Source organism: Nipponia nippon, unplaced genomic scaffold, assembly GCF_047370975.1.
Source record: "Nipponia nippon isolate SJK-2023a ecotype South Korea unplaced genomic scaffold, ASM4737097v1 scaffold_4, whole genome shotgun sequence".
NCBI lineage: Eukaryota > Metazoa > Chordata > Aves > Pelecaniformes > Threskiornithidae > Nipponia > Nipponia nippon.
The window spans coordinates 77155864-77300042 of record NW_028262358.1 but is presented as its reverse complement, the minus strand read 5'-3'; the positions used below and the strand labels follow the sequence as shown (position 1 = coordinate 77300042).

The following is a 144179-nucleotide window of genomic DNA, read 5'->3' as shown; positions in this document are numbered from 1 at the left end:
TTCAGGAGATATGCTGAGTGTGAAGAAATGTTGTGTTGTGAGTGGAGAAAGTGTCGGTAGAGACCAAGATCTGCTATCTTTTCCCTTGTCTCATATTCTTTGAGTTACTCTTCTTTGACTTCTGTATTAGAAGAGGTGAAGGAACCGTGCTTCACAGCCCGCAGGTAACATCCCATTTTACAGAAAGATGAAGAACTAATGTTTCACCCTGTGAAAAACAGAGCTTGTAATAACACAGAACGTTAGAACCTTGATTTATTGACAAGAAGAAAATGTAGAAACCTGTCATACAGTCAGCTGTGTTAAATAGTAAAATATGAACCCTCAATTCAATGTACTTTATGTGTGTAACTTTACATTTGTGTGTCATCTGGTTGAAAGAAAAAATGGAATCGTTCACCTGTGTTCTTTGCAAGATTGAATATGGATGTCTACAAGTGTTCCTGGTTGCGCTTACTTTATGGGAGGTGTAAATGGGAAACGGTAATTACATTTGCAGTATAATTCCTGGTACTCTGTAATGTAAGCATAATGCCTTAGGAATAAAGATTTATTAGTTTAATTTTGTTTTATAGAGGAAAGAAGTTCTCTTAAACTATCGTGATCAAATAATTAAATGCAGAACATTTTTTTCTCGAATTATATCTATACTGTGACCTAATGAGGAAATCTGTGCTTATTAAAAAAATATGTTTCTAGAAAGATACTAAGAGCGATGGAATGCTAAAGCACTCACTTACGTTGTTTGCATTCTTAAGAGGTAAAAAATACCGTCCGGTGAAAACCTACATAATGACATCTGTGCCATGAAAGTAGTAGTCTGTCTCTCCTGCATGTGTTTAACATCAGCTGCTGTTTCTGTGCTGCTGATTTGGCAGCTTTGGTGGCGGTGAAAACACCAGTACGAAGAGTACTCTCCTTTTCATTTTGTTTTTTTAAAAATCAAATGGCAGTCTAAAAAATCTGAACCAGTAGGACTGCTGGTGCCTTCCTGATCAGCCTGCTTGGCTATCAGTGGAAGGGTAGATCCTGGTAGAGAAGAGTGGGATCTCATTCCCGACTTTTGTGGTGCAGAAGAATTGCTGACTTACTTTATTCATGCTTTTTCCCTTAGATTTGAAAAAATGATCTTAAAAAATAAAGTGAGTCAATGAACTCATGCCATTCACAGTTGAGGAATTTTTCCTTATTTTTTTGGGTGCTTCTGCCTTTGCTGCATGTTTATTTTGGAGGGATGGTGTACCCTACTGTATTGAGGTGAATCTGATCTATAGTAGTGCTGAGTACGGTGGAGGTGACAGGAGTTCGATCGTGAGTAGTTAAATGTCTATTAAAACAAGGATTGTTGTGAAAAAGCAGGTTCTAGCCTACTCAGACTAGGTGCCAGTCTTGACACCTTTGGTTTTAGTGTGTCAGATCCACACTTTGAAATGGTGACAAATAAAAATATAAAAGCGTTTTGAGAGATTATTATTATAAAACACCATTGTACAAACCGCCCAGGAAGGTGCACAAACAAAAAGTTCATATTGAATGTAGGTACATACAGTTGGCACTTAATAATGCATGGAGTGCTAAAAACAATATCAAATGTTGAATGCATACCATTCGGTGAGTACCGTTGGTCTAAAAGTGCAAACAGCAGTTTTCACTCTCTACTCTTTCTTAACACGGCTATCTCTTGTCTCTTCCTTTTCTCCTTGTCATGTTCCCTTGTTCCTGCAACTCTCTGTCCCATCTTTCCCTCCCTTTTCATCCTCTTAAGATTTGCATCAAGCAGTTCAGACTTCATTCTCTAGTGAGTTCCTGCCTGCATGGAGCAAACAGAAGAGCGATGCTGTATTGTACCTGTGATGGCTTCAGGGCATAGGCAGGACAACATTTGCGGATAGAAATTAATATCTGTTATTGAAACGGTGAATATAATTAGTTTGACTTACTTCATATACAAGTACAAGATGGGATCCATATCCTCTAATTTCAGATATCTACATCTGAACTAGTTATTCCCTTTATAATCAAGCGGGGCAAATAGGCATGTCTGGTGTGCAGTTCATCTTGCCCTAAGGTGAGTGTCTAAAACAGGCTAAATTAATTGCATCTTAGAAGTGCCAGTTTTTCCTCATTGACTTTAAAAGCCGCCTGAAGGTGACGCCTCCAACATCTGAATTTTGGCAGCTGAATTCCATCCGTGGTACCTGACAAGGAGGAGTCCACAGGCTGATACTTCCATGCAGGAGATGCTGCAGTGCAAAGTCAAACAGTTGTGAGCTTCAAAAACTACGTTTTGATTTTTTGTGTGCAACTTTAAGGCACCTTCTTTGTTCACAAGCAAACTGCTTTTAAAGACTCACTTTCTGCAGAATTTCGGTGTTACTCAGTTGATTGTGGTTAAGGGTTTTCAAGGAACTGGGGTTGATCCTTACTTCTTCTGTGTTTTCTAGGGAAAGCTGGGCAAGTCATGTTAAAGTCGTGGAAAACAAACCTTTCACAGATGATTATGGAGAGAGGACAAGGGAAGCAGGAGAAAGGGGACAGCAGACTACTTGACCTAGGGTCTGATTTGCAGAATTTTAGCCAAAATGACAATGCTTAGGAAAGTTAAAGGCTGCTGGAAACAGAATCTTATAATGGGAAAGGTGGGAAAGTGTTAACACTAGGCAGTTCTTCCTTTAGCAGCTTGTGTTTTAAAAGAGAATAAAAACATGAGGAGCTGTTCTTTAATCAGAGGTTCCTGTGCAAGGGAAAAAATCCCTTCTTCAGCTTTCAAAACAGACAGGAAAAAAGTCATCAATGGTTTGCATGCATGTAATGTATCTGATAATAGTGTATCTTTGTATATACTATTCTTACATTAGTCACTTCTTACCCCTAGCAGACTTGCTGCTGTACAGTTTTCGTTCGCACGCATGTTTGTTCATGCAGCCACATACTGTGAGCTAACACAATCTATCATCAAATATTTCATCATTCAGTGCTCCTTGAAGACAAGAAGGGAAAGATAGGCAAAGACTGATCAATATAAGGGATTAAGTGTCTCCTTTGGTGCCCTCTGCAAAAAAGCATAGTATTAATTTAAAGAAAAGAAATTGTCATCTTATCCATATCCTTCATTCCCAAGCGTGCAAAAGTACTGTCATTTTTCATCAGCCTCACTTTGGAACTGCACTTGGAAGTTCTGAAATTAAAATGAAAGAATATTAGTTGGATAAAATAGTGCTTTTTCTATATGAATCCTTTACTCGTCTAGAATTTACACTTACAAAGCCAACCAAACTCAGCTTTAAAAAAATGTCCTGAACCATGTAAATTTGTAAAACAGGCATGTTTGATGAATTCATCAAATCCCATGTTTCAGGTAGAAACCTGAAGCACAACTGCTATTTTAACAAAAAAATTTGTTCTTCCTCTTTAAGGATACTTTATGTTGATTACAGCACTCCTCCTACCATTAAAGTCACTCCATAAGTACTCTAAGAACTGCAGGCAGACAGAGGGGTCACAGTGCATCCTTAACCAGCTCTTTTATAGTTGCTATTTTGTCTTTGTAAGCTACTATTGTATTGTCTGTCAAGTATTTTGGACTGTCACTGGTGTCACAGCTGTGGTGCTGCTGTTGAGGCAAGGTTGTACATCAGGAATGCTGTCCAATGCCGTTCAAATCAGCGAGGATCAGTGCCCAAGCTCACAGAGCTTGATCAGGCTATAAACAGCTTAGCAGAAAAAATTTAAGTTGCATGGCCTGGTGGTAACCATCATTTTCCATTTGTCCCTTTTTCTGTGGCCAGGAGCAGGTGCTACAACATAGTCTCTCAGGGCTCATGTAGAGTCACAGATGACTTGTAATTAATGCTAAGAAAGCAGGAGAGAACTTCCAGTATCAGTGGACTCGTGAGGAGAGGCTGCTTTTTAGGAAGTGAAGAGGTTTTTTCCTGGCAGGAAACTAGCGGAATGCTCTCCTCATTATACCATAGATACAAAACAGGTTGATTTAGGTTGGAAGAAACCTCTGGAGCTCATTTCAGCCAGCTCCCCACTGAAAGCAGAGCCAACTGCGACGTTAGATCCCGCCCCGAAGTTAGATTGAGTTGCTCAGGTGTTTGTCTAGTCAAGTGTTGAATATCTGCGTGAACAAAGACTCCATGACTTCTCTGTGAAGACTGTGAAAATTTGTCCTCAGGTCTAATCAGAATTTCTTATGCTGCAACTTGTATTCCTCTCTTCTTGGTCCATCCCTGTGCACCTTGGAGAAGTTGCCTCCTGCTAGGTAGCCAGTTTCTACTCTTCCAGGTGCTCTTGTACCTCATACCCCAGCACCTAAGCATCTTGGTGGCCCTTCTCTGTACTCACGCCATTTTGTACACTTTTCTTGTACTGGAGATGTACAGGTAGCCTTCATTGTCTCAAGGGCACACTGCTGATAATGTCCAATAGTGGAATAATGTGAAACGTAAGGACTTGCAGAGCCTTGGCACTGAGAAGTACAAGGTAATTCCAAGTGTCATTGTGAACCTGTGGATTTTTGGGGGGAGTATCTATAGCTTCTTATTCTTTGACTTCCAGAAGGTTTTACTGATCTGTTTGTTTTGGTTTCCATGATTTTAATTCCTTGAAACCACCAGCTGGGATTTCACAGTGGACATTCCACAGCAGCCAGGGAGGTACTCTGTGATTAGCAGTGCTGACACGTTTTCCTACCCTTGGCTGGGAATCCTGTGCCATTTATGAATCATTTAGTGAGTAACCGGTAATTCTGGTGACAGAATGTATATTTAGAATTTTGGGACAGTATAAGCACGTTTGGCATAAAACCAAACCATATGATTACTAATAAGAGTCTATAACATTATAGTGCCATCTCTGTCTTCAAGGAGAGTGTTTTGATGATTCACCCATGATTACCAATTTGCAGATAAAGTACAAATAATTCATACGCCATGGTGTAGGGAAGACACCTGTAGATACATGCTGAAACTTACCTCTTGTCTCCTGTTGAAGCATCTTTGTGACCTCCCTTAGCTCTGTGCAAAAGCTGAAGCAGTAGGGGAGAAAATAGGAGTGGAAATGAAAGGATATCTACCTTACGCTCTCTCTATTTGAAGGATATTTGTGTACTTGGCAAAGAGGAAGAAATTATTGAGTTTGTTTTTTCCAAATATGTTTGACAATAACACTGTAGATAATTTAGTGGAACTGCTGAAATGGTAGCCCCCATGTTACCTTGGGTGTTAGCTCTGTATTCTTACCTGTGCAGACTGGGTCTCAAGAAGAGGTACAGATTTATGTACGTTCAGTCTTCCTGGGTTAGAAGTTGTCTAGGAGCAAGGTACCTTCTGTATGGAAGCAACATAGATGGGCTAGTATAGCTAGCATAGACACAGATAGCTTACACTATTGTTCAATTGGGCTGATTGATTGATTGGTTTTTCACAGCGCTGAGAATAAGCTCAGATGTTCAGCCTGAAAGGACAAATGTGCAGACACAGCACCTAACTAACATAGTGACGTGGCTTGCAGACTAGAACTGCTTTTTACCTGGCTGATTGAAACTTGGACACGTTGAACACACACGTCTGCCGCACCCCACCGTGTAGACATATTCTCAGTTAACCTTATGGGATTCTGCTGATTTGAGGCTGGATTCCTTAACTTATTTAGTCAGAGGCAACCTTGTCTGTCTTCAGTTTAGGCAATAAGAAATCTTTTTCTCACACCTTTTGTCTGTGTCATTAGTTTACTGAGTAATCTCTCGCAGGCTGTGGTGGCTTGGGTTGTGTTTTTATCAAATGCCTGGAATAATGGAGTCTGATTTTGACTCTGGCTTCTATATGCAAATAGTAAATAACAGCAAAAAAGACCAAAAAAAAGTTGGCACCTTTCAAAAGCTGTGAATGAATACGTATCATTTACAATTTAAGAGAGGAACTCATCAAGCTTTATAGTCCTTGTGTCATTTAAAGGGTGTGTATGAGGTGAAGAATTAAAAAAGAGGCTGAGGCCTATAAACATTCCACAGGGGTGTATTTTAAATACAATATAGGTGACAGTCCTGCAGGTGATAAGTCTATCCATGTGAAATTGGATGCCTGGTTCCCAATGAATAGCTCAATACCCATTTCTGTCACAGTTGTCAGAAACTGAACATAGCCAGGGCTTCAGGGAGGCTCTTCTGTATTTGGGATGAAACCCGCTGATGTTTTCAGGAAAATGCTCATCTTTAAAATTCTAACAAATCTGAATTGTGGAGGTTTCTGTCCTCTCTGTTGGGAGAGTAGAAATCCAAAGGCAGCCAGAGTTGTGAGTGTATTCATGCGAGTCTGTCTCATTGTTAGCACTATCTTATGCCACATTATCTGTGGCTTGGAGTGGCTGGTAATTGAACTAACCAGTTTTTTAATAAGATCTGGATGGTATCTTCCTTGCTTGGGACAAATAGAAATCTTTACTATATACAGCCTTTGAGGTAAGGTAGAGCCAATAGTTTTAACACAGGATTTTTAGTGTTTTATATGAGATAAATTTATAAGTAAGCTAAATTCTGTGGGAGACGTTTCTATAATTTGCTGCAAAAGGGAAAAAATGGGTAGAGATATGACAGTACTCTCTACTGGCTCATTACAGCTAATAAAATGAACAAAACACCACCCCCACCCCCCCCCGAAGCGTAAATGCTGCTTTTTCTGTCAGGATACCTCACTTCTCATTTTGACTTTCAAGAAGTATTTGTTAGCGCAAGCATACTACGTTTGGATCAAAGCATAGTTTAGAAAAAGTTTAACTTTTATAAACTTAAGTTCACAACAAATAAGAGTCTTATCCTGAACAACTTTTATATGTGTGCCAGTGTGCTGAGAATGTCTTATAGATTAAAAAAAGCAGAAAATCAGGACATATTTCATAATGTAACTTTTTGGCAGAAGTGAATCTAGTCAGATGACAAGCTCTAGTCTTTTTTGTTACGCAAAAAGTGCCTTTTTCTGTAAATACTGAATATAATGTGACAGTAAGACTTCTAATTTGAAAACATGAGCAAAAAGGGGAGTCTATTATAAACGTGAACGTATGTATGAATATATGTGAAACTGTGTCGTAATTTAGACCTGAGTATTTTTACAAATGCTCTGCATCCCAAACGAACCTTGTTTAAATGGGATATCCCTCTTTTCTTCCCACTTCAGAGTACAGTGCTCGGAAGCTGTGCGTGAGCCCGTCAGGAGCTGGCAGGCTGCTGGGGCTGGAGGAATGTCCCACTTAGCTGCTAAACCAGTGGGGCAGCATTGGAGAGAATAATAATAGTTCAGGGCTTGCATGGCAGTATTCGAGTGATGATTACACGTTACAGGGGTGCTCGCTGTGACTGCTGAGGAGGAATTGAACAGGACGTGTCCGGCAAAAACTTGGCAACTTTAAATTCTCAAATTCTGTGTCTAATTGAGCTCTAGCAAGTTCAAATATTGCGCACACCAGTATTTTTGATGACATTGTAGTGTTGCGTGATTTAATCAGATTTTTGTGATGGGTATTTATGTTTTAATATTCTGGCAAGTTTCTTTTAAAACTATGAAATACGATTAGTCCCTGAGGGGTGTTTTATTACTGTTGGAAAGGTATCTAAATCACTTCTCACTGCTGCTTGCCTGTTTTCTTTGTCTAGTTTGTCATCCTAGGTTTATTTAGCAGTTGTTTTCTTTGGAATTGTTTTCATTTTTTTTGGTGATTTTACTAAATCTGATCAGGGTGATTCCTTAATAGCGCTACAGTTGTAAGTGACTAACTTGCTATACTCTACAGTTTTGTTTTGCTTGGTTTTGTTTGGTTTTAAAACAAAAAGAAACCTCTGTATACCTGTTTGGACATGTCTAAACTCTTCTAAATTAGATCAGAGTTATTTGCCAACCTTTGGCATATTTCCTTGGTGTAATTCTGTTAAACAGTGTTTTTCCCCTGCAGAAGTAGTGCTTTTCCTGCACCCGCCTTAAAGCAAGTCCTTTATGCTCTGAAGACTCCACATTTTGATAATTCGTTTCTTTGTCGTTCATAAGATTTATCAAAGTCCAGAAATTCTCTGTTCCCACTGCTCATTATTACGGTCCATGGAATTCCTTCTCTTCCAATGATGGATTGGATATGCTTTTCCAGTTGAAGTTGAACCCTCCGGTGATTACCCTGGGACACCTGCCAAAACAATGAGCTATTATTATGTATTCATTTCTTCCCACAGTGAGAGGTATCATTTCTGACTTTGTTCCACAAAACATAAGAGTTGAACAGAGTTTAACATTATTTCCTAGTTGTGCCTTTCTGTAACGTAAGACAGATGGATTTCTCTCTCGTCAGTAATACAGCTTATTTTGTACCAACATGCAATTCCTTCAGTTCTTCTTCTGGACATAATATTCCCCAGGCTGTCCACCATCTGATCTGTTTCTCTCATAATTCTGAAATACATTTTTATCTACTTCCAGAGGACTCACCGATTTACAGCCTATATTGCAGCATAGGTGTGTAGAGTAGATTTATTGGATGTAAATACATAATATATAAATTAATTTTATATACAACACGTAACACTTGTTTTCATTCTAACGTATACACTTTGGTTTATTGGCTGTGTTTTCTTACTAGCAAGATGTCCATTACACTTGAAGATGATTATAAATAAATTTTGCTGCTGATGACAAATTAGGTGTTCATGTCATCTAATGAAGCAGGTGTGAGCAGCCACGTGTTGGCAGTAGCAGGTCATGGTGTGTGTGAAATACACGTGCTTACTTTTTTTCCTTTCAAAAGCAATCAGGGTGTGATTCTCCGAGGGTAGATTTTGTTGTTTCACGATGGGATATTCCATGTAGCGGTTGAGTCATTTCTACCTTTCAAAAGAGTTTTGAACCCTCTTCCAAGTAGCATCTTACTCAGTTTGTGGGAAGAAGACGTGCAGTTGCCTTTACCTCTCCAGTCACGTTTTCCATATTTCTGAGGCTGTACAACATCCAGGTCTCCTTTTGAACTCTCTGTGGGCATATTCATCTCTCTCAGTAAACTGAGGTATTGTTGGTAGTGTTGGTGTATCACTTGGCTTTAAAAAACCCCTCACTTTATATGATGGTCTGGATGCCACTCACAAAACTAAAAAATTCCCACACTGAATTACTTCTTAATACTAAAGTTTCTTTTAATAATGTAAAGAGTGTCAGGGGAAACAGCTATGAAATAAAGGATATTGACTGTCATGAAATGAACTACTATCTAAATGGATACTGAGATGTGAACAGATTTACTTCATTTAGCATTTCTTATATCCTCTCTGGATTGCCTTTGCTTGCCTCTCCTTTCCTTGTAATTTTAGCCTGTGAACACTGAAACTTTGAAGGGTCTTTTGATTATTCTGTTTTCTGAACTTTAGGGTCAGGTTTTTACAGGAGATGATAGAAATTGGTCTAAAAGAGAGTAACAGCCACCATGAACGGCTCCTCAGAAAGAGGGTTTGGCAGAACCTTTTATTTCTCTGCACGTGTATTCGAAATTGACTGGTTTGATTTTGAGCAACAGTCCTCATTTGTGTTCAGGTGTGGATGTGTGTGTGGTTTCTGTGCTCAAACATAAGGACGTTCTAATCTAGCGGTATCCGTAGGTATCCATAGATCTGCTGCTGCCACTTTTGCTTCATATCAGAGGAACAGAGGGCTAAATGTCTTTATGTGTTTCAGTCACTCCTCAGCCTTAGTGCAAGCTTCTTGTTCTTGGGGAGCTTTTAGCTTCAGTTTTCAAGAGTTTTTATAAGCCTGGGTCCATTGGTTTAGGTCCCTCATCACAGATTTCACAGAGCTGAAGGACACCTGAACAAACAAGGCAGTGATCAGGGGCATCTGGAGGAATAGCAAGCACCTCCCAAAACTGGAAGCGTGAATATTTTCCAGTGGTGCTCATGCAGCTTCTGATGTTGGTGACCTGCTTCCAGAGTGCCTGGGTGAGAAACAGGTGCTGTGGTACTGTCAGTGCCTTCTGCTTCTCTCCCAGGGCTGGATCACAGGCAAATGACAATAAAGAAAGAGTTTGGACACTGATCTTCCCTATGGCATCTCATTATCTGATCTCTGTTAACCACTGTGGCATTCAGTACCAGTGCTGGCACAACCCTGGGTGCCAGGTTATATTTGACAGAGAACCCAGGATACATCAGGGCGTCTCAGCAGCAGGTAACACTGACTCATGCTCCAGGACTTGAAACTGCGTTGCTGATGGCATTCAGTTCATATGATGTCCCTGCTGCCTTTGGCACCAAGGCTATCGCTGTGGAGGAGGGGTGTTGCCTTTCTCTATGAGTCCTTGCTATTTCCAGAAATCCAGGAGGATGTGGTGGATGTAAATATTCTCTGTCTTTGCCAATGTGAGTGGGTCCTGGAAAGAAAAGATTATTTCTGAGACAGTCTAGGGGTACAGAGTGTTTGTGGTGGACAGGATGGCCCAATGAGGGACACCTCAGCCCTGAATCCACCCAGGATCAGTCCCCAGGGCAAGAAGATGTTTGTAAGACAGTGACTGACTTCACAGGTGTTGGAGATCCTGCTCATCCTCTCAAGATGAAGTGATTGTCTGTAGATGAGCACGCTACAAGTGAAAAGATTTCGCAGAGCTAAGGTCTAAGACGTGATGGAGTGGCAACATATCACTCCATAGAAGAGTCAGCCAGTTGTAGGAAGTTCGGCAAACAGCCTTGGGAACAGTGTCTTTGCCTATAAACAAGTGACCAAGGCTGCCGGGGCTCTGGAAGTAGTGCCTCTAGCATGGTTAAAAACTGTATTTATCTTATTTAAGCATTCCAAAGGACAGTTTTACAGTTTCACATTCATAAAATACTGCACAGTTTCTCAGGGCATCCAGATTGGGTGGTATATTCAGCAAAACAATCCTCGAAGTCTCCCTTCTACTTCCCACCTCTGAGTTGACTGATTATTCCTTTGTAATTATTCATGTGTGTGCCCGTGGACAATCAAAAATAGAGGAAAGGATTTTATTTTAATGTGCTGTTTAGCTTTCCTGAAGATATGTTGTCCATAAGCACCTTCTGCAACCACTCTCTCTACAGATGAGGCAACCTAGGCTCGCACGCTCATGAAGAAACTGAAATTTTGGGCATGCTCTGCCCTTTATGACATCGGTGCAAAGAACATTAAGGTACATATGAAGAACATCAAATGCATTGGTACTGCTACAAAAAGCTCATCAGGTCTGAGCAGTTGTGATGGGTTGACCCACCAGTCCCTTGCTCACGCCCCCCCGCCAGTGGGATGGGGAAGAGAATTGGAAAAGGAAAAGCAAGAAAATCTCATGGGTCAAGATAAGGATAGTTCAACAAGCAAAGGAGAAGGAAAAAAAAAACAAGTGATGCACAATCAATCACTCACCAACTCCCACCAGCAGACTGATGCCCAGCCAGTCTCTGAGCAGCAGCTACTTTGGAAAGACACGCCCCAGCATACATGCACACAGTTTTTATTGCTGTGCGTGTCGTTACGTGGTGTGGAAGATCCCTTTGGTCGGTTTGGGTCAGCTGTTCCCTCCCAGCCTACTTGCTGGGGGGACAACGCAAGAAATAGATAAAGCCTTGGCTCCGTGCAAGCACTGTTCAGCAATAGCTAAAACATGTGTTATCAACTCTGGTTTTGGCCACAGATCTAAACCACAGCACCATACAGGATGCTATGAAGAAAATTAACTCCATCCCAGCCAGACCCAGTAAAAACTCTTAGATGCTTATACGTAGTTAGTGATTTGTTGTCCACTGGACTATTTATTATATCAGTTTGTGGATTGTCTTACTAAAGGCATGACTGGACTGAACGGTTGGTGGAAGAACCATGATAGTTAGACGTGTGGTGAGTTTTACGCACATAGATACTCTGGAAGACTGAGAAAAATGAAATACCTGTGACTCGTAAATCAGAAAGGTCTGTACGAAATAACCCAAGTTACCAGAGAAAAGGTAAAAGTATATTAATCTCTTCTTTATAAATATGATAAACAATATTGTTTTATATATGTTTAAAACCCACACAGAATCTCTAACGAAAGAATCACCAAATTATTCAAGGAAATTTAAGGCCAATTTTTTTTTTTTTAAAGGAAGAATAAATGCCATTGCATTTTGACAGTTCTTGAGATTAATTGCCTGGGGTGCATATGAGGTCAAATGCTGCAGCTTAGTTTTAGAAAAGTCCTGGATAATTTTTACAAATTAAAACATTTGTAGCTAGTAAGCTTATGGTAAGAAAAAAGAAATCCTAGACTTAGAGCTTAATAAGATTGCCTAGGGAAGGCAGGACTATTTTTGCCCAGTATTTACTCTGTTGCATAATTGAAGGAAAATTTTCCCCACTTTATTTACAAAATAAATTAGGTATTGTCTTTTTAATGCTTTAATGAAACATAGGTTTGCCCATCTAACATTATTTTACACTCTAACTTTTTCTTGTGTAATTTTTCTTTGTTCCTTGTAGACTCTGTAAACTCTTTTCTTTTTGGAAGACTTGTTGAACTTACCTGGTTGTATTTGGTAATCCATGTAAACACGAATTTGAACACAAATCCATGTCCAAACAAACAACTGGACATTTTTTACCACAATGTGATATTCCCTGCTGTCCTGCATCATTACTTAGCTGGTAATGAAGGGCTATCATTGATATATCTGTTATCCTGGAGGTTACTAGAAATGCCATCAGGTTTAGGTGACTGTCACTATTGTCCTGTGATCTTGATTCGAAAGACCACAGAGGTACGTATGTTGTGTATATCTTGGATGACTCCCAGGAGCTTACTCACATCCTATCTGTTGGCTTTGATGTTCACACCTGCTGTTACCGGGTGTTGATGCCTCCCACCACAAGTCTTCCCTGTCAGATGTTGGGTCTTGGTGGTGATAAATCTGGTGAAGCAGCTGCCGTTCTGAAACTGTTATGATAATTGCAGATGTTTCAGCATAATTGTGTCTCCTCCCTTCCCACTTATTGGCTATACCCACTTTTTGGGACAGGACCTACCACAGTGAGATTCTGAAGATTCTCAGCATAATTGCAGTGCAAGTAATACTGAATTTCATTTCTTATGCCCTCTTTTTTATCTTTAGTATGGTTTACCTGTTGATTACATTGTATTGCTTAATATTGGGGTCTGAGTTTTTACATGGCGCCTACATAGCATGTATGCAACAGAAAATAGCAAATTGCAAAAGCTTGCATCAGTACAGACAATTTTTTATGTTTATACAAAATCATTTTTCCTAAAACTACTTTCCATTTCCTCCAAGAGTAAGAAATACATGGTTAAAAAAATGGCTTGAGGAGACCTTCTTCTATGAATTATTAAAGAAGTTCTTACCCTCCTTTCTTTTTCCTTTCTTAAAGTACCTTTCTCATCTCTCATATTTTCAGAAGTGTTTTACTTCTTCCATTCTGATTTCTGTATGTCTCACATGCCTGGAACAGTCTCATTATTTTCATCTGCTCAATAATCTTTCGTCTCCCTAAGTCCCTTTACAAATGTGCTTACTTTGGTTAGCTTTCCACCCCTCCTTTTACGCTGCTCCACTGTCCTTTAATCTAGCCCAAATTACAATTTAATAATGAAGGTGAGGGTTGAGGAAGAGAGGCGGTTCTAGTTTCAAAAGTTAGCTGTGAAACAAAACCCTTCAGTCATCTTGCATCTTCTGTTATTGCGGTCTATGGTTCAGTCTGCTCAGGCTTTTCAGGCTGCTTGTTTGTTTTCTTGTACGTGTGTACAGAGTGAGGCGCAGAAATACCGCTGTATACAGCTTACAAAAACAAAGGGGAACTGAAGCTTTTCTTTAATGAAAACTGCGCGCCTTTTTACTAGGGACGAGCAGAGCCTTTTAACAGAAATAGTTTTCTAAGTGTCTGCCAAGGTTTCTATAGGAAAACTACTTTTTGAGCCAACTCTTGAATATTTGCCTAGTGGAGCATTAAAAAAGAATGACTAAGGACACAGAATTAAGCTAAAAACAGCACAGAGGGTAACATAATCAGTTTGGCTTGCCCCTTCCTGTATTATCTACTAGTTGAGGGCTTCTGTCTTTTCTTCTGCGTCACCGACCCTAACTGCTTTCATTAATTTGTATTACGCCAATTAACGTCGACAGGTGTTTGGCTGTACTGGCTATGCCTTGGCTTTTATTTTAGGAGACCGACATTGCATTTTAACATATTTTGTGACTTGGGATCAAACATCAGTACTGAGAGGATAAAGAGGGATTTGGGGTAATATTTAAATTATACAGACTTATGTGGTAAGAAAATAAACTTTTAATGAATGAGCTGGTTTGATAGTGAGATGAGTGTGTAAAATGAAAGCTGTTAATTCTAGATTTCTGTGCTGAAATTTGTAAAGCTTGACTAGTGTTTATTGCCTCCATTTTCGTCAGTCTTGTGACACATCTTTAAGGGAGAAGAGTATTAGGTGTGCTTGTGTAAGTTATTTTGTACGACTGGGCTTACCCCAGAGATCATTGCCTGGGAATGGTAGGGTCTTGCTTACAGGTCCAGTCACTGTTGTTCTGAAGTTCCTAAAAATGTTATTGCACGTGTTAATTAGGGAGACCCGAGTTACTAAAATTATGTTGAACTAGCTTTAATTAGTGAAACCAAGACCTCAGTGTCCTCTTGTTTCTGTAGCTCCTGTTTTTTCCCATTAATTAATGGAAACATTAATAGAAAATTACATGTTTCATTTACTTTTTTATGTGAAAGATTTGTAATTAACAGACTTACAGACCCGGCTACAGTGTTGCCTTCTGATGGAAACATAGTTCATATCAAGTCTTTTAGTAATGTCATTTCTTTATGATGCTTCAGCAAAATCATGCTGTTTTATTTTTACATCTATAATTTAGCAATTTACAACATTTAAACTATGATTGATCTTCAAAATAAACTTCAAGTATTTAGCAATTATTTGTTATCCTTGGTTGCCTCTTTCTGATCCTTGGCTTCTTCGAAGTGACTGTTATCTCAAAGACAGAAGCCCATACAGTTCAGCATTATGGGTAATGAATCTCTCCTGACAGAGATTTCAGAGTCTGTATCTTTGCAGGAAGAAACTTCGCAGCCCTAAAGGTCTGCTGCCAGGTTAACTTATTTTCAAATGTGCATTTACTGTGCAGAGCAGCCTGCAGCAGGCTTTCGGAATGCTTGAAGGGCTGAGTTTGGAGACCAAGTCCAAAGATTTTGAAATTGTCACTTGTTTCACTGTGCGTGTAATACAACAAGAGCACAACTGCTTGCTTTCTTTTCCCTTGCATAACCGATTCTAGTAACAGAGCGTTGATTAACCTACTTGCTTACTCTGGCTCTTTTTTGGAGATTACTTAGGGTTTTGAAAAGGAATCTATGCTCCTTTAGTCGGCAGAAAATTTTTTTAAGAAAGGAGGGGTTTATGTTACACTTTGAAAAATCATCAAGACAAAATACTCTGCAGTCTAAAAACCCAATACCAAAAATATTTTGCTCCTAAATCCTGAGAATTTATCTGTGGGAGATTCGAATTTCTTTGTCCCTTATGAAGGAGTTGCCCCATCTGGGTCACAAATAACAAGATAAATGCCTTGTTAAACTGGTTCTAGCCCTTAGAGGGTTGAAAGTAGGCAAATGCAGAAATTAAAATAGAAGGTTTTAGCAGGTAACTACAGAGTTGCTGGCAGATGACTCTGTAGTAAGCTATTGCAAATAGGACATCCTAGATGACTTAAGTCAGTCTTTGAACTGGCTCCAGAATGACTTGTATTTCATGTGTAAAGTCCAAGACTCATAATACATTTGTACCAAATGATGCTTTAGGATAAAGTTTAATGTGTGAACCTTTTTGAAATTAAAATGTGATTGAAATTGTAGTAGAATTATTTTGTGTGATTTGAGATGTTTACTTAATTACTCTTTGTACTCAACTGTCAATTAGATGTCTTGCGTAAGACCCAAATTCAAACTGAGCTACCTAACATTCTGAGATAGTAGGATGGTATAAACTCCTTTGGCTCCAAAGGAACACCAGAAAACTTTGTACGTGGTGCTTTTGTTTCTTCGTTTGTTTAAACGGTCATGCGATCTTTTGAAGACTAGAAGCTTTCAGGAGCTTACACACTGAAAGTACACAAAGCATCAGAATCACTGAGATAGTATGCATGCACACTTGAAAAATGTAGTTTGTCACTTAGTGCCATACCAAAATATTTAATTTCTTGATGACAAAGAACTGAAGCCTGACAGTTACTGAGACACGAAAATTACTTCCTTCAGCAAACAGCATGGAGGTTACTTCTGCTAGGTACAGACCAGGTCAGGTAGACGTGGTAAGAATATGTGATGCTATAGCTGCAGGCTAGTAAGAGCAAGTTCACTCCCTTAAGTTTTTCTTCTTAGTTCAGCTTCAAACACAACCGTAGTAATCTTATAATTTTATAGATGACATCTTTAATCAAAGATAAGGAGGACTATATCTAAATTTGCTTGTCACGTGGAGAGGGAGCTTTCATTAATAATAGATTAGACCCAATCAGAAGAGTAGGTGTGGCTGAAAGTTAGCGCTTATGGTGGACAAATCAAACTTGTTCTCACTCAGAAGTACATGTGCATTGAGATTAGCCACTTCTGCTCTGGCTATGTTTGTTAAATCTAAGAGACAAGAGACAACATAAATGGATTTCTTTTATAGAGGTGTGGCCACAGATCAGCGCAAGAGATAGAAATAAAGAGTTTGTCTTAACCAACTTCCTCAAAGTTAAAAACTTGCTTAGTTTTTTCTTAGGATTTTTCTTTTGATATAATGATCTCATTATAGGAACACATTGTTTTTACTCATTACAGAGTCTCTGCCTGCTTTCCTGTGTTCAGAACATGGCAGTCTCCATCCCAGACATTTAATATAATTAACTTGAAGGTGTTTACTGCTCAGGAGGTATTTAAGCATCCTAGGATGAACAAGCATTGAGGCTGGAAGATGAGCTGTTCTTAACCAATAGTTGAAGGCCTTGTGGTTTAGTAATCCAGAAGAGAGCTGTTAATGAGCAAAGTGGAAGCAGCATTAAGTAAGTGTACTGAATTGTAACAAAATGCTCATAATTTTAAATAACAAAGCCTTACACAAAATTAACTGGGCTGTCAGTGTCCCAGTTAAAAAAAAAATGCTCTTTAGTTTGTCTGGCCCTCCTTTCTCAGGATCCTCTCATGTTAATTTTTAATTTCTCCCTCTCTCCTGTTTTTTACATCCTTTCTTTTACCTTCCCTCACTGCCTGCAAGATCACTTTTGATAACTGTGGAAAAGAGAAGGAGGTGGAAGAGGGGAGTGATAAATGGGTTTGACAAGAAGCAAAAGTACTGTCAGGAGACAACTTCTCATTCCTCCAAAGGTGAAGCAAAACAAACTCTGAAAGTGAAGCCCATGGTCTTAAGGCTCTGTAGAGTTAAGATGCAGAGATGCAGGTAGGCTGCCTTGCAGTGAGCTCGTATCCAGGATGAATCCTGAAGTCTGCTGCTGCTTGCTCTGTGAGTTAGTCCTTCCTAAAAAGCCAATATGACTTCAAAGAAGCACTTCATAGTGTGAATCGATGTTATGATGCCTGTTTGAGCTGGCAGAAAGCCTGTCCTTTGTGGAGGTATGGAGAAAGCCCATTCACATCCATGTGTTTAATTTGATGTGTAAGTTTTGACAATTTAAATATCTGTATTCATTGCTCTCAAAAGAATATAAGAATGAAGAGCACTGATGATAATCCGTAGGGCTACAGGATGTACTGTGAAATGGTATCGTATGTTGGTGCTGTGCTAGAGTTGGTGACAAAACCACTTCTTATGCTGCATCTGTGACTGCAGTTGATACGTAGTGTTCTCCTGGCTTAATGATTCCCAAGATTTCCCTGAACTACTTTTTCTGCTGCACTCATGACTTGAAAAGCCATAGGAAGTAGGAAAATAGATTTTTCAAAGTTGTATCTTGAAATATGTCTGTGTTAAAGCATTTTTAGTGTTTTTTTCTCATAAATATAACTGCAAATACACATATAGCATGAAGATTGTTTGCTCTGAGACATGACAGCTGTGGACCTGGCCGTTGAACACATTTATAAATCGTGATTGAATATTGTCATCCTATTACTTTAAGATATGATTCAAACTTCACTCAGTCATTCCATATAGAATATGCAGAGAATTTGAATGAGAGTAATCAGTGGTTTCTTAAACCAAAAGAGTAAAATGTTAGGATTTATATTAAAATCTCTTCAGGTGCATGTTTTTAGGCAAATGAGAAAATCCGTATATCTTTTGCAATGAAGTTATCATTATTTGAAACCTGAAATTATACAGTCCATTATTAAGTCTGGAAGCAACAAAACATCTCACATTACGTGAGCTGGCTTACCTAAGTATAACTTAATGTTTTCCTATTACTTCTTATTGAATATATGATTTTAATTACATTTTCCATTCCGGGCATCAAGAAGGGTTGCTCAACCATTGCAATAAATTGTTCTTCCTTTCTACCTAAAGCTCAGTAAAGTTTTCATGGCCAGTTTTCAAAGCTAAATTTCCAAGTCTGCATTCTTAACTGCTGCCTCTATAGTGCCACTTTTTAAAAAATATATTTGTTTTTTTCTGTAGCATGTTTGGAACTGTTTTATAGGTTTCCTAGGTATTTATATGGTTGATACTCAGAAATGACATAATAAACTCTTACATTAATGCAATTTGTAATCACAGTTCCCCATTGAATATAAGCCACTGTTATTTTCTGAGCAAAACGTGGCTCAGTACTTTGTTGCCAAAAGCCCAAGTTTCAATTAGGCTTAGCATAATTGATGCGAATGTAAAGTGGCTGGTACCATACTAGTTGGTTGTCTTTGTTCTAGGCAGTGGGCTAATTTAGCTCATGAAATCAACTCAATTTAGGCGAGTTCCTTTGCTGTAATTGCAGGGTGTGGTTTATGAAGATTTTGATGAATAGATAAATTGATGAGTTCATGCAGCACCAGCCAAACCTCACAAGCCCTGCATGCATCTCATTGATTTGGCCTGTTCCTCATTCTCTCGGGCTGTGCTGCTGAGGGGTTCAGCCCGCTGCCTGCCGCTTATCTCACGGGACCTTCCCGGGAGTCTCCTCATCGGCCCGATGGGTGCAGAAGAGGCTGGAGCAGGGGAAAGCTGGAGCATTATGCTATTGAAAGGCTGCATAATCTTCTGAGGTCTCATGCTGAAAGGGACCTTCCTGTAAGCTGCAGTCCCCAGCCACAGTCTGGCACTGTGGTCATTTCTGTATGACAAGATGTGGCCCTGCCACAAGACCTAGTGCTCAGGTGTGTTTAGCTAGTGCACCCCTCCCTGCTGCCTCTGTACCCATCCTGCACAGGCTTTCTCACATTTGGCCAGTGAGAACTTGAGAGGCCTGTTTTGGTGTAATGTGAACCTGTTTCATCCCTTCTTGTGGGCTGAAACTTTTTTCTAAGAATTAAAGACTTTCCTATTTGCCACTGGAATTGCACTGTATTTAGAGATGCCCAGATGAATTGGACTTTTTCAAAGTGAAACTTTAGTCTAAGGCAGATTGCTAGATGCTCACAAGAAACTTTAAAGAGCAGAGAGCACAAACTTTGCTAATTTTTTCCAACTATCACTTTGAACCAAATGCTAATACTCACATAAAAGAGCAGGGGGAAAAATGTTGCAAGTGTGAGTCTGTATGTTCAGAAGTATTTTCATGTCCCTGAATTTGTAAACACCTTTCTCTATCTCCCGATGTAGCTACAGAAAGTAGCAAAATCATGTGGTTACATGATATTTCTGTTCATCAAGTCATGGTGAGTCAATATGAACAAAGAAAGAAAAGCATCATGTGTTTAAAGAAATGAGTGATGCTGGCTTTCTGTCTCCTCAGTCAAACAGCTTCATCTGGTTCTTTGAGCTTCTTGCTATATAAAATGAGATATTACCTTTGTTAGGTTAAGTCAATGTGATGATTATTGTTTATACAATGCTTTAAAGCTAGCCCAGAATATAAATATCAAGATGAGCTCTACACTCAATGAGATACTCCAGTGCAGCATAGTTACAAATCATCTCTGGGGGCAAGCATGTTAGCAGTGTGTATTTATGCATTGCACCAAAACTGGAATTTCACTTTGCTTGGGCTTGCTGGATGCTACCTCAATGTCAGGCATGATTTGTTTTATATTGATACAAAGCAACAAAGATCGTTATGTGTCTCCTCTGTCACGTCTCTCAAAAGCTGCCAATACTTACACGTATTCAAAGAATCAGATTTTCACCGACAGGTTATTTTATACAGCTTCAATTTTCCCCAAAATTGGGAGTAGAAAAATCACAATGGAAATTTTCAGGAATATTTTGCAAAGTCGATTTTTAGTAATAAACTTTAGCTGCCTCCCAAACATGGCTGCATACAGAGAGCTAATGTAATGTCAACGCTTGGCTGTGGGAGGAATGGAGTGGTTATCACAGGCAACGCAGGTTTGTTGGGGCACATCTGGCATCTATGTAAAGGTGCCACCCAGTGGTCAGATGGTAATAAAGTGTTTTTCTGACTAATTAAAAAAAAAAAAGCATGATCAAAGGAGGGCATCATACAATTATGTTTTTAATAACTTTTTTTTTAGACTTCATTATCAGCACATGAGGTTCAGTTTCTCGAAAAGTAGTAACTGACCAAGTTTGTTAATGGTCTTCCAACTACAGAGTAAAACTGAGCTTCAGTTAATTCAAATAGTCTCCAAGTAATCAAATGACAAAATGTGTTCCTCCTTTGAAACTAGGTTTTAGAAAGTGTATGAGTATATGTTCAAGTGGTTTTGTACCAAACCAAGGTGCTATTTTTGTTGGTTTTGTTAGATTGTGTTTTTCCCTATGCAGACAAGAGCTAGAAGTACAACTAAAGAGAAGTGATAGTCTGTGGTAGGTGTTAACTGAAATTTATGATGCGTCTCCTCATAGCAATATTAATAGAGAATGATAATCATCTGGTTCGTAGATACAGAAAGGGAAAAAGTGGAGTTGCTGAGAAGATATTTATGATGCCAGCAAGATAAAAAATTAAATCTATTACAGTGATTAAATTCCTTAGTTGAGGTTATCAGGAGGCAAAAGAGTGAAACGGTGATGAGCATCTGGTACGGGCCTGATGTAGACCAAGCTCTACACTACTATTCATGAAGATTTGAACTAGCTATATAATGGCTGGGCTTCTGGTGCAGCTAAAGACATTATTCACCAAGTTTCCAGATTATCTAGGAGATAGATAACCTCGTAATTCAAATGCAGTTATTCTCAGTCTGAAGTGTCTGTATTGGGTTTATTTCCCAATTAGTAGAGGTGCTAAAGAACTTAACTTTAAACATAATGAATAACTGCAATAATTTCTATGACAGCGAGGCTTTTTGATTTTGGAATAAGAAATCAGAAGCTGCTTGGATTCACTGTATTAAAGATTTGGCTACAGAGCAACACTGTGTGTCTGTGTTGGGACTTGGGAAAATGTGTTTTGAAGGACTAATGACTGTAGTATTTCCAATTGCGTGCTGTTTGAAGCTCAAGAAGGCCCGAAGCTTGAAACCATTTCATCTCCTGAGCAGTTGCTCAGAGCTTCAACAAACTGCCAAATGCAAACAAATATGTTTAATAACCTGAAATTAATGTATTGTACTGGGAAGGCAGTAGGGCTGAAAAAACAAATACATGTAGGTATGGCAGTGGACAACAAGTATGACAAGTTTGTGGTGTTACAGTGGCTCAGAAAAAGGTCTGTGCAGTCTTTGTGTGTGCAAATGTATCGTGGAACAAAGCGACAAGGCAGTAGACCTGCTTTTTGTGATTTTCGGTGTGACTAGATTGTGTCCAGCTCTGGATGCATATTTGCCGGAGAGATGTTGTCAGAAGGAAACAGAGAGGAGAACATGGGAATTCATTTACAAACGGAAAGATTATGCTAAATAATGACTGAGTGAGAGATACAGCTGAAGCCTGCAAATATTTAAATGGTGTGAATTTGCCAAACAAAGAAAGGAATTATTTAGGCTGACATAGTAAGGCAGAGTGGAGTAACTATAACAAAGGGTACTTTTAGGTGAGGTTTTAACCCTGTTATTAAGATGTATGACAAAACACTTCGAAGTAAGCCAGTAGGAATACATCTGCCCTGACAAGATGTGACCTAAGGTAGTTTAAACAGACTTTTCTATCTCTAGCATCTAGAAAGGTGGAGGCAGAAAGGTAAAACTTGATTCAGCTGTGAATCTGAAGCCTGGCCATTAGATGGCAGGGTGCTGGCACAAGAGTGTGCGTGCCTCCCCGCCACTTCTTAATGCCATGCCCCAGGAGGAGCTCGGAGCCACTCATCAGTCCCAGGGCCTGGGAGACGTTTGAGATGCTCAGTTTTCCTGTAAAAATCACACACATGGACCCTGTCACTCCCATGGCAGAAAGCTGTGTCCCAAGCACATGTCCCTTCAAGGACGCATGCGTCTGCTCTGGCTTTTCACTCCTTGAAACCCTGTGTGGGTAGGTAAGTAGGTAGGTACAAGAGGTGCTTAGTTACCCCAGTGTAACAAACCACTTTGTATAGGAGCTGAAGTTGGTTTCAGGTCTGAACAATGCTCTAATGAAGGGAGGAGAAGCAGCTCTTCTCTTCTATAACCAGGGATACAGTATTGGGACTGCTGAGGCAGTGGGAAGAGGTGATGTAAGTGCGGTACGTAGCTTGCTTCAGACTGTTCAGCAAGTCCACATACTGGTTTTGTGGAAGAGATGACAGAAGGCATAACAAACAGTAGCTTTGTATGGAAAACTTCAGCCCAGAGCACGCTGTTTGAAATGCTCAAAATATATTAAGACTGTAACTACAGCAACTCAAATAACGTGCAATAAAAAAGCCAAACAAATCTTGTTTAAAATAGAGTCTACACTGCTAAAGGATCAGCCCCAGGGAGCGATCCTTATATATGCATCCACACCTCTCAAGATTACATGCCTCTAGAGTGAACTGGCTGTGTTTGTGCTGCCTAACACTTGACCTGGGCCTGATGCCCCCGTGGCTCTAAGACCATAATTATATTTTTGTGGCTTCAGTTCAAAGTGTCTGAGGTAACGTGAGGGCTGCTTTGCTGCCTGCAAGACTGGTGTTTTTATAGCATTATGCCAAAGGTATGCTGCATGCTGTGGGGTGTGGTGTGGGGCATAGAGGGGGTGTCTGAGGGCAGGAGGCTAGCTGGAACAGTGTAGAGCAGGAGGAGCCAAAGCTGGTATAGTCCCATCCTTGCTCCACCATCCGTAGGGCAGTCTGTCCACAGAGCTGCGCCTCGGCTTTTCCTTGGAGGGAAGTAGTTGGTTTCCTCCAGAGGAGAATCCAAGCACAAAGTGATGCATGTGCAGTATGGCTGACAAGGGGACCAGGACCAGGGAGTGAACCAGGGAGGTAAATTGTTTGACAGTGTAGGTGCACCCATCATAGTCATGAGCACCTAGGTGGCAGGCGAGCCAGGTAAAAGCCCTTTACTGCTCTTAATGTTGTTCTATGTTTTGCAGTAAGTCTTTAGCACAGACACTTTGCTGATCAAATTGATATTTGCTGGTCCCGGGGAAAAATTTAAGTGCTGAAATGGCGTGGGAGGGGGGAGACTGGGCAGAGGATCTGAATTAACAAACAAAATGTCTTTCCATTTTAATCAAGTTGCTCTTGCTCATACATGCTCTCTCTTTTTTAAAACATGATCTCATCCTGTGTAAAAGTGTTGATTGAAAATGGGAATTAATATGCAAGAACCATCTACTGGGTACAGACAGAAGACTGTTCTAAAAACCAGCAGACTGTAGATGGATATCAGGGCTGAATATGATGGATTATGAGGGAAGCCATGGCTGTAAAATTATAAGAATGCCAGTTTAGTAAGCATTATTAGTTTAAAATGTATGGCAATCTCCTCTTTTCTTCTTTTTCTTTGTGAGTTGTTTGCTTATTGGTCCTATCTTAGTGTTTTCATATATTTTTGTCTTCAGGTTAATTCCCTTCAAAATTATTTGTAACTGTCATCGTATTTTAAGACAATTAATATCTTAAGACAGTTAATAGGATAGCATTGTGTTGCTACTAAGGACTTCAGCACGGACAGGTACAAGTGATGGGGCCGAGGTGTGTGGTCTGCAGCATAAAGTGAGCACTCCCCAGTTTAATTCCTATCTGATGGGTTCCTTTTCCAGTCAGTAGTTCTGCTGTGAACCAGTATCCCTGTACTGCTAAAGAGAAGATGTATGTACCTGCAAAGCTTCTCCTTCCTCCTTTTAGTGCCTCATGCTCTCTTCAGAAGCTTGGTAATTTTCAAGGCCTCCTACCTGGTCTTCCTTTGCTTCACTGTAAAATTAGTTATTATTTTCATTAGCTATATGAAAACATGCCAGACACACATTGCTGTGGAGCAGGTAAACATACTCTGAGCGTTTTTGATGTAATTAGTTGCACTATTTAGTAGCCAAACATATAGCAAACAATACACTACTCAGTCTATCATAAATATTCACCCCACCATTTTTCCTGATTTAAAAATTCTTACCTCCACAGACAAAGCTCCTCTCCAAGTGCCTCCGACAATTGATGGGCCTTGCAAAACGTCTGGGAGGGTTTCATAACATGCCTAGCGTGTTGCAAGCAGCCTTTTCTCCCCGGGCCCTCAGGGCTTTGAGCGAGTGGGTATGGTTACACAAACAAGCCCGGGTGAGGAAAGCAAGGGTGTGGGTTGACAGTGCGTCAGCTCCTCTACAGTAACTGTCCACCCGCCTGCCCTTGCCCCACGGTGAGCTTCTCCGCAGTGAATTGGGGCGAGCTGCTCCGCGTTTGGGCTGGAAGGAGAGAATTTGGCTGGGCAGTTAGGGCAGAGGAGGTGCAGCGCCATGCCTTCACACCCCGGCTTGCCCCTGGGAGCTTGCATCTGTGCCCATGCCTTCAGGCGGGAAGCGTACCGCAGTGTTTCCCTGGAAAGCTGCCCGGTGCCATAAAGTAAAGCTTTTGAGAGGCTCTGGTGAGCTCAGCTCATCAGCAGATTGTTGGGAGGATAGGCTTTAATCCGTGAAGAAATTCAAAGAGTGCCTCTTCTCACCCATCTGGAAATCTGGAGTTGGCTGTTTTCCAGCGCGCTGTCTTTGGGTTGAAACTTTTCATGCTGCTTCTGTCAGCTCCAGCTTTTGGCATGAAACTGTGTCCTTTAAAAAAGGGTGCCTGAAAGAAACAGTGCTCCTTCACCGTACTCTGAAAACAATGGCTTCTTGGCTACCGCGCCATGGACTGGCCAGCGCCCTGAGGTCTAACGGTGTCCAGGGACTGATGGCCCACCAGGAGTGGGCCCATGGGGGTGAGGTGTGAGGGTGCCCCCGGGGGGGCCCTGCCTCCATCGCTGGAGGGGAGCCAGCAGGTGCCTCCCAGGTGGATGTTGCTGGCTTGCCTGGGCAAGCAGGACATGGGGGATCCTGGAGAACCATCATGACTTCCTACCTAGGAAGTGTTTGCTCCCAGAGCTTCCTCCTTTTGGCATTTTGACGTGTAGGATCAGTGGCATATTGTTTTCTGACAGACGTTCATTTTATAGCACTTGGGGAGCAGATGCTTGGCAGCAGCCCAGCAGCCACCATTGCAAATGGCGGCCTCTCACAGAGTGTTGGTGTCACCTCAAGACTTGACAGCTCTTCCGTCCGCTTCCCGTGGTGTGCAGTTATTTTCCTCCTCTTTACCCGGACTTCTTACCTGGACTTCAACCAAGCGCCTTCCCGGTCTCCTGCCCATACTATGTCACTTGTTCCAGCGCTCTGAGTCACTGAGTTGATAGTCCTCAGTCTACTGTTGCTCCCGTGAGCAGTCTTAGAGGCCTCTAGTATCTATATCAGACAGGGTGCAACAGGATCTTTCAGCACTAGGTGAGCAGCTGGTTAACGTGACTTTTGAATTCTCTCATATACAATGTGTGTGGAACCACCCCAAAAGCAACCTCCATTGGTGGAGGCAGAAAATGAAAATCAAGATGGACAGCTCAAAGTCAGCTGTGGCTTGGAGAAGGTAACCAGCTATTGAGAGCGATGCAGTTTCTTCCTTAGAAATAGGTAAATAAACAAAATAATTGCACATGTTTATTGGGATATGTGTTAAAATGTCAAAACATTTTCACCACAATTATGCAATAAACTGAACACCTCTATGCCTGAGGCTTTTCTGCTCCCTTATTTACTCTTTGAAAACTCTATATGGCAGTCAGTTATAAAACTAATTTTGCAACTAAAGCTGTACAAACAGAGCTGGATTGGGGACTTTGTGATGAGTCTGGAAAAGAAGCCTATGGGAAAGGGAGTTTTGATCCAACTGAAATGGAAAATACACACATTTTAAGGAAAAAACAAAACACATTTTGAGACTTTTTTTTTGCTGAAAGTGAAATATTTGGTGAGGGTATTTTCTGCCTAAAGATCTCTCAGTGTTTCAAACTGGGGTGAGTTCATCGGATGGCCACCAGTACGGTCAGAGGTTGCCTGTGAGGGTGCACTTGCTCTGTGAGGAGAGGATGGAGAATTAGGGCTTGTTCAGTCTGGGGGAGGAGGCAGCTCTGGGGGGTGATGAGGGGCCTGGAGGCCCCCCAGTGCATGTGAGGAGGTCACCAAGAAGATGGACCCAGACTCTTCACAGTGGCGCATGGTGGCAGGACAAGAGACAGCTGGCAAAAATTGAGAAAGGAGGGATTCAGACTGGATGTGAGGGAAAACATTTTCACCATTGCCCAGAGGGGTTGTGATGTCTCTGTCCCTGCATGTTTTCAAGAGCTGACTGGTGAAAGCCCTGAGCAACCTGGTGCGATCCCATAGCTGACCCCACTTTGGGCAGGATGTTGGACCAGAGATCTCCTGGGATACGTTCCAACCTGAATTGTCCTATGATCCTATGAAAAATACAATCCAATTTTGAAATAAAAATATCCAAATACATAAATTAAAAAAAAGCTGGATTTTAACTAATTGTTTAATCATCTAAAAGACTAAATATATAAAATGTCATTTTTATCAACCTTTTTAATAAAACCGTATCTTCAGAGAATTCTATATTCTCGCTACTTTGATTTTTCAGACAGTGAAATGAAAGAGGTAATATAAGTTGGTCAGTTTTTATTATTTTATAAAATAAAACAATACTTTATTATAAAATAATAATAATAATAGTAACAATAGTAATAGTAATAATAATAATAGAAAATAGTCTCCTATGTAAATCTAATAATATAAAATAGTCTCCTCCTCTTAGGAGGGGACTAAGTGAACTTTTCCACGTTCTTTGGATTCAGAATTTCAAAATTGACACTGCAGAATAAACAGAAGCAAAATTAGGTCCATTAAGCTTTAGGACTGACTTGCTAAAAATTAATGTACTGTTTTAGAGATTGTATACATTTCCATTGCGACAGCATCTTCCCAATAAATGACCTTCTGTTTTGAGAATTCAGCTGATTCTTTACTCAGACAGCTTCCATAAGGAAGGTGAGCAGAACGTGTGATGTAATGTGCAGCTATAAACCCCAAATGTTGTAATCTGCTGGTCTGTAGAGGTGGAGTGACATTAGATAAGACAACTAATTTTTCTGCCTTGTGGCTCTGATGTGATTATCCTGTTGAATATTGTACTTGGTTTTTGGTTGTTTGTTATCAGGAAAAAGCTGACAAGTTAGAGTTTCAGATAGCTAAAGCAGCAGGTGGGACAAATTAATGTCTAATAAGAGGAGCAAGTAGTTTGGCTAAAATAAAGCTGTAAACTTGAGAAGTACCAGAGGCCTGGAACCACTACAACAAGAGAAAACAGCTCAGTGTGTTTTGTCAAGTAATACGGCACATATTATCTCAGGCTTTATTTCGCTAGGATGTTGTCCTGGTTTCAGCTGGGATAGAGTTAATTTTCTTCTTAGTAGCTGGTATAGTGCTGTGTTTTGGATTTAGTATGAGAATAATGTTGATAACACACTGATGTTTTGGTTCTTGCTGAGTAGTGCTTACACCAGTCAAGGACTTTTCAGCTTCCCATGCTCTGCCCGGTGCACAAGAAGCTGGGAGGGGGCACAGCCAGGACAGCTGACCCAGACTGGCCAAAGGGCTATGCCGTACCGTATGACGTCATGCTCAGTGTATAAACTGGGGGGAGCTGGCCGGGGGCAGCGATCACTGCTCGGGGACGTGCTGGGCATCGGTCGGCAGGTGGTGAGCAATTGTATAGTGTATCACTTGCTTTGTATATTATTATTGTATTATATTATTATTATTATTACTACTACTACCATTCTATTTCGTTTTACTTCAATTATTAAACTGTTCTTATCTCAACCCATGAGTTTTCTGACTTTCACCCTTCCAGTTCTCTCCCCCACCCCACTGGGGGGGTTGTGAGTGAGCGGCTGTGTGGTGCATAGTTGCTGGCTGGGGTTAAACCACGACAGATGTATTAATTCAACAATGTTTATTCTCCTTTCAGGTACTATGATATATCAGGCAGACACTATACTGTTCAAGAAAACCAAATACCATCAGTAATCTGTCCACACTCTTATGCTCTTCCAGCAATATCAATGTCTACTGCCTCATTACCAGCAGCACTTAGAAAGGTAAGAGAAAACTAAATATGTGTGTTTACATAAAATATCTATCTATCTATATATACACACACTTACATATATCATAAAGAAGATGACTATTCTGAAAACAGAATTTAACACTAGGTATAATTGTAATCTTCCTTTAAAGACCTGTGTTTGAAGTACTGGAAAATTTTCAAATGAATATCATATACGGAAATAAGGAAGGTACATAATGACTATAGCCAGCATGAAGAGCTAACAAAGGAAATGGCTCAAGGAGATCTTCCACATGTTCTCACCAACCATATGGCTTTTTCCTTTTGTTCATAAAATATATATAAGCCAAAATAATAAAGGAACAGCACCTACACTTTTATGGTTTCTCACTTAACGTGTACCGTTTTCAATGTTAAGTTTTATTCCAGAGAAGGAGAAATGGCTACGCATTTGTTTTCTAGTGTTCATTTAGTTCATATAGTGTTACTCATTTGCTTGGCAGCAGTATTACTGCATGGAAGCAAGCTAGGGAAAATGCTAATTACTTCTGTTCTAATGTGAGAACTTAATTTCAGATTGCAGACAAGGTTGTGCAATGCCATTCTTGTCTTTATTGTAATCTTTCCATGGAAGGAGAAATGCTTTTTTTTTCCACATTAACAAAAGTACACAGCAGGCCAGTAATTGAAAAAGTTGTTTTTTTCTTGGTTGTGGAACTAACATTCATCTGAATATATTTGATGAGGGCTTAAAATATTCTGTCTTTAAAACAAATAAATTTATTGTCTAGTCTTCTCAAGCCAGAAAATCTCATCTACTAATTTCTATGTGAAGCCTTTGGAAAAGACTCATTGGTCTTTGGTTGAATACACAAATAATATAAACCCCAAACATCCCTTGTGGTCTCATTCAGCATCTTAGTTCTATTGATACTGTAGAAACATGTCTACAAAAAGAGCTCCGTTCTTCACAGTTACCAAACAGCAAAATGGCACAGTACTGTGATTTCTATTGCAGTAGAGCTAGCTGGGGAATTAGCTTTCCAACAGAAAAAATTGCTGTTCGCCCTGTTGCTGTCTTGGATGGACTTGTATATTAACGCCTTGCAAGGACTTCTAGAAAAGCAAGTAGATGTTTGATTTTTGCAGTGGAAATGTAAGAATGGCAGAATTCAGCTGTTACTTAGTGAGCTCTGAGTTGGCATCTTGTTCTTTTGGAATAAATTGTTCATACTTACAGCTAAGTTGAACTGTTGGGGTGTCATTCCTCTAACCTGGAACCAATCCATTTGTACTAAGAACAGTTAAAAGCCTTTATATGAAGCATCTAAAAAAGTATCAGAGCAGACTGCATCATTTTATACTTTAAGGCATAACACAAAGGTCTGATTGTTAGATAAACCATAAAAATCAGGGAAATTGTGTGTGTGTGGCGGGGTGTGCGTGTGTGAATTCAGCAGTTTCTTCTGTATTGGGATAATCTGCTAATGCATGTAATAATATAGAGTCACCTGCGGATGATAGATGGTTTATGGGGATTGGGATTTAATGAAGCCCTGCCTTCCTTCAGTATTGCTTGTGGGAGAGCAGCAGAAAACGGTGCATGACACAGAACATAAGCTGTTTGCACCAGGCTCCTCTCTGGTGCTGTTCTCTCTATGGAAATCTGTTCATAAGCCTTTCAAAGGTGAATGTACTAAGTAGAGTCTTGCAGACTAATTTACACAGCCTAATTTGTATTATCGTCTGTTTTTGCCCAATTTAGGTTATTCCCTTTACCTGGGATAATTAAGAGCTGACTCCAGAAATGACTAAAACAGACAAGCTCTCCTGCATTCTTTTAGTAATTGAACAGTCTTCCTACGAAACCTTGCTTATCAGTCTCTGGAGCTTGTTAACATTTGGTTTTGTTTTCTGAAAAAAAAAAAAAAAAAAGAAGTAATTTTATTTTGCTGCTTTCCCTTTCCTTTTTGTAGCAGTGATCATTAAATGATGGAGTTCACTCTCACCTAAATTCCCTTCCACTCTCAGCCAGTTCGTGCCTACTAGTCAGCAGAAGATCTAAAATAGCCACTCCCTTAATGGTTTTCTTCACCTTCTGAAGAAAAAGCTGTCCCCAGCATATTCCAAGAACTTGTTGGACTGTCTCTGTCTTGTATTTCTTTTCCAACAGAAAAAAAAATTAATTCCAAGAAGTAATTAAAGCCGGCAGGTTCTGTCCTTTTGGATGCTTCCCTTGCTTGATCAAAAAACAGTCTTCTCTCCACCCAATTAACTAGTGTATAATAAACTTCTATCATAATATACCCTGCTTTTCCCCTTTCATCTTCTTCCAGGATTGTTTAACAAATCTTCATCTTACCTATTCCTGTACTTCACAGCAACTGTTCTTGATACACAGTGCAACTTTGTTTCTCTTTCTTTATGTTTGACTTTCATAAATAGCGGTGGTAAACCAGCAGGAAATTAAAAACTGTTTAAAATCACTTGTTTGATAGTGTTGCTCAGTGAGTAAATGTTGTGTTGCCCGAACTGTAAGCCAAAAATATTTCCTCTCACTGCATCATTGTCTTGGGAAAAAAGCGACATCCTCCTATATCAATACTGCTTTCTCATTAAATACCTCTGATGCTGATTCAGATGTACGTCTAGTTCTGTACAAATTTTTCCACTTCTTTTCCCTTTGCAGTGCTGTGTGGAATTTATCACTTTGTTTCATTGTAAGCTTCTGATTTGAACAACTGAAAATGTCAACTCTATAACAATGAAAGAGAGATTTTAAAGTGCTCGTATCAAATATATAAATAGCATATGTTCATTAAATCACTGGGAGCAATTAGATTATGAGAAATTCATCAATCATACAAATTTAAATAGACATTTCATTTTCTTGACTGTTCTAGTCCTGTACTATTTAATGTGCAAAACATTTGTTGTACGAAAATGAAGGTTAACAGTTTCTCTTTTGGTATTTTGGTAAATAGAAGTTTGGTAACACACTAGTAAATACTAAAAAAAAAACAGAAATAATTTCTAGATGTCAGTTCTGCAAAATACTCTTATTTCTAGATTTCTAAAACTCAGCTTATTCCTTTTCCTTTTCCCAAATAATGCATTGCATCCCTGGTTACATTTGCACAATCTAGTTTTGCTCAGTGGAGCTAAACAGGAGGAGTATTTGGTGTCTTTGAGTTTGTTTGCAAATGAAGGCAAAATAGCTTGATTCGATTCCTGTTTATATTTAGAATGTCTATGCAGATCCACACTGAAGATTATTTAAGCTGTCATAACCTATACTACATGAAGTAGATAGCTGTGGTCATAATTTTTTACTGTTTTTTTAATATCTTTAAGACTGTTTAATTAATAAAACAATGTGGCCAGTGTTCTCACTGTGAATGAAGAAACAACTTCCTGAATGTTTGATTCATTCCATTGTCTTTGAATAAATAATAATTCCATTTGAGGACCAAATCACAGATAAGTGTATATTTTGCAGTCATACAGCTTCAATAGTGACAAAATACTAATACCAATTGAGAAGGAGTCCTACCTGTGATATGGCAAACTCAAATGACCTTAAATTATGTAGTTAAAGACAAATAGGCTTTAAGCTTTCCATATAGTTAAGCCAAAAGGCATTTATTCCTGTAGAGAACAATTTCAAATTTTGATTGGCTTCCGCTGATAGTAAAACGAATGAATGTAAAGAGAGTTCTTAATCCTTCATTATTTATACATTTCCTATGCACTAGGAATAATGATCAGAAAAAATCTAGACTTTAAAATTCCACGTGAGATACTTAGGTCTAAATAGTGTTTCTCTAAGTCAGTCACATCTATGTGCTGTAATGCTGTCTGTCTCTCTTATATTCAGGTGTTGATAAGTCATATTTTCAGACCTATAGTCAGGTACTTGTCTAAAGGTTTCTCAGGATTCTCAATCTAGATAAGAGTTCTCACACCTACTTGCTACCTGAACACAGCCACTGCCTTTCACACAAAGATTCAGGCCTATGACATGAATATTTAACGAAGGAAACTGGGTGGAGTACTTCTAACACCCAGGTGTGGTTGTGGAAGCCCATTTTGATTCTGTGTCAAATTACTGGATTAAATGAGTTTATTCTATCACTGCCTTTGCCATATTCCTGAGACAGCAGATATGCAGATCCCTAATTCCTCCTGCTCTTAACTCATCTTTCAAGATGATAGCTCATCAAGGTCTAGGATATTTTCAGCTTAGGATTCCTCATCTGCTTCTTTAATTTCATTTCTGCCTTGCTCAGAAAAATGTTAGCAAGACATCCAGCTCAGGTCCTCATACTGCTTCTCCTTACAGTGCTTTATTTTCTCAAGAAATAACAAAACCAAAAGTCTGTTTGGGATCCCACAGGGTTACAAAATCACTTCCCAGAGTGATGTTTAAACAGTAAAAACAAAGCATTTTATACTGCCATTTGATAAACTTCCAATACCAAGTAAGTGAGCAAGCAGGTGAGCCAATTTCCAAAGTAACAGACGACAAAATTATCATTTTGTGGATAGGTGAGAGGAGCCTGCCCGGAGGAGAACAAGTCTTTGCCTTAGGGTTCACCTCAATTTTTAATAGATAAGGCCTTTCAATGGTTAACTGATCTCCTCCCAAAACTTGAGACTGAAAGAAGAGAAGGCATCCTTCTCCAGCTTGGAATGAGAAAGCTAAACAAAACCTTGTAGCCAAAGTCCTATGAAGTGAGTCATGCAGGGGCTGAGAACATTTGCTGATGTAGGTTTTCTCAAAGGAGAAAAAAAACCCAACAATTTCAGGAGAGCACTAACCTGCCTTGCGCAAAGACTGAAGGGGAAAAAGGAAGGGGAAATTATATGCCGCTATACAATTTTTTTCTTTTGAGGTGAAGGGCAGGTATAGCCAGGCAGTCACCTAAGAGGGGCCTAGGTGGGGCAGGGGGGTGGGCTTGTTCTTGGTTTTCTTTTGTTTTCTTTTAAAATCTGGATAAGTCCTCAACTGTTTGTAATAGGTTATACCTTTCCAGCTAATTAAATATTGCAGCGGGACAAAGTTTTATTGTATTACCTGAAAAAAAAAAAAACAAGGGAAAAAAGCCTGCTCAGTGCTGTGCTGGACATCCAGATTCTTGCCAGAGTTTCTGTCTGCTTAACTACACTTATGCTCAACTTTTGTAGAAAATAATGCACTTTGATCTGTTGGGGTTTTTTTTTCCTCTTCTTCAGTATAACTACTGTGTTCTTTACCTGGTAAAATTACTGTCATTCCTTGTCTGGCAAATATAACAAGGGTCACTCAAATTGGGTTGTAGGCCTCACTGATTGCGTGTGTTCGGTGCAGACGGTGCATTGCTACTGTACGATGCTTCCAGTCACTCTCCTCGCCCAACTGTAACTTGTTTCCCTGAAATAATGGTCTCACTTTCTACCTCCCTCCTGGCCTTAATAAGTTGAATCATTTTCCTTTCCTTTTTTCTTTCTTTTTCTTCTTTTTTTTCCACCAGCCATGGATTTGGGATTGCTGTCTTGATGTATTTGTATGAATTGAAGAGAACAGTATATAGAGAGAATGGAAAAAGATCAAATGTGGTGAAGCATGGATCACATGAGAGCCCTTTGACAACATTCAGAACAGCTACATTATTCATTGTCTGTGTGGCTCCTAGTATGGATTTTAATAGGATGTTATTGTGTTGGCCAGCACAGTAATTCCTTATTGTGGTTTAAAATGTCTAGGAAAACATGAGAACATTACAATAGTTTATCTAAATTGTTTTTTTTTCCTTTTGTCCTATCTATGCAATTTGTTCATATTCTTGGGCTGCAACCATGCTGTGGTTTGGGCAAGAAAGTTATCTTAATAGGAGAAGAATGCTGAAGTCTTTACTTTGAGATTCGGGGGGGGGGGGGGGGAAGGGGGGGGCAGTAATCAAATTTTCAAACCAAACCAGTTGAGTAGGGTGGAGAGATGTGGGAAGGGAAAAAGAATGCCTCATTTTGTCCTGGCCAATGCCAGCATTTCTTACATGGTTGACAAAGGATTTAGACACTTAGCAAATATTTAATTTGCTCCATCCTTTAAACTTTTAAAGTTTTTATAGGATGTTTAGCTCTGCGTCATGCTACGTTTTGCAATAGTTTGAGATGATTAATACTGAAATATTCTTTCAGAATTATTTAGTTGATAAATATGCAATTCATAATTAAAAACACAACACCACCACAACCAATAAGAAGCAAACAGAATTTAAATAGTACTGAAATCATCATGGAAGCCAAAAAATACAGAACTGGGACAGAATTTAAATGCTGACCATTTAAGTCACAGTGATGCCTCCCACAAATACTTGCGCTCCAAGGAGCCACTGTATCTTAACTTACTTGTCCACAGTATTTGGTGAGTAGTACGATAAACCAATAACCTGAAATGATATGGTAAAATGTTAAAACCCACAAAGTACAGAAGGAATAACTTGAAGATAGCTTCTATCAAAGCACTTTTCATTGAGATAATATTTAAGAGCATGGTCTACAGAGACATAAAGGCAGTGTTGACTACCATAAGTATGCTTGACAGAAAGGGATGCTCAGAATCATGGAAACAAAGCAAAACTGGCCCCAGCATGTACAGATAGTCTTTGTGTAATACCACCTGCTAGCAAGAACCCACATGTAGGCCAGCTCTTCCTAAAGAACAGTACTAAATAACAGCGGAAGACTGAACTACATTTTTGTTAATTCTTTCAGTTTTAATAACTTATGATGTTGTCTTTTAATATGAATATTTCTCAACATTGACACTAAAAACTATAGAAGTAGCAGAGCCCCTATGCAAGCAATTTACTTTTAATAGCGCATGGGTACTGTTGTACCTGTAGGAATGCTGAATCAAGACACTGGGACAGCCATCCGTAGTTGTAAGTCACCATTGGCAATGCTTCCCGGGCTGACAGAACTTAGATATCATGTCTGCTTTAAAGAAAAAAATAAAGATAAACGTGATATGAATTTGTGTACCACAAGCACTTTTGCTTTTGGGCTGCAATAATTGCATGTCCATTGTTTTATCTGTATCTGTTCTTTGTCAAGGCCTTGATAGGAGGAGGGAAAGGGGACAAGAGGGATACCAGAGAGGAGAGACCAAAAAGATTGCACCAAAGTAAGCCAAAAAAACCCAAAGCAAGCCAAAATACCAAAGCAAGAACAACTACTTGTTTATAGATTAAATTCACAGCAGAAAGGAAAGAAAGCAAACCCCAAAATATAAGTAGGAGTGTTCAGAAGACAGAATAAGCTGTTTCTGTCATTTAAGTGCTTTCAGTTATCTGATACCAGGTTTATGCTTTTCTAGGATTCTACTGTAAGTCTGGTTTATTTTACGTCTCTGGTTAAAGAACTACAATTCTGGTAATGACATCCCCAGAAGAGTAAGCCATTCATAACAGATTTTTCTTTCTAACATGATTGATCTGTGTGAGACACACAACAGAATTAAGAATTCCTGAGTTAAGAGTATCCATAGTGGTATGTACCTTTGGTTAAGCATCATTCTGCTCAGATTTCCCAGGACACAGCAAGTATCCATAGCATTGCAGCAGAAATGCTCTGGATACAAAACTATGATTCTTTCATAGAAGAAAATGCCAGGCGCCCTCAATTCAACCTCATTTGTTAATAATGAAAACAGAAGAATCCAGCAGCTAGTTCTACACGCACAGTCATACTTACTGTGTAGGCAGAGACCAAAATTCTAAGAAGTCCCAATGTCAAAAAGCTTGGACATCAGGTCCACTATAAAACTATCTGATTATTATGATTTGGCTTTGTAACACAGCTCACTAAAGACCGGCTCATCCTTTCATCTTCCAAAAAAGTCTGCAAATTTATGGCCAATTACAGCACAAGAGGTTCTCAGCTATCCGTGACAGAACCTCTTGGAGTATTGCTCAACAGTTACTTCTCTGCTTAATAAAATACCATTCTGCTGACTGTACTGATGGCATCATTGCAATTTCCTTGTTGGTCCACTTTTTTCCATATTCCCAGCTCATTATTCCTCTTATCCCCATTTGACCCACAAATTCATTTCAGTATTAACTTAAAAAGGTTTTCATTTTGCTATTTCTAACCTGGCTTAAGACACCAACTCTCTTATTTCCTAAAAATAACATCTAGGTTATGTCCAGGCTGGTTCAGAGAGACCTTGAAAACATCTTTCTCTCTTGTATTTCTGTTGCTTTTTGGTGAGGAGTTTAGCACAAGAGCATTTAAGTTGTGGTTGACTGCAGGCGTACAGGACTACAGCTGACGGCTAACATAGGCCTTAGAGAAGTGCAAAAGACAGTAGGGAAGATGGCATTGAGTTACTTAGCATTTTCATAGAAGGAACATAGCTCCTGGAATATTGGTACAAGAGGAATCTGTCTTGTAGTCTAACACTTTGGCATTCAAGATGGCAATGGATGTACTGAGTCAAGAAGGTTACCTCCACCCCTTTAGAATATAAATACATTTGAAGGCAGAGTAGGAATACCAGTAAATTCTTATTCTGATAGACATCTTTCAAGTAATCACGAAGTTTATTGAGGAGATTGTTGGTTTTTTTCACATGCAGTTTAAAAAAAACAAACGGTAACATGTATCAGACAGCTTACATTTATTTACTGTTGGCTGGCAACTTAAGACAGATGTCACTTGGAGAACTCTCCTTCCAAGCAGTTCAGCACATCCACCTCGATGCAGGAGAACTATAAAAAGGCTATATCCAACTTTACGTTGGACTTGCATCCTGCATAGTCTTCATGTTGAGCTATGTATGGAATTGAATTTCAGCTTAGTTATTGCATGCTCCATGTAATACTGTGAACAAATTTAGAGGATGCAATGGGTGAAAATGTGTTTCTGTTTGAGAGGGTTAGTGATGGCTTAAAATACAGTCACGTGAGCAATGGTCCAGGAATGTGACAGTGCTGAGGTCTTCAGGGCTGGATTGCTGAATAATCTACAGTCCCCCAAGCAGTGACAAAATCAAAGGTCTATCAAACTGGCAAAATACTGCGCTTTGCAGGAGTGAGATAATGTGGATAGCCACATACTCAGTGTGGCATTGCCCAGGGAAGGCAATGAACCATTCATGCATTGCAAAGTATTAAGGAGGTCTGTTGTCAATGATCAAGCAAGGACAGTACGTAATGAGTCTGGTAATGGTGACATGGGAGCATGCACCAGGCAGTCCAGTGTTATCAGCGGCCATCCTTTATCTGCCCCACCTTTGTGGATCATCATGCCGTACACCTAGCATTTCAACATTTCACTGGTGTTGCTCATGCTAGTATGTAACTCTTTCTTAGGATGACACCAGGCACTTTACTGCCTTCTTCCCAAAGGGCGTACTCCTCCCTTCTCTTGCCCTTGGTGAGTACAGTCCTGTGGAGTTGCTCTTTGAATCACCAGGGGTTTGTTTCTGGCCTCCACGCTAGGCTACTGTGCAGTGATCTGTGTGGAGAACTGTAGACTGTTTTGCATCATGCTTTTCTTGTACCACTTCCACACTTGTGCAATGTGTTGGAATGGTTTTCAGGACCTTGGCAGCTAGCTGTGCTCTCTCTTTGGGTGTGACCCTATTTCCATTTTGCCATGCTACGTGACCAGGTGGCTCAGCATATGCACAGTACACCTGTGCACCCTCAGATCTGAGAAGGTTGCGACACAAAGCTTTTAGTAATAGTTCATTCCTCCTGACCAGGCTTTTGCCACTTTATACGCTATATAATGCATATGACAATTAGGAATGTGCATATATATATACACACACACACACACACATATATGTGTAATTTATTGCTCTGTAGTTCCAGCTGCAGTACAATAATGGGTTTGCAAAGGGTAGTCGTGAAAAACTTCATCTTTCTGGTTTTATGCTCTTGAGAACTGAATTACAGTGAACAAGCTGGAATGCTGCTTCACTTATCCCTTTAAAACAAGCGCTCAATCTGCCATCGCTCAAGATCTGCAAAAGCAAAGAGTGATCTGCTTTGATAAAGAATTGCTTAAACTACTGCTTGAGTAAGATTTAGAGATTCTAAAAGAAATCTATCATTCCTACAAACTAGCATTGTTCATATAACTTTGAAAATCACAGTAGGTAACATTTCAACAGATAAGTTTTGAGTTTGTTGTGATTGCAAACAATATCTAAAGATTTAAATAGAATATAATGTTTTGTTCTACAAACATTGCATTTTCATAATGGAACTTGACATCGTAATTTCCTCTAAATTATACCTTATGACATGCAAATAAAAATATAGCCTCTTTCCTTCTCCCATCTTTACAATTCCCCTCCTCTTTTTTTTTTTTTTTTTTTTTTCATTTTACCAGTTTGATTTGTAGGGTATATTTGCTGAAAAAGAGAATAATTGTCTAGGAGGAAAACAGGGATTGAAAAGCGTAGCTTCTGAAAAGTCTGAAAAATCTGAACAAACTAATGTTTAGCAACCAGAATTTAGATAAAAAGAGCATCAAGATCTGTTTACTTTTTTGTATTTCATCTAGAGAAACTTGTGATTTTAGAAGGCTTATCAGTGGTAATTCTGGATATTCCTCTTCCCTCTTCCGCAGGGGAGTTTTGATTGTTCTGCTTCTGGGAATGCTGAGGGTATGTTTTTTCTTTGGCATGTAAGACTTAATTTTTATCAGATAAATTTCTGACTCTTGGACCTGAAAAAGAAAACCACTTTCCAAACATGAAAGAGGTATAGACAGTTTGTGAGGGTTTTTTTCCAAGCAGCTGCCCAGTGAAACAGAAGCTCACCCTGCTTGTTGCTGGCTGCTGTTCTGAGCCTTGTGCGCAGCTGGGAAACTGAGGAGACTTGTCAGGTTCATCCTGCGGCTGGCTGGGAAAGCCTGAGTTACAGCAGAGACAAAAGATGGAGTCACTCGGAGATGAAAAGGGCAGGTAGCTAGAGGAAAACCATGCAGAGTAACAGAGATTTGTCTTACCAGGCCCTTCCCACCAGGTGCCAAGAAGGCGTGGGAGGGAGGCGGTGGAATAGGAACGGGAGAGAAGGCACATACCTGCCTTCTACATACAGGAAGCACTTGTCATCTACCAGGCTTTAATGGAAGACAACCAGGTCCCTCTATTCTCAAGCACTGACAAATAGTGGAGCAGACTTATGCAAAGTGGTCTCTGAGAGTTGTTAGTGGAGCGTTTTTACCATATTTTATTTAGAAAGAGTCTAAAATAGTTTGAGCCCAGCACTAGAACTGTTGTAGTTAAAACTGTGTTTGGTTAATCATGATGCTTTTCAGGGTTAGCTTTAAAAGCAGCTTTGTAATGTCTCTTGTTCTAAGCCACAGACACCAAGGCCAATCCTAGAGTATGCTGGATTGGCCTATGCCCAAACTAACATCTTCTTCAGAAATTCAAGTGCAGAATCAATAATCCTGTGTATTTCTTGACATTTCCTGGAAATGCTGGTATTTCTGAACAGTATAGCTTCATCCAGTTTGATTCAGTTCCCTGTTGCATTATTGTTAATCAACAAAATATATTTTTAGAGGTAAGACGTGAATTTTTTTTTAAGAACATCAGGTAGGAATTCAAACTTTCATCCGATTGTCCACTAGTAATAGTAGTGAGATTTAAATGCTGTTGTAGTTGTATCTCTTTAGCAGCTAACATATAGTAGTTAGGGTGCACAGTAGGATAATGCAACACGTCTGTAATAATATATCTGTAATAGCAGGAAAACATCCATCTCCCTTTTTCTTCAGAAGTAATAATGTATCTGTTTTCTGGACAGACATGTATTGTTTATTATAATGTTTTATATACTAATTAGTTCTGTTCAGAGCCTGAAATAAACACACCTAAGAATATAAATGCATTTCATTAAAACATTTTCTCTTAGAAGTTTCTCTTGCTTAATGGTGAATATTAGGTGATACTGATGTAATCGTGGGATTAAGAGCAAAGAGTCTGCAGGACTATTCCACTTTATTTACTTTTTGCCCACTGCACTGCAGGGAACCAGTGGGTCTTGAGTCATTCCTATCTTCTCTGTACTGGTTTTATAAAGTTTATTCTAATTAATAATAAGGCAATTCTCTATAATAATTATTATAATAATTAGTTTGAGGGACTTCTGGGAGCCTTAGGTGAACACTGTTATTTACAATAAATGCTAAGTTACAACATTGCAATTCAAATGTAAAATGAGATGTCCAGCCATTTTTATAAAGTCAGGATAAGGTATTTTAGTAATAATAGTTCCTTGTACTTAATACTCTTCCTGTGTACATGATGAAAAAACTGTACATCAAAGAAATTATCAAGGGGTGTAAACACTTTATACATTTTACAGAAGGGCTCTTTGAAGCACTTAAACTATCAAGCCCAAATTTTCCAAAGCAGCTGCTATGTTGGGTGCCTTCATATTGGGGGGTTGACTTGAGACACATTTCAGTTGAAAGGTTCTGTTTGTTTAAAGGTACCAAATGGTACCCTGGCATAATGTGTAAGAGAAGTTACATTGTGCCATTTTTATCTATTTAATGAGAACTTCCGTGGAGAAGAGAGATTCTATTAATTTCATATTTAAATACACTTTCATTAAATCTTGTCATTTTTCATCCTACTGAGTGGTTTTCAGAGTCATAAACATACAGTAATTTTTTCCTGTTTCAGGACCATCACATCAATTTCGCAAAGCAAGCATGTCAAACATGCAGTTCACTTTGTTGTTTATGAAATTTGGCTTTGGTCAGATTAGCAGTCCAATTTCCAGCTTGTGTACTTTTGCAGTTTTACAGTCTCACATTAACAACACAGGGCTCAGAAGGATGGCTTTCTGCCTCTTCCCCTGTATGCCTGTGACAGCCTATCTTCTACTGTGCCTGATCTGGGGAAAGTCCTCGTGTTTCTGGTAAAAGGCTTTTAGTTTTCCATTTATAGTTTCAGACTATCTATCTGCTTTACCCAATGAAAAGAACCCCAGTTTTCTAAATTTCAAATGACGTAACAAGTTACTTTTAGGAATCTAGAGCTAGAGCCACTGAAGGACTGAAACACTTAGGTGCTTTAGTTAGTTAAACTAATTCTTAGGCCTATTTTCCCTAGACTGAATTAAAACTGGAGGTAAGGACCTAGGTTTCCTACCTAGTGCAAGCAGGGAGTGAGACAATCTACATCTTCATCTGCTGAGCACTTAGAGCTAGCTAACAAGAAAGACTGGGCACAGGAGTGTATTAGAAATCCTGCCTTGCTCTTGAGCTACGTGCAGAATCATGTAGAGATGCCCAAGCTAGCCCAGGAGGAACCAGCTCAGTTAGCCAGCACAGAGTAGTCACATCAGTGCCATGTTTGGCAAAGGCTAATAAGATATGTGGCTCCTTAGGATTGTTTCCTCTTTGTCCCATAATCATTTGATGTAAAAATGTATAAACAGTCTCAAGAAGACGGATTAGAGTATCTGGAATGAGATCCAAGGATTACAATGAGTCTGACAGTTTTAATAGAATTTCCACAGTCTGATTTCAAAGGTGTTGTCAGTGTGTATAATTTCTCCTGTGGGAATATATATCAGTTTTACTGTATCTAAGTGCTTAGCAAATAAATAAATTCAAATTGCTACTTAAAATGCATTTTCTTAGACGAGAACAATGCACAATGGAAAACATAATCGGTTGTCCCTTGTGAATTTTTAGCTCACCTAACTAGCAGTTTTTGTCTCACTGTAAGCTCAGTAGTGTTAGTGAAAACTATCAGTCTTTGTCATAGTACCTGATTTTGGGTTGCTCGGGGAAATTACTGATGCTTTTATGAAATTCTTGGGTGTGCTCTGAAATGCTGCAAGACTTTTTCAAATGTCATATATTTTCAGGACTGTGGAGCTCCTATTGACAACAACAATTTTGGGTGAAAGTAAGGGGAAAAGATCAAGACTGATGGTGCCTAAGAAAGAGCTGATTTCCAGAGACTTATAGCTTAGTCTGTCATACAGACACTCTTGGATTGGCAGCAAAAGAATTCTATTTCCTATCTCCAGTAATTATACATAAATACTTAATCAAAAAGGAATTGGGAAGTGTTACCGTGATCTATAGATCTAAATCAGACAACTTACGTTAAATCCATACTTACCAATACACACCATTTAGAGTTAGTGACAGGACACTGTATGCTTTCACAAAACAGAAGAGAGACCTACAAACCTAGAAGAAAGAGACCTAGTAAATGCAAAACCACTTCTGTAACAGATTCTTTATCATTCTGAATTGCATTCAGAATTGAAAAAAAGGCAAGGGGTTACATTTATTAATTGTGGCTTCTGGTTAGGGAGACCTAAAAGACTTCCAAGCCCCTCTTTTCCCCTCCAAAATGCTTTTGTCGTTTATTGCTCAACAGAAACAGTACTTTCAAGTTCCTGTCTCTTAGAACAAAACACAGATAATATATGTTTATTTTCACTCTTTACGTCAAAAGAGGTGACGGCTCGCTGAATCTTTACACTGAGTAGATTATCTAATGATACAGCTCGGACCCAGCAGCAAGACTCGAAATCTTGAGAGCAAAGATGTGAAGCTAACTCATACCAAACTTTCGCACTTTCTCTTACATTGAAACACAAAGAGTTACAAGTACAATAATTTATGTTAATGCTATTTTTTGCATATAATTTTATTTCTGGAAGTCTTCCAAGTTCAGGAGAGTTTAAATATTCTCTCAGTTCTTCAGTGTTGAATGATCCCTGCTCCTACTTTTGTTGCTGCTTGTTTTCTGCTTTTTCAAATCCCTTTTTAGTATCACTTTTCCACAAGTCACTAGAAAAATACAGATTTAATATACCAACTCAGAAAGCCAAAGAACCAAGGACGCCTGCATAAATCAATCTCTTGCTGAATAAAGGCACAAGTGATTTTTTTTTTTTCTTTAGCCTTCTTAAATGTGGATCAGAAAACAGTACTCAAGTTTGTGAGAACCAACGTGTGTGGTATATTTTTTCCTACTGTTGCATATCTACGTTCTAGTATTGCATGTTAATTAATGCACGTAAGGCATTTTCCCAACACTAACTTCGTATTTCCTTGCAACAGGTTCTCTGCTTCGGTAGAGGTGCTTACTGAAGGACTTGTTGCCACCCTTCTACATCTCTTTCTCCTATCCTCTAATTGAGTCCCTTTCCTAGTTATAATTTGTCTGCCAAATGACTTATCAGCTGGAAAGGCTCAAGTCAGATACTACTTCCTTTTTGCTTCTTCTTAACTGAGTGCTGCCAGAAGAAAGAAGGGGTTAAAGTGTGGGAGGATTGCTAAGAAAAAGGGTTTGGTTAATGACACACAGGACTGCATCTCACACAGCATAGTTTGTTTATTCTTCCGTAAACAGCAAAAAGAATTATCATCATCATGGTAAGGCAAATAGCACTCTCTTTTTTCCCCTCTTTAAACCCCACCAGAAATCTTTGGGTTAATACACGATTAATTTTTTTAAATCATAAAATCAACGGATCTCCATTAGTTTTATAGAGCGTCTCTTTAACTGACAGATGCTCCTGTTGACAGAAGGGGAGGGGGCAAAGATTTTAGTATATGGAAATAACTAGCTCTGGGGAAAAGGAGATGGGAGCAGGCATGCCCTTTCTGACATGCCTGTTCTTTTTTTATCAGCCTCCTTTCCTAAATGCTCATGTATGGATCTGTTCATTTTTTATTTATGCTTCTTTGTCTTTCCTGAGCTTTTTCGAAAGATTTCTATTTATTTGATTTTGCATGATTTGCTTCTTTCCATTTTGCTGGCTTTTTTTGATACATCCAATATCTAAATCTCTGTGTTTGGCACCTAAGAAATAATATGGGATTTATACTTAAATCTATGCTTCTTGAACTGATTATTTCCTTTCAAAAAATTAGTTAAACATGCGGGCTCAGTATTCTCATTAGTCTATATGCTGTTGCAAAATGGTCCATTTTCAGTGTACATTTGAATGAAAAATTTAGTTTTACAGTGAAAAAATAAATTAGAAGCAGACAGGTCCTGTTCTCTTGAAGACATGAACTGCTTTGCTAAGATATCCCGACTTACTAGGAAATATAAATAGTTTGTGGAAAAATACGACTACTAAGAAAATTTACGTTTGTTTCACTTCACTCTGCTCAACATGCTCACATTTATAGCTCCTTGGTTATTCAGGTAGGTCCCCCAATCTAGATAACTACATTCCCTGTATACAGAGCTCAGGTAAAGCTGAAATTGTTTAAAATCCAGCTGTTGCTGTTTCTATTCTCTGTAAGTATAGCAGGCAAAGAGCTGGAAGAGGCAGGGAGTAAATTCCATGCTAGAGTGGACTTGTTAAATCTGAAGTATATTTCTTTCTCTGCCTCTGAAGAGGACACTGTCAACCTGAAATCTGATATATTTAAAAGAAATGCTAAAAAAGTTTAAGGTGTATATGCCAAACTCTTGGTATTTGGAAGAAGGCAGCATGTGGGTTAAAATAACAATAAGTCGTACTTTTCATAATAGTAACCCCTCTTTTGTGGCTTTGTGAAGGGTCAGCATAAACAAGGAAAAATTATTATAGTGAATTGAAGTAATTCAAGGTAACTGGTTAAGTTTAGAAATCGTTTAGGTTAACTTGAAATATAATTGCTTTTTTTCCCTCAGTGAATCACAAAAAAAATTGTTTCAGGTCAAATGTTTTGTTAAGCATAATTTTTTTCCCATGCTTTTTAAATAAGAACACAAGCAAAAGCAGCAAGCCTTTATTTCTGTCTACAACTCCCTCTCTCTCTCTCTCTCTCTGCCAGTAGTTAGGGCACTCACCTGTAGGAGAGCAGTATGAAATCTTCTCTCTGTAGGATGTGAAACAGGGACTCGAGTGGGTCTTGTGCTTCTCAGACTTTTCTCCCTTAGCTTTGATTTGTACATCCTTCCTTCTAGTTTTCCTACTAAAATTTTTGTAGCACATTGTGCCAGACAAATTTTCAGCCTAACAAAGCCTGGCACTGCTAGTGCTGAATATTTGAGTCTCAGTCGCTGCAGAATGCTAGAGCCTGAAGAGTAGCAGTTTATTTAAATGTTTTTGGCTAATGCACTTTTTGGGGTATCACGTGACTGCTAGAACTCTGAGGCTTTCTGTTTCTCATGGTTGTGAGAATTACAATACTGTGATTTAAAGATACCTATAGTTACTGGTGTGCCAGTATGAACTTAGAAGGGTCCTACATTATTAGAATTGTTCAAGATAGAAGAGTCTCAGAGGTTTTCATGTTACTTGAAATCCAGTTTTTTATTACCTTTTAGTGAATGATAAAGCTCAAACTTACTCTTCACTAAATATTGTTTGTTGCTTTTTTCTCTGAAGGTGAATATATGCTAGCAAATAAATGTTTAAATTACAGAACTGTCCACACTAGAAATTACTGCCTATTAGTTACCACAAAGTTGCTAATGACTAGTAAAAATACTACTTTTTTCTATAATGTGTGCTCTAAGAAGTGTTTTCAGTCATGTTCAACTGACTCAGATGAACTAATCTAAGAAAATAACATCCAATTGATCCCTTGAGACACAGCCTGAAGTTCTGATTCAACAAATCACAGCAGCTTATGCCTTCTCTCCACTGGAGACCAGCAAAGCACATGTTTAATTACGTTGTTAAATTAGGGGTTTGGCTGTGGCAACTTACATTAGCTAATGAGAAAAAACCCCAGCCAAAAACAGAGGAAATATTTTAATGCTAACATAAACAGGTATGAATATAAATACAAACAAGATTTACATTTCTTGGTTAAGAAGGCAGCGTTTTGCTTCCAGATTAGAACAGCGCTTTAAAGATTTGCGCAGCGTACTTGAAATGGCTTCCTTCATGCTGTCCAAGGAATGGATAGGCAAGTCCTCTGTTTTTTTTAGTTGCCAACGCCTTTGATCAGGGATTCTGAAACGGCAAATGTCTCAAGGGTAAGAATGCTTGAGCAGAAGCACGTTGACGAAGCCTGATCTGCAGAGCAAGGATACTTCTTGCCTTCTGAAAATCAAACATTTCAGTGCTGCGCTCTGGAAATCAAGCGTTCCTGTGCTGTGCTCTGTCAGGCTGGGCCCCGCTTGGAGACTCTTGAGAAGCTGTGCCCTCTTGCACTGGCAATACTGGCTCACCTACATTTATCTCAGTTAAAATACAAGCTCTTCAGGGCAAGTACCTGGCCTTTTATGTGTTTTGAAAGAGCTGTATATAATTAAGGTACTTTGTATGAAGAAATTACTTCAAAACAGTTTACATAGGGCAGCTATTTCAAGATCAAGAAAAAATCTTTAGCCTCGTTCCCTGAGGAAACGAGGCTTATGTGACTGGACTGGCTGGCTGTCCCTCCTCCCTTCCATCCAACACCTTTTGAACTTGTTGGATAGTTTAAACTACATTTTAAAGGGGGAGACGTCTCAAAGATAATTAAGTTCCCATGGACTTTATGAAAATCAGCTGCTGGGAAGAGAGAAATCCAGATCCACAGTTCAAATAACTAATTTTTTCCAAGTGTAATCTTGCAAACCCAAAGCTTGACTGCAAGTGTAATAATGAGTGTCAGGTTGATAGTGTAACCCCAACTAATTTAGAGGACTCGCAGCTATTATGCATCCAAATATTAATATGCAGATTGACATAATAATGAAATTAAATTTCCCCTATTTTGGTGTTTCACTGGTTTTTAATACGAACAATACAAGCATCCTCCTCACACTTGTAGTTATTATGAATTTTCGGATAAATTAGTGTCACTCATTGCTTATTGGCTTGCTTTAAGTGTTCCTGAAAATGTCGTATTTTAACTTTTTTTTTAGCTAGCAATGTTCACTCGTGTCTCCTTATCCCTTCCCTATAATGAGTTAGTACTGGCAATACATATGTAGAATCAAGAAATTAAATAGTAATTGGGCTGCATTACTCATGATTGTTGCATCTGATAGGGAAATTTATAGTTGTTTGTTATCGCAGAAGCGCGTTAACTTTCTGAGCTGTATGAACTCAGTGCAGCCCTCCATGTTCCTCTCTATTTAATTGAGTGTTTTGGTCCTGCTGGTTGAAAGAAGTCAGCGAAGGCAGGGAAACAACAGACATCGAATTTTCTCATTTGCAGTTTATTTCACTATCTCAAAAAAAACCCCAGCAACTCAAAAACTTAAGCTCAAGGTCACGATCACAGACTTGCCTATTTGAAACCTGCTGGGGGAAGATGACTGTGCGTGCAGAGACAGGACTTCGTTGGTGGTGGAGTTGCTTATCGGTTGTGTAACACACGAAAGAAAGGTAGGGAAAGGCAAGGGTTCCCGTGGATTTCTCTTTGGTTGCGGTACGATAAGCTAACTCTACATATTCCCCAGTGTAGGTTTCCTGTATTTTTCATGTGTTTTGGGCAAGCCTCGCTGCTGTACGCCATTTCACTGGCAGTAAGTAGGTTCTGTGGGGCTCTCCTGGAGCCGAGACCGCGTTTCACGTTTGGGGGAAGTTTTAGAACGGAGGCCAAATGTTAGTCTGTTGATGAAGCAAAAATAACTAACTTAATACTTTTTCGCCGCGAGGAGGAAGCGACCGTGTAAATAAAGGCCCTTATTTTCTTCAGTAGCCAGAGGGCCAGACACGCCGCGGGCTGGGCCGCCTGGCCAGCCGCGGGCGGGTTGACCTGGTGCCTCTCCCTCCTCCACGCAGGGCCCTCAGAAGCGCCCAAGTGAGACTTGCGTGGTCCTTCCTGTTGAAGCTGTTCCACTTCATAGAAGTAATTAAGCGTTAATTAGAAGAGGACTAGTTTAGCATTCATTAAACATTAAATACTAATTGAGCGCCCGGGGAGAGCGCCGGCACCATTAGGCCGCGGAGTCATTCTCACGCCGCCCCGGCGTGGGGCGCCCGCCGCCACGGCCCCCTGCAGCCCGGGCCCGGGCTGCAGGGGGCCGTGGCGGCGGGCGCCCCACGCCGGGGCGGCAGGCGCAGACGGCCGCCGGCCCCGCGGTTGCGAGGTGGTAAAACGCGGGTTCATTTCCCCTCAGGGTTTTGAACCGAACTCTCCCACAAGGGCCCCAGCCGCCGGGCGGTGCCGGCCCCGGCATGCCTACCCGGGCAGGTCCTGCCGCCGGGGCTGGGGAGAGCGACGCCTACTCGCGGGCACCTCGTTCAGGCCGGGCGGCCCGCGCTGCAGCCAGCCGCCCGCCTTCAACCCTCGGTGCTTCTCCCTCGACATCAAAAGTTGGTCGGTTTCGCCCGGGGCGGCGTTTTGCCCTCGATAACAAGGAAGCCGCCGCAGCGCGGGCTGCCGGGGCACGTACGGGATGCGGCCCCCCCCCTCGCCCTCCGCCGCCCCCTCGAAGGCCTCGCCTGCGGCCGCCCGCCTTCCCGCTGCCCCCCAGCCTTCCCCCTCGCTGGGGGCCGGTGCGACGCCACCGCCCCTCCCTCCGCGGCCGAGGGAGGCGGCCCGGCCAGGTAGAGCCGCTGCCCGCGGCGGAGGCGGTGGCTCGGGGCGGGCCGAGGCGGAGCGCCCAGACAGCCGGCGCCGGGGCAGCCGCGCGGGTAGCGGCGCGGCGCGGTGCGGTGCGCGGCGTGTGGGGCAGCTCCGCGCAGGGGCCGCCGAGCCGCGCCGGGCCCGGCGGTGAGTGTCGGGGACGTTGGCGGGGCGGGGAGGCGAGGCGAAGCGAGGCGCTCGCACATGCACCTGCGGAGCCGGGCGAGGACGCGGGGCGGCTGGGGACGGGTAAAGTCCGCCGCGGCTCCTGCCTCCCGCTCGTCCCGCTCTGGGGACGGGGAAGGAGGGCGGCAGCTTCGGCGGGGTGGCTTCTCCTTCCCGGTACCGCGGGGCTGGGCTGCGCAGGGCGGCGGGTGCTGAGGGGGTACCGGCCCGGCACCCGGTGCGCCGGAGCCGGCCCCGCGGGGAGGGACGCGGCGGCGGGGCGGGGCGGGAGCGGGGGGACCCCGCCGGTGTCGGCCCCGGCCCGGCGGCGGGGAGGGCGCGGGTGCTTCCGCGCCGCCCGGCCCGCGCTCGGCGGTGGAAGGGAGGCCTGGACGCTGGCAGGGGGTCGCGGCGTCTGCAGCAAAAAAAAAAAACCCAAAAAACCCCGAGTTTAAAACGCGCCGAAGCAGCCTCCGTGCTGCCGGGAGGGACCGGCGCTCCCCTCGGGAGGTCCGGTCCGCCCCAGTCGGAAATACTGGCGGTGTTTTGAAATAGACGTCTCAAAACAAGTGTTCATCGTACTGGCATGTAAAAAGTGCTACTATATTAAAATGCAAATATGCATGTATCCTCGGCAGTGCTGTTGCGTGTTTCCTGTTTACCATGTTAATTAGAAGTTGTAAGGGAAAACTTCACCAAGTGTAATCCAGGGCAGTATGTGACCCAGTAACGCTCATTGAATGATGCGGTGGCTTTTGTAGTTCTAGGTTTTCTAGCCCAAAACACAAGCCACATATTTATTGGACTTCATTAATGAGAAATGTATGAATTGCAATACAACTTAGGCCTTTGAAACTATTCTCTGCCAGCATGAGTGTCAGTACTAACTCAGACAATATGGGGAGGAAAGTTAAACTCCCCGCTCTTGTTTTTGTAAGGAAAATTTTGACCAAGCAGTTTGTCCCCAGCCTTACAGACATCAGGATGCTTTCCTGTATTATTTTGGGTGACGTTAACTGATTGTGCAAAAGTTTGAGATTTGGGACATATAATGCTGTTATTGTAAGGCAAGATGAGCGTACTTGTAAACAAACACAGGCAAAAACATACAGAAGGATCTTGGGATTTTAATTGTTTTTTGAGGGTTTTGTTTTTCTTGTTCTTTTTTGAGAGCTAGTAGTGTTTAGGAAGCTGGTTTGTTCCCATTCACTGTGTCCTTTTAATTTATAGGTGGTGCTAATACAAACAAATGTGTTATAGAAAGAATTTTGATATTAACCGAATGTATGTTTGTTTGTTTGTTTGTTTGTTTTTATAGTCAACCTCACAATTTCCAGATTCTTCCAGAGAAGAGAATAAAAAGAAACCAGTTTTGGAAATACTCGGAAATTGGTTTGGTACAGGGAAAAGGAAACATGTCAAAAGTTCACTAGAACACACTTCACATCGGAAAGGGGAGAGATCAGTTTCTCCTCACAGAGTGCAGCCGATACACTGTAGGCACATAAAGGAAGGACACGAAGCTCCTCAAGTACAGAAGCAAGTAAGAAACATCAGTGCCGTTTCTGAGACACAGGAATATAATTTCAGTGCGGAAGTAGGACCGCTGTATCGCGACACCATTTCAGAATGGAGTAGTAGGGGAGTCTCTTCTGACAGTGAGTGGTCAGCAGATTGGAGCAGCAGCAGTGAAACCATTAAAAACTCTTTCTTTGAGAGTAGCCTGAATGTGGAAACCCTAGAACTGGAGAAAGGATCCATCGCAGATATAAATAATTCCACAACTCCAGATTTCATAAAAAGCTTGAGAAATTTGCCTAGTGAAGACTTAGAAAAGAGTATCTTAAGCCACAAGCAGCTTGTGAACACGTGGGTGTCTGAGGAGCCTGGGCATGCAAAACCAAAGGATTTGCCATACGAGTTGGAATCTGCGGCGAGTGAACACACACATTCTGCTAGAGTGTTAACAGTTGATATCTATCTAAGAAAAACAGACGAACTCCTTAATGAACCCGTGACTGTTACATCAGAAGAAAATTGTAGTGACTCGGACACAATGGATAAAAAATCTGCTAATAAAAGATCTGGAAAAAGAAGAAAATCTCAGTCATCTGGTGACATTCCAAATGGAGAGAGAAACCAGACTGAGACTGCTGCCAGAGAAGAATCTGTTTTTGAGGATGATGTCGCTTCTGAGGTGTTTTCAGACAAGATAATAAATTCGGAAAGAAAAGGGAAGTCTCCTCAACAGACTCCTGAAAGGAATTCCTCTTCCTCGTGTAGTAATCAGGACCTAAAAGTTGGATCTGCTCACAAAGGGGCATCTAAAACTGAAGCTGACAAAGGCAAGCAGCAGATCTCAAACACAACCCCTGCAAGGAGAAGATCATATAAAAAGAATCAGTCGGATGCTGTCCCCATTTCCCCTACTGGTTTGAAGGGTCAGGTAAAAGATTATGCCTCGAGAAGGCAACCCTTAGCGTCACCAGAGAGCAACCCAATGACAAAAAGAACTTCGGTGGAAAAGGGAGCTATACCCGTGGCTTTTGGGGAAGACAGCTTGGAGTCCCCCAAAGTTTCTTTGGCTGATAAGACAGAAGACACTGCCTTGGTATTTGCTGAAGGCAGAAATGAGACCAAGGCAGTAAAGCATGATAATGGTTCGGATGGAAGAGCTTTCTTGCGTACTGATGGGATTAAAAATGGAGACCTGTGTATGTCAGCTGAGAGACAGATGAATTCTGATTTAGACAGCTCAAAGCTGAAGAGTTTGGATGCTTCCAGAACAGTCACGACAAAGATTAGCCTGTAAGTAACATAAACTAGTTTACTTTATCCCTGTAGCTGTAATTTTGCCTGTGTCTGTGTTTAGGATTTTGTAGGAACACTAGCTATGTATCTATCTAGATTATTTTCTAATAAGGACTGCCTTTTTAAAAAAATTTATCATAATTACAGTTACCACTTAACAAGCACTGTAGTTTACGTGTGTTAGAAAAATAATTCTTTTTTCCATTTTTTTTTATGGATAGGAAATTTATTTGTATGTCAATTCCATTACATGGAATAATTTAACATACATAAAAGCCTCTCTGTCGCCATTGTTAGTGCCCCCGTTGTTGCTCAGATTAGTTCAGCTGTGATTGACCTTAATGTAGTTTTGCCATCTGTAATGTAATTGAGGATGTGGTTGAAGATTTTGTATGTGAAAATCTTTGAATAAGGCATGTGTTTGAGTTTTTCTGTGAAACAACATAAGTTCTGCTGTTATTTTATGAAGAAATGTAGGATGCAATGTAGAACTTGATCCTTTAAATGATATGATCAATCACACCCCAGAAATTTGAATACGTGTAGTTGCTTTCATAACTATGTGCAGGATGAATCATGTAAATTTTTATGCATGTGAATAACATCAGGCGTTTGCAGAATTATGCGTGTATTTAGTTTGCAGGATTTGGTTTTACACTCAAAGAAATTGTCGTCTGTCAAACAGAGGTGATCAGTGCTTTCCTTAGGATTATAAAGAAGCAGATGTATTTATAACTTTCACTGTAATCACCAGTATGAGTCCAGCAATTGATTTCCTGGATTCTATTACATTCTCTTCTGCAGTGAATCACTTTATTACATTCATCATTTCTGTTGTTTGATGGTCACACTGTGTACTATGCACTATTGCTTTCCTCATTCTGGTACATTCATTTATAAGTTGAATCTTATAGGTCCACCCAAGGTACACTGAGTGCTCAGAATTGTCTTTCAGTTGTGTTAGAGGGATGTGAATGTTCAGCATTATGGCTTAAGAAACACCTATGTTTCCAATTATGCTTCCCACATCTGAGAAGCATAGGAGCATTAGGAACAATTTCCTTTGCACAATTTGTAGTACTCTACATCTGATTTGTTAATTTGTAACTGAATTAAAAGCACCTAGTACTGAAAGTTAAATTGTAGTATTTTTGTACATGGTGATGCTTTGCGATTGGGCGGTATAGATCACGAATCTTAAACTCAGAAGTTTTGTATCTTCACAACTTCAAAGGAAAGGTAGCTTTCACATCTTTCTCTTTGTGTCACTGTCATTAGCGATGATGAAGTTATAAATGCTTGCGTAGCTGGATTTAATTTTTCTGAGTATCTTCTTGTCTTGCTGTACAGTGAATTATCTTCTGCTGTACTCATAAAGTAACAGACAAGTATCCTTTCTGACAGATTTAATTTTAAAGAATATTTCACCTGATTTTGTGGGGTGTGTGGCACTCTGTGTCTTGGCTTTATCTGCTGCTATAGGAACTTCAGCCCTGGGTGGGGACCACTGTGTTACATGCAAGGTTCCTGATGCGTCTGGTAGCTGTCATTGCAGAGTACCACACAGTTTCTTTAGCCAGACAAATTGATATGGTCACATTACCTGGTGTAATTGTGGTCATTCATCAGAACATGTGAACTATGAACCTGGATGTGGATTAAGCTGCTGTGAAATGGCAAAGGAAAAGATGGTGCTGCTACTAGAAGAAGGTGTGGTTTTGTTCTCTCGTTATTACTTTGAACTAGAGAACAGATAACTTTGCCATTTTCAAAGGTTAAAAAATTATTGTTAGATACTTCACATGCGTCCCTTTCTGGTTGAAAAATACTCATTTACTCACAGACTCATTTGCCTCCTATAAGATGGATTTTGTATAATGAAAGTCATTTTCACTTAAAAACGCATAATATCTCTTACTAATGATATTGTGCCAATTCTGAGCATCAAGTTTCTTTAGAAACAATTTTAAAAAAAGTCGGTTTTGCTGGTTCCCTGCAAGTAGCGATAGCATTTTCTGTCTTCTCTCTTTTTACGTCTGTGCACTGGGCAACTTGGAAGTCACAGGATACTTTGCTTCTAGCTTTTGAAAGGGAAAACCTATCAGGTTTGAGACTAAACTGAGGTTGATGGTACATCTTAATCAGCAAATAAAACCTCAGGCAGTAGTTACTTTGATGTGCTTAGCGGAAAACTTGGCTTCAGTTGTCATATTTGATGTTCAGACATGGTTTTGTAGTTGCCTTTGCATTTATGCCCTCTTGTTGAATTATTCTGCTCTTTTAACATGCCATTTTTCTTTGCTCACCTCAATCTGATGTTTTGGCATCAAGAGTTTTTTGGCATCAGTTGCATGCTTTACATGGTCGTTTGGACAATGTGCTTCAACTATGTGACTCACCTTGCATTTATGACTGTACTGGGAGAGGTTTAACTGCTTGCTTCCACAGGTTAGCTGCAAGGTGTAGCCAAAGAGAAGGACATCAGTATTTCTCTTGTGCCTGCTTGTTCCTGGCATTGCAGATCAGCAATGGGTAGTAGGAATCAGCCACACTGGGCTGTTTGTAAGAAGGCGTTTGCGCTGTTAAGTGAATCCATCTTTCCATGCCTTCCCCCCATACAAGAGGGGAGGCTTAAAGGATACTCAGACAACATCTCCTTTTAAGCAAGCTTAGAAACTCAGTTCTTGAAATAAGGTACATCTTTTGGCTGTGTTTAAAATCAGTATTTCTTAGCGTGGAAAAAAGTGTAATGAAAAGATGAGTTAGAAGTGGCCAGCTGTAGTAGATGGAGCTCCAGGGCTGAGCTTTCTATTGCCCTTCGGTCGCAGCTGTTTTGCTGCTGTTGCTGCTGTGCAGAAATACTGCAGAATGTAAAATACAAAGTGCTGAAGTGGTTGTTTCTGTGTAAACTTGCAAAGCTTGAAACTATACCTCTGAGGTGTTAGCTGTTCATTTAAAACAGGTCTTAGGTGTGGCTGATAACTATCAGTGTTAACCATTAAACTTGCTTGTGTCAAGGCATACAGGGAGAGACAGATTTTATTAGGAAGATATGTGTTATTATGTTGAAATGCACGTAGTAGTGCAAGTGACGGGCTGACAAAAGGATGATGTGGAAATGAGTCTGTTAAGATAACTAGGCCGTTAGCAATACCTCTTGAAAATACAGGTAGAAGGAGAGGATAAGTAGCTTTTTCTGATCAGAAAAGGATGTGAAAGGTCCTGATGAACAGCAAATTCAGCATGTGTCAGTAGTGTGTCCTTGTAGCAGAAAAAGGCTGAGCCTGTACTGGGCTACGTTGGCAGGATCATAGCCAGCAGGTCAAAGGAGAAAATATTTGGTGTTCACGAGGCTGCATCTGGGGCATTATATCAAGTTGCACCCCTGCCTCCTCTTCTAACTCTCTTCTCCTGGTACAAGAGAGATGGTCACAAATTGGAATGAGTCCAGTGGTAAGCCATTAAAGAAGGTGATGGCACTGGAGCATACCATGTATGAGGAGAAGCTGAAGCAGCTTGATTTGTTCAGCTGAGAGAAAAGAAGGATATGGGTAGACCTCAATCATCTCTCGCTACCTGTAGAGGTATTATGGAGAAGGCAGAGCCAGATTTGTCCCTGAGGTGTGCAGTGAAGGGACAGTGGCCATGGTTGCAAGTTGCAACAGTGAAGTTTCAATGGGATATAAGGCAAAAATAATTCACAGTGACAGTGGCTGACCTGCTGCAGTGCTTCCCTAGTAAGGCTGTGAAATCGTGAGCCTTGGAGATACTCAGAACTTGGTCAGACAAAGCCTTCCGCATCTTGATCTGACTTTGAAGCTGTCCCTGTTTTGAGCAGGAAGCTGGACTAGCTGACCTTTAGAGGTCCCTTGCAACTTGTCTTCGTTTTCCAAAAAGGAAAACCATAGAATAATTTGATTTTGAAAAGTTTAGGAAAAACAGTCGTACTGCAAATGAAAAGTAGTGTCTAAATATATTTAATTTTATGCTATGTGATAGTTCCCTCCCTGCCTACCCCCTTTCAGGAATAATTTTTTTCTGTTTCTAGGCTTAAATTTTCCAGGTATGTTTTATTAGCACCTATCTGAAGTATGGCCAGTTGTTTTTAAGTTTACTGTTTCCTTTTTTATTGATCATGTGTTCTTCGTAAGAGCCTTCCAGTTGTGAACCAATGTGAGCAGGCTGGTAGTCACAGTGAGCACTGTTGGGAAGTCTCCGAAAAGACATGGTGATTTTTAACAGTTGCTTTCTGTATGGATTCTTAGGCAGCTGATTTTGGGTTCCTTCTGTCATGCTTTTCCCACAAAAAGAAGCTTGTACAATGGAGAGTCTCGCTTTAATAGGGCTTACTTTGTTACTTGGAATGGATCTCTTGAGGAAGAGCAGAAAGGAGTGATCTCAGTTTTGGGGTTGTTCACGTTAACTCACTTGTACCTCACGCTTCTTTCTTGGGCTAAAGAGCTGTCTGAAAGCTCAGTGAACACAGTTTGTGTTCGTTAAAAAGAAGAAAGCACTTAAATACCAGAGTCATCCTTTGCTTGATAGAGCATTTGACGCCCTGGAGATTGTTGCTGCAAGCTAGTTTCTTTTATCTCCCACCATCGTCAGTTTTCACGGAGTGCAGTTTCTGCCTGTTCTCCCACCGCTGAGTGGCTCCAGGTTCCTCTTTGGAGAACAGGTCTGCCTTTGAGGTGATGGTGGGCTCCTTGACACTCCTTATATCTGACTGATTAATTTTGAAGACGCGTGCCCTGCATCTTCACAGCTGTCCATACTGTTCCTGCAGTAGCAAGTGACATGGACAAACGGTTTTTCCTGGATGTAGATATTCAGAGGAAGGAGGCTTAAAACCCTCAGCTGCATGTCATCAGCCTTCTGCCATAGTACATGAGTACTGTGTGCTATGTACTTACACGCGCTTCTCTATCCACTCTGATGGAGAAGTTTCTGTAAGTGTTTCTTAATTCAACTCTTGTAAAATCAGCAGGGTTAGTTTACGCAACTTAAATTGTTAGCTGACTTTACCTGTAGGAAATGGGAGAGTCCTCACATGTGGTGCTCACTTAGCCAAGTAGCGATGCAGTGACTGGGGACACTTACCTTTTCCGCCAGCACTAATGAGGCCAGAAGAGGTGTCTCACTTGATTTTAAGGTTGCTTCTGCAGTGTAAGGGCTGCAAAGAATCTGGGCAGATGTCTTCAAAACTTGTTGGAGAGGTATATTCAAATGTTAACCAACTCATTATCACCGTAATGAATTGGGATTTGTTTCCTAAACTCTGTAGGGAATGGCATGTGTACAATTTATTCTGCCTATTCACTATTAAATTTTCATGTCTGTCAGTCATAAGTAGTTAAGTTCTCTGCCTCAACTGCAGATGCTGTAGGCTGCTGTGTTTCTTGTTTTACTGAGCATGAAAGAACTACCTACATGTTTGAAATATATTCTCTTTATTTAGTGTCTAATTTTTTTTTTGTCATTTGTATAGTTACTCCTTTTTTACTTAATTGCTTTTGAGATACCAAAATTTAAACTGAATGTGACTATGGAAAATTTCATTATAATGCTACATTTTATTGTTTTGAAAATTGTTACAAGTCTTCTCAAGGTTAATCAAAGATGTAACTCTGTATCACTTTGCCTCCTCTAGTCCAGTCAAACCGAAGAATGTAGAGCTGAATTTTAAAGCACCTACAAATCAAGACAGTTTAGAAAGTGAGCAGGATACTCTTGAAAAACCAGTTAATAAAACTAATAGCAACATTGCCAACAAAATTTCCTTGTTTGAAAATAAATGCGCTAACCAGAGCCAGAGGCCTACTGACATCCCTGCTTCAAAAAATAGTGCTGTACCAAGCACATTTGTTGGCAGAGCAAAGCTGAAATTTGGAAAACAACCTAAGGAAAGCGAACAGCCTGATAAAACGTTAAATAAGCAAAGCAGTCGCCAGAAGTTATTTGAGAATGGCACGACAGAGAAAGAAAGCACTGCAGAATTAAAAGGCAAAAATGAAGAAGGCTCTGCCTCTTATGAGGATATCGGGAAGACGACAGAACTTAAAGTAAAAGCTGCAATATCCCTTTTTAACCAAAGCAGCAAAGTTGATGCTAGTAGTGTCTCTCTGAAGCAACCTGATCCAGAATTAACCACAGCTAAAAAAGAAAGTTCACCTTTTAAACTGTCTTTGCACTCACCCAGTAAAAGTGAAAATGCTCAAGATACTTCCTACCAAAGAAATAACACAAGCTCAGAATTCCACAGAAATGACGAAAAGATGCTGCCAAACACAGAAGTTTTATCACCTGGCAATGATGATAAACATCCTCTACCATCTCATCAGGTTTCTAGATCAGAATTTAAGAAGATGGAAAATGGAGATAAAAAGGCAGAGCCGGGAGATTTGAGCTTTGCAGCATTGCAGTATGATGACAGCAGTCAAGATAGTATATTGATGTCAGAGAACAGCCTCAATACACAAAAGAGCCCAGGCAAAACCTGTAATGGATCTGCTGAAGATGATAGCATTTTTGATTCCCCAACTGACATGAAAAAGTTTGCTGAAACAATAAAAAACTTGGACAGCTCGGTTTGTTTACCCCAGAAAAAGAAGAGGTCAAAGCTTCCCAAGTCCCCAGCACCCCACTTCGCAATGCCTCCCATTCATGAAGACAACTTAGAGAAAGTATTTGATCCTAGTGTATTTACTTTTGGTTTGGGACTGAGGAGGGAAAAAACACAGGATCTGTTACCAGCCCAACAAATTAAAATGCAAAGCCTGGAAACGATAGCCAGAGTGAGGCCCAAGCGTGCATCAACAGAGCAAAGTATCATATTCAAAGCTCTGCAATCATGTAATAGAGAGGAACCTACCTTTACTCAGGAAATAAATGGAAAAGAGAACGTTGATACTACAGATGGTGAAATTAAGAGATCCCGGCTTGAAAAAAGCTCCCTTTTCTCAAGCTTGCTGTCTTCTACATCTAAAGAAAAGTTTTTTAATCCTTCTGTCACCTCAGTAAGTAACACCGCCACAGCTTTTACAACAGACTCCTCTGGGGTGCCTCCTTTACAACAGGATGCTTCTGGGCCATTCAGCATGCCTCAAAAATCTGAGGTAATAAAGATCATTCATGAAATGCAACCATGTAAAATTTTGTCTACCTGCTGAATGACTGTTAATTTTGATTTTGCAATTCAGTCTCTTTCAGATATGAAGTTTCCCAGTTTTGTGGAGAAGTACATGCAAGCAGATAGTGCAAAAAAAGAACTAAGTTTACAAATGCCCAACTATGGGAACCCTGAGAAAAGTTTTTCCAGCTGGTTAGGGACAAGCAGATATGAATCAAATGTCCCCACTGGTTTATTAGATGTGGATGTAAGTATTGTGTTGTTTAAGATCTGCCTGGAAAGTTATCCAGCTTTTATATTTTCTATAGACAATGTGCATACATTGCTTTGTTTTGTTTCCCCTTTTAGGGACATACATAGATTACAAATACATAGAGGTGAACGTAGGTATGGTACCAGTTTCATCTGATGTTGGCTACACATGAAAATGAGATGGCATCTATTAACATGATTGTTTCTTCATGGTGCCCTTATTTTGAGACTCTTCACAAATATGAATTGAAAGCGTATGTTTGAATATGTCTTCGTACTTGATTTTGTATTGTTTTGAAACAAATCTCATGCTAACTTTATTTTTTGTTGTAAATTAGTAGAATGTTTTCTATGAAGTTCAGAAAACATGCACCTGTTTCTTTTATTGACAGTAATCTCTGTCTTCTTCCAGCAAGACATTCAGCCATTGCTCTGTTAAATGAGTAACAGAGCAAACTTTTTTTTAGCCCTCTGTTTTTGTTCCCAGTATTCCCATGCATTTGATAGAAAATACATATTCTCTAAGAACACTTTAAGAAGTGGATAGTAGTGATTACTGAAAGTGCTGCTATAATGGAGGGCTGTTCCTTTGTCTGATTATGAGCATCTGTTCATCATGACTGAAGGCAGACCTACGTTTTCCCTTCGAGGCAGCTTTACCCTAACGTGAGAGAACTTTGTAATTTCTATTTTCAAAATATGAACCAATGTCCTATAGTATCTGCTGTTTCTGTTGATGTGGGCCCTTACTGTTACCCGAGAGGAAGGCTATAATCAAGAGATCTAAGAACCGTGGGAAGAAATATGTTCTCCAGAGTTTAATAGCTGCATTAACGTGATCTGTGAAATTGAAGCAGCATATAAGAAGTTTGAGAAATACTTTTCCAAAGCTAATGGTTATCTGCTGTTACAGTTCTACTAAAAGTGGTGGGGGAGTAGTAGAAATAACTCCTTCTTTACCTTGCAGAAGGAAGTTATCCGTGCTACCTTACAATTTTGAGGATGTAGATTTTTCTCTCATGGAAAGTTTTTTAATTAGTGTGGGGATGAAAATCAGGGGCGTTATTTGCAGTGGTGTAGGCTTATGCTGCCAGTTAAAGAGGCTTTCTTACTCTGGATGGTCCTGCTTGGATTTCAAAACCTGAGTTTAAAGCTAAATGGCTAGTACTGATGGGTTTTTGCTACTTAAACTGTTGTCCCTTTTTTTGCTACTTAAGCTGTTGTCCCTGAGTGGGTTTCAATTTTTCAGTAGAGTGTGGAGGCCTGTTATGGCAAGGGGTTATGCACACACATAAGACTGCTCTTGAGAGAAACCCGTTAGGCTTCGTAGGGTTCCAGGACTTCTGCAGCACTGTTGCTGGCTCTGAAACGTCTTGCTCAAGTTAGACAGGAACCAAGAATGTTTGTATGATGTGTACCTACTGTGCATCTCCCACTGACTAAGAAAATGATGATGCAATGGCTAATGAGTAGTGTGAAGGAAAAGAGTAAGGGCAGCCCAAAACAATTACTTTGGCATTCCTTAAAACACAGAGCAAGTTCTAACTGGAATTGAAGCACAGGCTAAAAAACCAGTCATGCTTCAACGTGTCTTGATGATGCCTACAAAAATCTGATGGTGGTTAGGAGCTCTGTCCTGAGACCACTGCCTGCCCTGTGTGCTGACTAATAAATATGTTCTCATTAGTTCCTTGCACATGTTGCTGGTTATCTTAGGCTGCAACCTATTTAGGGGCAGGATCTGTTTGGGTGTTTTTTTGTTTGTATGAATAGTTCCTACAAGAGTGGGACCCTGTCCCAGAATGCGCACTCCTGTCCTTGCTAGGAAACCAAATGCATAATTGCAACGCTTTCTTTATTTGTTTTATGATGACGTGATGCAACCACAACTTTCCCATGTGTTCTATATCATGTAATTTACCACCGACTTCAACATTGTTTTAGATTTTCTGTACCTCAATGTGTGTTTTATTTGTTCTCGGCATTTTCAGTCTATCGCTTATTGCACAGTCTCACACTTTTTTGAAGAAACCTATCTTGTTAGAAGGTGTTCAGCACAAAATTGATTATGCTAATTAGTTCATACATTTGTATGCCATCATGCTTCCTCAGTCTTTTCGTATATTCTTTCAAAATTATTTCATGCTTTATGGTTACCAGACATTTAAACTTTCATTAATATCTTTATCATTGTAGAGCATGTACTTTATTAATGCCAGTTTTTCAAGTAGTCTGTTGGTATGAAATTCCTGGAATATATAGGAAGCTGATCAGAAGGATTTTAAAGCATTTCAAGTATGAGGTTTAGTTGGCTTCAGTGAGAAGATAATTCAGAGTTTAAAAAAAAAAGTGTGTAAATTTGTACATTTGGGGCAAGATATTGCTCTTCAGGAGGAAGAAGGAATTGAAGCAGTAAGTAGCTGTAGTTGAAGTGTTACCAGCTTTTTACTATTCAGACTAATTTTTATTTTGTTTCACTGTCTCTTTTTTATAGCTGAGCATCTTTATTGAATACATTTTTGTTGTTTTGGGTTTTTTTTTGTGACTTTTCTCTCCTCACTTCCTATTAGGCACTTTCAAGAAACGGACAAAGTAAAATCAATCCCAGACCTGGCAAGGTAGGATCAATTTTATTATCTTTACTGTTCCTCTCTATATTTAAAGCATAGCAAGATAGAATTATATGTTGTTGGTGGTTTTTGTTTGTGTTTTTTTTTTTCTTTTAAACACAGCTGGTGATATATTGTGAATCAGACTATCAAAAAAATGGTATTGAAGTTTTCCATGATGTTCTGGATTGCAGTTCTTGGGTTCTGTCACCAACAATTTTAGTTAAAGTCATCAGAGGATGGTAAGAGATTAATTTTTACTCTTTATGATTAGTCTATCCAAAAATCTTTTGGAACAGAACCAGCATGTAATTCACAGTAAGTCTGCCTTGCAAATGGCAATGTAATGTAGACACCTATGAGTAAGAAATGTGGCATTTTATCTCTGCAATAGTAAGTTCTGGGCTGGGAAACTTATTTTGCTGACAAATCCAGTGAGTGTTACCGTCTGGGGGGGTGCAGTATTTCACCAGGCGTAGGTGTGGGATGAAATGACAGATGCTGTCCAGCTATGCTGCCCTTGGACTCCTCTCCCCTTTATGGGTTCTTGCATAGTATTTGGATTGGGCTAAAAGGTTTTAAAGCCAGGTCTGACATGGGTTTGGATGCAGAAGATTAATTTCATGTCCAAAGGTATAAGGTGGTGCTGTAGCGATAATTGACTGTTTCTCTGATAGAGGGAATTTTTCTCTAAAAGCTAGATTGCTAGACTAATTCAAAACAAGTTAATCTCGTACATTCTGCGTAGCATTAACAGAACAGCCATTATTAGCATGGCAAGTTAAGTTGTGGCCAGGCTATAATACAGTCAAGTAGCAGGTTCTCAAAAGTAATGATCTGATAGTAAGCTGCAGAAACAAGGCCTAGCTGCAGTAGGAGGTACTGGGAAGCCCAGTGATTGCTGTTTAGCTTCAGGAAACTGGAACGAAAATCTTTTGATCTGTGTGAACCAGGTCTTCTTTTCCAGCATGGACTAGGGGACTGGTTTTTTTTTCCCCCCCTTCAACTGAGATCTCCAGGGGAGGGTTTTGTATTTGTAGATGGATATAGTTTTTATCTAGTTATATATCCAAACCTGTCGTTAAAAATAAAGTTGTGCTTGTGTTCTAAGCAGTCTTATCATCCTTTGGCACATCTGTACCAGCCCCTGTGGAACTCCAGGCTGCTGTTTACAGGATCCAAGTAGCTTGTCTGTTTATACATGACACAGCAGTCTGCTGTGTCAACATTTTCTGACCTGCAGATTGGTTCTGATTAGTATCTCATGCAAAAGTCTGGTATTCACAGACAGCAGTCTTGCTGCCCCAAATCATCAATTTAAAAAGGTGGAGGAGTTTTTGATGAAATTACAAAGTCAACAGAAGGCATCTTTGTTTTTATCGTTGCTTTCAAAAGTATCACAGAGATCAGAAATGGCTTGCATCAGCAGTGTTGGGCAGATAAGCTGTATTGGGGTGGCAGGAAGGGTCTGCAAATAATACTTCTCATAAAAGGATTTGTTAAATGGGAGCATGATTTTTGCAAATCACACTCGATAAAGCATTATTAAAAACAAGATTATTTTTTTTTTATTATTTTAAGCTGGATACTCTATGAAAAGCCAAATTTTGAAGGCCCCTCTATTCCCCTGGAAGAAGGAGAGCTGGAATTCCCAGATATTTGGGGTGCAGGTACTTCTGAAGAGCAAAATGAATGCCAGTCTCTAAAGCCCGCAGTGATTGGTTCAATAAGACATGTTGTTAAGGCAAGTAATATACGTAAAGAAAATTTTGTATCGCTCTTAATGTTCGGTGATGTTTTGTACTGATACAAAGTATGATTGGTGTATTAGGACACAAGTGTAACATGAGTTGTAAATGCATGAAACAATCTTCCATGTTGAATTTCTTGTTTAATCGCAAAATAAATGTGGGGGCTTTTGCACAATGGGAATTATGGTAACATCCACTGGAAGGACAGGGCAGGAAGAAAACTTAGTGGTTTTTATTAGAATAGCCTCCAAAATGCTATGTAAAGCATATGCTTTTTAGCTTGGTCAGTCTCTCAAGAAAAACATCCCAGAAAACCATCAGTAATTCCACAGACTCGTATTTTCAAAAGATGTTGGAGCAAGTCCAGAGGAGGACCACAAAGATGACCAGAGGGCTGGAGCACCTCTCCTATGAGGACAGGCTGAGAGAGTTGGGGTTGTTCAGCCTGGACAAAAGAAGACCCCGATGAGACCTTATAGCAGCCTTCCAGTGCCTGAAGGGGGCCTAAAAGAAAGCTGGAGAGGGACTTTTTACAAGGGCGTGTAGTGGTAGGACAAGGGGTAATGGCTTTAAACTGAAAGACGGTAGATTTAGATTAGATATAAGGAAGAAATTCTTCACTATGAGGGTGGTGAGACACTGGAAGAGGTTGCCCAGAGAAGCTGTGGGTGCCCCATCCCTGGAAGTGTTCAGGGCCAGGTTGGATGGGGCTTTGAGCAACCTGGTCTAGTGGAAGGTGTCCCTGCCCATGGGTCCCTTCCAACCCAAATGGTTCTATGATTCTATGCGTGTGTTTTTTTCTTTTTTTTCTAATATGAACCAAATTTACACTCAACACGAACTTTAGTGTCAAACACCAAACCTTGTTTGATATTCAAAAAATATCCCTGTATGTGCAAACTTATCAGGGAGTTTCACACGTGATGGAACAGCCTTCCTATATGCACTTGTAACCTACTATTAAGTACTTAACTTTGCAGGTTGCCAAAACAAGCATGAGCTATAAAATTATTGACTAGGAAAGGAAAAAAAGAGGGAGATATATTGCTTGTAACTACAATTCTTGTTTAAATTGCAGTTCTCTTCAAGAATGGCTTGCTTGGTGTTATCTTAGGATTTAATTTGCTAGAGGAGATGTTAACTGATGAAAGAAGATGTATTCCTGCCTACATTGCAGAAAATAAATGATGTAAACGCTGATTAGAAATTGACTGCCTTGGTCCAGAGACAGGCAAACCGGCCTACTTATACTTTTATTATAGGCATCTAATAGCAGTAGTAATTTACAAGGAGGGAGACAATTTAAAATAAAACAGGTGTTTCAAAACTGATTTACTTATCCACATTAATTACAGAACTCGCAGCACAGATTAGGTGATTATGGCAATCTTCATTTTGCAGGATTACAGGGTTTGCCGAATTGATTTGTATACAGAACCTGAAGGGTTAGGAATCGTGACTTCCTTTTTTGACGACACTGAAGAAACAGGGGTGTTTGGCACCACTCAGAAGACTTGTTCCATCAAAGTACACTGGGGCATGTAAGTGTGTAGTTCTGTATGAATGCGTACTGCTATGAAAGGAATTTGTTTTAAACCATTGGTTGCACCTATCAGACATGCAAGCAGGCTATATTTATTCTAGTCCTATATTTTGGTAGTATTTGTTGACAGTAGCATTAGTACATCATTGTAATGCTTCACCCTTGGAGAGGCTGACCTCTTAAAATGTTTTGTTAGAGCCATTTTTTCTTATGCTTGCATGTAGTAAAGACAGAGTAATGTTTGTGTATTTGCAGCAAAGGAATGAGTTTGCGTCTCCTGCTCTTTCTCATTCAGGCAAACCTGTCATAAGTGAGAGTGGGGTGATGAACTGTTATGATAAGACCGTATTTCCTACTTGCTTTCCTCTAACCTTGAAATCATTCTACTAAAAGAAGAAAATTTTGAAGCCCTTGAATTACAAAATAAGACTTAGTGTCATATGTGGACTCTGGAAATCATTCTTATATTTCACAGTGCATTTCAATCAGTGTTTTTATGGTGATGCTTAGGACATGTATGTTATGTCACCTGAAAATATCTAGCCATCGGAGTTAGGAGTGTAATATATGTCATGAACTAAGCAAGCTTTTATGGGAAAGGAGACCTCTAAGGAACAATCCAGACACTGTACCAATAGTAGTTTTGAGAACTTAACAAACAAACTTGTAAATGGGTACTCAAAACATGCCTCACAGTGGTACTGGGAAAAGTTTGCAGAAGAGGAAGGCTGCTTTCAGAAAAAGTGAGAGAGTGGAACCACTTTCAATGACGTTGGGTCCTGCAGAGCATTTTACAGGGGTGTACGGACCTTGGTTGTTACCTGTTGGCCATGTTGTGTTTAGGCACTGGTAGCATTTGCCTGCTGCAAATGGTGTATTTAACTATCAAAAACTGCCCAACTAAAGACAAGTGTTACATACCACCGCAAAGATGTATTCAAATATGCCACATGATGGATGGGGCATTTTCGTTGTTAAGTAAAGGGTATTTTATCTGATTAAATTTTTACACCTTGATTTGGAGAAAAATGAAGCACTCGGGTATATAGGAAATTTTAAGATGTCTGAGTAGTTGGTTCTCTGGCAGGAGGTTATTTCTGTTGAACTGCAAGCTTAATCCAAATTACATGTCTGCCAAGAGTAATGAAACCAGATATGTTATATGGACGTTGATTATTAATTGACTTCATCTACCTCTCCACTTTATTTCTGTCCCTCACTTAAAAGCATTCTGTGAATAGTGAAATGATAAAATACTTGGAAAGGAAGCAGAGCCTGTGCACGTCTCGCAGACTTCAGACTGGTCCTTATTTTGCATCAGTGTGACAGCGTTTTTTGCACTAAATTTGTGTGAACTCCTAGTCTTAATTTCTCTCTGTTGCATTTGGATCCCTTGAGGGAAGGCAGACTAATATTTGTACCAGGAAGCAAAATAGACAGTTGAAAAATAATCTTTCTTAGATGTCAGTTCATTAGTCCAGTGTAGAAAGAAGTCGCTTCTGGCAATTGCTTGTATGAGAAATTCAGTAAATTGTTGCTGCTTTTTTGCATGTTGCAGGGTTTTTTCTTTCCTTTAGTTTACAGGCGTGACATAGTTCACTGTATTGGCACTTGAGGGAGGCTCTGATTCTGAGTCACCTTGCCATGTGGGTGTGGTTGTATCTTCTTAAGGTTTCCCAGTGTTCGTGCTTAATTGGTGTTTACTAAAAGCTGCCAAAAAAATGAGTCAATGCATCTTTATCTTCTGATTGTACTCTCTCCTTGGTCTTCCATGTGTTTAAATTCTTGCAGTGAAGTTGAGGGCTTACTGAGCGGTGCGACTACAGGACACAATATATCAAACATTCGGCTATAGGCAGCAGTAAAACTAAAGCTCCTTGTTTGTTTCTTGGAACTGTATGTCTGCAATGAAACTATATCAACTTGTGCCAGTTTACATCGGCTTGGAATCTGCCTTTTAAGCATGATAGAGTGATGGATTATTTTAACATCTTTCTGCTATCACCAGATTTATACTTACGATAATATAATAAAGTTCATATAATAAAGTTCATATAATTATGAACTTTACATGATTAAAAGGTTGGCTGCATAAAGTGTTCCTGTTTAGTATGTGTTTTATACTGCTCCATGTTGCACTTCTGAGAGATCAGTAAATTTAACTGGAAGAAATCCATTGCCATCCTTATGCAGAGATCAGCAGTATGTTTCTTTGTTTCCAGTAAATGATTACTGGCTAAGGTTTTCTTGAAAAAGCTTTGAAAAACTACTGTTGCTGTCCCAATCAGGAATTTTGAAAGTTACATCTTTCAAAGCATATTTGTTAGCAGATACAAACCATGAGGAAGTAGATTTCTAAGGAGTTGTCAGGTTTTTCTTTCTACATATTAGTAAATAACACAAGTTTAGAATTCTCTATTGAACACATTTTGCAACAAATCCAAGTCTAGGTTAGTAGAGATCTTTCAACTTCTTGAAAGTTGATTCTACATATTTTAAAACTATTCTAAAAATAATACAGAGTAACCTTAAGTCTTGAAACCTCACTCTTAAAATTGGGTTGCCCTCAGATAAGGCAGAGTCAAATTTTTAACTGTCTGTTCATTGTACTGATTTTTTTTTTTAGCCTGTTCAAATAAAACACATGCATTATTGGTGGTTCCTGCACAGGCACAGAAGTTTGCCAATATGCCAGCTTGTAGTCAGCAATTTTGATGGTAAAGAAACAAAGTTTTATTAAGAGTACAATAATGTCTTTTCTAAAGTAAGCATATTGTCTTGTCCTTTACTGTTCAGAAATGTTCTGGGATTTTTATCTTTTGCTTTCCTTCCCCCTCCCCCTCACCTTTAGGTGGCTAATTTATGAAGAACCTGGTTTCCAGGGAGTCCCTTTACTGTTGGAGCCTGGTGAATATCCTAATTTAGCATTCTGGGAGAAGAAGGAAGCCTACATTAGGTCCATGAGGCCCTTGAAAATGGTAAAATACTGTTATTACTCACAAGTTACATGACCTATGTTTATGTGTTAGAAATAATGTGTTAAGGTAGCCAGATTTTTCAAGACTCACAAAAATGTAACTCTTTAAAAACCAAAATTTTTAGTCTATAAAATTCTTGAACTTTCAACATTTGATTGCATCCTTTTCTGCCTTTAATCTGCCTTCTTATTTTCACTTGTGTTCTTCAAGGAAGAATTCATCTTAATTCTGTCTTTTTGTGAAGAGTTGATGACTCTTATAGTTGCCTGTAAGTTGTGTAACTAAGTATAGACAACTTATTTTTTTCCTTTTTTTTCTTTTTTTCTTTTTTTTTTTTTCCCCAGGGTGGTCGCAAAGTTGAATTCAGTGGAGAGCCAAAGGTAAAAGTCAATATTTATTTGATTGTCCAAAGGTATTTTATAACACATGAACTACACATGGGTAGATAAATATATCCTGGTTGTGTACCAACTACTGATGGTTTAGTGGCTGGTCCTACTGTATGTGACCAAACCATGAAACTGCAATTTCTGTTGCATTCATGCATCCGTCACACACATATATGACAGTATTAACAGCTATCTCGATAATGCAGATTGGTAATGAACATTCAAGTCCTCCTGTTGCATCTCTAAGGGAAAGACCTCTTGAAGAGAACAGAGAGATCCCACTAATTAGTTTTATAATCTTGCCTTCTCCCTCTGTGTGCCCATGCAAAAGAAATTATCTGTTGTCAGAATTTATCATGCTCTCTGCAACTTTTCTTTTGCTTTGTTTCTGCTACAGGTAATCATTTATGAGAAGCCTTTCTTTGAAGGGAGACGTGTGGAAATAGAATCAGAGATCTTTATGCTTGATGACAAGGAATCAGAAGAAAAGACAAGACTTCCACTTACATCAGTGGGATCCATGAAAGTACTGGGAGGAGTGTAAGTGTGGGAAAATGCCAGCAATATTTCCCCTTCAGCTGAAGTAGTAACTCCATATAGGCTGGAAATTGCAGTGGACAAATTCAGTACCAATTTATTTTCTCCATTTTCCTAGTTTTTGGGTTTAGATATATGCCTGGGTTAAATTTGCAAATTGTCATAGCAGAAGAACAAATGTCACACATCTGCATCTGTTCCATAACAACATGGAGTTGTCCATTTTCACACGCAGATTCTGTTGTTGTTTTTGTTTAGTTGGGTCGCTTATGAGAAGCCTGGGTTTGAAGGCCATCAGTACTTGCTGGAAGAAGGAGCGTATCGGGATTGGACAGACTGGGGTGGCTATGATGAAAAGTTGCAGTCACTGCGACCAATTGTTGGTGTAAGTTCCAAGAAAATGTAGTAGGCACCTCCGGAGTGCACTGAGACATCATGTTGCATTTTCCTTATGATGCTTCTCTTTGTTTTAACAGGACTTCACAAGCTCCCATATGATAATGTACAGTGAAAAAGACTTTGGATCAAAGGGTTCCAATATTAATGTGTTAGGAATTATTTCCAATTTGAAAGACACTGGATATGGGCTGAGGACACAGTCTATAAATGTGCTAAGTGGCGTGTAAGTGATATTTTTAATTGCTGTTCAATTTTAAATGTGCTATTCTTTTTAGAATTTGATAGTATTTGCAGATGTTTTTCAGCACTCTGACTTCTAATGTCTGTGTGGAGATGAAATTTTCTGCCCTTGACTGCAGAATATGAAAAGTAAAGTTTTTGCGAATATGTACAGTAAATCGGTTTTCTTGTCACGGTAAGATCAGATGGTCCCAGGAAATGTTGACTTACTGATACACAGCGTATGAAAGTATGACATGACATTTCGAGGTAGAAATAACTTGTTCTCGTGGCTGTATTTTTTTTAAGGTGTTTCAACAGTAAAATTGCTATGGAACTAACTTCCAGTTTTGAAACTAATTTCTAGGCTGTTTGTGTTTGACCAGAGGCAAATTCCTTGCTCTTTCTCTCAGCTGTGTGTAAAATGGAGATAACTCTTACCATGGTCACTAATACATTCTGACATTAAGGAGACTTTAACTGTTCTAAAAACTAACATTGCTTTTGCAGTGAATCCTATAAATTAATAGTGTTTTAGTACCATGGCATTGGTTTTTTTAATTGTTTGGGTTTTGGTGGGTTTTTTTGTTTTGGTTTTCTTTGTTTTGTTTTTTAACACAGTGGTTCCCAAAACTTTGCATTGGCATGGCCATTAACAACTCTTACTCTTTGTGCCACGTGTGTTGTCACGCGCAGTTGATAAGTTGATAGACTGCTGTTTGATTTGTTCAGTACGTGAACTGCAGATTGAGTTTCACAGCCTTGCAGACTGCATCGAAGTATTTTGGAAATACAAACAAGTATTAGCAATCATGTCTCTAAATACGCAAAATCACTTAAAGTAGTAGAACCAAGAGAGTATGCGATGTCCAGTCTCTCTCCCTGCCTGATACGCAGGTGACTTGCTGAAAGCTCTGCCTTACCCAACCACAACCTAAATATTTCTCTGTGTTATCTGTGTGATACCTCTGCAAGTTTTGTCTGGATAAAGATTGCAGAATCGAGCTCAGTGCATTCCAGAGGAATGCTTTTAATTTTTATATGAATATGGTGCAACAGCCTTTTCTTTTTTTTGCCTGATGACCTTTGAAGCCACTGTGCCCTCTTGTCTTCTGTAATATGCAAGGGAAGATTCATGGGAAAGAGTGATCTCTGAAGGTTGGGAAACAAATTGTGGGTTACCTATCATGCCCTTTGTGTAGTTGTTCTAGTAAATGTCTGTTGCAGCTGAGATAGGAATCATACTTGAGTTTGAGTATTCTAGTAATTAAGAGTGACTCTAATACTCTGATGGCAAAAGCAGCTAGAAGTCATTACAAACAAAACTCTTGTCCCACAGACTCTGCTGCTGCTCCTGTAATCTCACCTTGTAGTCTCTTAAAAGATGTAATTTGTAGAAATAAGCTTTTTAAAAATTTAGGTGCGTTGTACGTAACAGGTGACTAGCACTCAACTCTCAACACTCTTGTATGACCCTTTTGTTTCCAAAGAGGTTGTGCGTGTTTGGGGGTTTTGTGGTGGTGTTCTTACTCAATGCTGATGTGTCAGAAAAGTTGAACGATTCACGCTAAGTCGTGCTTGGTAATAAAATGCTTTATTTTACGTGTTAAGTAACTGTTCAGGTAGAAAATTTTTCTATCTTTCCTTCCAAGAAATCAGTCATAAAGTGATGAATAATCCATTGAGCAATTTCCTGAGGTGTTTAGACTGTGATGTAGATGATGTCATAGTGAACTGTGACAGATTCAGTAAAAGCTTGTCATAATATTTCGAAGTAACCTTCCTGGTATCATATTGAAAATACTTCATTAACAAAGAAAGTAAAACATGTAAGAAGCCGTGAACCTTTCATAATAATTTTTAACTACAGGTATCTGGGGTAAGCAGTTATAGCAGTAACAGATAACAGATGATCTGTATTTCCCGCATAATTACTTTGATTGCTCTGTAATTTGAAGGGTATATCAAAGAAAAGAAAGCCTGACACTGCAGTGCACAGATACTACTGAACAAGTTCTAAGCTAAACTGCTTCTCTAAACTGTATGCTGAAGACAGCCCAGCTCTGCATTTGGGGAGTGAATGTTCTATTTTGGGGTAATTGAGCACTAGCTGCATTAAAATTTTCAGCTATTGTGTTTCTGAAGAACATTTCCAAGCAATAGTTTAATGTCTTTGCTAAATCCATTGTAAAGACATCCTGAAAAAAAATATACTAAGGTGATGAGGACTGACTTCTTTAAAAATGAAAATGTTTTGCTCTTGAGCATTCTTCAGAGATTGGCCAAGCATAAAATCCAGGATATTTTATTCTTCTGCCGTTGGAGCGGGAGAAAGCAATCCACACTGCCTGAAAATAGGAGAGGCCTTCTTTTAAGTAGGGTTTGATCTTTGCTTCCAAATTGGCAGAATTTTAGGTGGCGGAAAATGGAAGTATTTACTAGCAACAGGTAACACCCTTTACAAGTTTAAGCAAGTACTAAAATCAACTGTTGTACAATTTTTATTTACTCTCTGCTTAAAAACTCCTCAAGCTTATATTTAATGGTGATCAAAATCACAGGAACTGCATGTTTGAAACGTGACTTTTCTTTATCCATAAATACACCAAACTTTTGCCAAAAATACTGAAAAAGCCCCTGTCTTTTAGTTGATCCTTTTTGAACTTGGTGGAGGAACTTTTCCAGATTTGTTTTTCTACATAAGCGTTTGTTTTACTGTGGTCCTGTAATCAGCCTGGTTTTTCCCTAATTTTCAAGTAATTAGTCCATAGTGCAGATTTGGCTGCTTCTAGTGTACATATGGATAGTGATATTAAGGAAATCATTAGGTGATGAGTAGTTCGTGTACAGGAGCCAGAATGTAGTAAATTTAATCTAGATGCACTTGGGAAGGTAACATGGGTGAAAATAAAGAGACATGAGGTACAAGAACAAACCTCCAGTGGGAGCTGAAAAGGGCAAGAGCCCTTGGGTACCCCGTGGGAGAACATTTCAAACAAAGCTTCTGCCTCCTTCCATCTCTGAACTGACCTGAACTGACGTTCGAAAAAACCTTTCAAGGAGTCACAAAATTAAAGTTCGCAGGTCCCTGGGATAGTAGGAATCACAAGCACGAAGGGGTATGATAAAGAACCTGTTTTCTCTCTCCTATGAACAGAATTTTATTACCTCATTCTCTCTGTTAATCATGCTACAAATCTGCAAGTGCCAGTTAACTTCCTGGCCCCTCCTGGTCTGTCCGATCAGCTAGCATACATAGGCCGATTTAAACCCATTGTCTGCATGTAGTATTTAAGCTTTAAAGACTGTGGATTCTGTTTCAGACCTGAAGGAGTGCTTCTGTGCCTGAAAGCGTACTTTTTACAACTATGGCATTTAGTTTAATAAAAGTGTTGCCATTTCTTCCGTAGCTGACAGAGGAGATCCTTCTAGGACTTAGGTAATCTGTCCTATCCTAAAATGAGTCTGAGCAATGCAAAAAAGGGGGATTACCCCTCGCAGCTAACACTAGAAAGAGCATATGTGATGAGAAATGGCTGATGTTTTAAAAGGTGAAGTTAGGCAAGATGAATCCTGTGCTAACCATGGGCAAAGCTGATTTGTGGCAAGTTAGCTGTGTCTGGATTCTTTTCTTGGCTGTTCTTCCAGACACTGTTTGGAGCTGTGCTTCCTAGACATCCTATGTAGAAAGCTTTGGGGAAAGATACTGTGTGTGTAATAGTGCTAGCAATATAAAAACGGTGCTTTTCTCTGTGTCTCTGGTTCCAGGGGCATGGATGGTGCAGAGGAGTGAAGGTGTCCAGCAACCTGGGATGAGGCTGTTGCTCAGCCTGACTCAGGCACTTTGTAGGGCTGGGGGTTACAAAAACTGTTGTGTTAGGAGAACTCACTCCCTGTGGGGCAGGGTTGCTGTTGCTGCCATGCTGCAGAGCAGTACTTCAGTTTTTGTGGTGCCTGGCAGCTGGGAGGTGGCTCTCTTGCTCAGATGTGGAGGTGATGTCTTACTCTCCAGGCCTTTCTGTTAAGTCAGAAGTTGGGTTAAGGCAGTGTTCCTTCCTAGGGGTAGTCTTGAGGTCTGACAGGTTTAGCTGGTACTGAATTCAGCCGCCTGTCCTTGATGTTGTTACTACTACTCTCAGCAGCTTGTATGGGCTTCTGAATGAAGTGGAAAAGCACAAGTATTTGACCAAGAAGCCCTGGCTCTAGAAACTTTATGGGCTGACTTGCATGGGAGAGTGGTACTTACTTGTTTAAATCCTACTGATTTCAACACAAACGTGCAAGTAAGGTATGTTGATTACTTCTGTACTGAGGCTTCTTTTTAGATGGGGGAAACAAAATAGCTGCTATCGGGAGATTCTTAGGAGGCATCTGGCATGTTTTATCATTCACTTAATATCAGAAACACTCATTTGCATAGATGACAGTCAAGTTAAACTGTCATGCACTGTAGTTGTACCCTGGCATGTGTGCACTGAAAAATCTAATGAATGTCTGCTGAAGAAATTGGTTAAGGAAACCTCATTTTCACAGCTTTTGGTGTATGTGGCGTACAGGTATAGACACATCTGAGACATTTGAACTGTCTGCTCAATTTATTGTACATACCGATGTCTCTTTGATGAATTACTATGAGGTGATTTTGAAATGTGCCTTGAAATATGCCTTAAGTAATTAGTGCATAACAAGTTAGAGTAATTGATTATATCTGAGGCAAACCAAGAGATGTGAATAGTGATAAATGTGAATCACTGTATGAGTGTTTGCCATGAACAAATAATAGAAAGTTCATATTCTTAGCATGTACATGTTGATGCAGCTTTGTTTCAGTTTGAAGTTATCCCACTTCTTCTATCTGCAGGGGCTCTAGCGTTTGTTCCTGGAATAAAACTGCAGCTTTTAATAGAATCCAGTTGCTCGACACACGTAGATCATTTTATGGTGAATTTAGATGGTGAGAGTTAGCCTCCACTGGAAGTTATAAGTTCTGTATCACTTTACTGCTTTATGATGTTTTGGCATAACCTAGCATACGCTTGTTATGCAACGCATGGGCTAAAATGAAAAGCTGGTTGACTGTGAGTAGAAGATTATCTTGTAGAACCAGGAACCAGCAAGATGTCCTGATTCCTCCATAAATATAATGAATGAAACTCAGCTGTTACTGTCACCAGTTCTAATACCAGCACTCAAAAAAAAAAAACCCCAAACAAAAAAAAAAAATGATGAGTTTAAAAAAGAGCCAGGATGTGATTATGGGAAAGTTTGGGAAGTCTAGCAGTGAAAGGCAACAGAAGTTATGTAGGTTATCACAAAACCAAAGGTAGTGCCAATGTGGGAATGCTTTCTCTGGGCTTTCAGTATGGAGCCAGGATTAGACCACCACTGTAATAGAAGGTTTATTGAATATAGTAGACTATGCATAACAAGACTAGCTGATAGAAGATACTTCAGACTAGAAATAAAGTGCTGCAGGGGTAATTGAACGTTGGAAAGAGAGATGTAGTGATTTGGTTGCTTTTCTAATACCTCAAGTGTGTATCTCAAAAGTTCAATGTCTTTCAAAAAGGCATAGTCTGCCTGAGACAGAAGTTACGGGCTTGATGCTGAAATCTGAGTTTGTGGCATGTGTCAGGCATGAGATCTGACTTAGTAGTTATAATAATGGCTTTGAATTTAAATACATTAATCTGGTCAAATTTGTGATGGTTTTAATGCTTAACTTTCAAGGATATTCTTCCTGCTGATGTCTGTGATTCCTAACAGGGTACAGCCTGCTCTCATTAGCGTATATGCCTGTTGTTGCAACTCAGCTTTCTGTTGGGGTGTGTGTTTGCTTAAACACAACTGAACTGTAGGTACAGGCAACATTAAAAATCAGTATTCCTATCTTTACTGCCCAGATGACTTTGAAAGTTAATGTTATTAAAAAAAAAAGTATTCTGATATCTGTCTGTTTTTCTAGAGAAGAACTTGATCTAGATAAAATAATAGAATTGTGAAACATCTAGAAATATTCTTACTAGAGATAGCTTTTAGGATATGTAGCAGATGATGTATTTGAATTTGTGGTCTGCTTTAGCTAATTCATTCTGATTCATATCGACATAGTAGGGTGAATGAAGTGAAATTTGAATGGGTTTTTGAGTATCAGATACACGGGTTTGTTTAGGGTTTTAATAACATCGCAGTTCAGCACTTGAGGGGAGAAATTTTTTATTTGTTCTTACATTAAGACAGTAATGAATATTCACATCTGTAATTTGGAAAAGTAGTGTGACTTCTACCCATCGCCCTCTTCTTCTGTCTTTCTTAGGTGGGTGGCTTATGAGAATCCTGAGTTTACGGGGGAGCAGTATATACTGGCTAAAGGGCTATATCCCAGCATTGAGGCATGGGGGGGAAAGAATTGCAAAATATCTTCAGTTCAACCCATCCTTATGGTAAGGAGTTCATTTTATACTTGTTTTGCAAGTTTCTCTGAAGTATTTGGAGCTATACTTTATCTATCATATTCAGTTTGTTTACATTCTTTAAAAAAATAATTAATAGTAAACTTTTGTATGTTTGTTGTTTTATCACTGTTTAAAATTCTTTTTTTCCTTTTTTTTCCCCTCCAAACTTTTGTAGGATATTGTTGGAAGCGAAAGGGGTAAAGTCAAGGTAAGATACTTCTCTAAGTGCATGAAACATACTGTGTAGTGTCTGCAACATAAATATAAATATAAGTATAAATAAAGAAATGGCTTTTTGTCTAGTATAACACCCAGGTATTTGTGTAGATGGTTGACTAGTCGGACAAAGAGTGAGAACTGCAGGTGAAGGAAGGCTGCTTTCCAAACCTCTTAAGTAAGGGACCTTAAGGCCCAAGGAAGGTGGGGTTTAATGCAGAGCTGCCATCAGAACTTTCTCAGGGCACAGGCAATGTACTGGTTCAGCAAGTGAGCTGTTCTGGGGTATTGGTGATTGTTCTGAGGAGCTGGAGCCCGCAGCCCTCTATCCAGAGGTGCAGGTACCTGCGTTCTGTTGCTGAGGCGAGGGCTCTACAAGTCAGATGATGTTGTTCATGGTAGAGTTGTGACTTAATTCCTTTTGAACTAGTTCTTTGGTTAACAGTTCTGCTAATGGTGGTTGCACTTTAAGGGAATCTCTTTCACTCACAAATACTGCTGAGTTGTGCTTAAAAGTTAATGCCATCTTTGTCAATAACTAAGAGAAGGGAATGGCAGGGAAAACTCGTCCAGTGAGTTAACATTTTTTTACGTTGGACTGTCTCCTATGTGCAAGTACTAATACGTCGTTTTTACAGTGAGGCTAATGGGCAGCTTTTTTCATCATTTCATAATTCTGAACCTTTTCGTGTTTGTCCCTGTACAAAGTTACTTTTATTTTCATTTCACTCAAAATGGTGAGTATGTCATGGAACTAAAAACTACGGAGAAAAGTCTTAGCTGTCTCGTTCTGCATTCTTGTTTAGTAGCATGCCTCACTGGAATCTCCCACATAGGGATAATGTATAAACTATGGGGAATAAAAATCTCAAGGCTGCTTATTTTCAGCTATGTGCATGAAAAAATTATTTGCATCTCTATATTATGTGCCTATTAAGACCTTATCCTAAGGAAACAAAGAAGTAATAGCTTGTAGTCAACAGACTGCATCCCTTGTCAGCATATTCCTCTTTGGAGAACACTGTACATGCCCACACTCGTATCTCTGTTAAGAGTGAATAAAGCTGGTAGGCATGTGATAATGTGAATGACTTCTGTGTGATCAGGGTTAATTATCCTCTAACCAAATTAGCAGGTTTGCTGCTTAGAAGTTTTTTTTCTTTTTAACAAGGACAAAAGACTCTGGGTCACGTAGCCTCTCTCATCCTTCGAGCAGAGAAAAACAATTGACATGACTGTAACTATAGTTGTAACAGGCACATAAAGCCCATCTACCCTGGGAATACATGCCATGCCTCTTTGCATGCTGTCTGAGTACTTTGCCAAGATTACGCACCATTTATGTTCTGAGAGACAGATAGTTTTCATTTAGTGGGAAGAGTATGTATTTTGGAGATTAAATGGATTAATAATCTAAAACAAAACTGTTTATGGCCCTTTACTAAAGATGTGCCTATTCTGGCCATTCTGTGGGAATTTAAAAATCTTCTCCAGCATGTAGTCCAAGGAGCTACCTTTATTAGTGTTGTTTTAATTATTTTGAAGGTTACTGAGTGATTTACAGCCGGGAGTAGGTTTTGGTATTGTTACCTTGCTCTCTTGAACAAGGTTTGCAACACTGAAGAGGTAACAAAAAATACACGTAACTGAGGAAGTCTGGGTGTTTTAAGTATGTTTTAATCTAATTATAGAAGTAATGGTAGAGACATGTTACTGAAGGTTGAAGAAGAAATTGTTTTTAAATATGTTTATAACTTTTTAAAGGTCCAGTTATTTTCAGAGCCTGAATTCAAGGGTAACTGCCAAATATTTGAAAAAAACACGAGATGTATTGATTCATTTGCTGTGAAGTCTTCAAAAATTTTAGATGGCAGGTAAGTTATACTGAATGAATATTGCAAAATCACTAAAATGGTAAAAGTTTTAAAAAAGCAACCAGCTTTCTAACACCTGAAGTGGTTTCACATATGGGGACTTACAGAGAACAATGCTTTGCAGTTTGCACATCAATCTTTAGTTTATCAGGACAAAACATTGTACATAACGTTCCTGTCAGCAGCTCTTGCTAAAGACTGAGAAACACTAGCATCATTTTACTTGCACAGAATTCTTAAGAGGAAATTTCTTCTCCTTTCTTCCTGCAGCTGCATAGTGTATGACCAGGAAGAATTCTCCGGTAACCAGTATGTGTTAGAAGAAGGAATCTATCCTGATCTAACGGCGATGGGTTGTTCACCCCAAGCAGTTCTGAAATCTTTACGGATTATAAATATTGTAAGTAAAGCTATTATAAATACTGTAAAGATAAGTACACTGATGACTCTGAATTCCCCATTTTTTTCAACAGTAAAAATGCTAGGGATACACAGACAACAGAGGAGTATTTTTTTCCCCCCCCTATGCAGTAGCAGTTAAATGTCCTAGCTGCAGCCAGTTTGTTTGACCTCTGTGCTGTTTTTGCAAAGGAGAGGACATCACAGATGCAGCTGCCTGGGATCACTGTTCTTAATAACAGCTTATAAAAGGACTTCTGTAAAAAGAGTCAAGGATGTGTCAGATAGACTCTTTATTTTGCAGTAGGAGAGACCACTTGGAGTGGGTTGAGAAATGTCAGTAGGACAGTGTGAAGAAATATCTGTACTGCAGACCTTGGTTTTTATGCATATTAAAAAAGCAGACTTTGCATGAAATACATGTAATTATAAAACACTATTGCTATCATCAGGGAAATCCAATTTGAGTTAATCATGAAATAATGCACCCTTCTAGATAAAGTAAAGCAACACCCAATGCCATTTGGCAAAATCAGGCAGTGTTGTTGTTACGCGTGGTGGATACAAACTAAACAACATTTACATATTTTGTAACCCATCAGTGGTGAGGAACGAGTTTGCTCAAGCCTATAACCAATCATTATGATGGATCGCTTCTGGAATCTGCAAATATCTTTTAAGATCAAAGTAATTACTAGCAAAATGTGGTCAAGAATCCAGGAACTTACGGCAATATGAAGAGATGGTACTCATTTTAAAAAAGGAGGAGTACACTATTGACTCTGTTCTTTGAATTTGGCAACTTTATTGCACTCCACTGTAATTTTGGTAACCCGTCAGTGATGTAGCAGTTGACAAAGGAGAACTAAAATGTGTCATCCTCTTTCATGTCTCTGGAGCATTTTGATGTACAGTGTAAACAAACATCTGCAGCAAGTATGTCTGCCTTCTGAACTCTTTGGCTGTCCAGTAGATAGATCCTATTAAAAACAATAGAAGTGTTTCTAGCCAAGCTTGGTGGGTGATCACCATGAATTAAAATACGCTCTTTTGTACATGTCAGTATCGAGTTCTTGGGTTTAAAATGCTTGTTTCAAGCTGGAAGGATCAGCTTACTTTTGGAAGATTTATTATTTGTGACAGAGACTGTTGTGTTAAAACAGCCAAATGCCAGTTCTGTGCCTCTTTAAGTTCTTAAAACTTCTGAAACTCGTTCTAGCCCTACAGTTGATCACACTTCAGACAGTAGCACAAAGCTGCATCTGTCTGCAGGTCATGTGCTGCCGCTTTCTTCTTCAGAGGCTTCCTACCTGTGGAGAAGAGGAGAATGGGTTACTTTGCTCAGTGTTTATTAGCAAACCAGAATACAGAGAATAAGAAGTTAGGTGGAATTGATCATATTATACTGTTCATTTTTCATAATTTTACAAAAGCTTGAACCTTATTATTCTAGATACTGTTTTCACCTGTCAGATTTATTTTGGGACTGTTTCTTTGGCAGTGCCAATCTTAATTCCTCCCCCCCATCTGCCGTTCCCATAACTTCCCTCGTGATTTTTCTGTGACATTTCTATACAAGAAGCACCTTTGCTATTTTAATATGTCACGTTACTATATTTATCTAGTTTAACTCCCTTTGTAGGGATCAATTTCTAAGGGACCATAAAAAAAGGAAATTAAATGGATATTTGATAAACTTGGAAGTGGAAGTTAAAATGGCATTTGTTCATAAGCTCAAGGTTTTTGTTTTTTTATACCACTGTATCTTTGCTTGATTGTGCTTGCTTTGTGTGCTCCACATGGTTGTGCTGCAGATAGAAAAAAGCACTTTTCCTTCTTGAATTTGCTACATGTTCTTTTTCCTGAACATACTATAAAAACATCTGTGAATGTTGTTTATGCTTGAACAGTCATGCTGAAAATACTTCTTTTTAATGAGCAACTCTGTGAAATAACTACATGTAGATATACAGGAGGACCGGCTTCATGCAGTGCAGTACATGGGAAGTACTGAAAGAAAACTTGTGAGCTGACCTTGCACTTCTCTCTCTGGGGAACGTTTTATATAACGTTGTTGCTGCTGAATCTAAAAAATGCCCAGAGTGAAAGGTGTGGCAGAAAATTGGAGGATTTCCTTTTCTGTCTGTGTGTTTTCTTTGTAAGTAGATTATTTCTGAAGCATTGCATGTGGCTCAAGGGCTGCTGCCTGACCAGTTGCATGTCTCAGGTTGGAGGTGCAGGTCTGTAAAAGGGCTTGAGGGGTCAGAGACACCAGAATGTCATCATGGTGTGACTGTTCCTGTTGGGCTCTTTACCCATGATGAAGCATCACAGTCTAACTGGTGTTAACCTTTCATGGTGGGGATGAGCGTACTCTGATTTTGGAGTAGGCTGAAAGGCCTCTCCTGGCATTTTGTGCAGCCTAGCAGCGTGTGTGTGATCAGGAAGCATAGCTCAGCTGCTGTGCGATAACCTGGACTGCTGCGGAGATAATGGTGACGTTCATGCAACATTGTCATCCAGGCCCTTAAACATCTAAAGGAAGATTAAAGAGGAATTTAAGCACTGTCTCAAAATTGGTAGACATGAGGTCTTGCCTAACAAAGTCACACGGAAACATGGATATCTGCCGCCATGCCCGTACGGAGCCACCTCTGCCTTGGAGGGCCTGTTTCCATGCCTGAGGCCAAATGAGAGTCTGTCGAGACTTCGCGTCATGTCGGGCGTTCCTGATCCAGTTGATGTGTTTTGAGCATGCTGAGCACGCACCAGCAGGAAGGAGCTTTTCTGGCTATGGCATTGGTTTTATGCAGACATTGCTGGAAGACTTGCGAGAAAGGGAGTGGCAGGGTCGTTTCTATCTATGAGCGTAAACTGTTAGACCAGGACACACAGGCTTAATTGACTTTACCCTGACGGATTTCAGACCCTTACCTCCCAGCTTCCAGGGGAAGGCCTCGATTGTGAGAGGTTATTTCCAGTCCACTACAGACACCTTGCCACATGGAAAAGAGTCCAAGGTTCGTTATCCGGAAGACATTTAAAATGGATTCATTGATGCAGGGAGCTTCATGTGGGCAGAATCCCTTTGACACCAGAAGTGTTTTGACAGAGAGGGAGAAGAATCATCTCCCCACAGCAATTTGGAGGATTCGGATGTTACGGTTTTTGCTTAAGTCATGAATTTCACCTCAGAAGTATGAATCTTGAAGCTTTTGTCTAGTCAGAGGTTGATGTTGCCGTAACCTACTATAAGAGTTAAAAATGAGAGCAGTAAGTGATAAGCAGTGCTGACAAGACTGTCATCATTTGAAGCTGTAGAAATCAACATTATCTTACTGTGTGTTCAGGTCTGAAGATGAAAATTCCTACAATGAGTGGGGTTTAGTGCAATGGAAGAGGGATATGGCATTAATTAAAATGTATTTTAAAACATACTTAAGACATTATGCAAGAACCAACCACAGAGACATTTGTGTGTCCCTTAAGATAAGGAAGTTTTCTGTTCCATGCAAGAAGATCCCTTGTGTGTTTTGTATAAGGGCTTTTTATTACTTTTTTATTTCTTTTAAGTAACGTGTTGCAGAGCAAAAACATTGTTCAGGGTCTTTGATCTTAAACAATCAAGAAGAAACCTCTGAAATAAAAGGGCCTTTGTGGAGTAATGATGTTCACGGTCACCATCTGGAGTTCTAACATCCTATAAAAGTGTCATCTTCCTTTTGCAGGAGCTGTCTGAGCCGTGCATAGCTCTTTTCGAAAAGGTGGGTTTCCAAGGAAAGAAAATTGAATTCAGTACAGAAATCTTAAATCTCCAGTTCCTGGGATACAATCCTCAAATAGCTTCAGTTCAAGTCCTTGGCGGCATGTAAGTTTAAAATCACTTTTTGATTCTTTAGAATGATGTACTTGTTCAACAGAAAAATTACAGGTGTTAGAAACGAAGGAGTATAAAATTAGAATATCATAATGTGTGCCATGCATTAATGCAGTTTCTTCTTACAGAATCTTTTCACGTCCTGTTTCAACAATGTGTTATCAGTGACTGGTGCCCTGTGCTAGAAGTTGAAATGAATTTGAATAAAGCTCACAAGGAAACTACTGTCTTCTCTTGTGCCATATTATAAAAGCCAGCTTGCGTGGCATCCTTAAGACTAACTTCTGTGCTCTTGGTTTGTGTCTCAGTTGTAAAAAATTATTCAGTTTGTGATCTGTGTCATGTCAAAAGTTCAAAATATTTTAATAAGTCTTCACATTCATCCTTTTCCCTACATGTTCTGGACACAGTGGTACAATCAGTTCATGATCTGGCCCCTTTTGGCATTAGTAGTAATTCCTTCTACTTCAGGAATTGGGTCAGACTCCTGGTTGTAAATCTAGCAGTTAAATTCCTTTAGCTATTTTTAAGCAGTTGTGTCCTTCAAATTTACTTTTGAAGATCATGTAAAAAAAATAGTCTGTGATGAAGCTTAAAAACCGTCCGGAACCATTTCGAAAACTACTGTGCTATCTTTTTCCAGTGTTCCAGCAGATCTGTTAAATGTCTCTTTTTCTGTTTTTCCTGTTGTTAACCTCTACTTCCAAGATACTTGCCCCCAAGTATGTGTTCAGGTTTTTTTCTAACTTGAAGAATGTGACTTTTTTTTTTTTTTTAACAATAGATCCATATTATTGTTCCTTAAATGTGTTCTTTTGAAGAGGTGAGTTTGCAAGGTGATGCTGTTGGGTTGCTTAAGACTGCCCTCAAGTGGATAGCTAATACCACATCTGTAGAGCAAACCATTTTCCCCATCTGGATAAGCTGGTCAAAGGGTTTCCTTAGCACACTGAACTGAAGTTTGAGACATAAAGGTCATAAGAAAAGGTACATCCTCTGTTCTTAAGAATCCTGAGATTTCAGTATCTTTCACCATAACCACAATATAGTTGATTCTCACTTCACATAACATGAAGTCAAACATCAGGTTACTTCTTTGCTGAGAACATGGTTACTAGGATTCCACATAATGGAGTCGTGAATTGTGTGGGTTTCCTGTCCAATGAATATGTATGTTTTTTCTGGTTGATCACTGGAAACATACAGAGTATGATATGAAAATTCTGACTTCATTATAGCAGTGTCAGGTGCTGAAATATGTCAAAATACAGGTTTCAGAGTGTCCTTACCCGTACTGCCTCCCTTATTGAAGGGGTTTCAGTCTTCTCTTAGTTTGCTAAGAGACATCCATTTATAATTCCCTTAATTTCATACCTGGGGATAGATGTGTATTAGGCTGTGAAAAAGCACCAAAATTAAGGTGAGTGTGCTTCTTCTGGATATAGACATGTACTGAAAAATCAGTCAGAGGAGAGGAGGTAACAGGAAAATGTGCGTATTGAGTGTTTATGTACTCAAAAACCTATGGCTATTGGACAGTCCCAGCAAATCAGTATGAGAAAACTCAACACATTGCACTGTATTGCAGCCTATTTCAAAGTCTAGTTGTAATTCACTGCCTGTGCCAATAGCAGAGTAGCAGAAGTCAGGTTCTGACAGGTTGCTCTCAATCTGATTGTAAGTGTGGTTGGATGCGTGCTAGGGAATGTGTTGGATGTGACGCCCATCTACAAGAAGGGCTGGAAGGAGGGTCCGGGGAAGCATAGGCCTGTCAGCCTGACCTCGGTGCCAGGGAAGGTTATGGAGCAGATCATCTTGAGTGCCATCACATGGCATATATGGGACAACCAGGTGATTGGGCCCAGTCAGCATGGGTTTATGAAAGACAGGTCCTGCTTGACTAACCAGATCTCCTTCTATGACAAGGTGACCTGCTTAGTGGATGAGGGAAAGGCTGTGGATGTTGCCTACTTAGATTTCAGTAAAGCCTTTGACACCGTTTCCCACAGCATTCTCCTGGAGAAACTGGCTGCTCATGGCTTGGACGGGCATACTCTTCACTGGGTAAAAACCTGGCTGGACGGCAGGGCCCAAAGAGTGGTGGTGAATGGAGTGAAATCCAGTTGGTGGCCGGTCACAAGTGGTGTTCCCCAGGGCTCAGTGTTGGGGCCGGTCCTGTTCAATATCTTTATTGATGATCTGGACGAGGGGATCAAGTGCACCCTCAGTAAGTTTGCAGATGACACTGAGTTGGGTGGAAGTGTCGATCTGCTGGAGGGTAGGAAGGCCCTACAGAGGGACCTGGACAGGCTGGGTCATTGGGCCGGGGCCAACTGCATGAGATTCAACAAGGCTCAGTGCCGGGTCCTGCACTTGGGTCTCAACAACCCCATGCAACGCTACAGGCTGGGGGAGGAGTGGCTGGAGAGCTGCCTGGCAGAAAAGGACCTCAGGGTGTTGGTTGACAGCCAGGTGAATATGAGCCGGCAGTGTGCCCAGGTGGCCAAGGCCAATGGCATCCTGGCTTGTATCAGAAACAGTGTGGCCAGCAGGACTAGGGAAGTGATCATCCCCCTGTGCTCGGCACTGGTGAGGCAGCACCTCGAGTACTGTGTTCAGTTTTGGGCCCCTCACTCCAAGAAGGACATTGAGGTGCTGGAGTATGTCCAAAGAAGGGCAATGAAGCTGGCGAAGGGCCTAGAGCACAAGTCTTCTGAGGAGCAGCTGAGGGAGCTGGAGTTGTTTAGCCTGGAGAAAAGGAGGTCAAGGGGAGACCTTATTGCTCTCTACAACTGCCTGAAAGGAGGTTGTAGTGAGGCGGGGGTCGGTCTCTTTCCCAAGTAGCAAGCAATAGGACAAGAGGAAGTGGCCTCAAGCTGTGCCAGGGGAGGTTTAGGTTGGATATTAGGAAAAACTTCTTCACGGAAAGGGTAGTCAGGCATTGGAACAGGCTGCCCAGGGAAGTGGTTGAGTCCCCCTCCCTGGAGGTATTTAAAAGATGTGTGGATGTGACACTTAGGGACATGGTTTAGTGGTGGACTTGGCAGTGATAGGTTAATGGTTGGACTTGATGATCTTAAGGGTCTTTTCCAGCCTAAATGATTCTATGAATCTATGAATTCTAAACAAATTTTTTCTATATGCTTTTTCTCTCTCTGTCTCTTCCCCCCCCCCCCCCCCCCCCTTCAGGTATTTGGAAAAAAGAAAGGTGTTCTGAAATAAAACCTCTATCAAAATGCTCTAGAGAACTTCACCCTGTTGCAGTTCCATTATTTGCTTGTTGCAATCTGCATCCCTAGTAGTTCTTTCCCATGTGGGTCAGGCCTGCCCAAATTAAGATACGCAGACCTACTGGTTCTGCACATACAGCAATCTAGCATATACAGCATATGTAGCATATACATATATGCTCCTTGAGGAGTCACAGTACCTCCTGAAAAGAGATGATATTTAGAAGTTGGGTTCTCCCTTTAAGGCAAGAAAATGCTTTGTTTCATTCAGCTTGTAATTTTTAAATAACAGGACGTTAAAATGTGAACGCCAGTTGCCAGTTCCATTCATCTTAATGCGGTTGATCTAAATCAGGACATGATTTTATTATTTTTGAAGACCTGTTAAGAAGGTCATTGGCTTTCCAAAGCTAAACACTACTACTTTTTCTATTAAACCCATTTATTGATTCCAAAGCAGGATTTGGCAGTAAAAGCATTGTCTTTTTCTTTTTTTTTTTTCTTCCTTTTTTCTCGTAGATGGATAATTTATGAGCACAGTAATTACAGGGGGCGTCAGATGTTGTTATCACCAAATGAAATTCCAGATTGGTATAAAGCAAGCGGCTGTTGTCAGATAGGTTCTCTGAGACCTTTACTGCAGGTGAGTAGGCTCTGATATGAGATTGTCAAGTACTAATTTATATTTTGTAATGGGGCTGGGGGATTATACAGTTCAAAGCGATGTTACAGTCTTGATGCATGTCACAAGCTTCAGCAATGGCAATTGTGTAAAGAAATAGCTCTACAGTTCCACTTGTAATAAAAGCTATTTGATTATGCTACATGGCTTTGCAGTTCTGCTGCTTAAGATGTTCATTAAACATACTTTAAACCAAAGTATAGAAGACGGCATATAAGGATTGGCTAAATTATTTTAACAAATAATGACTATACTATATATGAATTATTTTAAGTTGGTTTATAATTAGCACCCAAACTGGTCACTGGTGTACTGTCTGTACTATCTGCATTATTTTTTGGAACAACAAGAATATTAGTCAACAAAATTGGATACTTCAATTAGTAGTGATTTTGTGTTGATTTAGGGGGGAATATCCTTCTCTGCTTATTACTTGGCAGAATAATTTGCTAATCTAATGCAAAATGTATTCTCATGGTGTCCTTTTCATTTTGTTCTCTAAATAAGGACCATGTGATTTGGTCCAATGCTGCAGCAGTCCTGTGAGCTTAACATTGGAGGTTCTTGCTGAGCCATATTTTATTGAGGAAAGAACTTTTTCTAATTCACAGATTACTTGTACCTGTCACCAAATGCATTTCCTTGCTGCCATAGTGTTGTCTTTGTATAGCCTTAAGCAGAGTTAGGAATAATGCATTTTGACTGTCCTGGCTGAGAGGTTGTCTAAACAGAAATGTTAATGTGTAACAAGCTGCAGCATGAATGTGCGGAGTGATACTTGCTGCCAGTGAAATAAGCAGCACTGTGCAAGTGCACCCCGATGAAAGCTAAGAGCATCTATACAAGAAGTCAGCAGAGAGAAGTTAATGCTGCTCTGAATTAAAAATTCTTAGTTTTCCACTGTGTGCTCATCTCAGTGCAGAGGGAAGCCTAAAACTCTTTATGCAGAATGTCGAGTTCTCAAAGCTTGGCTTGTCCTAGACATTTATGGACTTTGGAATTAAATTCTACAATAAAAAAAGTTAAGCTTTCTGCAAGAAAGAGGGAGGCACGGGGTTCAGCACGGAACAGTAATTGCTCTGAAGTTAACCAGAGCAGGATGTGTTCTGCACTGAGATTGTGGTTTAAGAGTTCTGTTGTTTTCTGCAGAAACGTGTGTACTTCAGGCTTCGAAACAAGGAAACAGGAAAATTCATGTCAGCTGATGGAAACTTAGACAATCTGAATCTTCTCAGAATACAGGTTGCAGAAGATACAGACTCAGATGATCAAATCTGGGTTTATCAGGATGGATTCATAAGGTGCCGGGTGAGGTTCAAGTTCAATGTCAATTTTATCTTTTCCTCTCCAATAGTAAGGCTTTCTGAATTCAATTCCTACTGTATCATCTTTATTTTATAGGCTTATTCCATTTCAGCTGGAATAGAATCTTTTTTGTAGGGCTTTGGTTTTGTTTGGGTTTTTTTAATTTTTTTTTTTAACCTCTGGCTTTTTCAGGTGATACAAGCTAGTTGTATGATACCTTTTTTGATGTAATTGAAATTTTGAGAGATCTTAGTTATGATTTACTTTTCCCCTAAAGAATAGTAGCCTCATAAGTACAATCAACACCAGAAGATCATTGTCTTGCTCTTCATGAGCTCCTTCCACTTTCATGCCCTCTTTCTCCACAGTGGTTTTAAAAAAACCCCTTCCTGATAATATTTTGAACTATGCATACCTTGTGGTAGGTCGATTAGTTTAATGTAGGTTATATCCTCTTCTGCATTGAGGCAAGCTTAAAGATAAAATCCAACTCATTTTTTTGGGCTTTTTTGTTTGTTGTTTCTGGTTATCCCTGTATTTGTCGAATTCATCCCTTTTCCATTCCTCTGTACAAGTTTCCAAATGAAGTCCTACTTTTCTCACAGTCCATAAAACTAATCATGTGCGAATTGTCATTGAGGCGAGCAGAGGTATGTGCAGTTCATAATGTTTAAGCATGAACAGTCTTAGGTAGGGATGCCAGCCAAAGAAAATTAAGTTACTTTAATACTGTTAAACAGCTTGACTGCAAAGAATCATGTGAACTTTTTCTATAGGATTGTATAACTTCAAAGGAGCTATTTATAACTATGTCATCTATGCTGGAGGGAAGAATCTTACTGTTAATAAGCTAAGGTATTGTTTGGACATGTTTACAGGACACATGCAGTTGTAAAAGGGATTTATGCAGACAGCAAAATGATGCAGAGTAAGCTAAAAGCTTTAATATCGCATACAAGAGACTTCTTTCTTGACAGTGCTTCTGAAACATTTCACTGAAGGTATTCATATTGAGACAGTGTGGTATTATATGGTTTTGGATAAATGCTCTTGGTTTTTGTCCCTGTCTCTGTATCTCATAAAGCAGTTTTTCTGTGCACAAATACACAGCTTGTGCTGTATAGCAATCAGGTAGTTTGGTGTGGAGTGGAAGCTGGCAACATTGATCTTAAATGACTGAACTCTTACAGAGCTCTGCCATCTTTCTGTTGAATGGCAGTAAGTGTATTTTGCACAAAAAAAAATTGTTTTTCACCACATTTTAAAAAGCAAATTAAGCTTGTGTGTGGGTAGATACGTGCACGTAGGCAGACGCAGGTCATTGGAAGAACTTGCGCCTTTCTTCCTGTAAGCTTAGGTCATCTCACTGACTGAGTCACGGTACCTTGAGGTATGCCTGAGGTTTTCAAGGGAGGGCTGTTTTAGGTAGGTGGGATAACCAGTAAGCAGGATATGAAAGTCATTCTGCTCGTTTTGTCAGAAACAGATATGAATAGCAGATAGGAATTCAGGTCTCCTCACTCTTCATGAGCTTCTTGGAGATATAGGTGAAGTAGTGGCCTAGTGGACCTAATGTGTAAGCTTTGAGTCTTCCAAGTCCCACTAGAGAACATTTTTAGATACAGATGAGAATTTCAGAACTGAAGAACTAAATTGACTTACTTCCATTCTAGGTTATGATAGTAAGAAGAACTACTTTTTCAAAACTGTATATTTAATAATTTAGGGCCATATCAACAATGGCAGATGGGTGTTTGTTTAATCTGCCACTGAAGTCCATTCAGAAGTTACAAGGTGGCTTATGGTGATGTATTGAAAATCACTGTTCACATAGAATAATTAACTGTAATCACTACTAATGCAGCCTTAATATTCTTTTCAAGTAAGCTTGCTTTTTGCCAGTTCTTTTTTTAACCATAAAGACATTTGCAGAGTTTTGAAATCAAGTAATACAAATACCTAGGAAAAGAATATAGAAAAAAGAAGAAAATATTGTTATAGGCTGTGAAATTCATACACTCGATGCTGTGCAGTTATGTCCTTTATCTCAAAAGGTTATTGCAGAACTAGAAATTATTAAAGAACAAAAAAAGGATGCGCAGAGGAGGTGGAGGGCTTCCATGCAAGGAAGAGATGAAATAGCTAGGACTTTTTAGCCTGCAAAGGGGGCAGTTTGAGGGATGATATGATTGAAGTCTCTGCAAACATAGCGTGGACAAGACATCCCTTAAAATAAGGGCAGGGAAGGGGGGTGAGGAGAGCATCAAATAAAATTAGTAGTTGCCTATCAAATTATTTTTTAATTCTTTTTTTTTTTTAATAGTAGTAGTAGTTGAGATTTGGAACTGCTTGCCACAGAATGGGTATGATACAGAAGGGTGTTCATGTAAAAGGGTTACACTGATCTCAATGGGTGGTGACTAATGAATTCACATATGGGACAGGAACTGTCTGACTATTAAAGGTACCAGCACTGCATGGAAAGGTCTCTGGGCTGGAGATTGCTGTAGACTGGGAGAGATTACCAGGAACATACTGCATACAAGAGCAGAGTGAATGTAATCTTCCAGGCATCTGTTACTGGCCACTGCTAGAGGCAGGTGCTAATTGTACCTTTTGATCTGATACAGCATGGTTATTTTAATGTTCTTATGTAGTGGAGAGTGTCGGCGGGAACAAAAAAGAAAAAAGTAGTCTTTAGTTTGGGGCAAAAATACATTCCTTTAGGGAAAGTAGTTTCTAGGTCCTGTTCTCACCTGCTGACATCTCTCCTATCTGATTAAAAAACAGTGGATACTAGGAGTAAGGCCATTTTGAATAACTGCCGTTGCCTTTCTGATGACACAGATGGCAGAGGATTGCTGCTTGACAATTGTTGGAAATCTTATAACTCCTGGCTCTAAACTCGGTCTGTCATTTGAGCGGAACGAAGACAAACAATATTGGCACATTAGTCCTGATGGCAGGATTTATAGCAAGATGAAACCCAAGCTGGTTTTAGATATCAAAGGTAAGCAAATGTGTTATCTCATTACACTGTGTCTTAATTACATTGTCTTTACAGTGGGATAGGCACTAAACGTGCCTATAAATTAAGGATGGTGTTATAGTTACTTTAATCTAGAAGCAAAAAAGACCCGATTAGCTAGTCTGACCTCCTGAATTATACAGGCCCTAGGGCTTCATTTCATTTTTCCTACATAGAGTTTAGTAACTCACAGTACTTGCTTATCTTGTATTCCCAGTGTCCACTCACTGTAGATATCCTCAGTTAATTTTACGTCGCACTGGGTGATGTGAGTATAATTATTTCAAATGCTGAAGCAAGAAAAACTTAGCTTCTCATTAACTTTAATTTGTATAGAGCAAATTTTCTTACATAGTAGTTTTAGATGCAATAGCCAAAGGATGTTAGGAAAGCAAAGGCAGGCTTGTACACTGATGTGATTAGATGCAAAAAGGTTTTTCATTTGTTTATTAATGGCTATACCTTTATTGCGAACATGAGATTCTGCCATAGCAGCTTATGTTCTGTGCGCACTTGATGCATGTTTTACAGTTGCTTTTGTCACAGCAATTTGATTCATGTAGATACTGTTTCTGAACTTTGCTTTCATAGTTTCATAGAAGGTCTGAAAAAGCAGCAAATGGAATGATTAGCAGAATTAGCATAATCAGATGTTCTTACATAACTGCATTTTCAGGTGGGGGCAGTAATAATTTTCTATAGCTATTAATTTTTTTAGCTGTTTTAAAATTAATTTTGCATTGATACTGTGACGTTAATTACAGCAATTACCGGAGGGGGTGCGTGAGAGAAAGAAAGACAGACAAATACCAGAGTCAACAGTCAGTACTTTAGAACTAAAAAGGACAGGACTATCAGAACTGTGAGAAAAGGGTTATCTAATGTCTGACCATAATACAACACTGGCACAAATAGTCACAAATTATCTTTACTGCCATAAAAAGCTAGTGATGATTAATTATAAACTTATCAAAAAGACTCCAGTTCAAGGGAGAGTCTTTAGTCACAGTGATTCTGCATACCTTTTCTGAAGTCAGTTCCGAGTTGCGCCAAACAAGCAGAAACACTATTACACTGCCTTGTCTTGAGTTAATCATATTAAAAGCAATTATGTATTCTGCATTTATAATTGAAGAACTTCACAATGGATAGGACTGGTGATGAAAGTATAGGTGCACTCTTAGCTTAAAGAAAAGTAAATCTGTATGCTAAATATGAAAGAGTAGGTACATTTAGCTTTTATTTGAGGAAGCCTAGTAGGAACATTACCTGTTCCTGCCAATTCCGCTGATCAGTTCTTGACCACAATTTGAGCACTAATGAATTCTTCAGCAAATGATTGCAGCTGTTCATCTGTGCAGCTACCAATGCCACCTTGTGGATATACTGGCATAGCACAACGCTTTGTCCAGAGCAGTGCTCTATCAAAGTGAATAGTCTCTTGGTCAACTAAAAAAAAATCCCATCTTATCCCATTATAACAGGTTTACATTCTATCAGACACTGCTTACACAATACTTTTTGCGCTCACAGTGATAACTGAGCTATGTAGCTATTGTTACTTTTTTGTAGCTGCTGGTTATGGTTTTTTTCCCCTGTGGGAGTATTTGATCTGGTATTCCCTTCTTCCCCCCCCCCCTTTGCAAGTATTTCTGCTGTGTATCTCTCCTGCTTTTTAGTAATTGCCTGGTGATGGCAAGGAGAGAAATCATGTTGGTGTTAACCTTCTCAGAGACCTTTCTGATGTGGGACAGTGGCACCAGAAAGCCTCCCCCAGATTCCTGAAGCGAACAGCTAAGGTGCTTGAGACGGCATTTCCTTAGCACCAAAGAGCTACTCTTAAACGTGCCTGCCCATGCCGGACTCCAGGTGCCTAGCATAGTCCTTTCTGAGATCTGCTAGAGTCCCTATTTGTTACACTCATCATAAGCTTCCAGCTCCAAGGCTTGTCTTTTGCCCATGCGGGGAGGGTGAGGCTATAGGGGTGCAGGATGAAAGACGGTGTCCATAGGAGTGTCCTGGTGCTCGGTATTAAATGGTTGGTTCAGATGGCTGCTTCCAGTGGGAATACTGCCTGCTATTGCAGGTGTGTTGTACCACGAGATGCACGTGTCCTGTGCTTCTGCAGTACGTACTAGATCTGAGAACAAAACGGCCGTTCTGACTTTCAGCTCTAGTTGAACGTTTCTTTGCTTCCGAGTTTCGTAAGTCAAATACTAACGGTGCTCTTCTATGGGAAGGTGCTTGGCATTGCATCATGTGAGTAAATTAAGCCCCTCTAAGAAAGGGTTATATTTTGCATTCAGGTATGTTCAGCTGCCAGTGGAAACAGCCGAACGTTGGGTGATATTCTGTGTATGGCGACTTGCGATGCAGCTGGTCAAAATACAGGATTATAATGGCAAAGAGTAAATGAGTACCAGACCTTGTCTCTGGTGTGGGTCATGCTCGTATTGTCTGTTAGCAGCAGGACTTATTTCATCGCGTAAACATCATCTTCAGAGTGAAGGGACAGCTGACAACTGTTGAGGGGAAACTGAACAGCCACGTTTGACTTTTGGGAAGTGACAGTCTTAAAGGAGCTACACCTGACTGTATTGCAGTGTTTTTTTCCTTTTCGCATCCAGGCTGAAAAAGCCAAGGTACTGAACTACTGCAGAGGTGGAGAAGAGCAGGCAGGCTCCCTTGTTTCAAAATTAATTCCAAAAACAGGCAAACATCACAAAAAGTGATGAAAATTAGTTTGTCTTTTCAGTGCCTTGGGGAGAAGAGAAACTGTCTACACCAGCACTTCAATTAGAGTTGCCCTGAAACCTAGAGTACACGTCTCTTATTTCAAAGATAATCTACAGTCTTTGGAATTTTTCTTTACAGGGGGTGCACAATATGATCGCGACCATGTTGTTGTCAACACAGTCAACGAAGAGAAGTTAACACAGTGTTGGGAACCGCTGGTTGTATGAACAAACAAGCAAAGATGACGTTTGAATTAGCCACTATTCGAGACACTAGAATTGGCGCTGCCATCTCTGAAGGATACAGTATCAACAATGAGAGTTTTGTCTTTTCTTTGCAATTTTAAAAAGAACAAGCGACGGAATGATTTCACCTCTCTATCTAAGATTATTATCCCTATAAAAGTTTTGAGTATTATCTCTCAACCTTTTTTTTTTTTTTTTTTTTTTAATCATCACAAGTCAATGTGAGATAGAGAGTGGTAGTATGCCTCGGGCTAGAGTGGAAGAGGTAAAGGTGGGAGAGACCCCATAGTTACAGTTGAGTCAGTGAGTAGTTAATCCAGAATAGTCAAGAAGCATAATTTTAAATTATTTTTAAAAGTTGTTCTTTTTATAACTGAGAGAAGGGCTAAAAAATAATTAAAGCTTATTTTATAAAGGACAGGAGTGCAGTGTCTATGTAGGTATAGAAATTTGGACCTATGGGCTGTAGTATAGAGAAATATTCACTACTGGAAATTAATATATTTGTTTCACTGGAACAAACTTATGTTTACTGAAAGTTAAAAGACTGCTAGCACACAGCACATCCAAAGAATTTTTAACATGTGGCTTCAAATATAGTTAGTATGCTAATATAGTAAGTCCTAAATTAAAAAAATCTAGATTTTCTCATGTAGAGACGATGTAAATTAGTAGATGTTTGTTAGAAAAAGAGAGGGCTGGCAAAAGGATGCATAGGAATGTGAAGAACTTGCCCATTTTCTAGGCTGCCTAACTGAGTTAGAGGTATTTTACTTCTTTGTCAAGTCAAATTTTTACCTTTTCCAGTAAGTTCCAGTAAGTATAATTTTCCTGAACTCCAAAATCATACAGAAAACAAGAATTCTTAGGGAAAGTATCACTAAAGATGACTGCAACAGCAGTTAAGCACTGTGGTTACCAAGTTTTTCAGCCACTGCCTGTTGGGCTTACCGTGGAGAATGCCAGACTCCCAAGTGTTTCTGGTGATGTTGGAGAGCAACGCCTCTGGTTGCTGCTGGGCAGGAGCGTCAGACTGCTCTAGTAAGTGGCACAGCCAAGCCTGGATACGTGCCCAGTCACAAGGGCTGTGCCCATTCAAAGTAAGTGTTACTGATTTAGTAAAGAGCTTGTGACAAGTAAGATATACTAGTGACTGCAAGAGGTTCTTCTGTTGCCCTGCTCTTAACCTGGTTTTGTTAGTTTTCCTTAATAATGTTGGCAAAAAGGTAAAATACAGTCTTGTACTATGCTGCTGTGTTGTTCTGGCTTAGACCAGTGTTATTACAAGCTGCTCCTAGGAGCATCCAGGCCTTTGTCTTGCATAGTAAGTCTGTTTAAAATTAACATTTTCATTACTATTGTATTGCCTCAAAGGATACTGGTGCTTTTATTGTTACCACCCTAGAAGAAGTGCCTTACTGATTTTCCTCCTTTTGTACAGACATACTGAAGTTTTGTTGCTCCGAAATGTGCTGCTTTTAGTTCTTCATAGAAAATTTGTTGTTATTGGTTCCAAACAGTGGTACTTTGTCATATTGATGTGCTCTTGCTATATATAATATAGCATTTTACAAATAAATTTAAGTTAGGTAACTTTTTATTGAAATTATTTTTAAAGGTGGAAAGCTGACATTTTTACAGTTAGTTTTGCTTTTGTCTTGTGCCCTTCTCTGTCCATAATTCCCCTGCAACAGCCAGCTAATGAGGAGTGAATACAGGGTGCGGAACAGCTGCAGGCTCTGAGGAATGGATGCTTCTCCTGTACAAGCATGTGTTCAGTGCACTTGTACACGGGGCCACAGTTCACGTGGCTGCTCCTTCTGTCCCCTGGTGGAAGCACTGCGTGACATGGTTTTTCCATCACCGTAGCTGCACCACAGTAAATGCGCAGTTCTCAATTAAAAGGTTACCACTTTTCTTCGATCTGCCTGCATTATTGCAGGGGAAGTCACTCTGTAGCCCATCTCTGGCAAAGTGGTAAGTTTAAAACCAGACCAACAGACACATACCCCTCAAGCACTTCATCACCACCAGCAGTGATAGCGGGCATGGAAGGAACAGGGTCTCCCGGTTACTGACAAAATCATGTCTAGCTTACCTGCATAAACACTGTAGTCAGCTGAATCTGTGCCAGGAGTCAGGCAATTAGAATAATTATCAGTTACAGATTGATTTTGTTCCATGCTTCTACTCAGATTAGTTATGCCATGAGAGATTTGCCATATCAAGATTAAAGTACTAGTCTTGAGACAGCAATGTGACCAGTTAATACAGGAAAGGTTTACAGGCTCTGAGAATGAACTAGACTGAGTAAGAATATATATTAATAAAGGTGAACAGAACTAGGAAGGGCCAAGGGAAAAAGGACAGCACAAGTTTCATATGGACAATCGGATAAAAGTGTGCCTCGCCATATATCTTCCAATATCTGGAAAATAAAAGCTCCAAGATTACAAACTGAAAATGCTGCCGGCTGTTCCTCTTATCCCAAGAGTGAGGGGTGTTCTACAGAAGCCACAACTACATTCTTAACATGGTTTTCATGTAGAAATACCTAAGGGACATTAGTATTTCTTGTCTGCATATTAACAGTTATTAACAGGCAGAGTATGAAGGAATCAGAGGCTTTTCTAAAACAAGACTTTTTTAAAAAATTACCTATCCTGTGTGAGCTTTTAAAGAAGAAACAGTTGCTATGTACCAATTTGTGTTCAAGTGTAATTTACCAGTAAAGGACTGACTGCGGACAGAATAAAGATTAGAGATACTTTATTTTTTACTAATTACATCAATCACTGTTTTTCCACGTGCATGTCCTCCTTCCAATTTCAGAAAGGCCTTTGGAACTTCAGAAAAAGAGAAGACTTGATCAATAACCGGTTGAATCTACAGAATAAAGAGAAAGTGTCACTATATTAGGAATAAAATAATGTATCGCCTTCACACTTCAAAACTGTATGAAGAAAGGGGGGAGGTTTCTCTATGGTATTTAGGGCAGAAGTTGCCAAATTTTGTAGTCACTAGCTTTTAACTTTTTTTCAGGGACCCCTCTGCATGCAGGAGAAGGCTTTCTGCAGCTCTCTGCCCAAGTTTTCAAACATCTGTACTAGCAGTTTGGAGCTCTCACCTGGGACTCTTTAACAATAAAGTACCATGCAAGACTCTAGCTTCTAAGTCCCTTTAAAATCTGACACTGTGGTTCAACTTTTTGTTGTCCACAGTGATACACTGAGGAAAAGGAAGAACATTTTTTCCTCATATTTGTCTACTGGTTTTCTTAAACTCGAGTTTTCAAAAGGTCAGATGTTTTAAAGATACCTATGAATCTAGTGCTTATCTGCATCAGTGCATGCCTCAGTACCCTTAAAAGACTTGGCCACAAATGAAGTACAAAAAAAAAAAGTCCACAAACATTTGCTGCTGAATCATTTAGATACACTGGGAAACTCAGCTGCTGTGTATTTCAGTAGGCATACATCATTAAGCCCAGCTTGCATTGACTGCTATTTTGGCATTAATTTTGTAGAGTAGCCTTCTGGATTGTTTTAGATTCATTTCTAATAATGAAGGTGAAACTGTCGCCATTATTAACTAAGGAGCCTGAAAACCCTACAGGCATTTTCTTTAGACATCATAATGTACAGACAGAGGCAGAATAAATCCCAGCTGCTTCTGAAAAATACTTGTCACTGCTGGTCCGAGGGAAGAGACTTTTTCTATCATCAAGTCCTGAGTCAGCCTTCCAAAGGCCAAGACAAGATCTGTGTACAAAAGTACCTCCCACACTTCCTCCCAAAGATCCTGCCTACCCTGGGATTGGTCTCTTACCTTGGATCCCCTAAGACCAGCCCAGTGCGTGTTCTTGCACTGATGAACTGATCCTAATCCTCTAATCAGAGGAAAACATTAACAGTAGATGAGTCTGCAGCTAGCTCTTGCAGTCGTGAAGATTTATAGAATCATAGAATGGTTTGGGTTGGCAGGGACCTTAAAAATCATCTGGTTCCAACCCCCCTGCCACGGGCAGGGACACCTTCCACCAGACCAGGTTGCTCAAAGCCCCATCCAACCTGGCCCTGAACGCTTCCAGGGATGGGGCATCCACAACTTCTCTGGGCAACCTGTTGCAGTGCCTCACCGCCCTCATAGTAAAGCATTTCTTCCTTATATCTAATCTAAATCTACCTTCTTTCAGTTTAAAGCCATTACCCCTTAGTCCTATCACTATGCGCCCTTGTAGTAACAAAGATCCAGACACCCTATTTACTGTGCTAGAAAAAGATCCTTGTTACTTGTGTCAGTATCTTCAGGCTTTTTCCTCACAGCTACTAGCATGTACACTATCTCGTTGAATACGCCAGAACTGGTAACTGCCCTCTCCTGGTAGGACGTACATCTCGCTAAACGGAAAAGGAATACAACAGCAATACAAATTTGCCAGCATCAGAACAGTACTGTCTTTCAAAAGGCTTGCTTACTTTTACCAGAAGGCGAGGGGTTATGTGTTCAGACATGCTGCTGAGAAGGTGAATGTGCAGCACTACCCAGGAAAGGTTTTCACGTGCACACGTTTTCCAAGCAGCAGCACTGACCACCCAGCACCCTCCCCAACAGCACAACGAATGCCATCTGGTAGTTGTCTGTGCTCATGCAGGTCCTCTTCTCAACTATCTTAATTTTCTCTTTATCCATACACAGTGCCTTACCTTGAAGTCCATTCTTTGCACTAAAATAACTCCTAATTTTGCTTGTAACAGTAATCCAAGACATCAATAATCTATTACACTGCAGTATCTCCTAGGCTTCTCACTAGATTCTCCTTTTTATTTTGTCAAGGCAAGCTTAGCAGTGGTGTGAAACGTTACATGGCAGAAAAGTAGGAATGAGTGACCCGCCTCCAAAGAAAAAGTCAGAATTAGCAGCCAAATCACTATGAGAGCAACTGTGCAAATAAATGTAATTCACTAAGTGCTTCAAACTTGCCATGCTGCAGGGTACAATGCTGGGTAATTTCTTCTCCTTGTTCTGCCAGGACAATTTCTGTAAACAAACCTCTAGCAAAGTGAGTAGTTACACAGCAGAGAAGCCAGAAAGATAGTGCAACACTTTCTGCTGCTCAACCAGGGAAGAAATGTGGGGCATGAATGATCAAGTTCAAAGCAAAATCACTGGTCAGCATCCAGCACAGAATGGAAATGTCGTCTCAGGCATCAGCAAATTCAGGGACTTGGACCCAGGGCAGCAAAAACACGGAATGAGATAATGGCTCTGGGTAAACTGAGCATCCGAGTAAACTGCAGCTGCTGTGACTATGAGCAGGAGGAACGTGCTGATGATCAGTAGGAACTGTTTTGAGGAAGACCAACACTTGCTTTCGTAGCAGAAGCTTGGGAAAAAAAACAATACAGTAACCTTGTTGAGCCAAGGACAAGTGCGGCACTTGTACAGGTACTCATTGTTAATGGCAGTTACATACAAAGCTGTGCTTCAATTAAGAAAAAAAAAAAAAAGAATACAGAAACTCAGCCTGCTGGAGCATGGACACAGCTGACCCTAGCAGGGCAAGTGCCTGGGAGGAAAGGAAAGGTATTCGGGGAAGAAAGCAGTGCAGCAGCACGAGGGATGTGAAGCACAAGGGATTCCAGAGAAAGGCAGAAGTTAATTTCGGACACATGCAGCAGCTGAGAAAAAATGGACAAGACACTTCAATGTTTGCTACCTGCAGTCATTTACTGTAGGTCACAGCTTATAACCCTGACAGAATGAGGTATGTTACCGTCCTCAGCCTCCTATGTAAAGTTCAAAGCATCGCATTTGAAAAGTGGTGACACAGGGATTCAGAGGAACCCTGCATTCAGCCTCCCAGTTCAAAACACCGTGCCTATTGCTGCCGCCACACGCTGAAAGCCCATCTGCTACATTGATGTAACCTCTAGCTCCATTTAAACGCTGCCTTTAGGCAGTGCTATAGAGAGACGTGAATACTAAATTGATGATCCTGACAATCTAGAGCATTAAACATTTTATCTGGCTGGCTGGTCAGTCCCATTGTTTGAATAACCCTGAAAGGGCTGACCATGTCGCAGCACAGTGATTCACTCAGCCTTTACCATAATCCACTGACTAAGATAAAATTTCTTCCTGTGAGCAGACAAACAAGTAGGGGAGCGTCTGCTGTTTGTTGAATGTGTGATAATAAATGGAGATTAACTGGATAATAAAAACACTGGCTATTTACAGCCACACATCAGTTCCTTGCCAGAGGACACCTATTTGTTCAGGGAAAAGGGATTAAACTAAAGTCTGGGAGAGAAAGGATTAACACACCCGCATTGAAATGTTTATCTGAAAACAGACTGGGCCTGAAAGGTGTTTTCTTCCTCTTCATTCTCTCCGATGCAGGACATACTATAGAAATGAATCTCAGGTCTCTTGAAATGAACTCATGTGTTTGGAAAAATAAAAAGAGTCACTGCTGATGCTGATTAAGGCTATCCTACATAGAGCACAGAAGTGGTACCCCAGCCAATCCAGCTCTGAACGCAGCAGGCAGTGAACACGTCAGCAGGAACACGCTCCCGCTAATGGCAAATTCAAGCCCACCCTTGGAGGTCCCCATTTCTGTGGTAGCAAGGACACAGTCTGAATCTATCAATCAGGAGGGGACAAGTGAAAAAAACATGAAGGGAATGAAGATGGCTTTGACCCTCGTATTAGCAAGAAGTCGCTCCAGTGAGTGTGGAGCTGCGTCCTGCCGCTGGAGGGAGAGCTAGAGCCTTGAAATTCTCAGGAGAGAGACAACCAAACCTCAGAGGCCCTCAGAGCAAGCCTAGCTCAAAGCGGAAAAGAAAAAAAAAAAGTCCCCTTGCTCCAAGGGCAATGACAGTGCACTGGCTCTCCCCCAGGTTTGTAAAGGATGGCCGTGTCAAAACGGCAGGGCAGCCTTGCTTTGCAGAGTGCCTCCCTCCCAGCTGCTGCCTCCCAGTGCACGCACCCTACTTACGCCTCGGTAAGCAGCCGTGAGTGTGCTCATGGCTTGTGTACATGCTTTGGAAAAGATACGTGCATGTGCACAGAATGAGAGCTGTGATGTGCTCCACCAGACCTCAAAATCCTCTTGAGAGCTTGCCGTAATGGAAAAGACCTGCTTGCATTTTGACTAGCTAATTTAGAAGATAAAGGCCGTCTTCCTCCAGAAATTACCACCATGCCCAAATACGGTACATGAGCACACATGCACAAATGCAGAGCGTGATGCTCTCCTTTGGCCTCCAGTGAGTCTCCCTTCAATGTCAACAAGAGACCTGAACAGAAATCATCACAAAGAACAGTCCCTGTCCCTTTAGCTGAGCATCTCCTTCTCTGCTGTACTCAAGTTGCATGTTCTTTGGGTGTTAAATCCCACCCCTTTCTTCATCCTTCCTTCCCCTTACAATGGCGTGCAACAATGTATGCTGAGCTTCATATAGCTTGACATCATTAGGTTCTAGGGTCAACCCTCACTGAAGACAAAGATTAAAAGTTCTTATCCTCTGGAACAGCTGGGTCTGGTCACATGTTGTACGGGTAGCTTTGCAACTATATGTACTATGGTTTTGATCAACTTGTATTTCACAGAATACACACTTTCATCCAAGAGCACATTAAAGGACATCAGGTACGTGATATTTCTCTCCCAAATGCCTAACAGAAGTAAAAATGATCCAAGGATCCGGTCTCATACACCCATAAAAAGAACGGTGGTGCAGCGGTCAAGACACAGGAATAGAAGGCATGTGTCCTGGGGTCTACTCCCATAGTCATCTTACAGACAACTGTATTACCAGGTTTTGTTTGTTTGTTTTTCAAGCCAAGGTGCATTCTTTCATATCAAGCCTCTAACAGCAGCCCACAGTAACTCATGAGTATCATCTACAATTATTAAAATGCTAGAAGACAAATTTCAGTTAAGCAGGCTACCAGAGTATGGTTTGGAGTGTAGAAGAGCCTAAAAAAAACTCTAGTTCATTAATTAACCCTGGCAGAACAGCTTCTACAGAACACAATGAGGAGCAGTAAGAAACTGGAGCAAGCCCAGAATTGTAGTGTGTGCCAGCCTAGCCCAAGCTTAAATCAGAAGAATTGAGGAAGATCCTGGGTTTAGTTACCTATTGAACCATGCTGAAAAACTATTAACTAAAGGAAAGAACAACTCTCTCTTCTGGAACCCCCTAGCAGTCACGTTCATGGTAGTTGTCCTGCTATTTATGCTCGTAATTAAATCAATCTGGGGCAATGCTACCATATAATTAAGAAAGAACAAACTTTAGTACAGTTTTATATATATATATGTATTTTTATATATATATATGAGTATATATATATTCATATATGAAAGCATATTATATATATATTTTTATATATATATATATATATTAGAAGAAGAATGCTGCATGATCTGCATCTCCCCAGGTCTCAGCAAATTAAACTCACAACAGACAAGAGCTGTCTTGTTGACCCCACATTTCACCACTGTGCTGGACATAATTCCCTCCTACACGAGGGGACTAGAGCTCAGAACACTAGGACTGACTTTCTACAGAATATGCAACTACATCAGGCTGCAAAACATCTGATTAAATACCTGGTATATGATGAAGTTTTTCCAGACCTCATCATAGTTTATGTGAACTGACATATTCAAACCCTATCTCTCCACAGTATGCAAAATTTCCATTAGTCTTCTTCACAGACATTTTACGATCTAATCACACAGCACTTTCATAAAAAGCATAAGCAAGCTATCATGTCCTGGAGGAAGAGAAGCAGATGTGTTTTAATAAAAAACACAGTGATTTTTTTGGTGGCCATGACAAAATGCAGGTATAGGTTCCTTTTGGAAGAGAAAGGACTGAACAGAGCTTTTGGCAACGACTCCTTGATCAACATCTCTGGGCTCCAGCCAACCAACCTGGCAAGCAAAAGCACTGCAACAAGAAAGCACACAATTTAAAAAAAAAAAAAAGAGAGAAAAAAAAAGGTGCAAGCTTTGCAATTTAGCATGGAGAAAGATGGTCATCAGAACAAGTGTGAGTGACTAAAGAGAGTGGGGAGAAGGACTGATCCGTAGTCAGTTTATACATTTAAGTACAGAATTGCTACCTTAGTGTCCTTTTTCAGATAGGGAGAGTAAAGCAGGCACCACCCAAGGGCGAGTCACCTCGGGTACCTTATGATACCTTAGCACAGCCATAAAGACTAAAACTGGAATTACTGCAGAGAAGGCCACATCTAGAGATGCCAGACTGGAGCCCGTTCAAAGGCTCAATATGTTACATTAGCTGTTTGATATTCATACAGATGAGAGAAGTCTGCAACAACTGTGCAACAAGGGCCAGGGAAAAAGCTACTTGCAGAACTGTAACACGATGAACTGGAAGCAAATCAATAGACACGGGTTAGGATACAGAGTCAAAAAGTTGTGATAACCTGTGCTAGCAGGAGGAATGTAAGCCATCTTAAATCATCGCCATCCAAACAACTCAAAACCCAAGTAATGTCAGAGTGGATGACCATATCCATTTGTGTTATTTACTTCCTGAAGAGCCAAGACTAGCAACAGAAAACAACTGAATTCCACGTTTTAACAGGGTATCTCAGAGCAAATCACCAAAGGTGGATAAAGGGCATTAGCCCTCATTAGGAGATAGAGAAATTATGGTAGCAAAAGGTTATGTCATTCGTAACAGCACTGCACAGGGAGACAGCAGCAGGGCCAAAGAACAGTCAGCATCCTGTCCTCCATACTGCAACAGCAGGTGCTAAGTCCAAAATGACGGCCGAGCCCAGAGAGTGGTGGTGAATGGAGTCAAATCCAGTTGGCGGCCGGTCACGAGTGGTGTTCCCCAGGGCTCAGTACTGGGGCCAGTCCTGTTCAATATCTTTATTGATGATCTGGACAAGGGGATCAAGTGCACCCTCAGTAAGTTTGCAGATGACACTGAGTTGGGTGGAAGTGTCGATCTGCTGGAGGGTAGGAAGGCCCTACAGAGGGACCTGGACAGGCTGGGTCATTGGGCCGAGGCCAACTGCATGAGATTCAACAAGGCTCAGTGCCGGGTCCTGCACTTGGGTCACAACAACCCCATGCAACGCTACAGGCTGGGGGAGGAGTGGCTGGAGAGCTGCCTGGCAGAAAAGGACCTGGGGGTGTTGGTTGACAGCCACCTGAACATGAGCCAGCAGTGTGCCCAGGTGGCCAAGAGGGCCAATGGCACCCTGGCTTGTATCAGGAATAGTGTGGCCAGCAGGACCAGGGAGGTGATAGTGCCCCTGTACTCGGCATTGGTGAGGCCGCACCTCGAGTACTGTATTCAGTTTTGGGCCCCTCACTCCAAGAAGGACATCGAGGTGCTGGAGTGTGTCCAGAGGAGGGCAACAAAGCTGGTGAAGGGTATGGAGCACAAGTCTTATGAGGAGCGGCTGAGGGAGCTGGGGTTGTTTAGTTTGGAGAAGAGGAGGCTGAGGGGAGACCTTATTGCTCTCTACAGCTACCTGAAAGGAGGTTGTAGCGAGGTGGGGGTCGGTCTCTTCTCCCTAGTAACAAGTGATAGGACGAGAGGAAACGGCCTCAAGCTGCACCAGGGGAAGTTTAGGTTAGATATTAGGAAAAACTTCTTCACTGAGAGGGTGGTCAAGCATTGGAACAGGCTGCCCAGGGAAGTGGTTGAGTCTCCATCCCTGGAGGTATTTAAAGAACGGATAGATACAGTGCTCGAGGACATGGTATAGATGAACTTGGCAGTGATAGGTTGACGGTTGGACTCGATGATCTTAAGGGTCTTTTCCAACCTTGACTATTCTATGATTCTATGAAAGCATCTAGTGTCTTCAGCAAAATGTATAATCAACACTTTGCACAAATTACATTAATATAGGCATGCAATTGTTTTTCTGATGTGTGCCTGTGCTGTAACATTTATCTAGAAAGCAAACAACACAGAGAATGATCTATTCATTTCACGATCTGAGACTCTACTTGTCCTTTAGCCTTCCTTCTGCAATATCAGCTTTCACCCATCAGCCCATCTGATGCAACTCTGCTCCGGAGGAAAAAGCACTAAGCCACTGAACACACACACCTGCACTGCATTTAAATGGCACCGAATTAAAATGAAAATTTCAAAAATTTCTGTAGGGCTGCATGTTAACCCACATCTTATCATGGTCCAGCAGGAACATACAACATACTTAGTGCTCCCCCTTACGACACTATGGAGTCTTTTGAGCCAGCCTCCTCCATCAGGCTTTAAAAAAGGAAAAGTAAGTGCTCAATTGTAAGTTAGAGGCTTTCTGCAAACTTACGTAGTTATATGAGTTTGGTATATTTTCACCACACCCTTAAAAAGGAGGAAAAAGTTAAGCAAGCAGCAAAACTGAAGACTGTCAATGTTAAATCCACAACACTGGCCACAAATACATCACACTAATTCCTACGAAGCCTTTCAGTGATGATGCTGGCAGCAGAGACCAGTGACAATGCTTCACCGAACAGTGTGCCAGCAAATCTGTCCCCTGAACAGCTTTCTTGATTTCAGCTGTCTTCAGATGAGAACCTTGTAACTCACCAGGAACGTTCTGCCATGAGAAGAGATCCCCAGCTTCTGACATGCGCTTCAACAACTGACTTGCTGGAGCCCACATTAAGCCAATCCTTACTGGCTCGTAATTATCCAGTGGAGTTCAGCCCACAACAGGGACTTCCCAGCAGTTTAGAAAGTAGCCAGTATCTCTAAAATTTGACAAGGAAATACTTGATTTTCTCCATGCCCACTACTGCTGCAGCAGCTCCCCAGCCCCTCAGTCTCACAACAGTCTCTTTGCAAGATGTCCAGCTGCAAGGCAGGCAGAGAAAACCGCTGATAAGCTGCAAATGGTTTTACAATCCCCAGAACTGAGCTGATGTGCAGGTAAATTACAAAAGGAAAAGTATTATCCTTCCTTGCACTACCAGCTCATCAAATCCTCTTCTTTTCCTCCCCATTAAAAAAGGCTGTTAAAAGAACTCGTCCTCACAGCTGACATTTTGCAAATCTCTATTCCTTGCTGCAAAGACCATCCGTGTGAAAACCAAATATCTTCAAACAAAATGCCCTTTTTGCTTATTCTTCATCCACTGAAGGACTGAGAATCCTTTTGCTTTCGCAGAGGAAGATGATGAACTCATCAGAACTAAAAATCTGTGTTGGTGCAAAAGGACTAAAAGGAAAAACACTGACCAATCAATCTGATCTCTAACTGCTTCAGGGGTATGCTCTTCAAAGCTTCACTTACTGTAATATCATCGCTTTAAACCATCAGCTCTTTTTTATTTCCTTCATTTAAATCCCCCTTCATGATTTATACTTTCCTGAAAAAAGCCTCTCATTTTCAGGAGCTCTCCAATTGCTCTCCTATTCACACTTCATACAATCTCAAAATTAAGATGTCTGTAACAGAAAAGACGATTCACTGAAATTTCAAAATAACTAAATCTGCATTACTCAAAACTGTATTCACTCAAACCTAAGAAGTTCAACTACATGAGCTCACTTTGCTGGCTTCCCCAAGTTTTCTTGCTACACTTTTAGTGCTTTGTGGTTCTTTATTTTAATTTTTATTTATTCTCTCCTATTCAAACATAAACATTTCTTTTCACTTAGTTATGGGGAATTATCATAGAATCATAGAATACCAGGTTGGAAGGGACCTCAAGGATCATCTAGTCCAACCTTTCTTGGCAAAAGTATGGTCTAGACAAGATGGCCCAGCACCCCGTCCAGCCAAATCTTAAGAGTGTCCAATGCTGGGGAGTCCACCACTTCCCTGGGGAGATGGTACATTTCCGCCAGTAATTCTCTCCTGCCTTTTTTCTAAACACCTACTCTTCTGCATGGATGATCTGTCCGGTTAAGAGAACTCTTGTGTCTAGACAATAAAGGTCACAGTCTTATTAACATCTTTCTTAATGGAACACATCTGGGTCTTATAAAATACTGATGATAGCACATGTGTTTACAACATTTTACCAAATAGAGTAAAATGCTGCTAGAATAATGACTATGCAGGTAAACAGTCTGACATTATGACCTGTTTTTGCACAGAGAATAAAAGACCAAACAAACGTCTTTGTCCTTATGATCATCTTACAACAAAAAGTACATCAGGACATTCATATATGTATGATGTACATTTTAAATGGCATTACTATTCACCTGTCCAGATTATTAGGCAGAGAACACCGATTAAGCCCTACCTCTATTGCATAAACAGGTGTTTCCCAAGAGGCTTTCGTGGGCATATTCTGCATTTGTTTTGCATACAAGGTAGGAGCAGAACACAAAACAAGTCGTGACTGGCTAAGAATCACAACAAATGGTAAGAACGAAGAGGAGGGCATTTCTGTTTCTTAGTCAATTATAATTTAGCAGTGTGATTGGATGCAATCACAGGATGAGGCGCATCTTCTAGGGTTTCTTTCTTGACCGTAGGATAATGCCTACAGCACTGGGCATAACACAAAGCAGAGTGGTGCAAAGCTGTAGCCAGGAACACACTTCACCACAGTTTATTTGCTGCTGCAGCCTCTGTTTATGAGTAGACAACTTTTTAGGAAACACCGTGCCAGCAGCACACTGGTCACGACAGAGGAACAGGAGTGGCTGAATTCAGGAAGATTTTTATTCTGATCAGCAGCACTGAGGTGGCAAATAGAATCCTTAAGTTTTTGCCTTAAGGCAAATCAGGCCTTAGGTACAACAGCAATTTATTTACTCTTCTCCAAAGTCCGGAACATAATGCATAGCTAAAAAGGAGATCATCACTCAGACTTTGAGAGACCTAAATTTTACTAATATGCACAAATTTTGAGCACAAGATGGCCTGACAGTTCATATACTGGAATTGCCCACAGTCACAGCAGACTTGCTTCCTCTTCTGCTTAGGTACCACACAGAAAGATTAACAGCAGTTGTCCATACTCTCTACTCCAGGCATTTTGGCAACATGAAATTATCCAGAAGAGGACACTGCCAGGACCTACAGCATCACACAGTCCAAGAAACAGGCAATCAACTGCTCACTCTCACACCCATTTTGTAACCAGCTCATAAACCTGAAAAGATCAGAAAAGCGGTGACCTATCTGCCACTTCATGCCTTTCCCCCATGTCCACCAAGAGATTCCCTGAAAGCTTACGAACACTCACAATATTCCAAGTCACTGTGCTGAATCAGCACAAACATCATACTCTGAAGCACCGAAATAATGAAACGCAAGATTCTTGTCAACACTGTGCCAATGCAGGTCGTCTACGACCCGCAACAACCTGAATATTCTAGTTCTGTGCACATTATGGGCAGGACTCCTGATCATCCAGGCTAGACAATTTTGCATATGCAGATACACGCAGTCATGTTCTTTCTGACCAAATGAACCAAATGAGGGCTCTTAAAACATACCATTTTCAACATCAGAGTTCATGCTAAATGATTCCCACTGGCAAAAATAAGCAATTGCTGGATATTCTTTCCTCATAACTTAGAAAGCTTTGTGTTTTTAAAAACAGGTAGGGTGGAGAGGGAGACGGCAGAACAGTCTTAAGGATTACAAACTCCTAAATTCCATGCAAAAGCCAGGAGTTAGAAACAGGAGCAAGTCAATTCTTAATTAGTTTTCCTCACTGTGACTCTCTTAACGTTTTATTCCCTAATTGTGAACTACACTATTTTTGAGTCAAAGCAGCACCTCTTTCAGCACAAACAGCCAAATAACCGCTACTGACATACCTTCCCAGAGTCAACTAGTTCTGCTATTTCATCCAAACTTGGGCCACTTGGCATAAAAAATGCCCACCGATAATGGACTCCTTTAAAGAGATGCTGCAAGAAAGACCACAAATATATTAAAAAAACATGAGAGGAAACTGAAATGGGAACTAAAATTAATGACAGAAGCACTAGAGAAGTAACTTAAGGAAAAGACATGGAAATTATATGCTAGTGTCTGAAAAAAATGTAACCTAAGCATGTGGATTAAATGTACAGACAGGGATGTTGTATTACCACAATAGGATCAGGGTGAGTTTTGTGTCCAATTGCACAAGTCAGCTAGTTGAGAAAAACAACCACCTTGTCTCTGCAGCTAGAAACAGCATTATTTGTTACGTAACAGAGAAATGGTGCTATATGTTTATGCACATTCACAAAGGGGGTGAAATAAACCCAGCAATGTGACATTTAGAACCTTCCACCCCAGTGTCAGTGATTAAATTTTCCACCATCACATCTGCCAAAGTCATCACCGTCCAATGACAGATGGCAGCTCAGATGAAAAGCATTTTGGGAAGATCTCACAAGCACAAGTCACGAGCACCTCCTCTGAGTAAGTCGTAATAGGAATAAGAGGGCCAGATGATTTTTAATACATGGCATACAATGCTTCTCATCATGGAAACATGCACGCTGAGAAATAATATTACATGATTTCTTCCCAGCCTTTTCATTTTGTTCTTGAGCTTTCCTTTGAAAGTATCGGTGCAAGACTTGGAATCTCATTCAACCATGCCATCACAGGAATACCATGGCAACTGCTTGAAAAGCATTCATTTGGAGAGCAAGTACACATGTTGAGAGAACAAAGAGAAAACTTCTAAAAAGCCTCACTGATCTGGCCACTGGCTGAACATTTTAAGAGCCACTGATGAAAACTAGAAAAATCAGTATCACCATCCAGACATATGAACATGAAAGAGATGAAAGACTTTCTAGCCACCCTCCACCACTTTTATTACTCTCTGGTGCTGGAACAGGATGAAGACAATCAGTCATGGAACAACGTTTTCAGAGAAAGCCTGACCAGCCTCCAGCAAGTAGCAAAATTACCCTCACTTCAATGAGGCAGGGATTTGCTCTGTTTACTATGAAACACTAGCTGTCAGCAGGACTCACTAGGGGGGCCATACGGAAAAGGCCACAATGGAAAGCACAATAAAGCAGCAAAACTTCAAAGCACCCCAAACTACCACATACACCAATCAGCACCACCCCAACACTTTTTTTTTTTCAGTGCAAGAAAGAAGGAAAGAATAAAAATGCATCTGAAGTACACTTGATGATATATGAGGAAAATAAGACAGATGAGCCACATGACTAGCATCCAAGCCACAAAGGAAGCCACTAGAGTACTACATAATATTAAAGTATATAGGATTTTGTCAAATACCTTTACAGTTTTGGAACCAACAGTGACTCCTGTTTGTAACATGCCATCAGCCACTCCAAGTTTGTCCATATTGATCAAGAAAGGTGTCACTAAGGTAACGTATGTTGCTCCTGACCATTTCTTCAGGAGATCTAGAGCCCACTTCTCAGTGGATCCACCAACATTATCTAGGATGAAATCAAATCTGCAAACGTGTAAAAAACAGGTATCATGATATGGGGAAAATAATTTCATCATAATTAAGCTAATTCATATCAGAAACTGACTGTAATTTACATTTTTACATATCACTGCAATGCATTAAAATAACTGCCTGCAAGCCAGTAGCAAGAAAGTCCCAAGACTTCAGCTAAATACCAGCTCCGTACAATGCGAGTTAAATTTACAGGTTATTGCCCATTCACTACACAGCAGACACAGGCTATTTCGATAACTTACTTAAACTGGTCTTAAACTCCAAAAAGCAGACTCTTAGATGCACAACTACGTTCTCTATTTGCCTTCTAGAGCTCTCTCTCTTCAGCCCTCCCACTGAGACTACTGCAACAGTCTTGAGGTCTGGTCCTAGCATGGAACAATATGCTATGTGCATGTAAAAACTAGTCTGGACTCACACCCTGACTAGGAACATCTCCTGTACATGCTATCCTCATGTGAAAGTTGGTTCCAGTGGCCAAAGTTACATAAACAAATTACTCTATATTAACCCTTCTCCTCACATCTTTTTTGTGACCCAATTCTCAGCTTCACTTCTAAAAGTCTTTTTTGACCTCCCTATTTGTTTTGGGACCATTTTACCTTTACTGACAATTCTTTTCTTCAAATCTACCTATTTGACATAGAACCTAACAATGGAAAGGGTCTAAAACCTTCCCCCTGCAGAATGAGTATGTGCAGCCTCTGGCAACAAGCCACAATTTCAGTGTTCCTTTGCATTATCCCAGCATGTAACGATTCTATGATTCTATGTGAGTCTGTAAAGGTTGAATAGGGGAACAGGGAGCTATGCACCTAGTCTGTTAGATGCACAGCTCATTCTCATTCTCATCTGCAAATTTCCAGCAATCTCCAGATTGCAATAGATATGTATACACACATACATCAAATCTAAATCATCTACAAATAAGAGGGAAAATACTTTATGCAAATTAAATAGAAAAGTTCTCATCTCTAGAAAGAGAGTTTTCCTGCCTGTCTTCCAAGGCTGTGATTTCATGTTACAGTTCAGTCAACCTAACAGTTAGCTGCAAACAACAGAAATTAAAATCATGAAAACTAATGCTCCAGGAGAAACTAGCCCACCATGGAGTCTGAAGAGTCAGTACGACTGAAAAGGGGAGGGAAGTAGGACCACCCCCCTCAGTGTACCTCACTGATCGGCTTAGCTATATCATAAAACTGCACCCTAAGACAGTGCTGTTGATAGCTCCTAAAAAGGGTCACTTGCTAGAATGGGTGTTTAGCATGTAAGATGTTGAACTGCACAAAGGCAAATTTAGCACTGCTTGCAAACTGCTAAGTCAGTTGATGCACATCCTCCCCATACGGACAGTGCCAGTACCCTCACAGTTGACCTCAGGCCTGCTGACAATCACACCATAGTTAAAGGGCACATGCCTTCTTAGCACAGTTATCGGTAAGATTCTTTCACAGACTGAACAGCTTCTATTTCCCCTCCCAGAAAGTTAACTCAATCTAGCTAAAAAGAGCAGTGTAAATACCATATTCAAATACAAGGCACAGTAGACTAAGTTTAAACAGATGGAAAGATTACAAAAACAAAAGAGACTTCAGTTCTACAGAAAACCCCCAAGCTAATTTAAACATAACTGCTGTGACAAGATAAGTGTGATTGTTTATCAGAGGCAGCCGTACCCAATATTATAGAAGAGAAATTTACTCCCAGTTGAGCTGCACAGTGGCTAAAGACCTTCAGGCAAGTCACTTAACTACTTCATGACATAGTTCTTTCCTCTAGATCAATTTTACTATTTACTAACCTCACACAGGATTTCTGAGACTTATTTTAATTTATTCATGCTTTGTAAATGCTCCAAGATCCTTGGATGGGAGCTGACAAAACTGTTCAAATCACAGTCACTGAAGAGAAGCATGTGAAAGTGAACTTGCCTCCACAAGCCCAATTAACTGGCTTAGTCTTACAATGAAATCTGTGCTTGGGATACTCACTTGGCAAACTGCATTCAAAAAGGGCTGGGATGAATTTGCTTTACAAAGTAACGCTTTAGAAATGGGGGGGGGAAAGAGGGGGTTCTGATAGACTGGAGTCAAGCAATCAAAAGGCAGAAGGTCTGACTGCCAACTCCTTCATCTCAGTATTAAGCAACACAAACACGTACAAGGGTAATGTTTTAAGCTGCTCTTCCAGATTTCCAGATTTGTAATCAATCACGTCATCTGCTCCAAGCTTTTTCATCAGTGTGCTGGCATCATGAGAACAAACTGCTGTCACGTGAGCACCCCAGGCCTTCACTAGCTAAATACAAGTATAAAAAAAAGAAAGTCCAAAGTTTAAAATTTAGTGAAACATTGAGAACAACTTAAAAAGCCAAACTCTCATTCTATTTATATAATAAATGAGCACCTTTAGTAGGGAGTGGGTAGACTGTGTTCCAACACAGGATAACTTGTCACACATCCCACAGACAAAAAATGGTTAGAATTTATCAATATTTAAGGCGGTTTTGCGGAGGGAGGAGTTGGTGTGGAGGAAAGAGGGCAGTTTTTTAATGCCACTTACAGATATCAGATCTCAGGATAAATAAGGCTTCAAATAAAATACTCAGTTTGCCATCTGAATCTGTCAGCTTAAATGTATACCAAGAGGTAAACTGTCACCAGATCAACCATTAAATATTTTTAAATATTTAAAATTAAACTATTTTATATTCCTACCTGTTCATTAAGTATTTCATATCTCTATCTCACTGTAAATAGCTTAAATATTAATAACAAGAAAAAGAAGGAAGTCATCTCTCATTTACGACAGGGAGGATATCAGGTTATCTTCTACTCCAAAAGCTATAGCGAAGTGAAGGATTTTTGCTAGTTACTTATCTCTTTTGTAATCTCATTTTTCATTCACAGTAATCTTCTTTACATTTATTCTGGATTAATTAATGTAGTTTACTCAGGATTACTCAGGTAGAAATCGCAACTAGTCAGTGGCTGGTCAGCCTTTTGTAGTGATCTAATTTAGCCACCTGCTTTATCATGGATCAGGCAAACAGCGTACCACTAAAAATTCTCCTGTAAGCCTCTTTCAAACCACCGTGTTAATGGTCTAGTAACATGGAATGCAGTGATGCAATCACCCAACTTCTCTATTTTTTTCATATTCTCAAGAGAAAGATGTTTCAACATAAGATGACACTGATTAGAATCAAAATCCCCGAATTAAATGAGAGCATGACAAGAGGATGTTCCACAATTAACGGATCAATAAAAGAGCATGTTGACTCTCCAAATTTAGAGTTATTGGAATGAAGACAGACAAAAGGGCAGCAGGGCAAAGCCAGTGAGGGAAAGCTAATCTAAGCCACTGTGCTTTACATACATTGCACATAAAAGCCTGGTGCCTCTCATATCATTTGACCACCTACAAGAGTTACGGTAGATGATACATTCTCCATCAGTTTTTCTACTCATACACCAAGTTCTTTTCATATTTATGGAGCAGAGCTGACAGAAAGATAATGAAAACAGGCTATGTATTTCAAGTTACACCAATTAGAGATTTCCTGCACCCAAACCGTGGAATGCAATCTTTCACTACCTACACTCACAACTCTTTTCCTTCAGAGTCCCTGCTTCCTACTTTAAACTAATAGAACGTAACAAATGGAAAGCAATAAATCTGAAAATATTTCACTTCTGGAAATATCAATCAGCTTGATCAGACAGACCAATCAGTAGCTTGCTATTTCACTATTCCTTCCCTCAATTCCCTTCCGTTATTTTTTTTTTCATATTGAATAAGTTTGAAGATGCATCCTGGGCATGCTGGTTTATATTACCTGTACAGCAAATGTACCAACTCCTCCTGAAGCTCCTAATATTAATACTCTGTAAGAGAAAATTAAAATATATTAAATAGTTCTTTAAATAAACTCTATAGTAACTATGTATTCTAATGCTTCTTATACATCTCTGACACCAAATCATTTTAAGCAAAAGATTGTATTTGTCATTCAGTGTTACTTAGTGGTTAACTCTTCAGATAGCCAGTAATGTGACTTAACATTGCTGATCGTGTTTCCCGTGCCAAGAGCATTACCTCAGCATAGCCAAAGAGACTCCCTCATATGTGCTTTCCACTAAAACCAGGCAGTGGAGCTGACAGGCAGTAACATTTATCAGGCAAAAGCCCTGTCCCTGTCCTCACTTTCGCAAACACAATTGCTTAGTTTGGGACAAAAGCAGTTGAGAGTCTTTCTGTCTCCCAAACCCCACTATCACATCTCCTAAAGGAAAAAAAATCTGATTCACCAACATTTTACACAAATTGGTGTGATCTAAGAGAAAAAGTGGTTTAGTATCACATTATTTAGGGAGACTGGGAACTTCAGAATATATGGAATATAATTTTCCCATATTGCATAATATTTATCTAAAAGAAAGACAAAAATACAATGAAGGAGTCTCACCATAAACAAGTTTAAGTTCTATTAAATTAAGATATGTGCCTTTTTCTTTAGAAAAAAAGGCAGTAGATTTTTTTCTAGTTCAGTACACCTCAACAAGAACCTGTAAATGCCAGGTTGTGGAAACTGGCACACAAGCAAGAAAATGAAAGAGTACATTACCAAATTATTAGCAAATTAAGAGTTCATTTTAACTGAACGCACTAGGACTGGGGAACATCATGTTTCTCAGAACTTCTGTTTGCCAGAAAAATTTCAGTATCTTCAGAAGCTGGTGATGTTCCTGTTTTAAATCTCACCATGCTAGCTGTCAAAGGAAATTGCTTTCTACAGTGCAAAATTGTACTGTACAATCTGGAGTCTCAGTTTACAAAAATTCTTTGAAGTAACCTAAGAGACTTGGCTTTGGTCACAGTATCCATTTTAAAATGCTTCCTCTTTTGTAACTGATCAGATTCTGTTCCCTCCTATTTCACTGATCCAAGCTGCAAAATTCAGATTAAGAATTTGAAACCACAATGCCTGCAGCTTTTAAATCTGCCAAAAAGTACTTATCCTCAGAACCATGCTTCTAACGACAGATGCCTGAGGCAACATTCATATTTAGATTTTATTATACTTGAAAAGGCTCAGGGATGCTACACTCAAGATACTGGGTTAAGCCCATCTTTATCCTTTCAAAGGACAGTCACAATTAAATCCTTTCAAAAAACCCTTGTCAAACTGCCTTTCCAATTTTACTCCTTGCTTAAAGGGCTTTTCTTCCACTACAAATTTTGGAGAAAGTTGTCGGTTTAAAACATCCATTTTGCTCAAGGATTTAAGTAACATTTTCAGGTTTGGGGAGCTGCTTGGCTAGGACTTTTTTTTTGTTTTCCCCTTCAATAAAAGCCCTTGAGATTCTTCAGTTAGAAATACTTTCCAGATTTGGTTTGTTCCTATGTTATGTGGGCTATTTTCTCCCAAACCTTCTAATTATGAAAACTCTCACCATACATTGTGACTTTAAGAAAGCTCTTCACTTCAGAGACAAACTATGTCTGCACAGGAGATCCATGTGCCACAGCTCAACAGATGAGCATTTTTACAGCACTGAGGACAGCAAGACACGCTGTTTGGCACAACACAAGGTGGGGAAGCGTTTGAAGGTGCAGGACCTGTTAGGACGGTACTGAAGGACCACAGATGGTGCGAAGTGCCAAAGCAGGCACAGTTTTGTTTGCACTGCCTCGGGAAAACACAGCCAGCAGAAAACATATCAGAGAAACTACCTGTTTCACTGCAAAGGTGAGCTCAGGAGTAAACTCACATATAAGCACATGCACGAGGGAACAAACTAATGGATTACTTGACCTGAACAGAGATCCAAGAGAACCGATTCTCTCAAAAGAACAAAACAAACGTTCGTACCCCAGGCTTTGCTCCTTTCTGACAGAGGCACATAATTCAAGCCAGCATTCAGCAAGCCCCATACGAGGCTCTAGTGGTTCAAATGATCAGAGAGTCAGCAGCTCTCTCCAGATGAGCATACCATGGGATGTGAGAGTTTAGCTCTTCTCCCTGGGCCCTGCTTGGAACTATGGTGTGGTCAGAAACTGGCACCAGAGAGCCAGGACCTGCTTCAGCTGTGTCCCTCCCCTCAAAAGACACAGGCAGTCGGGACTGGGTGTACAGATCAAGGACTAGCAGTCTCTCCAGATTATAAACAACTAACAATTTTCAGTGACTCAGCTACATGCCAAATAAAAAATATTTATTGAATAAATATATCAATTTTATATATATATCAAAAATGAAATTCCATTTGATTATGCCAACAAAATGTCCCTAAGAGATTTATTCCTGTATCAAGAAGCATTTACCCTATCAAGAAGTTTTACAACCTACACTCACTTTGTACTTCTCAACAGATAAATGATGAAATTACACACAGGCTCTGAAAAAAATATTTTCTTGGGGTATTATATCATTCAAATTTTCATTGTAACAATATAAACCAGGAGTGTACATTTAATAGCTTACAGTAACAGAACCCAGCATCTCTCCCCCAGCATACTTAAACGTATAAAATATTGACTCTCTATTTATATAAAAGACCTTTACTTAATATTAACATAAATGTTTTCAAGAACTTCTCCAATTGTCAGGTTTGTTTTTACCATGCTTTTTGTGAATATAGCAAGCAAGATATTTAACAGCTATTGTTGAACAAGCGTAGCCCCTTTCTACCGAAACAGGCCACTGGCACATATAAGAAGCTCTCCAGGCATTATCCACAGCGAACTTCAAAACAATAGAGTCATTCTGAACGTTTTGGATAACAAGAACCTTCACTTTTAGCTTGTGCAAGAATATTGACATAAATTACAGTGGTATAGGATAAAAGTTATAGAGAAATGCCTGGAGTTATAGTGAAGCAGGAGACATCACAAACAATGTGAGCACACTTCAGGTAACTTGTAAAAACAAATTTGTGAAAGTGCGTGCAGATGCAGCAGATATTCCTGTCAGATCAACATACAGTCAGATGTGGGACTGTTAGTGAGTATTTCTGATTAGCCCACCCTATCACCTTAAAGAGGCAAAGAAAACAATACACACCAAGAGAAAAATCTCACTGTTTCTAAGATGTCTTAACACTGCAATAAAGTATCAGTGAAGTAGCTTTCATCAAGGAATACAGCTGCTCTTTCAAAATAAGACACACTCTCGAGTGTATATACACCCTTGTACATAGCTATTTACATACACCTACAGGAGACAAAAAGGCCAACATAAAATCACGTATGTAGGTAACTTCTTACCAAACATATTAAATTATTTCAAGAAATTAAGACACATTATGTAAATTCTTGTCTTTTGAAATTATTGCCTTGAGAGAGTAACGTAAAGTTCACGGAATATACTTTTGCACAGCCCCTTCAATGCATTTTATGTATTTTCCCACAAGAAATTTTTCAGGGGAAAAAAGCTACCATCACGTAAGTCATTCTCTGCTGGTTTTACAATTCAAAACTTCTAGATGGGAAACATCATCATTTTATAAGTACATTAAAATGTTTTTTTGCTGACAGAGTAATTAAATATTTATTGGGAACATAAAAGTAAATGTTAAATGTAAAGACACGATATAAATGCAGTTTGAATTTCACTTTTAACAGTCTAAACACTTACCTGAAGATTGGAAAGGTACTTTAAACAGGGCTAGCCTATCAACCTATCTTTAGGTTAATTCTATTTACATGTGAAAGTTAAGATAATAAAAAGTCTAAATACTGACAAATAAAAAGAAAGGCAATGTAACTAGAATTTTATCACTAGCTGGAAGTTAATTTCAATGACGTCTCTTTGAAATCCCTTTAAATTTTGCAATTTCATTTTCTCAAAACATTGTTTATCTTTAGAACAATAACTTGATACTTTCACGATGACATTTACCATGACATATGAACAACACTCACTCAGGTAGCTTCTAAAGATGAGGGTGAAGAATTTGAATAAATCTAGTGTCTGTTGCAATGTGTTGCATTACAACAGTAACACCCAAGATAAGACGAGGTCAGGCATCTAGACTCCTACTGCCCAATAATTACTTTATGACCTAAATTTTTCATGCAGCATAGTAATTTTAATGATTATTTTCAATTCCAGTATTTTTACTTTTGCCTTTCTTTCCATTCTGAACATTTTTCTATCTATTTACACAAACATCCGAAGGCCAAAATAACTGCAAATTTCAATTACCAGGAGAAAAATGGTATCTGCTCCAATCTTTCAATGCATTTTTCCTCTTCTGTCCTCTATCTGCCATTGTCAGATTAACAGGCTGATAAACAAAGCCAATTTTTCTATTTGATTTGGCTGCTCATATTGCACGTTTTCCTCTTCTCTTCTGCGTTCCTGACCTCATCAAAATTCTGGCCTACAGGTCAAATGAGACCCAGTCACCTGCTCATTTTTTTCTAAAAAACTGGAAAACCAGTCTGTTCCAAATGGCCCATGCATGCCCTAACTGAGTGAACCACACCTCTGTAGTTGAGAGGGCTTTTTGTGAGTTGCCAAAATAACTCAGAGAGGATATTACATTGGATAGCTGTCCTAGAAGGCAGAAAGGCAAAGTTCCTAAAAATTCCTAGAGATACCATCCTTAAATTCTCTATATAGTCCTATACATCAGATATACATTGGACTACTTCTATGTAGTCACTACGTAGAGGAAACCAGCAGCAAGTGATTAGGTACTCTTCAGTTAAGGTACTCATCTGAGTCTCCCTCTAAAGAAGCCTCTCTCTCTCTCAGCAGTTGTATAGATTGAACCTAGCATCTTCAGGCCAGCTGGTCTTTGTGAACGTCATGGTATAACAGTCTGCATCGTTGTTGGACATGCCTTAGAAGCAGCTAATCAGTATAAAAATGAAACACTAAGTTTTAGCACCAGAACTATTTACTTACCTTTTCCCACTACAATTACTTTTGTTCAGTCCTCCAACTTGGTTAACTGCAGACCATGCTGTGAGACCTACATATGGTAAGGAGGCAGCTTCTGTGTGACTGAGACACTTTGGCTTAAAAGACACCTGAAATAAAATAATAGAATCATAGAATCGTTAAGGTTGGAAAAGACCCTTAAGATCATCGAGTCCAACCGTTAACCTAGCACTGCCAATTCCACCACTAAACCATGTCCTTGAGCACTACGTCTACCCCTCTTTTAAATACCTCCAGGGATGGAGACTCAACCACTTCCCTGGGCAGCCTGTTCCAATGCCTGACTACCCTTTCCGTGAAGAAGTTTTGCCTAATATCCAACCTAAACCTCCCCTGGCGCAGCTTGAGGCCGTTTCCACTCGTTCTATCACTTGTTACTAGGGGGAAGAGACCGACCCCCACCTGGCTACAACCTCCTTTCAGGTACCTGTACAGAGCAATAAGGTCTCCCCTCAGCCTCCTCTTCTCCAAACTAAACAACCCCAGCTCCCTCAGCCGCTCCTCTTAAGACTTGTGCTCTAGACCCTTCACCAACTTCATTGCCCTTCTTTGGACACGCTCCAGCACCTCCATGTCCTTCTTGGAGTGAGGGGCCCAAAACTGAACACAGTACTCGAGGTGCGGCCTCACCACTGCCAAGCACAGGGGCACTATCACCTCCCTAATCAATTGTATGTAAGTCACACAACACATGACACTGAAATATTTAAACAAGCTTTACTGAATTGCAATTGTGTATTCCACATTTTCAACTATGTTCATAACTACTTGGCGTCTAAATCAATCAGGCACCAAGAAACAGACAGTTACTTAGACACTGAAGAAAAAAAAATGCCAGTCTTTACAATTTTGGGGTTTTGTCTGTTAGCCACATTTTTGAAGGTTTACCTCGTTTCCACTAGCTACCACAAACTCTGACAGAGTGCCCTGTTTCCACGGAGGAATTGCTGCCCACACCTAAAACCAAACAGAAAACAACTATCAATTTTTATGACTTTGCACATGATTGTACCTACACAGAAAAGTTTTCTTCATTAAAGAAATCTTTTTTCCAATTTGCAGAATGTCTTCACTATTGCTTATCAGAAACCAGTGTTAGCTTACTCTTTACACAAAAAACATCACAAGATTGACTAAAAGAAGGACTGCAGATCTATGTAAATAAATTGTACCGTACTGTGTATAAGACATAATTTTTAAAAAACCCCAAACTACTTCCACGCCAAGAAAGCCCAGATTGGAGGGGATGGGGCAGAGAAGAATCAGAATTTGCTATACTAAAACTGGTGAAATGTGAAAGCAACCAGTAAAGCTGAAAGCAAACAATATCAGTATTTATGTGGGGACTCACGAAGTGGTTCTCGGGTGCTGCCAGAGTTCCTATCCTAAGTTACTCAAGGAAAAAAACCAACTAATCCCTTCCTGTCAGAATTCTATCTTCAGTCAAAAATGAAGCATCTTGAACGTGCACTTATAAATAAATAAATTCCTCTCTTGCTACCACTGAAATGGACCAAAAATTAAAAAACAGAAGGGAAATTAACGTGCAGAAGCAAGTCTGGGAAAGACCATGTTTTTCAGAGAAAAAAGGTAGGGAAGAAACCATTCTAGGAATTTACTGCGAGATAGTCCTCATTCAGAGCACAACAACATATAAAAAGAAAGAGTTTTCTTAAGAGGAAAATGAAAGCTGAACATCTCATAGCATATTTTAACTATACATTTTAGAAAAAAAAGAGATCGGTGGTATCACCTCATCCCCAGGTTTGAAATAAGACACACTCAGTCCACATTCCATAACAACACCAGAGACATCTCGACCAAGCGTTAGTGGAAATTCAGTGTCCGCACTTTTGAGTTTCAGGGGATCCCGCTTCATATTTAATGCAGTTGCACCATAACCACCTGCAAAACATTAAATTATCCATGACATACTGTACTGAGTTTTCATTCAGTAACTGGACAATTCCAGTCAGAAAGCATTGTCTGTACCTAATGTGCCTCACTTCCGTTATAACTTAAGCATGCAAAAAATCTGCACTATTTCATACTTTTACAGATTTTGCAAATAAAGAGCAATTCTCATTCTGGCTTATTTGTCCATGAAATGGCTCTCCATTATAAAAACATTTACTATGTGATAACACTGTGAAAAATTCTAAGAAGTCTGCTGGAAATGCTCCACTTTCCAACAGCATCATCTAGCTACAAATCCAAAAGAACTCCAAGCTTTCCATTTGTCTTTTTAAATAAAGTACTGTAAAAAGCAATGTGAACATCATTGTAAAAAATATTAAAGCACATCTCCTAAGATGAGTAACCTGAACTTCTATTCAGTAAGCAATAGCTAAATGCTGCGAACTCTCACAATTACTCATCTAATAACTCTGCTCAGCCTAAAAAAGGTCTCCATTTGGGCATGTATGCCCTTTCAGGTGTTTGGATAAGTCTGCCTAGGTGCTCTATTACCCTAGAAAGTGTTCTAATACTGAAAAGAAACGAAACAGACCCAAAAGCAGGCACCTCAAAAGCAGGATGAAAATGTAGTTTCTTCCAAACAATTTTACACTGACTCAAAATACTAGTTGCAGCCTGGCAGTTCAAGTGGGTAATTCAACAGGAGTCCTTAAATAGGAAATGTCCATAATCAAACCCACAACTATATACAAAGATTTTTTAAAATTCATTTATTAGAGACCCATAACACAAATTACAGGTCTGTCGGCAGGCTTCCTGCAGATATCTCTGCATGTGCCGCTGAATCTGATTCAATACGCAAGATCACTTCTCAACATGAAATAAAAGGTCTTCTACTACCACAGCTTCCTTCTTGTGTTTTGAACCTTGAAACCGAGGAAGAAATCTGATTAAATAAATGTGTCAACTACAAAGAGCTGGTCAGTGAAACATATAGATTTCCTGGGCAAGATGACAGCGGGTACCCAGATGCCAATTCAGGAAGAAAGGGCATGACAATGAACAACACTGTTTGGATCGGGTCGCACGTGGCGACTTTGCTGTAACTTTGACCTTCAGCCCTGCTGACCTCAAAGAGATGGGAAAATCCAGCACCCCTCAGGGGGAACGCTGCCCCTTGGAAGGGCTAGTCTCTTGGCCGAGAGAGTACCACCACCCAGAGGTGGGGACGGGGGAGAAGGCCAGGAAATACACCCCGCCATGGCTATGCTACTAACAAAGGGAAGCTGACTTGTGTGTGAGCTGCAAGCCTGCAGAGGACAGCAGCAGTTAGGAACTCAGATTAAAAGCTTACCCCTGCAACACACACACACACACACACACACACACACACACACACACTCTTGTCTCCAGAAAGGCGATGGCTTTTTGTACTATTCTTCCGTAAAAACTTGAAAAAAGTAAGTTTCACAGAGGCGGTTTCCCAGACGGCTCGGGGCAGCACGTGCTTTGAGGCAGCCCTCTTGACGCTGCCTCGGGCAGGCCGGGGACAACGTCGGTGCCATTTTGGAGGCCGGGGGCCATGTGGAAGCCGCAATCCCAGCACAGCCCCTGCCATCGGGCCAGCCCGGCCCCGGCCGCTCGGGCCCGGCACTTACTTCTCATGCTAAGGTCGATGGGGTTCAGGCTCGCAGCGTGAACCTTAATGATGACCTCGTTCGGGAAGTGTATGGTGGGGAACACCATGTCCCTGGTGAAGCGCAGCACGTCGTTGCGGCCGTACCGGTCAATGACCCAGGAGGGCATGGCGGACCGCGCCCGCGGAGAGGCGCGGAGGCCGCGGACCGGCGGCCGCCCGGCCGCCCGCGCCGCCCCGCGCAGCCCCCGCCCGCTCGCCGCCCCCCGCGACAGCATGGCCAGGGGAGCCGGGCCGAGCCGGGCCGCGCCGCCGGCGCCCCGCGGGATCGGGCTGGGACGCGGCGATCCCCGCTCGCCGCCGCGCTCAGCCCCGGAGGCGAGGCCCGGCCCGGCCCGGCCCGGCCCGGCCTGCCCTCCTCCCTCGCTCCGGCGGTGCCCGCGGCCAATGGGCGGCCGCCTTCTTGGCGGCCCTGCCAATGGTGCCGCTCGGTGTTGCGGCAAGATGGCGGCGCACAGCCGCCGCGCCGGGAGAGGGTTCGCGGCGGGCGTGAGGCGGTGAGAAGCGGCCCACCATGCTGCGCGCCTCCCTCCGGGAGGTGAGTGTCGCCAGCCCGCCCTGCCAGCCGCCGCGGCGCGGGGAGGCCGCGCCGAGGAGCGGGGTGGCGGCGGCGGTGGTGGGGCGGGCTCGCAAGGTGACCGGGGTGAGCGGGCCCGCCGCGGTGTCCCCTCGCGTCCTCCCTCCCCGGAGCCCGGGGCGGCGGGGGACCATCCACGGCGGGGCTCGGGGGGGCCCTTCCCGCGGGCTCCTTGCCGAAGCGGCAGCGGGGATGGCGCTTTATCGCCTTAAGGCCCCGAAGCGGGCCCTGTCACCGGGCTGCCGTGAAAGGGGGACTGCGCTTTCAGGTTTCGGCAGCGTTGAAGGAAGGACATGTCACTCCGACCGAGCTCTGCCAGAGCTGCCTTTCCCTCATCAAAAGCACCAAGTTTCTTAATGCTTACATCACCGTAGCGGAGGAAACTGCTTTGAAGCAGGCTGAAGAATCAGAGAAGAGATACCGAAGAGGTATGTTTGCTCCTACTTGATATTAGTCCTTAAAAAGCTGTTGTGGAGGAGCTCTTGATGAAGCACGCTTTCTTTTTAAAGAGGTGTATGTGCTATTTCTTTGACTATTAGGGGAAGAGGCTTGCGGTTGAGGCTTCTGCGGGTGCATGCTCACGGGTGTTTGCTTGGGACCCAGTAGCGTGTTCGGCTCAAAAATTAGAGGCCAAAGCTGGACCACACCAGGCACCGCAGATTAGATAGGCTCTGTGCTTCTTGAACAGCACTGCTACTGGTTGCCTCTTCTTTCCCTCAGCAGCTTATTTGGAATTGGTAGCCAACAGTTAGCACAAACAGGAAGATGCAGTGCGCTTTTGCAGGCCTGTTGACTGGGGTGAGCAAACACTTGGCTCAGCTTATCAGGCTTTCAATTAAGAAAGCTAATGAAAATAAAGGAACTTTGTTAATTGCAGTCACTAGTTGATGAACAGAACAGCATTCAGTCCTGTTATCTGCAGCATTTAGAGGCTGACCATCCTCATTTTCCTTTGCATTTCCCAGAAGACAGAAAAGGGAAATTTTCACCTAATAGGGTACTTCTTTTCCTTCCTGGGTGACACTTGCTGCCCTCTGACAGCTTAAGAAAATTGGTAGCCAGAGTGTTTTGCTTCCTGACATAGGCTTTTTAATTTATTTTTTTTTTTTCTGGATCGTGGGTGATGGATCACATAGGGAAGACTTTCTCTGCTTCAGTAGTTTTTTTTAGATCATATCTACTGTGTGTGTCAGGTAGGCAGAACTTATGGCTCCCAGCTTCGGGATGGAGTAGATTTAGGCAGCACCTATGGCTGAAATAAGCATTACGTGGCCACTTTTGAAGAGATAAGGACTCCTTTGGGATAGCTAACCCATATGAAAGCAGCTGTCTGTCTTTGCAGAGCTCTGCTCTGCGGGGCCAGGTCTGGTTTGGGCAGAATGCTCAATGCTAGACTTAGAATGGAAGATGGTTCTTGATAATGTAACAGACAACCATCAAATGCTAAGTGGATAGCATTCTTGCTTCTATAAAACACCCAAAGGGACATGTAAAATAAACTGTAATTGATAAAAGACTATACATATAGCACACTTTGCTTTAATCTCTGTTGTCTTTGCAATAATTCTTAATGCAGGTCAGCCGCTGGGTGTTTTAGATGGAATTCCTATTGCAGTAAAAGACAACTTTAATACAGCTGGCATTGAGACAACATGTGCATCAAACATGCTAAAAGGTACAGTAGAGCTTTTAAAGTAAAAACAGATCTCATTTCAGAGCTCTTGCTCTTCTCTATAGAGGGTTTGTGGAGTGGAGTCTTCTAGAAATCTGAATATTTCCAAAAAATGAGCTGAACTCATTTGAGAAAATATGTTTATCTAATTTCTTCTGCCAACCTCATCTGGTATTACAGATGCATCTTTTTCTTGTGTAAGTACATTATCCCCTTTATTCATATAGTTACATGCGTTACAATGCAATGTTTATTATAATCTATATACTAAAATAGAATTGTTCTGTAGTTCACATTTTGCTTCACATTACTTTTAGGTCTACAGGAGAGCAGTCACTACTATTCTGTCTAGCAAAATCCAAAGACAGTCTTTTTTTTTTTTTCTGTTGATAATTGTTGACTTAAGTAGTTTTTTCATATGGCTGTAGGAAGAGTAGACATTAACAATTCTTTTCTCTATATTCCTGATATACAAACACGTTCTATGAGGCTCTTTTAATTTTTTGAAATTTCCTAAGCTCATTGTTTCTATTAACATGCCATGAACATTTTCAAGGCATTAGAATGTTTTCATAGTAAAAGTAAAAGTAGAAAACATTTCTTATATCTATTCTATTCTGTACAAAGTAAAACTGAAAAGTTTTGTGGAAGATAGCTCAAGTAAATTAGCAGAACCCTAATCTGATTATGGTTTTTTTTAATAGCAGAAGAAACAAAATATGACTTTGTCATTTTAAAAAGTGTTATATTACCTGAGATGCTTTTCCTTAAAGCACATTCTCAGACCCATTGTGATTGATTGCAATGTCACAGCCGAGAGTATTAGGAGTGATGTTGTCCTTGTTCCCATTGAGGATGGGGGCAGAGAAACCCTTGTCAACATTCACAAAAGGAATTGGTTGCTACCTAGGGTCTGGTGTAAGTGTCATGGTTCTCATCCTAGTTTATGCAAGGTCTAAGCGGTCAAGGGTGCACACGTTTGATCACAGGATAGCCGGTTAGTATTTCAGCTTGTGGTTAACCATATGGTCCTTTATTTCATGGTAATGGGAGATAATTCAAGATATGTTAGCACTTTTCTGTAAAGAGCTGTTTCTCATTTCTCCTAATTCTAAACAGTTCCTGCAAATTGGCTGAATCCAGTAATTTGCTACCCTTGTGGTAACTTGTTTATGTGAAGTCTTAGTCTATACACTCTAGAACTGTATAATCCAGAATTACTGGGTCGTAAATTGTGGAGGGAAAAAAAAGACATTGCAAACAAAACAGCGTTTGGTTTATTTTTGCTAAATTTTGGAAATTACTCCTGTTATCTTGAAGCAAAATTTTGGCACTGTGAACTGACAATTCTTATGCATAAATAATGACAACTTTGAAGTGTTCAGAGTAGCTACTTCTAAAAATCAGCTGTCTCACCAATCATTCTTAATTGTTCTGATTGTTTTCAGGTTATATTCCTCCTTACAATGCTACAGTAGTTCAGAAATTACTGGATCAGGGAGCTGTACTTTTAGGAAAAACAAACCTAGATGAATTTGCAATGGGGTGAGTGATGTTTATTATTTTTAATGTGCGATTGCAGGTTGAAGAGAATACACACCATCTGTTCTGATCTACCTGTAATCCTTAACTTCTCTTTCTGTGAGGTTAGAAAATAATGAATGCTTACCCATGAAGAGTATATGGAGTTGCATGAATTTCTCCCTGAGCATTTATACTGTTGTGGAAATTATGTAAATGCTGAGTTTTATGAACATAATGTTCGACTATAGCTGTGTTTGAGGGCAGGAAGCAGTACAGCCTTTGCAGAAGGCCAAGGACAAGCAGACTTCTTCCAGATCCGGTAGTGTGTTAGTAGAATTGGTTACAACGCCAGTTAATTGCTGCCTTTTTCTCTCTCCTTACTGGGGATTTTTGCCCTTAGCTAATTATTTTCATGCTCCTGATGGTAGTCACTGCCTCTGCTGGTCAGCTACTGGAGTAATTTGCATGAATACTCCCTGATGTGCTGCAAACAGGCTAATGTAGAGCAACACTTTAAATTACCTGAGCTAATGTTGGTGACTTTTTGTCAGGAGTACGTTGGAAAATGCTCTCACAAATTGATTCTCCAGCAAATCAGTGAAGGCAGCCAAGCTATAGCAGGGAACAGCACTGGGCCATTAGGGATGGGAGTCTCTGTCACCACAACTGCTGGGTCTCGAAAGGAACGTTTGGGACTTTAGTTACCTATGAGAAATAAGTGTTGTGTTTTGGTTTTGTTTTTATTTTACCTAAACCGAAGACAGAGGTTTGGTTGGGAATTCACATGAATGGAGTGGAAATACTTTTGTGTGTATTGTTTTGGAAAAAGTCATTTCTGTGTCAGAGACACGCTTCAGAGGAAGAACAGAAAAAAAAAACATGGAAAAAACTGATTATGCAGTATTTCAACTGGTCTAATCTCATTAAAGCACAGGATACTCCTAAAAAGGCTTATCCCACTGCTGGCCTCTCATCTCTGGTCTGTGTGTTTGCATGGTCTCTTATGCTAGCAGCAACACGGCTGCACCATGAGCTTGGTCAGGGAGCTGATCCACCTCAAAAGTAACGATGCCTCAATAAGGTTAGTTTTCAACTGCCCACTCCATCTGATGATTTGGCTAATGACCTGGTGTCAGGGGGAACATGGGGTGGAGGTTGTGAGGAAGGAGGACAGTACCCCCTGCTTCTGGTGGCAGCTCGCACTGAGGTGACCACAAGCTGGCTGAAAACAGCTTCTGAGAAGCCAGTCTAGCACCCAGCGAACTGTGGCCTCAGAAGAGGGCTACAGAGTGAGTAATAGGGTGTTATTTTCAGAGAAGTGCTTGTTCCTGCTATTGCAGGGCTTTTCCCTGCCTGTAGCAGCATGGTTTTCCACAAGACTCCAGTCATCTGCTTTTGCCTTTTCCAAATGCAGGGTTAGGAAACCAGAAGACGTTTGTTTTGAAGCAGACGTGCAGCTTTACTGTTATATAGCTTACATCAGTTTTATATTTTTGTGATTATGTTCTTCTCAGTGGCATTAGCAGAAGTTAGAAAGAGGTACGAGTTCAGGTTCTGTGTCAGAAAGGGCTGAAGATCTATAAACTTTACAATTCTGTGTAACATTGTTGAAGTTGACTGCACAAGGATTTAGGTACACCAGTCTTTTTGTGTTGAAATTGAATTTGCTAGGATGAAGGATGAGGCATTGGATAAAGAAGAAGAACTTGGTGAATGCAGTGTGTCATCTGTCACTTCTGTCTGTCCTGTCTGACTGTTTTAGGTCTGGGAGTACAGATGGGGTATTTGGACCAGTCAGAAATCCCTGGAGTTATTCAAGACAGTACAAGGAAAAATCTGTCCCAAAATCCCCTTCTGAGGATGAGGAGTCTAACTGGGTAATAACGGGAGGGAGCTCAGGAGGCAGTGCGGCTGCTGTGTCATCTTTCACATGTTTTGCGTAAGAGCCTTTTTAAATTTTTTTTTTATTAAATGTCTCAAAATATGTTGGAAGGTTTTAATTTTATATTTTTTTCATAATCTAGTTTGAAATGGGAGGGTTATTTGCACTGGCATGCAAGAATTTATTTCAGCATCCCTGGTTTATTCGTGGCATATCATGAAGGCAGAATGAATCCATGTAGGCAAATTTAGGCTTATTCATTTCGAGTGTTATTCAGCATACTGATATGACCACTTTGCACTGTGTGAAATAAAATGATAATGGCAGTAAAGGAATGACGGGTTTTTTTGTTGTTCCCACATACTCTCTTAAAATTAACATGGGGTTTGTGACACAAGCTCTTCCTCAGTAAGCACATTACACAAATACATGCTGAAAATGTAATTCAGCAAATGAGGAGATCCCTTAATTTGTAACAGTATAATAATCTTTCCTCCCCTCCTTTATTAGCAAAGTTATGTAATAATACGTGAGATTTGGGATCTAAAAGCTTTGAAATCCCTGACTTAACAAAAGGATACACAGATACTTACTACACAGATACTTACAAACTTGTCTGTTTTAAAAAGTTAGAAGATAGTTTTATTTTTTTGTGGTGGTTTTTTTTAAAGGAATTTAAACAAGTCGGATTTTTTTTTTTTACAATAATTATTTTCTGCATGGAATAGCAACACACTTTTTAACAAATCATTTGTCTATTCTATCTTCCCCATCCAACTGTTAAAAGAAATCTGATCCTTAAAACTTTACACCCTTCATTTTATGCAGTTTTTAGAGCTACATAGTGGAGCATGTTGTATGGAAGATGATTTCAGTTGTGCTCTTAACTGGAAGGTGCTTAAGAATGCTCTTTAGTTACTGAGTCCTTGTTTACCCATAGACTATATTATAAGCGTCTATTTTATTGTTAAGATATTTTTTGCTAATATTGATTACATTTTAAAAAATATTATGTTTTTATATACAAAACCCAATTTATTTGATGATTTTTTTTTAAATGATACCTCTCTTCATCTCATTGCCCTTTGCTAGGATGTAGTCTGCTCAACATTTTAATGCTGTTGAAACTGAACTCAGTGCAGCCATTCCCAAGGACTGCTGGTCCTTGTCCTGAGCCAGAATGGGCTGATCCTGGTAGGGTCTGGCACCTTCTCTTATGTTGCTGGGCATGCTGAACTCCCGTTTTGCACCACTCAGCACTTTGTCAGATCAGGAAGATTTTTCATCCAGCTATTTTATTGCCTATTACCTATTGTATATCCACTCTATTAGTTTCTTTCCAGCATCAGGAATGCTGCCAGTCTTTGTCTTTTCAATTTGAGATTTGGATGTACAGGAATGCTACAAAATTGAGGATTTTTTATATCAACACAAAAGCTTTGAGAAAATTCCACTTCAGCAAAGTCAGTTGAATTGGTCGAGCCATCTGAGAAACAGATGCCTATGGGAAAAGTCACATACTCACTTGAATAAAAATTGTACCTCCTTCTGAAATTTAATTTATTTTTGGCAAAGATTTGGATGAAAGCTGTTTTATTTTTTAAATGGTGCTTGAGTTAAAATTATTAAAAACAGGAGGAGAGCAGGTTTCATTTCAATATGATTTTCCAATTCCATTACAATTTTTGAAATAAAAATTTCAGTTTAGAAAGAATAAGGTTTCACCCGTGAAAGAACAAAAAAGGAAGTCAACTTAAAAAAAAAAAACAACTGTGTCCCAAAATTGCACCTAAGCTACTGTAAGCTGGGAGTAGGTTTGGAAACAGGAAAAACATCCTAGACTTTGAAAAGTACACCCTCTTATTAGGGGCAAGAAGTGAACTGTGTCGCTATTTATTTGTATACTGGAAGATGCTGCTTCACAGTGTATTGGGTACTGAATAAATAAGATATCAATGTCTGAAAATCGTACACTAAATCACACGAGACCTATCTTTCGGAGTCCACCGAATTGGAACAGACCAACAGAGAAGGCAGAAGCAGATATGTAGGGCCATATTCAGATGGCCTAAATTCTACCTGTCTACCTCTGCTTTGTGAAGAGAAGTGGACTCTCCTGATGGCTAATTCGGAGACCTTAAGAAAATTAAGAGAACAGATAAAAAATAGCAGACTTAGGGAGGAGACTGAAATTTAGGCTGTGTGATTATGACTTCTAACCTGGAAGAATTCACACATTTTTAAATCCATGCATCTTAAAGCCATACATTTTTATTATTTGGAAATGTTCTGAATTGTTTTACTAATGATAATCCTTTTGAAACCATAGAGCCTTAGGGTCAGACACAGGAGGATCTACCCGAAACCCTGCTGCTCACTGTGGTGTAGTAGGTTTAAAGCCAACATATGGACTGATCTCTCGCCATGGTCTCATTCCTCTAGTGAACTCCATGGATGTGCCAGGAATCTTAACCAGATGTGTGGATGACGCAGCAGCTGTGTTAGGTATTACTACTACATATGTCTTTGTATACAACATTGTCTCAAAACAAATTGAATTCTGGCTACCCAATGTACATTTTCCTGTTCTTCGTATGTCATGTCATATTTCAGGTTCACTTGCTGGACATGATCCTAAAGACTCTACCACAATTCAGGACAACTTTAAGCCATTCGAACTACCCAATTTGACTGATGTCAGCAAGCTCTCAATAGGAATTCCAAAGGTAACGTTTAAATCCTGTCAACGGTTGTGGATGGGAACAGCAAATAGGACACCTAACAAAAAATATTTGTGTCTTGCCCACCACCTCCCAGTCTCTCATGAAGTAAAACAGTGAAGACAGTACAAGCAGCTCCTGGAAAAGAGCAGTATGTGCTCTGTTGCCTGTGCAGGCGATTTGGAGCAAGCTAATGCCTCATCTAAAACCTCTTTGTCGTCGTCATGGGAAGCACTGTTTGGAAGTTCCAAGGGAAACGGGGAGCTTCAATTCTTGGTTCTCTCTGTTGCTCTTTCATCAGTCACCTGTATAACCTCAAACAAGTTGCTCTTAGTGCCTTCTCACACAGTGAGGTTAGTACTGGTTTGTGCAGTGCTTTGAGATACTTGTCTAAATGGCACTGGGTTAATACGAAGCAGAATTTTCAAGGTGACCGAGTGGCACAAGGAGCTGTGATTCACAGAGCTCTAATAAGGATTGGAAGACAACTGTGATCTGGCTTCTGATGTATGCAATTCAATCATGTTTGTAACTATAAGGATACTTGCAATTTAGGCACAACATTAGGGACTTCGGGCTATTTTTAGTTTAGTAAAGGCTCTGCTTTTAAAGAGATGATGTGAATAACATTTATTGGTTTGATTCTCAGTATTTGAACCTGTGCTAGAATAGGTATACCAAGATTTAATTTGGTAAACAGAGATGTCTGCTGACCAGTTATTCAGGATCTGTGAACTGCAAAAATTGTATGCCTAGAAAATTAATTAGCTGTATACTGTTTAGATTTTTGATAAATCTGAAATAGTGGTATTGGTTAATTATTCATATCCTTTGGCCAGTTGTTTTCCACTGCTACAGATTATCCTCAACAGATACATGCATATATTAAACATGGGTCATAGCTACTCAGAAATCGGACAGTATTATGACCCTGATATTGTGAGTTAGAACTAGAGCAAGTATCTTCAAAAATAGAGAATTTTAATAGAATATCTTTAAGTTAGCTCTTAAACAGGAACGTAGCTTATCTAAATATTCTCCCAACCCCTTGATTGTAGCTCTTCTTTGGTGGGTTGTTTTGTTTGTTTCATTGTGGCATGCCAGTTGCCACTGATGCTGTGGCCATAATTTCTTATCTTTCCTACTCACAGCAGCCCTAGTATTAGGTTTTAAACCTGAAAAGTTTCTACCCACGAACTGCAAAGCAGTGCAGTACCGTCTCCATGAATAGACAAATAAGTGCATAACTGGGCAGTTTCTCCTTCAGAAGAAACTGCTGAAATTCTCTGGTCTGCGATATGTGGGTTGATCCTACTGAGATGAACGTAATATTGTTAAGAAGCCTGAATCCTGTCAATTTAATATTGCTTGATTGTATAATATTTAGTAGATGCAAGAAGCTTTAGTAAGTACTTTAAATTATAATTTATATTATACTTTATAAAATAGTGGTGAGGTAATAGCTTCAATGTATTTTTAGTAAGGAGTATTTGCATTTTCGTTGCCATTAGAAGTAAACCGGTATGTAAAATCACTCCCCTTCTTGTTTTTCTCTAAGGAATATTGTGCACCAGGGCTTTCTAGTGAAATTCTGGCTTTCTGGTCAAAGGCTACTGACCTCTTCAAGAGTGCAGGTGCTAAAGTAATTGAAGTGAGTCTGCCACACACTCGTTACTCAATTGTCTGCTATCATGTGCTGTGCACAGCAGAAGTGGCATCAAATATGGCCAGGTTTGATGGACTGGAATATGGTAAGACCTTTGAAAAAACTTTTTTTCTCAGACAATAGAAACATTGCTGGATGCCATTAAAAAGTATTAGTTTTAATAGATACGCTTTTAATGGTTGAATGCTTGGTGTTATTTCTCCAAGACAGAATAGAGTAAAAACCCTGTCCAAATAAAAATGAGTAAATAAATACATACTTTAATATATTTCACTTCTAGACATGTGAGTGTCTGGGCCTAAAATCTGTTTGATATTTCTGTAATAAAACAGGAATATGCTTTGTTGTTTTTCCAGAATAGTACCATGTCAGACTGCAGCAAACAGTGGCCTATTGTATTACTATGTATAACATTACCTTATGTCGTTAAGTCTTAAGGATTATGAAAAGTATTAATTTCCAAATTGCTTTTTCTTTTTAGGACACCGTTCCGATGTGAACAAGTCCACAGAAAGTATGTATGCTGCAACACGACGAGAAGGCTTTAATGATGTTGTAAGAGGAAGAATTCTATCAGGAAACTATTTCTTGTTGAAACAGTAAGCAGAACATCTTGAAACTCACGTTTGCCAAGTTAACAATTTTTTAAGCAGATGGTGATTAATTGTTCATCATGACATGACAAAAAATTTGTCCTTACCCTAGTAGCTACTTGTATTATTATTACTGCTTTAGCTATATAATACCTAGTGAACTGTTAATAATGAATGAAAATGTTTTCCCTTAGTCTTACCAGTGAGCCTCCTGAATTAAATAAGTAAAACAACTTAGTGATTCCCCGCCCCCCGCCCCCGCCCCAACCAGAGTATTATTGGCACCCATTAGTTAAATTAAGCAAAAATCTATGCTATGGTATGACAGTGAGATCATACTGAAGCCATTACTGTTGTAGTGTTAAAAGTTCTGTAGCTGTTAATCTCATTAAAACTGCATAGAAAAACTGCTGGTAATTCTAGTGAGGTCTTCCAGAGAAAGCCAGAAGAGACGGCAATTAAATTAACTATAGCTCTTTGCCTCAGCACACAGGGGAAGGAAGGCACTGGCAAAGGTACTGAACTGATGTCTTTACAGAAGGCAGGATTTTATCCAGCTCATGTAGAGAAGCTGGTGCATGGATCAATTTGACTTTTATGTCTTAGTTTTCAATCCTTATCTGACAGTCCTAATTTATGTTAGTAAAAATGCTGGTTTTCTCTGTCTTAATTTGTTCAGATACTAACAGAAATACTAGTCCTGTAATCACTCTCAAAGCAAGTGCACTACAGAAAGAGCTCTGTCAGCAAGAGTATTCATCAGATGTGACTTCTAGTTGCTCTCAGAGACAGGAACGTTGTCAGTCAGTATGTAACAACCAGCTTTTATGGAATGCCAATATTCCTGCCAAGTGTGCTCCTTCTGGTTACAACTATCTAGATCAGCTTTCCTAAGGCTGCTTTAAAATTCATGTAGTTAACTCTTCTGTGAAGAAATATACAATTGGTTTCCATCAAGATTGAACAGGAGAGTCCTGTTCCTGTCCACAGTAAATTACTTCTGAAGAACAGAACCCAGGGTTCAGAAAGCATTCTTAGAATAAATAGTAGAGAAAAACCATCTGTGTCTCCCGCAAATGTTGCATTTTACAGATTATTTTTATCTTGCTTTTGAAATCTGTAAAATAACTAGGTGATTGTCCAGGAAGCAATGGAAGCTTGTCAACATTGTATCAGAATTAATAGAAAATATGTGTTTGATTTAACAGTATTTTTTCTTTTTTTTTTTTTTTTTTTTTAAACCCCAAAATAGTCTTTCCAGCTTAAAATATTGTTTGAGGTCCTTTTCGTTCCTTTTACTGTTTTTCTGAAGTTAACAGCTAGGATGATTTCAGAAATGATTGTATAAAAAGGGCTAATTCCCATGATATAACTTCTTAACTTGAATCTGCTGTCTATTATTGATTATAACCATTTTCATGGCAGTTTTTCAGAAATGTAAATCTTTAGATTATTCTAACAAAGTGGCTTTTGGGCAGTTTCAGTCGTTTTACCTACAAACACTCCGGCATGTAGCAGTTGTTAATACCTCCCTCCTTCTTCGTAGAATAGCTGTGGTTTTAGATGGCAGTTACTTTTGAAACTGAATTTCTCTGAATTTAAGGATTCCATGTTTACCAGTTCTGCATATGAAGTTAAAAGGAACAACAGACATAAAGCTGACAAATTTGTTTCTGCTTCAGAATTGTGTAAAGACAGTTTAGAAATCCATAGAGCACATGTTTACATGAGAAAAAAAGATTAGGGAAAGACAAGGTCTTTATAGTATTCTACAGAGAAGTATACTACAAACACACACGTAGTTTTAAGTCCATTTGGGGTCCTCTGTAGATGATGGGACTTTTTCACATACTTTACGGATCTTGCTGGATTGAATCCTAAATGATTGATACCTATTTTCCAGGCCTGCTTAGTTCTGTATTGTTTCTAGGTTTTGCTGTGCTGCCCTGCAGTGAAATTCAATACAGGGTTTAGTTTCAGAAAGGTGATAAAAGTGTTGTTTTGATTTTTAGTTAATTTTAAACTAGGGTTTTGTTTTCTCTTCACCTTTCTTCAGCAGGATGCCCTCATCTCTTCTTTCTTTGACAGCTTCATTGCTATGAGAGCATAAACACCATGTTTGATGACTAAGCTTCTGGTATATCAAAAACTCGAACACCAGTGTTAGTCTCTTAACCAGAAGAAATACTGGGCTTGGCTTTTATACAGTAACTAAGAAATTCTGAACTAAGAAGTTCTGTATTTTTGGAATTAATGTCAGATCCTCATGTCCATATTTCTTTCTAGGAACTATGAGAAATACTTTATCAAAGCACAGAAAGTCAGACGTCTCATTGCCAATGACTTTGTGAAGGTTTTTGGGAGTGGTGTTGATATTTTACTCACTCCTACCACTCTGAGTGATGCAGTGCCATATATGGAATTCATCAAAGAAGACAACAGAACCCGCAGCGCACAAGATGACATCCTAACACAGGCTGCAAACATGGCTGGTGAGCAGGGACAGGAAGTCAGCTACCTTTTCCCCTGTCTAGTAATTTTTCATGTCCATTCCCTTCAGCTGCTTAACCTCTTCTTTAGAATCAAGATATATCACCTCTGTCTTTTAACTCTTACAGTGATAACCAGGTGTAAGGATAGCCTATTTATGAAATGCTTTTAAAATGTAAGGCTAGATTTTAAAATGAGTGGGGGCTGCAGATAAGATGAATCCATTCAAGTTTCAGAGACTGAAATCTCTCCTTAGGAGAACTGATTCTCTTTTCAGAGGTTTCTGACTCCTTAAATTACTCTAATTCATTTCTTGTGTTCACCTAACGGTATCCTTAGTTCATTGACTGAAATTATTTTAACTAGAATCATAGAATCATAGAATACCAGGTTGGAAAGGACCTCAAGGATCATCTGTTCCAGCCTTTCTTGGCAAAAACTGGTCTTTTTCTTCTACATAAAAACAATTCTAAGAGGAGAATTGTTACAAAAATTACTCCAACTGGATTCATTTAATAGTCTTTGCATGTGTGTCTTTTTTCTTTCAGGACTGCCAGCCATAAATGTTCCTACAGGTCTTTCAGAGAGAGGCTTGCCGGTTGGGCTTCAGTTCATTGGACAGTCATTCCAGGAGAAGCAGCTTCTCACTGTAGCCAAATGGTTTGAAAAACAAGTAAAATTCCCAATGATCCAGCTAGAAGTGAAGAGGCATGACCACAGTGCCTTTCAGCATCAGAAATCTGCTTCTTTTTCATAACACAGGACTTGCTAGTCAGCTGAAGCAAGACGACTGTGGGGATGGTCTAAAAATGTATTCCTGCATTTAATTCTCTTTTGCAGAAATAACAATCCATTTTAAGGAGACCATGTACAGTAATGCAGGATGGAATCATTACAGCTTGTTACTATGTAATTAAGGCAAAATGAATCATTAAGTAAACACGTCTGTTATTAAGAACCATTTCTAACTGATATTAAAAACACCAGGTTGAAATTATGAATCTTATGCCTGTGGAGCTGCTTTTTTCCCCATCCCCAGAGGGCGTGTAAGGTATCTGGCCCATTAAAGAACTAACCTGAACCTTCCTGTGAAAATTGCATCGTTGCCAAAGGGTTGGTTTCCTTCTGGAGCATAGACTTTTGTAATGGAACAACCAGACAAGCTCTAATGGAACAAAGGTATCAAGGATCCGTTCATCAACAGGTAAATACAAAAGGAAAGAAGGGAATAACATATAGACAGTTCATTTAAAAAAAAAAAAAATCTCTTCTAGCAAACTCAAGCAGGAGGTGAAATAAACTCCAGGTTTACAAGTCATGCAGATTACTCTGGTTACATTCATTGCAAGAATGATGAATTCCAGGTTTCTTCTGGGGAGGGATGCCTACTAGTCCTTGAGTAGTTATTTTCTTCTTCCTTCATCACCGTTCTTTATAATCAGCACTTAATTTCGTTCTTAGTAAGTATTCATTTTATCTTCTTCAGTGTAACTCTCTGTAAGAGTAATACCACCTATTCCTTCATGGGCGATCATTCAACACAATAGTAATTGGAAACAAATTTTGAAACCATAATGTTGGTAGACTGGAAGACCTACTAAACAACTAGTAACCTGTTGTGAATGTTGTAGTTTCCATTTTTTGGAAGAAGTTGAAAAAGTATGAAGGATAAGTTGGTAGATTTGGTTTTGCATCAGATTTCCTTTCAGTCATAGTTTACGGCTTGCACAGATGTCAAAAGTGTAGGGTGGGGAAAATGATTGTGACTTTGATATGGTAACATACAGAATCTTCCTGAATTACATCTTGTGTTAGACCATACTGTCACCTATATAAAAAAATAACCTTATTTCTGAAAATTGCAAATGAATTGCTCAATTTTCCACACCCTGAGGTGAGCTATTCCAGTACTTTTCCCACATGATTAAAATGGTACACGATGAAAAATCCCACGCGAATAAAATTTAAAAAGTAAAATTAAATTTTTAATTTAAATATTAAAAAGCAAGCTATACCTTGTTTCTAGTCTGACGCTATTTGGCTTCTTTACACAGAGCAGTATTCAAGGAACTTGCTTTTTCTCTTAGTGGGCAATGATGAAGTGGGGATCCCAACAGGTGATTTTCACTGCTGTCTTGTTCAATAATTTAGGTATGCTCTAACCATACTGTCACTGTGCAGGCTCATAGCAGCTTGCTGGCTCTCAGGGATGTTATCCATTATGCAAGTTGAAATACCTGGATATGTACTCGAAATACCTGCTCTTTGATTTGCAATCATGTCCCAAACCCAGACCTGCCACCCGTTGTTTCTAAAAGCAAGGGTCAGTGTCTTCTGCTGAGAGCTTGAGATAAAATCCTGCCTGCGGAGAGCATTCCTGGAGGGGCATGAGGAGCCTTGGAGTGTTACTCACAGAACAGAACAAGCAGAGAATTGCGCTCTCCCTTGGAAATGAATTCTGGACTGACTTCTGGTCCAGAGGAAAATGCCTGCTTATACTTGGCAATCTTTCTCTTTAAACTTCCCCCAACATTAAGAGCAATCTGAGGGAAAAACTGGATCAAGGCAAAGATCCCCACTCCACATTTGCCAAGCAGCTAGAGGGGGAGTAGGTGAAGGGAAACTGTTTACTTTTTTTTAAAGCAGGGCTCTGATTCCAGTCTCCAGCGTCCTCTAAACAAGCATCCAGATAGTCAGGACAATTGGCTGTTTTGACTCTAAACAGAGTTTCTTCTGTTAGTAGATTTCTGAGTACAGAATAAGTATGCAATGAAATATGCAGTAGAGAAGGTACAAAGCAGACAAGTGAACTTCTTCCCTTCTCAGCTGTTTTGCATTTTGGGGGACCATATACCCCTTTATGCCCTCCGCTATCTAATGCTGGAATTTCACTAAGCCAGAGGTGAGAGCTTGGGAATCACCATCGTCGAGCAGCTTCAGGATATAAGCAAGAGTTTCTCAAGTTTTGTGAGAGGATAGCTAGAGACTTTTGCTGTCTTCATATTAGAAAGGCATCTTAAAGTAGTCGACTTGGCTTCACAGCAGTTCCTGAAGTAGCTTAACACTCCCGCTTACCTGTAGATAGAGCAGTTGGGAGGGGTGGCTCTGCACAGAGCTTTGTGCAGCTGCTACCAGTGCCAAGGCATGGCTCCAGAGCTATAAAGTTCCTATGATGGATAATGAGACTCTCAAAACCACTTGTTACAGAAATAGAGGAATTCCAGGGAGCAGGAAGGTCTGGGGTAAAAAAAAAAAAAAAGGGGGGGGGAAAAAACCCCTGCCTATACAAACATTGTGTACAGCTGTCTTGAAAAACAATGCGCTGAAATAATAGAGTTGAAAGTTTTATGGCGTTGCAGTATAGCCACAGCAGGGGGTAGGTGTAACCTTAGCACAGTGAGCCCAGATAATCCCAGTGCTTCCTGAAGGAAACAAAAGCTAGAGCTTTAGCAAACAAACCATCTACTTAAATGTTTGGGGGCGTGAAATTTTTTTCTTCAGGTACTGAGAAACTGTAAGGACGTTATATAGTGGAAAAGTTATTTTTGAGAAGAAAATTGTTAAGAGCTTTTGCTCTCAGATGTTTTTAAATACAACTGCAATCCGATGTTGCCGTTCATGCAGTTTCCGTACGTGTCTTTCTCCCCTCGTCCTCCTTAACAGACTCGCAGCAAGGAGACATTCAAAGCAAACTTTAACCTGACTGCTGCTACTTCTCTGTTCCCGCATTTGTCAGTTTTGAGGCGTCGGGTACTCAATAGTTACTGCAGCTTCATTGCAGCTTCCCCTTACATACTGCTACTCACTTCTCTGTCACTTCTATGATTCACCTCGGAACTAATCTGGAAAGCTGCAGCGGGGAGTGGGCTTTGTAGCCTACCTGGGGTGTCCCAGGGGCCGCCCCTGCAGCTCTGCCCCCCAAACAGTGACAGCAATACCACTGGACTCACTCACATAGCGGAGCTGGGCAACTGAAAAAAGACGAAGAGGTGTTCACAGCCTGTCTAAAAATCTAAGAGACTGCTAGGGTTATACAGCAGTCACGCTTCATGTTAAGCTGGTGCCCAGAATGCTACCGGAGAGGGGAGGGTAAAAAAGCAAAAAAGGTCAGAGCCACAAAAAACATTTATCTAAGTTTGTTATTTTTCAGTATGTCTCCCAAATAAAGAGGAAGGTATCCAATTACAGGAATATTAGAAAGAGGCAGGAAATTAAAAACACTCACAATCATCTTAATTAGCTTACCACACCTTTGCTTGACTAATGTCCAGATGCAATTAAGGGATTCCAAGCTAACCTTTTTTTTTTTTTTGTAAACAGAAGAAAGGTGGTTTTTTTCCTACTTGGCATGGGCATCCTCCCGTGCTTGCTGTTGAGCAGCAATAAAAGGTGTCTCTAGCTCAGCGGTGCATGGCAGTCAGAGAAAGCAGCAGGAATCCAGCCAGGTGGCTTTGCCTGGTCTGATATGGTCTGATACCCGTACAATAAGGGTGTATGTGCTGTCGAGATTTGCAAGCAAATACTGCGGCACAATATGCGATGAAATGGACTTCGGAGTGGTGGGAACTGAAATTCGTTTAGCTAGAAGGACTGTTTTTGTACATCGCTGTGTTGGTCGGTGAACAGATTTGCGTGGCCTGCCTCGCCGCTCGTGGCGTGTGATGGACAGGTTGCTGTCGTGTGTGCCGGCTCAGACAGCTGGGGCGGCAACAGAGGCTCCTGGGTTAGAGCCAAGTTCTCTTAGGAGTTCTCTTCTCTTAGAAGTTCCTCTTCAAGGGAAGGTGCATGGTGGTGGGAGAGGAAAAGGGCTTGGAGTTACAGGGCGGAGGAAAGGCTGGTGCAGGCAGGTGTAACAGATGCGGGGCTAAGGGAGCAGGAGCAGAGGTGGGGAGGTGGTCAGTACCGGCTGGCAGCAACTGGGCACCTGCCTGCACTGTGCTGTGAACTGGGACAGCTCCTGGGTCGCAAGTGCTGTTTGCCAACACTGATCCCAATGGGGAGACAAGCTCCTGCACTGTGGTGTATGGAGTAAAAGCACTAGGCACTTCGTTCTGCCACCCAAGAGGGGACGTTTCAGCTTGGGAAGAGACAGAAGCACAGAAAGGTTGTCTAAGCAGGCTGTGAAACACCAGGAGGTAGAAAACATGTGGAAGAGGGGAAGGATTAAGTAGCATAGGAGCTGGTAACTCCTTCGAGAAGCCAGAGACTTGGGAGAGGAAGACTGAAGAGAGAAAGGACACGGGGGTAAGGAAGCAGAAGCATTCTGGTGAAGGAGGGGCCCCAACTTCACGTTCCTAAGTTGAAAACTTTGAAGGTGGGTACCTCTGTGAATTGTACCTCTCTGAACTAGAGATTCTGCTTGATTTAGTGCAAGACCAGAGTGTTTAAGGCTTGTATTTGCAAGCTTTTAGTCCCAAAGTGAGTACTATTCAAGGCACACATAATGCCTGACACAGGCACAGATAATATGTGCTTAACAAAAATCAAAAGGAAAACATGTTAACAATATACTTCAGGAAGCCTAGGAACACACTGCAAAAGGGACCTCGTGGGCTTGATTTGTCTCCACAGGTAACTATTTCATGCAGTCATCTCCATAAATTTATTAAAATCTATCTAAAGAGTATTTTGATTTCTTTTTCCTGTTAGTATTCCAGAACCTTTTGTTAGAAACCTTAATCACAACCAAGCCGCACAGACCTATTTGCTCAAGGCAATATTGTTCTTTTGTTTAAATGTGCCTTCTCACTCCTTGTGTTTAATTCACTGTTGTATTTATAGAGCACAGTTGCATTCTTCCTTAGCCTTTATTCTGCTAGGACGAATAAGTCAAGCTCTTCCAGTTTACTCCTGTATATTAGATTGCCCAGTGCTAATCCCTGTAGCCGTTCACTGCACCTGCTCCAGCTGAATTCATGTCTTTACAATACTCGTCACCCATGTTGGAAAGACAATTCCAGGTGCAGTTTTACAAGCACAACAGCATGAATATTTCCCCATCGCTCCTGAAAAATTCCTCCCCAGAACACTCTGGAATTGCACTTCTCTCTTACTCAGCCACATTACACCACACCGGTAGCTCAAAGCCAATTTATAATTAACGAACGCTCGGGGCTTTCTCTGTCTCCATTGCTTTCAGTGGATAAGCATTTCTGGTATGAGCTGCGAGCTCATTATTAAGCCTCTAGGTTCATGACCCTGCACTCCTTCTCGTTACTGCTATTCAAATTATCGGTGTTTTCCAGTTTTTCCTGTAGAGTCCAACTCTCTGCTGTTTTGACAGTAACTCCCAGCTTCATGTCATCAGAAACAAAGAATGTGTCCTTCAAATAACTTTACTTATCTCCATAACTTTACCCTCATTGCAATCTTTTTCCAAGCCGTTGCTGCCAATGGACTTAGAGGACAATAAAATCCAGCTTCCCCTGTGTGGCCTCTCTAAGTGTCACCTGTGCCCTGATGAATCGTGACAATGCACTGCCTGTTGACAACAGCTAGATACAGGCTGAGGAGCTGCAGCCACCTTTAACAAAAAAATTGGATTTTGGTCCTCACTCTATTTCATAACTGGCTCACTCTGAAGGCTTACATGCAAAGAGAGCCCCATTGAGATAAACACTGTGCAAGGATACCAAGAAAAGAACCTGCCCTTCAAAAGAGCTTGCATCTATTGTGCATCTGTCCAAAACCCCCCATAAAAGCAACAACAAAAAAACCACCTCAGGATAATAAGCTATTGTGAACAAGAACTGCCTTTTTGCTTTGTATCCGCAGCACTGGAAGCATAAGAGCCTGAATGATCTACTCTCGATTGTGAACAATGGAAACACGCTGAATCACTAAAACCAAACCTTCAATAGGCCAAATGCAGCCTTGTCACTAAGACAAACTGCTAATAGCAACAATGAGGCTTGGAACAGCTTGTATGGAGCCAAACTGGCTCTTGTACTTCAGCTGAAGTTCATCCAAAGTTGAACAGGGAAGCCTCCAGATGGTCACTGCAACGGAGGCTAGACGGAGGGGCCATTATGTTGCTTTCTTGCTCATACACAAAGTGTAGAATTTTGTTTAATGCTTAAAATTAAGATTTACCCCCAGAGGAGTGGACAGGATAAACCATGAAGGAAAATGGCATCACTTAAACAGGGAAGATGTTACTACTTCAAAAAGATATTGTAGTAATAGCATTTTGGCAGTTATTAACTCAAAAAAAAAGGAAAAACACAATTGTGTTGCAAAGTTTGTTCTTTTTTCATGCAGCATGTAAAACAATGCCATTTCTTTTATAGAAGAAAACATCTAACTTTACAGTATTTAAACAGACAAGCAACAAAATCCTCTATTGCAGCCCCGGTCAGGAATGCGACAGGCAGGGGGATGTCCATGTTGTTGAACGGAGCTGTAAGCTACGCTTCATTCTGGGTCTTCCATTTTGGGTCATATTTGTGTCTGTCCCCTGTGCTACACAACCACGCTGACAATGCAGACTTTGCCAATACAGCCTGGCTCAGGGAGAGCACGAAATACCTCAAAAAGACTGTCAGAGAGAGGCATCGGCTCTGAGTCAATCTGCCCGCTCCCAGGGACACCTGCTTGCCTGCAGCACAGACGAGCGGTGGTGGGAAGGTGCTGGGCTCCAGCAGCTTGGCCACACAAGTCAGAGAAGATATTTAGGAGGAAAAGCTGTCACTGAGAGGACTGCCTACTACACCAGGGCAAAGGCTGTCTTTGAGGAGACAGGGGGGCAGACCAGGTGCCTCTCCAGAAGCGCTGGCCCACAGGAAAGCTAATATGATGTTTAGGAGAGGGGCATTTCTCAGGACTGTTTTTAATAGATCTGTACTTACAGTTTTCAAGCATAGCGATGATAAGAATTATTAGGCTTCTTAGCTTCCAAAGACTTAAAGCTAAATTTGGGGTTCTTCATTTCCCATCCCACTCCTGAATCTTGAATCAATCACAAGGTTCAAAGCACCCATAGCAGCATGCACACAGTGAGTGTAAGGAACATACAAAAGCCACAAGGGCTACGTGAAACGCTGATTACGCAGTCGAGGTGAAAACACATC

The 144179-nt window shown here is 40.3% G+C and overlaps 3 protein-coding genes across 11 annotated transcripts; 2 read left to right on the top strand and 1 right to left on the bottom strand.

Annotated features, from left to right (window-relative positions):
* The first annotated feature begins 28555 nt into the window (after positions 1-28555).
* CRYBG1 (crystallin beta-gamma domain containing 1) lies at positions 28556-94186 on the top strand. The gene is made up of 22 exons (XM_009463324.2): positions 28556-28682; positions 50637-52126; positions 57780-59244; positions 59329-59505; positions 62081-62128; positions 62243-62361; positions 63701-63863; positions 65272-65411; positions 68265-68391; positions 68736-68771; positions 69178-69320; positions 69576-69702; positions 69794-69939; positions 76252-76378; positions 76566-76598; positions 78371-78480; positions 78751-78880; positions 82608-82747; positions 86506-86629; positions 87818-87976; positions 90821-90983; positions 93876-94186. The coding sequence occupies exons 1-22, from the start codon at positions 28647-28649 to the stop codon at positions 93962-93964; spliced, it is 5292 nt and encodes a 1763-aa protein (XP_009461599.2). The 5' UTR covers positions 28556-28646; the 3' UTR covers positions 93965-94186.
* RTN4IP1 (reticulon 4 interacting protein 1) lies at positions 80138-123328 on the bottom strand. 9 transcript variants are annotated; one of them, XM_087774029.1, is made up of 10 exons: positions 122949-123328; positions 121127-121278; positions 120262-120330; positions 119338-119462; positions 114259-114307; positions 112582-112718; positions 110222-110405; positions 108787-108879; positions 96770-96868; positions 80138-80185 (listed from the first exon to the last, which is right to left on the bottom strand). In XM_087774029.1, the coding sequence occupies exons 1-10, from the start codon at positions 123202-123204 to the stop codon at positions 80153-80155; spliced, it is 1197 nt and encodes a 398-aa protein (XP_087630155.1). In that variant the 5' UTR covers positions 123205-123328; the 3' UTR covers positions 80138-80152. The 9 variants fall into 9 exon arrangements, 8 of the variants coding, with proteins under 8 accessions (XP_087630155.1, XP_087630156.1, XP_087630152.1 ...); XM_087774030.1 differs by having other exon boundaries at positions 80160-80189; XM_087774026.1 differs by lacking the exon at positions 80138-80185 and adding an exon at positions 91483-91605.
* A 35-nt stretch (positions 123329-123363) lies between these two features.
* On the top strand, positions 123364-137116 carry QRSL1 (glutaminyl-tRNA amidotransferase subunit QRSL1). Its single transcript, XM_087774025.1, has 11 exons — positions 123364-123524; positions 123832-123991; positions 125140-125238; positions 126684-126780; positions 128522-128698; positions 130971-131146; positions 131255-131367; positions 132920-133112; positions 133509-133626; positions 135907-136112; positions 136659-137116. Exons 1-11 carry the CDS (start codon positions 123501-123503, stop codon positions 136865-136867), a joined length of 1572 nt encoding a protein of 523 aa, XP_087630151.1. The 5' UTR covers positions 123364-123500; the 3' UTR covers positions 136868-137116.
* The last annotated feature ends 7063 nt before the right edge of the window (positions 137117-144179 follow it).

Excerpts from the sequence above, each read along its gene's own strand:
- CRYBG1 (XM_009463324.2), top strand. The coding sequence starts at position 28,647 with ATGTCTACTGCCTCATTACCAGCAGCACTTAGAAAG. Across the intron at positions 59,506-62,080 it reads CTGGTTTATTAGATGTGGAT|GCACTTTCAAGAAACGGACA; the intron begins GTAAGTATTGTG and ends ACTTCCTATTAG. Across the intron at positions 65,412-68,264 it reads ATCAAAGTACACTGGGGCAT|GTGGCTAATTTATGAAGAAC; the intron begins GTAAGTGTGTAG and ends CCTCACCTTTAG.
- RTN4IP1 (XM_087774026.1), bottom strand. The coding sequence starts at position 123,204 with ATGCTGTCGCGGGGGGCGGCGAGCGGGCGGGGGCTGCGCGGGGCGGCG. Across the intron at positions 96,869-108,786 it reads AACTAGTTGACTCTGGGAAG|ATTCAACCGGTTATTGATCA; the intron begins GTATGTCAGTAG and ends TTTATTCTGTAG. Across the intron at positions 91,606-96,769 it reads GTGGAAAAACAGTGATTGAT|ACCTTCTATGAAACTATGAA; the intron begins GTAATTAGTAAA and ends CTGCTTTTTCAG.
- QRSL1 (XM_087774025.1), top strand. The coding sequence starts at position 123,501 with ATGCTGCGCGCCTCCCTCCGGGAG. Across the intron at positions 123,992-125,139 it reads AGAGAAGAGATACCGAAGAG|GTCAGCCGCTGGGTGTTTTA; the intron begins GTATGTTTGCTC and ends TTCTTAATGCAG. Across the intron at positions 131,368-132,919 it reads TCTCAATAGGAATTCCAAAG|GAATATTGTGCACCAGGGCT; the intron begins GTAACGTTTAAA and ends TTTTTCTCTAAG.